This window comes from Ictidomys tridecemlineatus, chromosome 2, assembly GCF_052094955.1.
Source record: "Ictidomys tridecemlineatus isolate mIctTri1 chromosome 2, mIctTri1.hap1, whole genome shotgun sequence".
NCBI classification, from domain to species: domain Eukaryota; kingdom Metazoa; phylum Chordata; class Mammalia; order Rodentia; family Sciuridae; genus Ictidomys; species Ictidomys tridecemlineatus.
Window position 1 is genome coordinate 125,180,447 of NC_135478.1, and position 144,179 is coordinate 125,324,625.

At 34.2% G+C, this 144,179-nt stretch overlaps 1 long non-coding RNA gene across 1 annotated transcript; it reads right to left on the reverse strand.

Annotated features, from left to right (window-relative positions):
- Nucleotides 1–28,723: 28,723 nt before the first annotated feature.
- On the reverse strand, nucleotides 28,724–100,933 carry LOC144370068 (uncharacterized). Its single transcript, XR_013430002.1, has 3 exons — nucleotides 100,747–100,933; nucleotides 77,238–77,308; nucleotides 28,724–28,900 (listed from the first exon to the last, which is right to left on the reverse strand). It is a non-coding gene; the product is annotated as an uncharacterized LOC144370068 (long non-coding RNA).
- Nucleotides 100,934–144,179: the final 43,246 nt, after the last annotated feature.

Genomic DNA, 144,179 nt, shown 5'->3' on the forward strand with positions numbered 1-144,179 from the left:
TGTCTCTCTCTTCACCACCATCACTACCATAAACCTTGCATATAAACTAATAACATTGGCTTTGAATATCACTTTTAAAGTATGTCTTTTTAAAGATAATTGATGGCCCACATTATCTATTCCCTAACATACTAATAATTCAGTTTTACTCAGAATAAAAATATTTTTGACAAATACTTATAAAATAGCAAATATCTGTTTCCAGGGTCTGTCATCATTTCATCTATTTCTTTTGGTAAAAATAGATATAATGTATTCCAAACTAGATTGATAAAATGGCAAAAGCCAATATATCATGATTATAGCTTTAAAAAGCTATACAAATAATTTCTATGAACTTCCATATCAAAATGATAGGTCATTTGAAAAGGGAATAATCCAAATGTGAATGTACCCATGTTACCCTTTTAAAAAATCCCCAAATCTCTTTGGTTATAAATTATTTATTTTTTTTAACAAAATGTTAATCATACAAGAAATTTGAGTACTTCAAATTCTTCTTCTTCATTCTATAGATACTTATTTAATACCCACTGTATACACTTTGGTGCAACTTGATAAATTGCCAGCCTCTGGTTCCAGGTAAAAAGCACATCCAAGTCCTGCTCCCTCCCCTTGTTAAAAGGTGCCATTTTAACATCTATTGTTCTAAAGGCATGGAGGAAAATGAAAGGATTCATGAAATCTCCCTCTGTGATGTGTTTCTGCATCATTAGAGTAAAATTTCCCCAAACGAAGAGATGAATTTAGCCCTTGATTGGCAGTTCTTGCAGATGGTGCTTTCATTTTAAAAACAATCTAAATCCTAGAGCCCCAGAACCACTACTAAATCCATCTTAATACAATATATGACAGACAAAATTCATTTTTTGGTTCATCCATTTCAGAAGACATGAAGAAACCGGGACAAAACACTGTATGCTAATACTTCATGGACTCACAGTTATTAGCAATATCATCATAAATACAAAGTCAGTACAGAATTCAGAGCAGTACAGTACAGAAAATCCTCTGACTCAGTATTCTGAATTATTTTTATAGCTTTATGATTTAAGGATTTCTTCCATCACTTTGGAAATATAAGCACTTATTTTTTGTGTGTGATGTTAAAAATTTTGTGGGCTGGGGCTGGGGTTCAGTGGCCGAGTGCTTGCCTTGCATGTGCGAGGCACTGGGTTCAATTCTCAGTTCCACATAAAAATAAATAAAATAAACGTTTAAAAAATTGGGGTTTTTCTGATGTAGTAAATTTAACTCAGTGGTTCTAAACTACATTTCATGCAATACTTCAGCTCTCTTTTGCCCTCTATCTTTTGGCCTCCCTATGTTGTACATACTATTTTAAGTTGTTGAATGGTTATTTTGAGTTTTTATGCTGAAAACTCTCAAAGTAGTACATGTCAAGTTGGAAATATATCGAGATATCTGTGTACTATCTTTGGCGATTCTGATTTAGCAGTAATCTGCATATTGAATTGATCCTTTCCCATCAAGCATATCTAAAGCAAGTGGCTTATTGAGGACATATTTAGAAGCACCATTTTACAGGAAATTACAATAGAATGACTATTGTTCTTCTTAGGAAATGTACATTGAAGTTTGAGGGTACAGGTGTATGCCCTTCAAATTGCTCTCACGTGTTTTAGAGAGGGAGAGAGAAAGAGAAAGAGAAGAAAAATGGTAAAACATCTAAATGGTTGGTGAATTTCAGTAAAGGGAACATAGAAGTTAATTTGACAAATGTGTAAATGTACCCTAAGTTTAAATTATATCCCAAATCTGATAAGTCCCTGTTAGGGTTTGTAACCACCCTAGGAAAGAAAGCAGAAAAGAACAATAGAAGTCATATAGTATTTTAATAGAAACTGGATAATGATTATAATCAGAAAGGAAATTAAGAGAGAACTTTACATTAAATCTTCTAGTGTATGTATGAGCATATGCACACGTACATTATGATTTGAGTAAGTATTCCCCAAAGGCCCATAAGTTAATGGCTTTGTCCCCAGTCCATGGTGCTCTTGAAGTCAGGGGATGGAATCTTTAGGAATTTGTATCTGCTGAGAAGTCTTTTGTTCATTGGCACATACTCTTGAAGGGAAGTATTAGGACTCTAGACTATTCTTCTTGCTCTCCTTTGTTCAGGCCAAGAGATGAGAGCTTCTTGGATCATAGACTCCCACCAATATATGTTACCTCACTATAGTCCCCAAACAACAGGCCAGCTAATATTGGGCTGAAACCTCCAAAACGGTGAACCACAGTAAATCTTTCATCGTTTTACATTGAGTATCTCAGGTATTTTGCTATAACAATGAAAAGCTGACTTACACATTGTGTGTATGTGTGGGTGCCTGTGTGTGTTTACGCTCACAGTTATATGTATCTTTGGGTACGGAATACATTCATATCTGTATAGAATAATGCAACATTTAAAATTCCATTAGGTTTCCAACTGTGCCTTTGTCAGGTAAGGAAATAAAGGCATCATTCTAAATTAATTTTATGCATATTTAAATATATATGTATTTTTAAATGAACATGTGTTTTTAATATCTACATGTCTTAACCCGTTTAGGCTACTATAACAAACCATCAATTTTGGTGGATTATAATTTATTTCTGCCAACAGGCTTGATATTGGGTAAACACCCATTCCTCATAAAAATTGCTTTTCTTGGTGTGTCTTCACATTTTGGGAAGGGCAACCAAGTTTTTGACATCCTTTATAAGGCACGAATATCAATCATGAGGATTCCACTTTCATGACCTAGTCATCTCCCGTCTCATGATATGAACACATTGGGGAATAGGTATTACCAAATATGTTTTGGAGGGACATAACGTTCACAAGATAGCAAATACCTAGATTCTGTTCATAGGTTAGCAAAGCAATATACCCAAGTGAAGAAAAGATACAAGATTTAGTTTGGTAATAGCTTAGAGAAACTAGGGGTTCAATATGTGGTTTCAAATGAGCAAGACTAACATAGAGGTGCCACTATTGACATCAATAGAGTCTATTTAAAATGTTGACTTTTGTATTAACCAATTTTATATATTTCATTAGTACAATAAAATTATTAGCATGTCTAGAAATGTATGCTGCATGTTTTTAAAAAAGTAGGGTTCTCATAAAACAGATATAAATGCAGAGTGAAAAATGAAGAGTACATGTCAAGTTGGAAATATACCGAGATATATTTGGACCTTGAATTTGGACCTTGAAATGTAAATAGAATTTGCATTCAGAAGATGAAGTGCAAAAACCATGATGTACAGATTAACTCTCATTTTTAAAGTAATTTACTATATTTTAGACATGCTTTCTGAGATCTCAGAATAGAAAAGTGCAGATATTTTGAAATTGAAACTGTAAGATTGAGATCTAACTCTGAGAAAATAATCTGGGATTTAAAAACAACTGTATGCTTGACAGTTTTGATCCAGGAGCACAATAGATAAGTTACAGATAATATTGTCATTCAACAAACTTTAAGTTTTATAAATATGCAGTTAATAGAGCCCTTGGATAAGAAAACAGCATTGCAGAATGGTTTGTAAGAATTTCAAATGAAAATAAAAGATGTTGGTAAATACTGAGAAGTAATGAAAACTCCATAAATTTTCTTTAAAATTGGACTATCATTTGGCAGGGTGTCACCACTTTTTCTTTTTTTTTTTTTAAAGAGAGAGTGAGAGAGGAGAGTGAGAGAGAGAGAGAATTTTTTAATATTTATTTATTTTTTTTTAGTTCTCGGCGGACACAACATCTTTGTTGGTATGTGGTGCTGAGAATCGAACTCGGGCGGCACGCATGACAGGCGAGCGCGCTACCGCTTGAGCCACATCCCCAGCCCCTCACCACTTTTTCTAAGACAAGGGAAAGAAACCAGGAAATGAGACTGAATTGTTATCAAATGTAAGTGAAATATGAGAAAATAATTTAGTTATGTTAGATTGATATAAACATAATTTTGTTTACTCAAATTAGCTTAATTGCCTATATTTTAATAGACTTGCTTATTGCTTTCTGGAAGTCAAATTAACTTAATTGTGTTTTGCAATAGTAATGCATCCATTATTGATACTTACCATATGTCAGGCAATGATTTAAGGTCTTTACAGGTATCACTTTCAAACTTTATAGCATCCCAAATGAAATAGGTTAATTATCACCATTTTAGAAATAAAAATCTGAGATTCATAAGGTAACTTAATTCATACTGGAGAACATACTTGGGACAGGAGAGCTGGATTTTAACTTCTTCCAGTGTGGTAGCAATGACAGTGAGTCGATCAAGCCTCCTATTCTAGGGTGTGAAGCACCAAGTATAACTCGGTGGGTCCACTATAGCATTTACTCTGAGGTTCTAGTCCACATACTTCGTCTCAACTAGGGTTTCTTACATCTATATATTCCCAATGAGAAAAAGATCCCACTAATCATTAAGCAGAAAGAATTTGAACAATATGGAGGAATTAGGATGAATCTCATAAATGACAACTTCACAAAGTAAAACTTTTAAATTTTATCAGAACAAGTTCAAACAGAGTAGGACATTTCCCAATTCCCTTCCCCAGATAATGCCTCTGAAAACAGAACCAAGTTTTACTTATGTCAATGTACAGTAAGATTCTCTCAAGTGCAGAAACAACTTTTTTAAATCTCTATTTTTTTCATTATTATTAAAACCTCATCATCATGTGGATGAAAATTTCTTTGTGGGGTATTTGTGTGTGTGTGTGTGTGTGTGTGTGTGTCTGTGTGTCTGTGTGTCTGTGTGTTTGCCAATATTTGATGTGAAGGTTAATTCTATGGCAGTTGGGACAAAGTCACTATACCTAGTAACATGATCAAAATTATTCTGTAGCTTTCTATGATGATGATTTAGATAAGATTAGCATTTAAATTGGTAGAAGTTGAGTGAAGCAGATAGCCCTCCAGAATGTGGGTGGACTTCACTCATTCAACTGACAAAAGGCAGAAATCCCCAAGCAAGAAGGGATTATTCAGCTGCCCTTTCTGGGTTTCCAGACTCTCTTTGAAATGTGACTCTGCATAGTCTGCCAACTTCCCATTGGATTCACCAATTCTCCACAATTACACAAGCCAATTTCTTGCAGTAAATCAATCTCTCTCTCTCTCTCTCTCTCTCTCTCTCTCTCTCACACACACACACACACACACACACACACACACACACACACACACACATCTCAAGCACTGTGGTGACTTTAGTCCTGTTATTCTCAAATTCCTGTTATTTTTTTTCTCCTGGGAAAAATTTTTAAATTTCCATATGTCACTTCATTTTCCCCCGCCACTCCTTCTGTCATAGCCATGTGGGAAAAAGGTACGCTCATGCACTGTTGGTGGGATGACAATCCAGCACCACCACTTTGAAAAGTAGCATGGAAATTCCTAAAAAAAAAAAAAGAAGAAGAAGAAGAATGGAACTATCCTAAGACTCAGATATCTTACTCCTTGGTATTTATGCAAAATAACTAAAAGCAGCATACTATATTGATATAGGTACATCGATATTTATAGCAACTCAACTCATAATAGCTAAATTATGCAACCAGCCCAGGTACCTTTAAGAGATGAATGGATTAAAAAATAGTAGATATACACAATGGAGTTTTACTCAATTAGAAAAAGAATGGAATTATGGTATTTGCCAGTAAATGGATTTAACTGGAGAACGTCACACTAAGTGAAAAAAAACCTCTCAGAAAATCAAGGCCAAATGTTTTCTTTCATATGTAAAAGTTAAACCAAAATAAGGGGAACAAAAGGAGGGGGCAATCCCATGAAAATAGAAGAGAGATCAGTGGAGTAGGGGATGAGGGGAGATGGAGGAAGGATGGGAAAAGAGAGGATAGGTGAAATGAAATTGACCAAACTATCCTGAGTACATGTATGAATATACCATAGTAAATTTTACCTTGATGTATATCTATAAAGCACTAATTTAAAAAAGACTGTAAATAAATAAAAGGAAGATCAGCAGATTAGAGAAAAGGAAACAGGGGGAAGAAGAAGGAGGGGAGGGAAAAGGGAAGTACTGGGTATTGATTTGGAGCAAGTTACATTCCATGCATGCATGATTATGTCAAAATGAACTCGATATTATGTATAGCTATAAATCACTAATAAACAAAAAATGAACAATTTGTTTTTATTAAACTACAATAATTTCAAAGAAAATCCATTTACTATTAAACCTTAGGAAATATAAACTTGCTGAAAACGTTCTCCACATTTCCTCTAATGTGGGTATAAAATTAGAGTAATTAAAAACTAGAGAAAAAAATAATCCAAGCAAATAGATAGAATGAAAAAAAATAGGTGTGTGGTTTGAAACAGGAGCAGGTAATGCAAGAGGGAAAAGAGATATCAGGAGGAATAATGTAAACTTGAGCTAGGAAAACCAAAAAAGAAAGAATGATGCCAGTTGATGCTTGAAAACATTAAAATAAATGTCCACCACATGGGTTGAGAGCAGCTATATTGAGTAACAGATGAACATCTATCAGTTCCATACAAAAGTAATATCTATAAGATCAAAATTGATGCTAGAACTATTTATGATTATTCATACCAAGGTGGAGAGATCTATTATTAAGTTTTCTAAATTTAGAGCTCATCAATTGTAGGGCCTTTAGAAGATGCCTGCCACTCTTTGGCTTGACCTGTAAGTTTCCCTGAATGTGGAGGTAGTGATCACACCAATTCATCTTTGATAAAATTCTAGGAGGCCAATCTTGATGTGTGCTAGGATACAGGATTGATTCCTAATGTCTGTGACTTAACAGCCAGGTTACTCCCTGTCAGGAATGCAGTCTTTTGTGCCCTCCTGAAGAAAAGCTCTGTGTACTCAGCTCTGTCAAATCAAGAGTGGGTTCCCCTCTTGTGTATTTTGAAGTGCGCAGGGTGTGGCAGTCTGAGGTAGAGGTTTTGCAGTCTATTTGATGTGATGCTGAATGGTCTGTGAGGCTGAAATGCTGATGCCTGCTCTGGGGTGCACAAGTCACCAGTTAATGGGCTTGTACCTGGGCACACTGGGTGGTATCAGGTGTCTGGGGGATGCTCCTAAGTCTCTTTATAGTACATTGTCAATATGTATGCATACGATTCTCTTCTGACTGCATGGAGTTACCCTCAGGAATTGTCTTGTTTTTGTGTTTGGGGTCTCATTCTGAATGAGAATTAAGTTAACTGACAACTCCGGGACTTGAAGCTGTGGGCCCTCCTAGAGGAACTGAGACATAGAAATTACTTGCCTGGTTGCTATGGTTTTCTTACCAGCTGATGCTTATTAGTCAGCCCAGAGGCCCAAGTCTGCATGCTTGGAGGTAAAGTATCTGCTGCTTTGTATTAGGTATAGGGGACAAGAGCTCAGGGCTATCATTAACTGCTGTAGGACACTGAGCTTCTGCTCCCTTCTGTTGGAATTTCTACGTTGTGGTGCTACCTAAGCATTTGATGTCTGTCTGTAACTGTGGGCCCATGAACATAGTTCTAGGTGGAAAGTCTACGGCACAAAAGCCTCTACCATGGCTGCTGCAGATCATAGGGGTTTTATATGATACTTTGATGGAGATAGTGTTGGTTGGTTCATTTTTGCCTGAGCTCCTGTGGAGGATGGTGGGGAGCACTGAGTTGGGAATAGCACTCTCTGGGAGTTATTTGCTATCTGGTCAGCTCCACCCTATGCATTTCTGTGTCACATGGACAGGATTTTGAGAAACTTTAACTAGCAGCAATGCCTCTACAAGTTACTTCTAGACAGATTATTGAGGCAACCTGTCTCTCAGGCATTCCCTCTGGTTTTATTTCTTACTATCTGCAGGTGAGTAAAGCTGTATTGATTTAATTTCTTCTAAGAAGGCTACCTGTAGACTCTATAGAATGGCTGCCCTATCCAGCAGAGCTTTCAACTCACACTCTGAGCTAAGTTTTGTGATCTCTTTCACAGTATTTGCTATTCCTATCCCATTTTAACTTTTTCTGTTTCTCTTTCCAACTATTGTTACAGAAGTAAGCTTACCAGCTTTCTTCACTTCTTTTTTTATTACCTCTCCCCCCGCCCACATCTACTTCTCCCTCTACCTCTGGCAATCACCATTCTACTCCCTGTTTCTCTGAATTTGACTTTGTTAGATTTTGCATACAAGTGAAATCATGTGGTATTTGTCTTTCTGTACATTGTTACCACCCTGGTCAGGGTCAAGGAATTCTGTCTTATTTTCTCCTCTGGAACCACATTGCCCATCTCAAGCTGCCCAATATTGACTTTGAGACTGTCACCTACCTTTCTGGTAAGCTATTCTTTTACTGCTTCATTTCTGGACTGTGGAGGATTTGAGATTTGCTGCCAAGATCTGTCTTGCCATCTTCCTGGTTCTTCAATTTTCTTATCTTCTTAATTGACAAAGAATATCCAGGTACATTTATAAGCTAATACATGATGCTTGAATATAGGTGTACATTGTAAACTAATAATATCAGGCTAATTAAGATATTCACCACTGAACACACATTTCTTTGTGTTGAAAACATTAATATCCATGACTTTAGCAATTTTGAAGTGTAGAATCAATGGTTATTAACTATAGGCACTGAATTGTTTACTAGCATGTCACTACTTATTCGTCCCATGGAACTGAAATTCTATACCCTATATACCCATAATCTCCCTTTTCCTCATCTACTTCTCCCTCTATTTCTGGTAATCACCATGCTACTCCCTGTTTCTTTGAATTTGACTTGGTTAGATTTTACATAAAAGTGAAATCATGTGGTATTTGCCTTTCTTTACATTGTTATCAATGATGGTCTATGTTTCTGGTTTTATCTCAGTACTATTTTGATTTCTATAAATTTGTAGTATAGTTTGAAATCAGAAACTGATGTCTTCTAATCAGGAAGTTAGATGTCTCTTTGATCTTTATGCTTAACGTTGTTTGAGTATTTGGGTTCTTTTGTGGTTTCATACTAATTTTGGAATTTTGATAAAGATTACATTGACTACGTAAATCCCATTAGGTAATATGGACTGTTAGACAATATGAAATCTAGTTTATGAACACGATAAATCTTCCTATTTATTTCTGTATTCTCTGATTTCATTCATCAAGATCTTTGTGTTTGCATTATACAGACGTATCATCTCTTTAGTTAAATTTATTTCTAATTATTTTGTTTAATGATTTTTTAAACAGGATTATTTTTTTTTTATTGTTGGTCATTCAAAACATTACATAGTTCTTAATACATCACATTTCACAGTTTGATTCAACCGGGTTATGAACTCCCAACTTTACCCCGTATACAGATTGCTGTATCCCATCAGTTACCCTTCCATTAAACAGGATTATTTTCTTAATTCTCTTTTCAGATAATAGTTAATGTATAGAAAAACTGATATTTGTAATTTTGTATTGTTCAACTTTATTAGTTTTGTTTATAAGATGCATTGGTATATAGAACTTTGTATATCTAGGATCATGTCATTAGCAGAGAGAGATAATTTCACTTCTTCCTTAAATATTTGATTATATTTAATTTCTTTAGAAAAAGGTTGTTTTTTTAATGTCTTGTTTTTCCTAAAAGGTCTGGCTTACACTTACACTTCTAGTTCTATATTTAATAGAAGTGATGAGAGTGGGCATTCTTCTCTTATTCCTGGTCATTAGAGGAAAAATCTTCAGCTTTTCACCATTGAGTATTATTTTAGCTATAAGCTTGATATATATGGCCTTAATTGGGTTATTGGGTTGAGAAATGTTTCTTCTTATTTGTTAAGAGTTCTTGTCATGAAAAATGTTTTTATGTGACTATTAAGATGATTACATGTGGTTTGTCCTTTTTCCTGTTCACGAGTCACAGTTACTGGTTTGCTTATGTTAGATCTTCCTTGCAACACAGGGATAAATCCTACTTGATCATGGTCAGTGATTTTTTTTTAATGTGTCATTGAATATGGTTTACTTGCATTCTGTGAAAAAATTTTACATCTATGTTTAGCAGGTATATTTACTGATAGTTTTCTTTTCTTGTAGTATGTTTGTCTGGTTTTGGTATCCAGATAATACTGTTCTTATTTAATAAAATGAGTTGGGAAATACCCTTCATTTCAATTTTTTGAAAGCACTTGAGAATGACTGGCATTAATTTTTCTGTAAATTTTTGGTAGAATTTAGAACTAAAGTCATATGATACTAGGGATTTCCATTGATGGGAGACTTATGACAACTTTCCTCTCCTTACGTGTTATGGTGTGTTCAGTTATTTTTCTTTTTAACTTTTTAAATAGGAATAGTGTTAAATTTGAAAAATTTGAGGGTAATATTTACATTTTAACAATGTTAAATTTTCTAATTTAGGAACGCGAGATATCTTTCCACTTATTTGTGTGTTCTTTATGTTTTTCAACAGCTTGGAACTTTCAGTGTGGAGGAACTTTTATTTCCTTGGTTATACTATTTCTAATTTTTTTTCAAGCTCTTGTATTAAGGAATGAATTGTAATCACCGCTCTTAAGTTCACATGTTGAAGACCTAACCCTCAATGTGACCTCATTTAGAAACAGAGCCTATAAAGAGGTGAGAACATTTAGATGAGGTCATAGAGGTGAATTCCTAAACTGACAGGATAGAATGGGATCCTAATTAGAATAAGTCATACTCCACGTATGTATAATATGTCAAGTATATCTAAAAAGTCCAAGGAGAAGAAAAAATGACCAATACCCAAATAAAAAGAAAAAGACCTGAGCTTTCTCTCTCCACTTGCATGCACTAAGAAAAGACTAGGTGAAGCCTTCATCTGCAAACAAAGAAGAAACTCCTCACCCGAAATAGTATCAGGCAGAAACTTGATCTTAGACTTTAAGTCTGCAGAACTGTGAGGTATAAATTTTATATTCTTTAAGCCATCCAGTCTACAGACTGGATGCAATGTATTTTGTTATGGCAGCCTAATTATCACAATCTTGTCTTTTCCAAGAAGCTTACTTACCAATTTATGATATATTTATCTGCTCATGAGTTCTCATTCCCCATGTGTCCCCCTGCAGAACTGGAGACTTAACGCTGCTCTAATGTACTTGCTTTCATTTTCAGCAGCTTCCAAACAAACGTCCAAACTGTACCATGGTTTCTGTCAGAATCTTGAGACAGAAATAAGTCCTTTATGTAGGCTTTATATTATCAAAATCTAACATATTTAGTATCTACTGTTATCTCCTCAGGAGGGCCTGGGAATTTGGGAATTTATACTTGATCCATCTTCACTTTGCTGGGTGAAGGAAGAAGAAGAGAAAAATAGCAATAACCTCTCAGATCTGATTCAGGTTATACAGTTATGTGGATTCTGGAACTCCTTAACTTACAGGACTTCTCACAAAAGTGTTTTTGTCCCTGTTTTGCTGTCTTTATAGGGGAACAAGAGCCTGGAGCTTCCTAGTATACCATTTATCTGACATCACTCTGTGTAATTTATTTATTGGGTCTATGCTCTCCTAACTTCTTTTTTTTTTTTTTCTCCTAACTTCTTGAATAGAAGCTTGTCAGAAAAATAGTTCCTCAGTTTAGGAATTCTTAGCCTAAATTTATTATTCTTGAAAGCAGAATTCATCTCATATTAGACCCCTCAATCCTTACCTTTATTTCATAAGAGTCTTCCAAATCTTATTCCACTATCCTCTATCATTAGACAGTTCTCTAGAGAAAATGTCACTACTTTAAATTTTTCCTTCAAAAATAGTTTATTTTTCCTCTTAAATAATTTCACCCTTAGCTTATACTATTTGAATTAATTAGTAAAAATATTAATGTTTTTCAGAAGGGATTCATGAAATATAATATGCACTTTCAATACTTACTGTTAAGATTTATTTTTTAATATCAGGAAACTTGCTCTGAATTATTTGTCCTTTTTGTTTTCCCAGAAGAAGTGCCATATATATAGACTCAGATGCCAGTGATTTATTTGCAAGGTGATCCCAGAAAGCACAGGCAAGGAAGTGAAGAAGATAAATTTGTGAATTGAGAAAGGACAATAAAGTGTGTGTTAATAAGTAGTGTACCACTGTTGGCAACTGGTGCTCAGTCTTATGAGGGCTCTCAATGGAACCATAAAGAATGAAAGGATGGGTGGATTAGCATGTTTATCCACCAAATCTAGGTTTTCATTGACTCAGTTTTGTTTCTAGAGCTGTTAATTTTTCAGAAATTCTGGGTCTTACTAGGAAATTGCTAAGGTCTCAAAGAAAGCTTCTGATGTGTTGAGATAGATGCAGATCAAGTCAGTCTGCTCACCACTTAAGTACTGAGAATTGTTCATTGTGGTTGCAGAAAATTCATAAGTGGGTCAAGGGGATATATAGTAGCCATATCAATCCTGCATACTGTGGTCTACCCTGTCACCACAGAGTAGCCACAGTAACTTTAGATTAAATGGAACACCTAACCATATTCTCTGGGGAAAAGGCCTCCTTTCTTAACATTAGCACTTTTATTCAAATTGAACCTGAAACTATAAATAGAGCACAAATTCTTCATGTGTCTTTGCATGTGATAGCAAAGGCAAATTCTGTTCCTGCTTGATTTGGTTCTCAGATAAAATAATTCATGAGGACCTACACACAGTACTTAGTTTCAACATATGCCCTGCATTCTAAAAGATAGGACTATACCCCTAAGATGGCATTTTCCAGAAGATGCCTTCAATGAGTGTTTAATACTTTCTGCACTTAACTGGGACAGCTGTTTCTATGAATGAAAGTCAATTGTCTTGTCATATATCCATTGTTCATGCCTCTATCATCATAAAATTAGCCCATCATTCAGACAATGTTATTTACAATTTCTTATTAGTAAATGAGAATGTCTGCAAGTTCTTTAACAGTGAATTGGTAGAGGCACTGTTGATAATGGTGGTAAAGGCATGTTCAGATTATGATTCAATTATAATTGAGGAAAAATTGCCTCATCCCTATAATTGAATAAGTTTGATATAATTAACACCTCAAACAGCATTTTTTGTCCCCTTGAGATATACTACCATCTCTATGCTTTTAAGATGAATCCTGATATATATCTTGGTGGGAATTTTCTTGGAAACATTTTAGATAATCAGCAGAGATCAACATTAGATTCAGCATGGTAAGAAAAGGTCTGTATTGTTGAGCTCACACAAGAAGAGATTGTGGTATTCACTTTATCTTGAATTTACTGTGAAAATGCTGTATAACACTTGTTCAATGATGTCTCTGCCCTTACGATTTTGCTGGACATTGTTGTGACTGACATACAGAGCTTCTCCCATTTCATGTGTCTTTTATATGTTCATCCACATACCTCAAATAACTTTTTCATTTATGTTCTATTCTTTCTCATTCCAAACATTTTACCAGTAATTTAAGCCATTCACTAATACCATGGATCCCGGTTTATCTGCACTTCAGATCACTTTGCCTTCACATGTATTGTTTAAAACTGGTATTCAACTCAAATGTCGCACATTGAGAGAATATCCTCTTACTGCTGCTATCCTTGAAGGCCATCCATGAATGGGGCTCTAAATAATTTAGTATTGTCAGGTCCTTCTTCAGGGATTTTCAGCTTTTCCATTATTTAATGGGCTCAGAGTCTGAAAACTGTTTCGGTACTGGAAATAGGCCAAAGATCATATAATCTTTATTAAGAAGGTTGAGAACATTGTTTTACTTGCCAGTCCTGGTCTCCTTTGTTATCCAAGGAACACCATGATCTATTACCTACACCCCCAAAATGCTGCATTTAAATGAGCCCTGGATCACATCACAACTCTCATACCTATTACTTTCTTCCACACTATTTGTAGGAATAGGTACTTTCTATAAAAAGGAAAAAAAAAGATAGTGTTTTTTTTTTTTTGATACTTCAACATAGCTTCACTGCTTCGCTGAAAAAAAAAAATGCTCTGAGAGGGCTTCTACAGATATGCCTATTCATCAAGATAGTCTCTCAAGCTGTTACATACAAGTTGCAGAGTTTGTTGTCTAGAGAATCCTTACCTTAACGAAGTGTAATGTGAATGGACACTTCCCAAGATTTATAAATTCTAGGTCATGTCTTAGCTTTTCTTTATGTTTTTTAATTTGTTTTTATTATTGTCCCACTGTATCTCTTTCTAATGGATGCTACCATATCTCTGTATCTGTCCCCAAATTTACAGGAGTGACTTGGAATTCTGGACTAAGCCCCTCATCTCTGTAGTACCTGTTTTGCTGGTTCTGAGATCAACCACCTCAACTTCAGCATACCTCCTCCCTTGTAGATTTTTTCAATTGCAGCAGGTTATCATTGTCGTTAACTTTTTTTTTTTTCAATACCAGGGATTGAACTCAGGGATACACAAACACTGAGCCACATCCCCAGTCCTATTTTGTATTTTATTTAGAGACAGGGTCTCACTGAGTTGTTCAGTGCCTCGCAGTTGCTGAGGTTGGCTTTGAACTGGGTATTCTCCTGTATCAACCTCCCAAGCCACCGGGATTACAGACATGCACCACCACGCTAGGCTGGTCATTAAATATTTTTGAAGTCCATAAATTGTATATATCATTTACTTTTGCCAAAACTGGTATCTGTAGATTTCTCTGCCTGCTACTCCTCTTTATTTTTATACCTCTTTAGTGATGTCCTAGAGAAGAAGAGGAAAGAAAATACTGTCTCATATCACTGTGCTCATATAAGAATATCCAGATAAGATATATCCAAAACAGAGAACCAGAACTTCTTGACTGGTGAAGAAATCTTACCACACATGATTCAAAATTTAGAACTGTAGAGGTGAATGTGAATATAACTTACAATAATAACTCATTCATGTAGTAGATATGGAACTTCATACTTTAGGGATGTTTTCATGGGAATATTTAAATGATTCTATAAGTATTAGGGGTTTCAATATAGTGATTTATTGTGCAACTAATGGGACAAGTCAACTTTATATTAACTTCACTTAGCTATCAGTTTTAGGAGTCAAGGTTTGAGCACATATAAAATTAGTTGCAAATGCACAGATTTTTTTTCCTGTTTTCTTTAGTAATTCTTCTATTTCATGGTGAGAGTACAACACAGAAGTGCTTGAGGTCTCACTAAGAGAGTAGATGTTTTCTAAACCTTAGGCAAGGACACGCGCATTCAAGAAGCTCTATTATAGGATGAATGAATTTGCATGTCCCAGCGTCAAGACAAGTTTGTATGATGACATTTTCTTTTTGTATTTGAGGGCATACAAAAATTACACCAACTTAGAATAAATCATGAATTACAGTATACCAATTACAAAAGTATATGCTGAAATCATTTAGTATTAAATCATATGCTTAAATTAAAAAAATTGAGTCACACATAATAATTTTGATATTTCTTAAGTAGCAGCATAAGTGGAAATATCAGTTACATCTCTATCAGTATAATGTGAAGATAGCTTATGTAAATGAGGAAATGCTGTTGCCTGTGAAATATGTATATTATTATTAAATATCACTACTGTATATTCCTCTGAATTTCCTGGTCCTAATTTTTTTTTCTTTTTTGCATCTGAAATCTTTAGTAAAGAGACTGTGTTTTTCAACATGCATCTTATTTTAATCATTTTCTGGCTGGCATTTGCTGAATATCCTAGCTAGTGTTTTTAAAAAGTTTTTTTTGGCTGTACTCTGATCTGATATGTTGGTACTCATCACAACAGATTTTTTTTTCTTTTTCTTTACTTCAGTGTTAGACTTCAAAGCTGTTATCAGTAATGTGTTCACCCTGTGCACTTTTCCATTCTTAAGCTTTCAAATGCTATCAGAGATCATCAGAGCTGAGGTATGAATTAAGTTAGAGAACATTTACTCATTCAATATCATGATCTGTTAATTCCTGTCCTCTCTAATCTTTCTACCTCATTTGGAGGATTACAGAGAGTCGATTTAAGCATGACATTGCTTTTTAGTTATTGGATTGGAAATCAGGCTTACATTAAAGAGACTTTTCTTTCATTTGTGGAAAGGTTATACTACAATTGATAATGCAAAATTGGGTACTTCTGACACCATTGGATTAGCAAGTAAGTATATGAAAAAGAAGTTGAAGCAATATTCACTAGATTGATTTTATAGGAATGTGTGGGAGATGACAAGAAAGGTGGGTAATAAAAAGGATGACTAGAAAGCGAAATGCACAAATAAATAAAGGGGCTATAAAGAAAGCAATAAGAAAAAGACAGAGAAAAGAGATTCTTGAGTTCTTTTTTGGCATATACAACCAATTTTTTGTATCCATGAGCTCCACATCAATGGATTCAACCAACTGTGAGTTAACAAATATTCAGGAAAAAAGTTTTTGCATCCATATTGAACATATACAGACTTTTTGTTACTATTATTCCCTAATAATACTATATAATAATTGCTGTATGGTGTTTATATTGCATTAGGTTCTACAAGTAATCTAGAAATTATTTAAAGCATATAGGAAAGATGCTCATGTTATATGCAAGTCTGGTGCCATTCTACGTAAGAGACTTGAGCATCCATGAATTTTGTTATCCATAGAGAATCCTAGAACCAGTTTTCCACAGATACCAATGAATTACTAACCACTCAAATATCCCTCATTATCCAAACTTATAAAACTAATTCCAAAAGAGTGATTTAATGTTACATTGTATTACTCTCTCCCTACTTTCTCCAAATATTCACCACCTCGCTCTCACACCTGCAAATATTTGTTCTCTACAACACTACTCCTCTCATCCATTACTTTTTATTCAGATAAAGCCATGAGGCTAACTTCAATTATCTCCATACAGCAAAACAGACCTCTGTAGAAAGCCTGAAACTGGGAGAAGGGTGAAATTTCAGAGCCAACTTTTTGTACCATTAAGCAGATAACTTTAAGAAACTAGAGAAAAGAATATCCTGTGGAATCAAAATCAGTCTTCCTGAGAAAGGATTTGGTTAACATGGAGCAAAGTGGGGAGAGAGACAGTGAATACTTGAAGCCAAGTGTCTGGAGCATGAACATGGGGAAGTGGCTTTATATTGGTAGGTGCAAAAGATAAGATCAAGGATAAACACAGGAGTTACATGAAGGAAAAGAAGAGTTGCTTTTACAATGGAAATAAGAGTTGGGGTATGTATGGGTGAAGAGTTGAAGGGGATGGGTAGGAACAAAGAATAAGGGAAGATGAACTGAGGATGCAAAGAATAGTGATGACAGCCAACAGTTACACCAGGCTGCAGTATTTGGGGTGAATCTGTTTGATGAAGGATGAAATATCTTAGCAGCTGCCTCTTCCTGGCCTCCTCTCTCCTCTACACCCCTGTTAAAAAAGTTAGCTTAAGCTAAGAGTGCCCTATTAGACGTTTTCTCCTACTTCTATGCTGTGCAAGCACGTTTTGTCAGCAAAAAAAAAAAGGATTGTCAAATGAGGATCATTTCAGGGCCATTATCCTGGCAGAAATCAGAAAGCTCAGAGGGACTATCTCTGGAAATGCCAGAGTTTTTATTTTTATTTTTTTCAAGATAATAAGGTATTTGATCTGCAGTGACGACTTATACTCATTTGGGATTCTCTAACTGTCTGGCCTCACAGGAGTAAGACTTTAAAAGAGTTTGATAGCTTGAATACCTAGGTCTTCATGACTAATGTATACCATCATGAACAAGCTGAGAGCAAATTTGCAAAGTGTAGAAAGTGGTCAGCATTTCAAGCATGCATACTTCTCTGGCCAGAGCTCCAGGGAAAGCAAAATATTAACCTGTCTCTGCAATGCCAGGAGTCATTAATATTTTACAAACTACTGTTACTGTATAAATAAATGCCTGTTAAATTGAATTGAAACAGAAGTAATAAATGTGAGGGAGAAGACTGTGTTTACAGAGTTCTAAACTTGGTTGTATGAATTAAACAAAACCTTTCTCACCTCACAGTGCAGAACATCAGCACTACCAGAGGAGAAATTGTTAAATAGGTTCAACAAACACTGGACTCGTCAGGTACATTTTCTTCTGTTGTAGAGGTGAGGCTACACTTGAGAAAGAGGATTTATTTCTGCTGAGGATCTCACCAACACCATTCTACAAATCTCAAATGTCTCAGGAAGAATAATAGACAGGGGTAAACTTTCTTAGATCACCTCCAAATAGCTGCTGACCTCATTTCCCTCAATGTCTGGTGGTGAAATCTACATAAAGGGTATTAGGATCAAGGAGGAGAAATCACAAGGAGAAACTATGAGGAGAAATCATAACTTCATTCAATTTTCTGCCTTTATGCCTTTGAATCAGTCTTTCTTTCAATACGGTCTTTAATTGAGTCCTTATCAAACTTTTCCTATTCTTAATTTTCCACAACTTCCAACAATATGATGTATTTTTTTACTAGTTCAATTGTTCTCTGTTTTTATATTTCTTTATTGTTATATATTTTTGAGTTATGCAATGTTTCTATCAATAAAAGATCAAAAGGTTGAACGTAAGAAGTTATAGGAATGATGTAGCGTACATCAGGTATAGAATAATGATCATCCCAAAATGTCTATGTCCTTTCCCAGAATCTGTGTTTATGTTGAGTTATATGGCCAAGGGGGATTGAGGTTGGAGATGAAATGAAGATTTTTAATCAACTGACCTTAAAATGAGAGGACTCTCCCTGACCTAATGAAATTCACATTGACATAATGAATTTACAAGGGAAGTGAGAATTGGAAGAGAGTGTCAGAAGGTAGAGAATGTAGCTATGAGCCAAGGAAGGCAAGTGATCTCTAGAGACTACAAAAAGCAAAAGAAAAATACTTTGCTATTCCTTGAACTTCACTCAGTGAGATATAGACTTCTAATCTATAGTACGGGATGAAAATAAATTTGTGTTATTTAAGGCCACTAAGTTTTTAGTAATTAACTGTAGGAAATGAAAAATATATGAGAAAATGTTCAACATCTCTAGCAATTAGAGAATGCAAATTAAAACTACACTGAGATTTTATCTCACTTCAATCAGAAAGGCAGCAATCAGGAATACTAGCAACAATAAATGTGGGTGAGGGTGAAAAGGGAACACTCCAACATTGCTGGTGAGACAGCAAACTGATGAAACCACTCTGAAAAGCAATATGGAGACTCCTCAGAAAACTTGGAATGGAAACAGCATTCCACCCAGTTATCCCACTCCTTGGCATATACTCAAAGGACTTAAAAACAGCAGCTACATCAATGTTTACCGTGGCTCAATTCTCAATAGCTAAGCTATGGAACCAAACTAAGTGCCAAACAACAGATGAATGGATAAAGAAAATGTGGTATATGTACACAATTGAATATTACTCTGCCATAAAAATGAATGACTGTATGACATTTTCTGGTAAATGGATGAATCTGGAGACTATTATGTTAAGTGAAATAAGCCAATATCCCCAAAAAACAAAGGCCAGATGTTCTCTCTGATATGTGGAAGCTAACCTGCAATGCGGGGGGTGGGCAGGGGAAGAATTAAAGTTTATTAGATTAGACACAGTGGAATGAAGGGAAGGGAGGGGAACTGGAATAGGAAAACCAGAAGGATGATTCTGACATAACTTTCCTATGCACATATATGAATATACCACAGCGAATCACAACATCATTTACAAGCACAAGACTTAGATTGTAATTAGAATAAGATGTATTCCATGTTTGCTTAATTAAGTCAAATTATACTCTACTGTCATGTATAACCAAAAAGAACAAAAATAAAACAAAAAATTAAACTAAAAATACATAAATCTATAAGAGGAAAAATGATCAGAAAGTACAGAGAACTTAGAACTATTTTGATTTCAAAAAGTAATATTACTGAGAAAGCCCCATACTGGAGGGAACTATTAATTTTGTATAGTCATGCCCACTCAGGAGCAAATTCGTGGGTGACTAAAAGATCTATAGACATCACTTCTATTCTTTTTTTATTAAAAATCTACTTGTGCTATTCTGGCACATTTTGAACATACAATAAGATACACCTTTATATAGTCATGATTAGAATGGATATCTATGATGATTGAGAAAATATGCATGTAATTATATGGTGATGATAATTTTTATTAATATGATGATATTTATAATCATCCAGTATTATAAAGATAACATATCAATTACATATTATATAAGCATTATATACAAATAATACATATGTGTATGTTATTCATTTTATATAGCATGCAAATAAAGCATTAGAATTATTTTATAGAATAGCCAAGAAATTTTTCAGAGGTCATATACTTTCTGTCTAGAAGGAAAATAAAACTGCATCATAGGAAAGTAAATACTCAATTCTAAACTAAAAATAATACCTTCAGAGGACTGCTGTATTTCTTTAGCTGGAGATATTTCTTACACTCTTATGGTTGGGAAAAAATAGTTCTTTGATGCTTCAGGATACTTTTAAAACCATGATTAAAAAACTGTGGTTTGAGTAATAATTCATGGCAGCACACTGTCATAAATTTAAGACTATTAGGTCAATTGTTTTGTACTTTTCATTTATAGCCAACCACAAATTTCTATATACTTCACTTTTTAATCTAACAGCTTGTATTAAGTAGATAAAGCTATGAGAACAGAATACATAAAAAGCTTCAATTTTCTAGTGTGATTCTAAGATAATAAACCTTCCTAGTCAGTATTCAGAGCAAAGTAAAAAGAGAAATCTGGATGTATTTCTGGAAGTCATTGCAATCAGAATGAAAGCAGAGAACAAATCCTTGAAGAGTGGTATCTCTGAATTTAATTACTGGGTTATATCTTCAAATAATTCAGACAATCAATGTTAATTTCCCATAATATTCAAGTAGCCAAAATTCTGTATGTATTGGAAAAGTTTAAGAATTCTTAAGTTTTCACAATTGAACACATTAAGGTTGAGGTATGTACCTTTGAGAAAAACCATATAAGTTTGTATGATTGTGCCACATGTTATCAATTGGTGAAAAGTGTTTGGAGAATTTTGTTTACCTTACCGTATATCATTTCATGAACTGAATGTTAACTGAATAAAATGTAAATCACCATAATTCTGCCACTTAAGGTAACTGAAGTCTATATTTGATACATATTTTACATTTTTAGAGTTGATACTGACACTGCTACTATATCTTTACTCAATTAATCATATTTGGGTTTTTTAGACTTTCAAATTGTTGTCTTTACAAATAACTGTGTAAAAAGTCTCATAGAGGTAAATCTTTGTCACTGCCAAGAATTTTTCATAGGACTGGTTTCCAGAAGTCAAATTGTTTAATCAGTGAAAATATGTAATTTCAAGATATTAAGCTAATTTCAAGTTATTTTTTATTAGAAAGCATATGCATGTTCAGATACCTGTAAATCAAGAACATTAAAACATTGACATTGATTTTGCCTTTATGGTATGTGTGTGTCTGTGTGTGTCTGTGTGAATTATTTACTCTTATTCATTTCTACATTTTTCTATTGGAAGTTTTATAGCTTTGGGTTTGAAATTTTAACATTAATGGATATTGCAAGTATTTTCTAAAGTATCAAATGTACCTATATCTAGTCATTTTTTAAATATATAACTTAACATTATATGCATGCACTTTTAAATAAAACAATAACTGAGATTTTAACCTTTTTTACTATTTTTTTTTGTGTGTGTGTGTGCATGTGCAAAGAGTGGAAAAGAGAGATGAAAAGTGACACAGACTACACAGAGTAAAGAATAAGATAAATCCTAATGTCTGGATACTTAATTTTTACTGGGCCTCATGCTTTATTTCTAAACCCTTAAACCCACTTTACTTTTTAAGACATTCAGATGTTAGATTTATATAAATGTAATCCTTTCTCTTGGATTATATACTATCTCTCTTTGTCAATGTTTTCATGACTGCTCAAATATTTACTCTTCAAAATAGATTTTTCAATCATTTTGTCCAGAACAGGAAAAAAAATACATGCTATTGAGAGTTTAATTGAAAAAGTAACATACAGATATAAAGTTAAGGAGCATATTGACATGTTTGCAATAGTGATACTTTCCACCTACAAACATAACAATTCTGTTCATTCAATTATTGGTATCCTTTGCCAAGTTCTATTGTCTTTTCAAAATATTATTTTTAAATGATGTAAAGAATCCTGCTCTATATAAGACAAAACAAATGCATTCGGTAGAAGAAAAATCTGCCTCCTCTCAGTGTCCTGTGCTTACTTAGTTAGATCTTCTGTCTCTTGCAGACAATACAATAATGGGTGGTCTATGGGCCTCCTGTATGGGCCTTCAATTAGCTCATATTCTAAGGCTCTACTGGTTGCATGCCTTCTTCTGCATGTAGGACGTGATCTGCACAATTGTTCATGTTGTTATCAACTTACCTCCAACCTTTTGAACTAGCTTATTGAAACTCTTGTCCCATCCTCAGCCTCTTCTGGACTTTCAGCTTCAGATTGCAGAGCTCTACGCAACTATAGTCAGCAGTAAAGTTCTTCCCTCTTTTTCCTTCTGGAAGATGATTCTCATAGCATAGAGGATCAGTGTCATTTTTTTATAATACAAGATCCCTACCATGAACAATTGGTAGTTGGACACATAGGTCATTTAGGAAGCCATGAATCCATGCCCCAGGTACATTCGGTCTTTCTTTCTCCCACAAAAATTTGGGGTACCATCTGTCACAAAGAATAAGGTAGCTGGCCTTCACTCTGGCTGCTTGTCTTAGACTAACCTTTTGTCCCTCAGTTCTGGATTGCAGAGAATCATACCCTCTCACAGTGGATCAGAGTTCAAGTTCAACTTCCTTTTCTAGTCAAAGATCTCGAATACCCTGCCCTAGGAGCAATCACTGTTAGTTAATATTCTTTCAGAGATATTCTAGGCAACACAATCATCTGTGTGAATTTTCATATATAAAATTTATATAATTACATTTTCATTCATTTATATTAGTCTCCACTACTCACTGTTTGACATTTTGTTATTTCACAAAAATATATAGTTCTCAGAAATAACTTCTTATGTGTCCACAGAATAGAAAACATCAACATGCAAAACTCCTAAGTGTTATTCTATTATATATTAAACAATTCAATATTTATAGATTTTTATGTGGTTTACTATTGTAAACAAAGAAGTATCATTAGGGATGTGATTTTCATACTTCAAAATCCCAAATTGATAGGATAATTTTCTAGGTGAAGAGGGTTGGCTTTTCAATATTGATCGACCTGTAAGACTATCATCCTAAAACATTACTCTGCTTGCCCTCCAATCAACATGCAGTTATTTGCAAAGCTGGCACTTGAAAATTAATGTCATATTAATGTTTTTATTTCCATTTTTCTTGTTATGAATGTTATAGCCACTATTTTCATATTTAATAGGCCATTTATAATTCTGTTTTATGATATGTCAATTTATGCTGCTGGTCTATTGTTCTGCTAGTATCTTTCTTCTTACTGTCTTGTAGCTCATTAATCTAGGAAATATATAAATTTATCTCAAATCAAATATTCAAAGATTTCAAAGTTTGTTATTTTTATTTCAACTGTTTAAATAGTGACTGCTCAATTATTTTTGTCAATTATTTTTATTTTCAATGGTAAATTTATTTGATTTGGAATGATTTGGGCATTTGTATCATATTAAAAATTGCATTCTTTAGTTTGGGTAATTTTAAGAAATCCCTTGGTTTTAGTAATTACTGTTTTCACACATTTTTTCCCATGTCACTACTTTGGAATTTTATACATTATATGCATATAAGATTGCCATTTTTGGTTGTCAAGAGAAAAGTATAGTTAATTTTGTATGGTTCACCATAAAACATGCATACATCATGTGCTCCAAATTAGCATAATGTTAATAAGTTAAAAATGAGACTCAAATATGAATGTGCATATGTCTATGAACTTATCAGTATTTTTTCATAAAGCACTGTAAATAAGATACAGATATTAAATTTACTCAAAATCTTTTCATCATTTAAGATAATTTCTTTTTCTTATTTGAATTATTTTATTTATTACTTTTCTATTTTTACTTTTTCTCCCTAGGTATAACATCTATCTGCAATGGGCAAATTAGAGCTCTGACATGTTATTTGTTTATGTCTACCAGTATTTTATTTGGTACTTTTTAAAAAGTATTTATTTTTTAGTTGTAGTTAGATACAATACCCTTATTTAGTTATTTTTATGTGGTGCTGAGGATCAAACCCAGAGCCTTGCATGTGCTAAGTGAGCTCTCTACCACTGAGCCACAACCCTAACTCTTATTTGGTACTTTTAATTGGTGGTTAGAATCAAGAGCCTACTACAGTTTCTATGAATCTGTGCAAAGACTTTTCATATTAGGATCATTCTTTGTCCATGAAAATAACTGAGAATAAGAACACAGAAGCTATCTTTCCACACTCAAGAAAATCTAGACCCATTATATAAGAATGCATTTTGATAGGCGCAATGGTGCACATCTGTAATCCCAGGGGCTTGGGAGGCTGAGACAGGAGGATCTCAAATTCAAATCCAGCCTGAGCAACTTTGAAGTGCTAAGCAACCAAGTGAGACCCTGTCTCTAAAAATATACAAAATAGGGCTGGGGATGTGACTCAGTAGTTGAGTACCCCTGAGTTCAATCCGTGGTACCAAAAGCAACAACAACAAAAAAGATATTTTATTTTAATTTTCACAGAACTACTACTTACATTTATTAACTTTTATTTTCTAAAGTAAGATCTTTGCATTTTTCCAGAGAAGAGCACTTACAGTGAGGATTCACAGAGCCCACCAATCTCAGGCCTAGTTCTAGGATATGAAATTCTGTTACTCTTCTTCTCTGTCTCCCTCACCCCTTCTCTTATCAACCTTAGCAATTTTTCTTACTACACAGATACTTAATATAATTAATAAAATGAACTTGGTTTTTTAAAAAGAACCTAGGAATTTTGTCAATTCTGACTTTAGTCCTATAATTACTTTAGAATCAAGGAAAACAAAAAAAGACCCAAATACTTTTCTGGAATTAAACCACTGAAGTAAACAAGTGAAAAAAGCATCCAAATATAAACAAGATAACCTAGCATACCACCTTTATAACAACACACTTGGAAATTATCCATTTTTGTTCTATTTTTATATCATGTATATTTTATATTCTTAGGTCTAACGGGTTAGAATCATTAATTCTAAAAAATACTGTATAATCAACATTTTTAAAACACAATCTGCAAAAATACATGATCAGAATATCTCTGGAATTTCTTCATATAGATGTCTTAGTGCTATTTCAGGTGTGATGTGGAATTCTGGCTTCCACCACACCTCCTCCAGCCTGTCCCAATGTTGTCTAAACCTCACTAAACAAATAGAATCACAAGTCATTTATTACTCTCAATGCCATGTCAAATACAACCATTGTACATGGTTCTTACACCATCTCCATTTCAGTTAATGATCTCTCAGATTTCATAAGTCAAATCTATTGGTTTACATTTTTCTAGAACTGTATTACCTAAAAGAGTGTATAAAATACTTTTAATTTAAAAATTCAATTATTTCCATTTCTTATTTTTAAAGTAATAGTAGTGTGCAGTTTAAAATGGATAAGTGTATAAAATCAAATCTAATTGTATATGTGAGTTGAAGATTTCTACAAGGTTGCAGAGGTCTGAAGTAGTCCTTAATGAAGCAGGACAGAGGAAGCTTAAATTAGAGGACATGCTGAGCTGAGGGACGGACGCCTGCAGGAGAGAAGGTGAAAGCATAGCCTGCAGCAAAAGGCAGATGATTGAGGTTTGGAGATGTGCTTATGAATGTGTGTAAGGATGAGTCACAGGAATACAGAGTGGCCAGCCCATAGAAATGCAATACAACACAGAGAAGGGTCATTTCTGGCTTTAGATCCAGCACATTCAAAACAGCATAGATTGTAAACAGGTACTTAGACAAAATATTGAAATATGTATCTCTTAAGGAACTGAATGAACTTCAGGAGAGGTCTGGGACAGATATGGAGTCAGTAATACCTCACATCAAAGTTTTCTACTCTTTAAGACAGCAAAAGCCAGACACTAAATGGAATAAAGACAGATTTTATTTAGTAAAAATAAATAGATACTCAAACTCAGTACAACCTCAGCTCAGCTTTGCCAAAATATAAGGCAGGAGACATTCTGAAGGAAAGGCACTGGAGGATGTTAGGGTGTTAGGGTCCATGTGGCTAGGTCATATGGATTTCTAATCAGTGTTTTCACAGAGAAGCAACCTTCTCATATTTTTGGCAGGAGGTAGTGTGCAAACTGAAATAAGATGACCACTAAAATTTAAAGGCCCTTCTCCACCAGAGGGACTAGGAAAGAGGGAGTTTTCTCCTCCAGTGTTTGTTTTCAATAGAAAAACTCTCAGACACTTTAGGAGGCAGTTCTTGGGGATGGAAGATTTATATTTTCAAGAGGCAGAGAAAGGATTCATAACTGAAAATTTTCCAAAGTAACTGCTCTAAGAGGAGCTCTACAAACCTGTCTGTCTAATCCTGGGTTTGGGTTGAAACAAATATTAAATTCTCCTGAACTCCTCGCTGTGCTTTTTTTTTTAGGTAGATGGGGCCATATTAAGAACATGGCCCTAATGTACTAAAAGCCATGCTAGAGTTTGGTGAAAACTCTTAATGCAGGAGTTTGGATGAGTTTGTTATGTTTTAAATGTGAATGGTTGATTGACATATTTGAGAAGGGTTGGCAATTAGATATAAAAAGACACAGTTTTTTTTAAAAAGGGGAGGGAAATAATCCTAAAGAAAATAATTATTAAGATTCAGAAAAGAGAGAATTAAGCAACATCAGACTAAAACTAAATAATATGATAATCCAAGAATTTATAATTTCACAGAAAGAACTTGGACATTTATATATTTATATGCATGTGTTTCTATAATAAATCAACTTAATTTAATCAAATAGATTGAAAATTATATTTTAAAAAACAAGAAAAAAGAATGTGAGATAAAATATGAAAATCTTATTAGTTGTTGTTGTTGTTTGTGGCTCTGGGGAAGGAACCCCTGGTCTGGTCTTGTGCATTCTAGGCAAGCATTATACCACTGGGCTACATCCCTAGCCAAAGAATGAAAATAAACATATAAAAAGATGTAGATGTATAAGAAAATGGAGAATCAGACAAAGGGAAATGCTTGTGCTATTCAGGTCAATAGGCAACAGACTGCACAATTAGTGAAAAAACATCCACAACTAAATCCCTAAGTGTGAAATGTTAATGTATCATAATAGCCTGCAAAACAAAAATAAAATCATCAAAGAAAAAATAGGGAGCATTTGAATGTTAGGTTTCCTGTTGGTATGCAGCTCACCAGAGATTGATTTATAAAGGTCTTTAAATACTGAAGAAAAATTCAAAATTAAAAGACCAGTCGTTTCTCAGAATAGAAAATAAATGTTAAGGCAGTATGAATAAATCTTCAATTTACACATCAATTTCGAGTATAGCACATGTAAGCACCTCTATGATCCCAAATGACCCTTGGATATCATGAAAACAAAGTGTTCCAACTATTTCAACTTTAATAAATCCAGAGATTATACCAAAACAGAAGAGTGCAATACAGGAAGCAGCTCAAATTTGATTCAAGAATAGCTTGTCTAAATGTCACAGGGATCAAAACTGGGCCTAGAGAAAGGAAAGTTTTGCAATAAACCATCTGAAATAGTGGTAATTATTCTCTGGCCATTTATACTCAGAATTATTCTTAAATATAATTACACTTAATAGTGTGAGTATTATTGCAATAGGGGTGTGGTGATTGGTAGGTGCAAGTGGTAGAAAGGGTAACATGATCTAAGGAAAAATGAAAACTAACACTGGATTTTGTGATGGGATCGGCTGAAAATCAAGGAATATGACGACACACTGGAAAGAGAATGTAGGAAAGAGGAACCTGGAGGAGGTGGTGGGAAAGAACAGCTCTTTTATCAGTGTTTGGGAGATAGAACATTTTTTTTGTGGATTGGCCTCAGGTTTATGGATGTTCAGATGAAGGTAGCCCACCCGGACCCCAACCTTTTTCTCATTCTACTCCATCTGTGTAAGAATTAGGATGGATCCTATATTCTGCCATAAAGATGACTGGCGTGTTTATATTTTAGTGTTTCTTTTTCCAAATTTTCTCTTGATTGGACTGTTTTATTTGGAATTTGGAAGAGTTTTCCTGAAAGGCTGCCAGCCAATTGCCATTTTGTCCTAGTATTCATTCCATGGATCAGCATCAGTTGAGAGTGCTGGCCTTTCTAAAGGTCTTTTTTCTGATGTGAATGAATTACATTCATGAAACATTCTTTGCCAGTAGAGCTCTAGAGACCTACAATGGCAGAAGAGGAGGGAGAGATTTTTCTGCTTTCTTTTTTTCTTGTAATTTGTTTTATGCACTTTCTTCTAAGGCTAATCAGTTTATAAGTTTTAGTTTTGTCTTTGAAATTCTGGAAATAGTTAATTGTAAGAATTTCCTACTCAGCAAAACTCTAACGCATTTTTGCAAAGATTTCAGATACAATGTTTCTACACATATGATGTCTCTATTATTTTCCAAAAGCTTAGTATTTGGGTTTGAATTGCTTTGATCCAAGAAAATTTTCAGGAGTATATGTTCAATTTTTCACTAGTTGCATTTGTTGTAACACTTTTATTAGTAATATGTAGGTTTAGTTAATTGTAGCCTCCACCCAAAATGTCTCTGGAATTTCTTCATATGGATGTCTTAGTGCTACTTCAGTTGTGATGTGGAATTCTGGTTTTCACCACTCCTCCTCCATCTTGTTCCTCTTCCAGTCTTGTCTGAACAACACTAGACAAATGATACCACAAGTCATTTAATACTCCAAATACTCATGGCAAATACAAGTGTTGTATTTAGTTCTTATACCCATCTCCATATCAGATATGTCACAAAATTCCTTCTTACCTGTGTGCAGATCTGTTCTCTCCACTTCTCTTCTATCTCCACATTTTGTTCTAATTATATTACTTCTCACTTATGCTACTGCACAGTGTCCTCACTCATATTCCTACTGCTAGGTTTGCATCCTGCCATCAATTTACTCAGCAGCCAGCATGAACTTAAAATAGAAAGCAGATCTTGGAATCATTCCCATTGTATGTGATACAAAATATAATCTATTTACAATGGAATATTTGGCTATATATAAATTGGTGCATGCGTAATTCATAGGTTTTGGCTCTTTTCACACTTTCCCTCATTCACTGAACTTTCTGCTGATGCAATTCCTAAGTTCATTCCTGGTTCAGTGCTATTCAACTTTCAGCCCCTCTGGCTGGAAATGACTGCTGCTCCATTTATTTTCATAGCTGGCCCATTTGCTTCTTAGCAATGACACTTAAATGACACTTCTCATGGAGACCACTTTTCCTTAACCAGCAGAAGTGAACACTCATTCCTTACTTATACATTTTCTGTTATAAACCTTATCTTTTCTTAATTATGTGATTGCCAAACCTTTAGGAAAGGTTGAAACAGTGTTCACAGTATTTAAGATATTAACCCTGTTTTAATTATAGTATAGACTACCTCTATTAATATTTAACTGAACAATATTAATTGAATATTTAAGTCAGGAATTATTAACATCATTAATAAAATAATGTCTAAGTCAACCTTCCATTGGTAATTTTAGTAATTCATGAAGGAATTGAGTGAGTCTCATTAAGATAAGTCAGATAAAATTGTCTACATTCTCTATAATGACCAACAAGAAATCTAAAAAGAAACAGGCAAATTATTCCTTACAAAGAAAAAAAAAAGCCAGAACACACTGGCACATATTTGTTACACATTGAGTGGAAACTTCACTCATCACAGGATTCACAGGAGTACCATGAAAATCTTTAGAAGAATTTTTTTTTTATGGAAAGGGATTATCTTTGGTGGTAGTCATAACAATATTCTAGGGAAAAAATACTTATGCTGAACTAAAGGCTGGAAGTTAGAGATGGATAACTGGAAAACATTATTTACTCTTTCTTATTGTTAATAGTAGCTTCTTAGTAGAAAAAAAAATTATTTGCTGGTCCAATTCACATTACACCGGAAGATGTGCATAGTTTATGTATTTGACACCATGTTGTATTCAATCTTAAGATATATAACCACATTAAAAGTAGAGTGTAAATAAAGAAAAAGGGTAGCATCAACATAAAATTGTGGGAAGGATGAGCTATGCAATATTTAGGGGACAATCAGGATTTTTGAAGGCACAAAATATGTTCCACTAGGCATTTAGAATGATGTCTGTAGCATGTAGAGGTTAGAGAAGCTAACTCACAAAAGCAAAGAAAAACCAAATGCTTTAGGTTTGCCTATTGGCAACTAGAGATTACTTTCTGCTATAATATGACAGACACAAATGCAGCGGAACCCAATTGGCATGGAAAAGTGTGAGTGATTTGGCAGGGACATTGGGCCTGAGAATGGAGCTCTCCATGGTGCTGAAGTAGATACAAATATTTTGCTTCTACAACAATAATTTTATCCTTCTTTTAGTTCACCCCTGAGGAATCCCAAACATTTCTCAAATATTCTCAGGACATCAATATTGCATCTAGGGTCAGTAGTTTAAACATCTGTCATTTTAGATAAACTTAGTCTTGATTTTTTCTTGATAAACATTTATTTATCAATAAGCGTATATATTTTCTCTCAATCTATAATGAGTAATTGGTGAGAATAATGTAATATGTGGAATGCTGGCATCTGTATTGCAAATGTTTCTACATTATGCCTTTTTTACCTAATGAGACACTATTATTATTTCTATGAAATCTCTCATTGAAGCTTATCTGGTGTGTTTTGAAGTTCAATTATGCAAGCACCATAAGTGAAAACGTATGTTTTTTAAAAAGAAATATCTTAAAATAGAATGCAATTGGTCCTCTATATATGTTTATTCATACATTCAACTAACTAAGGATAAAAACAATTTTAAAAAAAGTAAACACTGAACGTATACAGATATTTTTCTTGTCATTATTACCTAAACAATACAGGATAACATATACTTGCATAATATTTACCTTGTATAAGAAATCTAAATATGATTTAAATTATACTGGAAGATGTGCATAGTTTATGTACAAATACTATGACATTTTATATAAAGGATTGGGCATTTGGGAATTTCGGTATCTACAGAATGTCTAAAACCCCACAGATACTGAGGGATGACTGTACAAATTTTTTTATATTTAATTGAGTCCAAATTTTAAAAACTTAAACATTAAGCAATTGGATAGAATAATTAAAATCTTTTATGGGTAGAAAAGATGCTAGAATAACAAACCAAGATTTAGAAATGGGATTGCTGAGAGCCATAACCAAGTAGGAATGATGCATGGCATTTTGGGGTTGAAAGGTGACCCTGCTCAGGGATTAGGGTGGCTCCGAGTTTAGGATTTAGGGTGGATCCTGCTGGGAATAGGGCGGCGCCAAGATTAGGGCATATCCTGCTGCCTCAGGCGCCCGCTCTTTGGAGTTGCCATTGAGTTCTCCCTGGGTTCTCAGAGAATTGGTAAGCATAGCTGGGAGGAGGGAGTGTATTTCCCAAGTAGTGTGGGTAGAGTGTCGGTGAGAGTTCGAGGAATAAAGAGTTGCTGTTTGAATCTACAAGGCTTCGTGGTGGCAGTTATTTTGCGCCCAGAAAGACTGCGGCATGGGATGAACATTACCACAGAAAAGAAATGTGCCATTCAAATAAAACTATGTGATAAGCATAAACATGACCATGGAATTGATATTCTCTTCTTAAAAAGGAATCTTCCCAAACACTTGTCATGTTAAATTACTGGCTTTCAATACTATCTATGGAGTAAGTCTATCTTGGGATTGATGGAGTTTTTAAAAATATTTTGATTTTAAATATCAATGCCCTATCCTTAAAGTCTAATTGTACATACCCCATTTTAAAAAAGCCTCCCTGCAACTCCAATATGAAGTCAAGGTTAACAGTTAAACTGATTTTCATGGTGGGGAACTAAAATGAGCCATCAGTGCTCTTGGCCATTGTTTAAGACCTACAGTTTCTATTCTCAGATTTTGACCCTGGCTCTCCAATCTTGGAACTGTACTGAGTCTCACCAATAGTCAAAACTTGTATTTTCCTGAAAGACACAGAATTAGCTGACATAAACCAGAAAACTGGCTTTTAATCCTTCTCTGCTTGTTGTAGAAACATTTACCCACATTTACTCTGATCTCATATAATTCAATCCCTGTCACTATCAATTTGCAAGAACAGATATTTACACAATCTCTAAGGAATTTGTATGTTGGAGGTAAAAGAAATTTGATGTATCCTTTGTCCAAGATGTTTGAAGATCATCTTAATCAGTAAATGACATAATTGATCAGTATTGTCATTCACCATCTGATGACTTGGGTTCACCCTAGGAATGGCAATAAGGCAAAAGCTCTTTGTGAAATATGTCACAGAGTTATATTTCCTGTTTCTGGCTTTGGAAAACAAATATGTTTTCCAAATAAAATTATTTCTTTTATTTTTAGTTTGGTTATATGAGTGCATTTGTGGATGACAACCACTGAGAATGATTTCTCTATAATGGTTTTTGTATCAGCTCAGCTACAGTCTTTTGTTGTTCTGTTGGATTACAAGAAAAACAGCTGCATCAGTTCAGTGGATTTCTGGGCTGCAAGCAGAAGGAAGCACATAGAACTGGCCACAGCTGAGGCAATGTGAATTGGTCTCCTACTCTCCAGATAACTCAGTAGAGAGTGTCTAAAGAAGATACAATGCTATTATTCTCTGTCTTGGAGGCAAATCTCCATTAGGACCAGTTTCTCTTTTTCTGATACTGAAAGTTTATTTTCTTGGTTATAGGGCAGAAAGAATATAATTCTTCATGCATCCAATATATTGTCTATTTAGTTTTTGTCCATGTGTTTATGCTATGTTCAGACAAATTTGTGGACTTTAGCACTCTCATTCCAAATTCTTGATATTCTAGTGCTAAGTTACCACCCACCTTTAAATAAGTCTCTTCCCCTATACCCTCCAAAAATTTTACTTATGAGAAAGTAAGCAACCACAACACCTCTATTTACTCAGGCAATGTATGTGTGGGCTATGTGAGCCAAGGGCAAACCAACCTGAAAATGGTAAGTGACTCAAGAATTAATTTATCATACTGGCAATTACATAAGACTTGTACTATATCTTACCCAATATTTACTCCTTGTTTAGGATCTGTGGCTGGCCAAACTTAACATTTTATGGCAGTAACATTAAACTTATTATTTGACCTTAGAGGATTTTTTAACAAATGCACTATTTATTCCAGTGTCAGATCTTGACTCTTCATTGTCTGCAATGCAATTTGCCCTCTTGTGCCTTCCAGCAAACAGCACGCGGATGGTTACAACTCTTGGAATCAGATAATAAAGTGACCTGTGGGTCAGAACAGCAAAGACATTTTGGCATTGAATGATACTTTAATAGCTCCTGCAGACCTCCTGTGAATAGGGTCACCTGGAAACAGTCTTTTTCCTTCCACTTTCCATTATTTTTTTATTTTATTTTAACCAGCCCTGATTGTTCTCTTTCTTCAACCACTGATGGAGTTTTCATTTTAACTTGGATTAGAGCATGCCTAGTTTTGAATTTTAAATTAGCAAATCACTTATATTCTGAGACCTGAATTTTTATAAATGTACACATTAATGAAAGGTCTTAATAACTCAATAAATAACAAAACTACATCACTATAAGCTGCATCCAATACACACATACTAATGTATGTGTATATGTGTGTGTATATGTGTGTGTGTGTGTGCATATATACAATATTTTTACCTCAATATGTTTTCCATCCAAATATGAAATAGATATACTCCATTACTGCCTCAACATGTTTAGGGTTTTAGTATTATGCTACATTCACTTTTGAAGCAGAATTTTCATGTATTTTAATTTTGTAAGATATTAACCTTATTATTTGACCCTTACAAATGAGGTCAACTAATGAAAGTAATCCATGTGTTCTTAAAAAAAAAAAAAAAGATATGGGTCCAGTTGGGCAAGGTGGTACATGCCAGTAATCCCAGAGGCTCAGGGGGCCGAGGCAAGAGAATCACAATATCAAAGCCAGCCTCAGCAATGTAATGAGGCCCTAAGCAACTCAGTGAGACTCTGTCTCTAAATAAAAATATAAAAAAGGTTTGGAGATGTGGCTCAGTCGCTAAGCACCCTGGATTCATCCCCTGATCTAAACAAGAAAAGGTCTAAATTGTTACATTCCCAATCACAGATGGAATTGTTCTATCTGATTTGTTGTAACACTTAATTTCACTGACTGTAACACTATAATCTGTCACTATTAACACATTCAAATTATAATGTTGACTTCCACAATATCAGGCTCTCTATATATGATAATTTCAGTAATAATTCCCTCCTGATCACTATACCTGGTTCTTTTTGTTCCCTCACAGGACTCTCCTTAAATCTGCTCCTACTTCCCAATCAATTTTTGCAACAAAACCATAAGTATATGACTTTAAATACCATAACTCTCAAGGTCACCTGTCTCTCCAGAATGTTTATTGTCTGCATTCATTTTGGCATCCATGCATGTTTTCATCCTTTAAGCCAGGAGTGGATTTCAGAATATCTAAATTTTCAATGATATGTCAATATTTAATACTGGTCATGTAGAAAAAATAAACTTATTACTCTCTCTGCTACTTCTGTGTGTTGGAATTTTAAATGATTTCCCCAATTGTTGATTTCTCAGGATCTTAAAGGATCTGGTAGTTTCCCAAGGAAACTTGGAAGAATAATATATATTTTTTACTTTCTCATAGAAAATAATTTTTCCTTTTAAGTTTCTAAAATCTGAAAGAAAAATTCTGGGCTCTGACCATAATTTTTCAGGTACATTTTTTTTCCTGTATATTTGTAAGGATTTCTACCATAGTGAATATAGCTCCCCTGTTTAGTTACAGCCAAATTCCATGTTGACACTTTACAGAGAGTATGGGTATAAGTATGCTAAAACAGAATAAAATTACTTTGAAAAGCAAGTAGAATAATAATTGTTGTGTTTAATTTTTACATGTGTGAATGGGGTGTTTTCTAATCTGTCAAGTTGAGAGCGATATACATTTGTGTGTTCACACAGGTGTGATTTGTGTTTGTGGGTTTCTATTGAGGTGCACAAATGCATGTGTATTTGTGCAAAAAAAAAAACAAATAATATTTTATTTGAATATATCTGTTTTGGCATTCCTGAGATTGACCTCTGGATTAGAGGAGCCAACTCAGCCACCATCCTTCCTGAATCCTATACTCTCAATTGCACCTAGGCCGTATGATCAGCCAAGTTCTTTCCTTTAGTTAAGTAACTTCTACTGTCCTCTTAGCCCTTTTCATAAAACTTGCCCTTCCACAAATCATAATTATTATTCACTTAGAACATCTTCATGGTGTGTCTATCAATTTTTATTCATTGCTTATTTTTAATTGACACATCATAGTTGTATATATTTATGAAGTACAGGGTTATACTTCAATGCATGTATACAATGTGTAGTGATCATATCAAGTAATTGGAATATCCATCACCTCAAACAATTATCATTTCATTGTGTTGGGAATATTTATAATCCTATCTACTAGCTATTTTGAAACAGAAAATAAATGTGGCCAGTCACAGTTATCTATAATGCTGTAGGTCATTAGAAGTTGTTCCTCTTATACACTGCACCCTGTCCCTAGTAACCATTCCCCATCTCTCTGTACCCCATACCCTTCTGACATTCTGGTAATCACATTTCTCTTTATTTCTATGAGATCACCATGTTAGCTTCTACTTATTAGTATTTGCAGTATTTGCCTTTCTGTGCCTAATTTCACTTAAAACACACTATATCTATCATTTTGAATCCAACCTTTCTCAAGGAATAACCACCAGGAGATAAGATATTTTTAATGATTGCCATTAGTAACTGTAATAAAACAACAATATTCTATAAAAATTTTAGGACCTACTTGCTACTACCCTTGCCACAGTACTGCTGGGTGGGAGGAATCTGAAAGAAACAGGATGAGGCTTTATAAACTGAGTTTATATAAATAACCATACAGTTCAAAATATATCCAAATATATCCTTCCAATTAAGTCACCTCTTTTGACAACCTCATCTTTTTAAATTAGCACCTTCCTACGAATAATTTAATCAAGCAATCAGATTGCCTTAAAACTTAAATGAATTCATCCACATTTGGTAGGAGCTGGAGACAGTTCTGGAGCACTGAAAACTTCCAGAACAGGCTCCCTAGACTTTCAGAGAATTTTCTCAAAGAGGTTCTGAGACTGAGCTGCCAATGTGCTACCAGCTCCTGTAACTTGAGTCACACAAACTTTGTTGGGAGGGGATTGAAAAGGGCAGAGATTTGAACAGGTCCTGCCACACCAGTTGTGGAGAATTTGTCTCTGTTCTCTCATGACTTTGAGAACTTAGTTTAAATTGTTTATTCATATTTCCAATTCACCAGCAAGCATTAATGAAATCTTTTCCATCAGGCCCTTAGATTGTTGCTTGATGTACAAAGACAGGTAATATTGAAATTTAGTAAGCATCTGTCTTCAAAGTTTGCACTGGACTGTTGGAGAGAAAGGCTGTGCTTTGCAGTGTTTTCCTATATCATACTCAATTAGATGATTTGTCAATGAATACTCTGAGTTTTTGTTTGTAACTCATCTTTCTTTTAGAGGCATTTTACATTGCTTTGATTAATATGATTTTACATAGCATTAATAAGATGCTATTTCAATATCCTGTAACTGGGAACTTAACATGTCAATAATCCCAATAAACACATCATGAAGGGAAATGGTGGGAAGTTGAAAAGTACAGATGGTGAGAGAGAAAAGAAGTCCCATCGGCTTTCTGGTATTGAATGCAGGTATCTGTGAGGTGGAGAGGGTGATGAATTTGCTTCAAAATCGCTGCATGTAAGGAGCTGTCCACTAGAAATTATCAAGCAGTTTGTGACAAACTGAGTCTACGGCAAGAACTCCAAACTACACATGGACTTCCAGGCTTTCTCATGGTTTCCTGAACCCATCCTTTCTTCTCTCCTGAAATTTCCCTTCTGAGCTGCTGCCACTATGATCAATTCATAGAATTTAGTAGCAAGATATTGGTCTATGTATACTCACCTTTAAAGTTACAGAGCAGTCAAAATAATAAATAAGGTACATTTTAAGATATAGTATTGAATTATAACACAAAGAATACGATAAGATTATTTATATGGATTATATCAACATACAAATAAGGATATGGCTATTATTAGATAAATAAATAAATGAATGAATAGGGGAGAAGAGCCAGATTTTTCTCCTAAAACTTTCACTATTCAATGAAGAAGGAAAATAGAAGATCGATATCAGAATACCACAGTTACAGTTGCCATCAACCCATAGGTGATAACTAAAATGAATAGGTAAAGCTCCAAAAGGAAACAGGGAAATAACATAACATCAGATTATTTTCCCCAGAATATTTTTTAGTCATTATAGTGGTTTTAAGACATGACCCTGATTTCTTTGATAATTCTCCCCCCAAGGTGTGGAGCTCAATTCTTTCTCCTTTGAGTGCAGGCTGGCTATTCTGAATTACTTCTGAATGTAAGGACAGAAATTAGTAGGAGTTTTATAGTGGAGAAACCTGGTCAATACCACCAAATGAACAAAATTAGCCTCAGCAAAAGTAATTCCTGTTGATATAATGTATTCAACCTTGGGATTACATGAGAAGGGCAAAATGTATTTGCCCTACTTTTCTCAAAAATATAAAACCTCAGTCTAATCATGAACAAATATCAGACAAAACCAAATTGCATGACATGCTACAAAATATTTGACTCATAGTCTACAGATGTGTCAAGATCACAATCACCACAGGAGGACTAAGAAACTGTCACATATTGGAAGAGACCATGGAGATATGGTGATTGAACGCAAATCAATGTCCTCAGTTAAATCCTAGAACAGAAAATGTATATTAATGGAAAAACTTATGAAATTGGTATATATCCTGTAGTTTTGTTAATAGTGTTTTCCTTAATGCTAATTTCTTAATTTTGATAAATTTAGCATGGTTTCAAATGATTAACATTAGGAGAAACAGAAGCATAATAAGACTTCTCTGTATTATCTTTGCAACTATTCTATAAATATAAAACTATTTCACATAAAAAGTTTTGAAAATGCTGTAAACATTATTTCTGTTGATCATTGTAAGGTCAATAGATACATGATCTAAGATCCCCCGGTAGGGCCCATCAAAGTAAAATAGAAAACAAGAGTTAAGCTTTGACCATCCCAAAATTAAACCTTGGGGAAGTCATTCAAAATTGCTTACTGTTTGCTTCTTTTGGAGGAACTGTTGTTAAGAAATAGACACAGGGAGGTGAAACAGGTCACACAGCAGAAATCATTGCTTTTGGCATTGCAGTCTTTCTTAGTATTTAACAGGTTAGCCCTGGTGAAACTTCTGATGGTGAGATTAGCTGAGACTTAAATAAGAATAATTCATCCTGTTGGCTCTCTTGAACTCTGACCTGACCCCCATGCATAGAGCTACAGCTACTTAATCTTAGCCTGGAAGAGGCAGCAGGGGATCCTACATGGGAGGTGGCATCGAAATTAGTTCAGTGCATACAGATCATGACTTCTGAAGTTTACTGAAGAATCCTATAAGCAAGATCTGTGTGATCTGAGTTTTGTCATTTGTAAGATGAGTATAATGAAAGATCGTCAATAGAAACAAAACAGGAACATTAGGTAAGAGCTGTGCCATAGTAACACCCAAACCACCTTATCTTTCTGAGACACAGATGCTCAGTAAAGACAGCAGTTCTCACATTTAAAGGCAGGAAAAATTAAGTCTATGTGAAATACACATCAAATGGTTAATTAATATATGTGATTTGTTATTTTAAAATGCCATGATGATTCACTCCATTGTTTTATTCTTGTACCAGGTCTGATTTCTCTTTAATAAGTGAATTTCCATTCAATATTCTGTCCTAGTTTTTCTGTTCACAGACACTTTAAATTTTCTTGAAAGACAGTTCATCAGCATCCCAGAATATTGTGGACTGTATGTCAGGTATATGTCAGATCACTCACAAAGGGTGTGTGAATTAAATTCTTGATACTGGTCTTCAGTTGTTCCACAGCTAAGATAGTTTTTCTACAGGAGCAGGGCCACTAGATCCTTTATTCTCTTCATTTTTCTGTTCTTTTCCTATATTATTTTCCTCTTTCCTTTCTTCCCCTTCCAATCTTTCCTTCTTCCCTCCCTCCCTTTCTTCCTTGTTTTTGGTCTTTCCCCTGTGAGATATTTTATTGTTATTTGTGTAATTATTGTATCGTGGGGAAAACGTGGCTGGAAGTGGAAAAAACAATCTGGAAACTTACAGCATGATGTTGGGAAAATTATACAGCAATTACTGTGAGGACTACACAAGACTATGAGTAATAAATTCTTGATATTTTGCTAGAAGTCAAAGATACAATTCTTGAACTAAATCAGTTTGAACTCACCTTCTTTGTTGGTTCATTTTATCTTAATATTTTTTCAGGAGGAATAATTGGAATGCATCAAAATGAATAAGCAGGAGAACATTAAATATTAAAATATGTCATACTAATTATTCTATTATAACAATATCTTAAAAACAAAAGTCCCTCCTATGTTAATATACTTTCCTCACCAATATTTATTTATATTCATCATCCTTTGCTTCAATACATTCCTGGCAACTCCTATTAATTGACACTAAGAGAGCTTATTAGCTGTTTCATTACTATTTCCCAAGGTAGAGAAGTGATTGAGACTTATGAAAGGTAGTCATTGATTAAGGGGAGGAGAGCTGGAATTTGGAATAGAGCCAGGAGTTGAGACACCAAATAAATCACCTGAATAGGATAAAAGCAGTTTAGACAAGGTTTATCAAGCAAGCTTGAGGAATGTGAACAACTCAGGGTAAAGTAGAGGGCTTAAGCCAAAAACAGCACCTGCCTTGTTCCATTTTGGTGCCTGGATGCTCTGCAGCCTTTTCAACCTCAAGCCTCCTGCATCAAGACCGCTAGTATCTTTCCCTCTCTATAAGTTACTTATTACTCTGCTTTTCTTTCTAGCAGCTGACATTCACTATGAACATGTGGAGAGACTCTACGAGCCAGGAAAATAAGCACTGCTGTCTCTTCCATTTTGAGTGCTACAGAATTATTGGGAAATGCAAAGCAGCTCTCAGTAGCACTGAATTATCCTATCGCATGATTTCTGTATCTGTACTCTCTCTGAAGAGCTCAAAAAAGCTCTCAATTCTCTGCAGCAGATAGATGAATAGTTGATGAGAACCGGCAGATGAGAATTTATCTATATAACAACTCGTCTCTCTGCCCTGTCATCCTTCTCTTCAAAATTCTTTTGCAATGTTTCTATCAGTAGGTGGAAGTCTATTTTTACTACTGGAATCCCAGAAACTTCATGCACTGCTTCTACCATTATGTTATATGCCTTTTCCTTCCTAAATTTCACTGCAGTTTCTAATCTCCATGCCCTTGCTTATGCTATGTTCTCTGTCTTCTCCATCTCTCTCAGAATACTACAAATTGTGCAAGTTGAAATTGAACTATTAGCCTCCTTCCCAAGGGCTAACTGAGACACAAATCTGCACTAAGAAAATTAATAAGTAATATAGGTACATCAATCATTTGAACCTCTAGTGTTATAAATTTTGCACTTATTATATTGTAAGCTCTTGAAGAGAACATATGTTATTTACCTATGCAACTTCCTGGTATTTGTCACAATCCTTGTCCTCAAGATATCAAGGCAGCAAAACTACTGTGCATTTGCTGAGGAAATTCTATTCTTTCCCTTAATGTCAGCTCTGTTCCTCTGGACTCCATAGCATGCCTCCTTGTATAATAGAATGTCACAAAGATTTTTGTGAAATGTTACCTGAAATTTCTTTCAGAGCTTATATTCCTCAGACCCAGGTATACAAGGGTCTGAGATGAATGTCCATCTAAGTAAGACAATGCTGACCCCAGAGTGGCCTTTCCTTTTGACTTTATAGGTCAAATGCACTGCCTAACCTTTACTCTTATCAAGAGGAGTACTTTAAAAAGAGACTTTTATGCGTGTAGACAGAATTGGTGAGCCTGAATATCTTCCAGAAGTGCACAGACATTATTCATCTTCAAATAATCACTGTTTAAATTCATAATGGGAAAATTCTCATTCTTAGTTGAGAGAATAAATACCACAAAATTTTAGTTTTAGAGGAGCAAAGGGGGTCATTTACATTTGCTAATATGATGAAGTACCCAAGAAAAATACCTCTTTACATATTTCTCCTGACACAGCAAGCAGAATTGACCTCAACTGCAAAAAAAAAAAATTAAAATATTTATTTAATCTTAAGTAGAAAAGAAAAAATTTATAAGTTAAAATCAAGAGAAAATAGTAGATAGCATGGCAGTTATAACTAAATCATCATGAGAATGTGTATAATTGAACTGTTCATCATCTTGAATGTGTCTAATAGGACAGCTATCTTACTTTACTGACTGGAGCATTGCTGAACATAGAATCACTGGTCACCAGAATTCAAGTTAATAATAACTCCAGAAATAATAAGAGCAGAATTAATAACCTCTAAATTAGTCTCACTGAAGAATCACAGTTTAAAAATCCTTTAGTTGCTATTGCATCTTCAACAATTGTCCCAATAAACTATAATTCATAACATACGAGAGTGCTGTGTAGGGCAGACTCATAACCTGAGGCAGTGGAGAGAGGTCTAGAGCTGCTTTGGGAAAATGAGAGGTGGAGCACAAACAGCATGATGCTTTCACCTACACTTCAAGTTGCACTTTAAAAAAATATATATATTTTATTTGTACATACAGTTTTATTTCATACTAAACAATTGTTCTTCAAATATGACAAAAATAGCATAAATGTTTGTATCCAAGTATACAAAGAGTACAAAAGCTGAGATATCAGCTATTTGGCATTGTTTCACAAAAAAGAGTTAAAGAACTTTGTTATAAAATAAAAGACCAATAAATCAGCAGCAGAATTAGTGCTCTGCTATGAAAGGTTCGGTAGTATGAGACAATGTAATTCCTGTGTAGACTCAGATAGGTGTTTATCAGATCCAAAAAAAATAAAACTTTTTTGTTCAAATTAATCTATGGGGTCACCATATTCATGTCATGAGATAATAACAGTCTAGTATTAATAATTTAATTTCAATCAAAAAATTATTAGACTAAGAACTATGTTCCCTAATATAATATATAGATAATATGTATATGGATATTTTAAGCATTTTTTTTAGTTTATATAGTCTTTTTTAGCATTTTATTTCCATTTTTAGTGAAAGATAATTTGATTCTTTTATATATTTGATTTATTAGGCTTATGTTGACACAAAAGTTCACATTAGCATAAAATTTTGCAATATATTATGAATTCCATGGACCAGTTTTTGGCAGAGTTCTTTATTCCTTCCATTAGCTAATTTGTCATGTTAGGTTCATCATTTTCACACAGGGTATTAAATAATTAAGGGCCCAATGTTCAGAACATTAATTGTTAGGTAGACTCATTGAGAAAGTGGCATGTCCTTCTCTTCCTGTGCAAATTTACCCAGTTTTGTCAGCATTGACCATATCCTACTATACTCTCTGGGACTGGGCTTTATCACTGCAAACTCCATTTCCCATATCCTCTTGACTGCAGGCTTTATACAGCCAAAGGGCAATCCTAGAGGTAATTTAGAAGGTGTGAAGAGAGAAGGCATGTCTTTCCTGGTAGCAAGAAGACTTCATGGGAAGTATCTGCTACAATTATGCAGTACCCTCCTTAGGCTCAATACTAAACACCCTTTGTTAAAAATGCCTAATGTCATTTCTGCATTCTGACTATATCTAGACACACAGCCTTCAAACTGGAAAAAAAATAAACTCATGTAAATGAAACTGTCACTAGTCTCAAAGAACATGATTATAAAAGTTTAAACTTAGAAGGAAACTCACAGATTAAATAGTTTCAATAGATGAATTTGCATTGTTAGAAAGTGTAAGCAACTCACCCCAAATCATTCAGTTACTAAATATTACAATCAAAATTCAAATTTAGTTTTCTTTTTTCTCTAATTTATTTATGTGTGTTTAAGAAAGCATTTATAGAACTGGGCACCTTGGTGCATACCTCTAATCCCAGTGGCTTGGGAAGCTGAGATAGGAGGATCACAAGTTCACAGCCAGTCACAGCAACTTAGTTTGGCGCTAAGCAACTCACTGAGATTTTGTCTCTAAAAAAGATACAAAATAGGGCTGGGAATGTGGCTCACTGCCTGAGTGCCTCTGAGTTCAATCCCCAGTCCCTACCACTGCTCCAAAAAAAAATAAAGCATTGTTGGAAATACCAAAAAATCTACTTAAAATAAAACTATACTCATGGAGAGTGAGATGAGAATTTTATAGAATTTTATAGTAATCAGTTTCTTATTGTTCCTGTCATTTTATACATAATAATGGACTCTTCTAGTCAATTTTCATTTCATTGTGGCCATAACTGGCTTTTTGTCATAAAGAGATATATTGACATGTTCTCTGGAACATCACAGATGGAAGAACCAGACTGAAAAGATCAAACTGAGTTGAAAATGACTCCATCTCTCATATTGAACTTCTGACCAAATGTTTTTACTTCTCATCAGTGAGACTTTCTGACCTGTGTACTTTTCATGCTGGGCAAAACTCAAATTCACTGCTCATTAAACACACACAATCACCCCCAAAGTCTTTAATAGACAATTCATATGAACAGATTGCATGCAAGTTTTTGATATTAAGCACCACTAAACATATGCTTAATGTCTCAATATTTCAAACCAATTAGTGATAAGTAACTTTTCATGGTAAAGTTTGTATTTTTGACAAGTTTATTAAATCTTCTTTCTCTCCAGTTCTGATAATATTTTTGACCTTGAATACTAATAGCAACATTATTTTAAATCACTATATTATAATTTCAAATTCAAGCACATGTGTTTCTCTTAATAAACTATGTGAGGCTATATTACTTAACTGAATGAAAAAAAGTATTGGTTTGATTTTTCCAAGCAAAGTAGTTTCTCTAAATTCTTAGGGATATCTCAGAAGAAGTAGCACCATTTATGTCAAGAAATGTAAGAAATTATTTTCATTCAATGCTATACTTTTTACTTACAAAGAACAGAATTATTACAAGTCAAAATCATGCCAATGTTTTAATGAGATTGAGATTTTAACTTTTATTTTATTTTACAGATAGGGAATACCAGCTCAGAATAAGAAATATGACTCGTTTATTTGAAATTTCAAATAAAATGCACTCATTAAAAGATTTCCAAGACGGAGAAACCATCACTGGTTTCCACCTTAGTAATAAAATGTGTGTACTTATCGTGCAACCAGAGAACATCAGATTGACTTGAGTTCAATAGTCCCTGTCACAAGATAGCCATCAAGTCTTGGCCAGAAATTCCAAAACAGTAAACTGATTCATCAGTGACTGCTTGTTTTTTACTTCCCTAAAGAGTGTAGGAATCACTCTTTATCAGGATTATTGGTGATCACCTTGACAAGTCATGGTTCTCTAATGCTACCTCTTACATTTTATCCTCAATGAATAAAAGTCTTTCATCAGATGACAGGAATTTATAGAATTTAATTTATCTCCTTATAATAGTTCTGTTGCTTTTCTGTACACGGGGCTCTTGTGCTCTGACTGTAAACACATTAATGTAGATCTATGTGGAATGGCACTGTGGTTAAGAGTTCAGGCCCTGGCCCTGGAACTAAGTTGCCTGTCCTTTTTCCCTCAGTTCCCTCACTTTCCAATGAAAGTATAGTAAAGGTTCAGTGAGTTAATACACATTAAAAATGCTTAAAATCAGTGCCTGGATCTCTAAGTCTCTAAGAAAAACTAAATTTATTCTGAATATTAGTTAACATTTTTAATATTATTTTTGTTTTTATCATGTGCAATATTTCTAATTTATTGATTCAATATGAATCTGATATGGGTTAATTTGAACCTTCAGATTGAACCACAAAAGACCATGAACAAAGCTGGAAACATCACACTTCCTGATTTCTAGTTTCACGACAGTTTTTACATCAGTTAGAAAAAACGATTCCTACGTTTCCTATAGAAACACCATAGTTGACAATAAATTCAAACTCAGAAATCATAAAAATAAGATAACTTTATTTGGGAGCTTAGGAATTGCAATCTAGAAGACACAGAGTTGGATCCCTCTATGACTATTCCAAAGAGGATAAGAAAAATGAGAACTTACATAGGCAAGCATTACAGATTTATTACAAGGCAATAAAAGTCATTTTGTGGGAAACCTTCACTGAAGTTGAGAAAGAACAGTAGATATATGAAATGGGCCATGTGATGACAAAGTAAAGAATGCACACACAAAGGAAATGTTCATAAAAAACAGTCCAATAGCCTCTTGACATATCTTTGGAGTTTTTAGATATAAGGTAGTTGTCTCCTTGCATCACATATCAACAAGTCAAAGAGAAAGGTTATCAAAGTTCACATCTTGGTCAGCAGCTTGAGGCATGCATGAGTCCTATATCCTTAAGGGCTTCCCAACTGTTTGGAATATAACTTACCTTTTATTTTCACAGTCCTTATTTGGATCTTCCCATTGCCACTAATGTTATAGAACAAACTGCTCTGCTGATAAGAATTAGCCAAGCATGTGCTGTTCCTGGTGGGCAAGCTCCAATCCCAATCTCAGACATCTACACTGACCATCCCCTTATCTCATCATGCACTAGTTCATAATTAAATGGAAGAGACTGTTGAGCCAGGAGATCAGTCCATGTCAATGTGCAATCTCTTCATACAATAAGTATTTGCTGTGTCAGTCATGATATTAGCCTCTTCCTGACTAAGACTAGCATGTGCATACTGGATCAAACTAGTCTGTCCAATTCTCTCTTCTTTTAAAATATACACTCCTCAAAACGTCATTCCAATAGAATTCAAAAACAGCCTATCTATACATATGTACCCAAACATATAATAATCCCAACTGCATGTGCTTTTTTTAAAAAGAGAGAGAATTTTAATATTTTTTTTAAGTTTTCAGCGGACACAACATATTTTTATTTGTATGTGGTTCTGAGGATCAAACCCAGGCAAGCATGCTACCGCTTGAGCCACATCCCTAGCCCTGAACGTGCTCTTCTGAAAAACCAGCCTCTTCCTCAGAGCAAAGCCATCCAAGGAAGGGAGTGTGACCCTTGTCCTTGGAAAGACACACAGAGCACTCCTAGGCACATACCCACCCTGCTGAGTTGTTTATCTACAAATAACAGGAGAGATCTTCAGAGCCAGGTGTACCTGACTCAGTCAGGCTAGGTGAGGACCCATAGCAACCCTCTAGCAACTACCAATCAGCATGAGACAGGGAAAATACCTGGGATGACAGATGACCCTTCCAATAGTTTATGGTGGTTGATAACATGTTGAGAAACCATATAGTTCACTATGTATACCCCTCGTGGCTTAAACCAATCAGTTCAAAGGAATCCCCCTCTTGTACTAGCCAAACACCCTTACCCTACTTGTTCCTGCCAGTGAATGTGCTAATCGGGTTTTAGAGTTGTTTTATGATTTTCCCACGGTGTGTGATGATTTGCTAAGAGATGCTATGATGTATGTGAAGTCCCAGCCTTCCCCAAAGAGTGTATAAAACTGCTGTAAACCCTGGGCTCCGGACCTCTCAGCGTCACCAGTTGCTTGTGGTGTGCACATGGAGGATCCAGCTAACTCGCAATAAACACCTCTTGCTGCTTACATTGATCTTGGTCCCTGGTGGTCTTTTGGGGGTCCTGAATTCAAGCATAACACTTCTTAATTCAGGCAGAATCTTGCTATATTTGTATCTAATGCCAACCAGTAGCCTTAATCAGTTTTTAGTTCAGTGGACCAAAAGCCATTGATTTTAAAGAAAAAAAAAATGGTTGCTTTTTTTGTTCACTAAGGTGTGGGTGATGAAGTTTTGGTGGGTGACATAATTCTATACATTTTGAAACTTACTCTCAACACAATGGGTATTTCTATTTAGGGACTTGAGAGAGCAAAGATTATGAAAGTTTTACATTTCAAAGTCCCTGCCATTTCTTTGCTGCTCTAAAGTGAGCACCAGAGCCTTTTGTCTTAGCAGAACCTTTAAAGAGTCTTTTGATATACAAAGCCAGACACAATACAAGAACAAAATGCAGACCTAAATTTCTGTATGTAACAAAATAAAAGGAATTTACTGGGACAATGAAATCAAGCAAGAGTGAGATTAAGAGGTGAGGTGCAGGAGGAACAAGGAGAATCAGAAATGACCATGATCTTGCTAGCCCCCAAGGAATATCATCATAGAGCTAATTTAATTTGAATTCCAAAGAACAGGGTGACTTTGGCTAACATTTGGATTATGCAACTGAGAAATAAAACGTGATATGCAAAGACAGACCAACACTTTCTCCCTACAGACCCAAATACTTGTAATTGAGCCTATTTATCTTTGTGCTCAGTAGAAATAGATACATAAAACATGGGACTGTGAGCTAATTCACTTCTTTGCCATAGCATGTTCATATGTGTGTGTAAGACAAAAATCATTATAGTACCAAATTAGATACAGATTATAATACTGTTTTAATACAATTCCACTGTTGTATGAATTTATTTTTAATTTAATTAGGGCTTAAATATTTTCTTCTTAATAAAGCATCCATTTTAGAAACATTGTAAGTCAACCACTATTTCCTCTTCCTGAAAAAAACAATTCTTACTGACATTTTTAGTTCTTCTGATACTCTCGTTATCAAACTTCAAATATGTCAGCCATTCTTTTTCAGAATATCCTTTACACTTGTTCTACAAATTAAAAAAGCAACAAAATTGAAATTCTTTCTACTTTATTTCTATCTTGCTAAATATAAGATTTATAGGTCACTCTGCTACTTTGATATTACCCAGATATATGAATTCTTCCTTAATAGTAGCATAGTCTTCTTATATGTTAATTATGATTTTTTAAACTTAAAATAGCATATGTCATATCTCTTCTGTCAATAGTATCATTACAGAACCAGTAATATGATTGTACAGAGAACAATGTGAATTATTCTCTCAAGTCCTACCACTTAGAAGAAAATCAGCAGTGGTCAAAATCCAAAGAGTTTTGATTTGTTCATGTATTGAACACAATAATGTTTCCCTACATTTTCATACAATTTTGGTGGAAAACCAAGTACACAGAGACATAGAAATATATATAAACACATATATGATAAAAATTTCAAGATTGTGCATTATAATTAATCTATATCTCCTGTTCATTGCTAATTTGTATATTAAAATTATTTTTGTTTAAAAATTTAAGGTCAGTGGTGAAAAAAATCATTTGTGATTTGCTCTTTTACTACTAAGTATGGAATCAGCTCTGTGTCTATGGGGATGTTTAGGATGCTGATGGCATTTGCTGTTTCACCATCACACAGGACTGTGTCTAGCCTGGAGTTTTATCTCCATTCTATCCTATTGGGTTGGGTGATTTTAACTGTATTATTTTATGTCACAAAACAATTTGTTGCTCTCACAATTTTTTTCATAATTCTGAAGCTCATTAGTTTCTCTCTTGGACTCTCCATGTTCTTCAACATTTCTCACATATGTCTATTTCTTTTATTCTCTATATTGGACAGAAAAGAAGTCTATTTGACATTGTGTATACTATTATTTAATTTATCCACTTATTTTCTCTTTTAATTTTGTCAAACATTAAATTATTTTCCAGAAATTGTTTTCTCTATTTCACTGATTCCATTTCAAAACACTGTATTTTATGGAATTAGTTACATTTTGAATCATTTCAACTTCTGGTCAGTCTCTTACTAGACTCTTTCATGGACTTTGGAGTTTGAATGTGACTTTGATATAGAAACATGTAAACTGAACCATATCACATTATGTCCTATGGACATGCCAAGCAAGCCCTGATTGATACCTATCCTTCCTCAAGCTATCATATCTATCCAAGGCATCTTATGGTTGTGAGTTAGTAGGGGAATATTATTGGGAAGAGCTAGATATATTTTTAATATATATATATTAAATATATCTTAAATATTATATTTAATACACCCCAAAATAGATTATCCATGGCTACAAAATCTGTATTGATGATTTTTTAGATGTTAGCAGGAATCTCAGATTAAAAAAGAGAGAGAGAGATGGGAAATGCTGGGAATAAAGATACTAAGAAGAGAGATTCTAGAGATATCCAGAGATTTGAAGAGATATAGAAAAGTTGTAAACAATGGACAACATACTTTAGAAAATATTTCTGAAGTCGTTTTATACAAATAGCTTAAGCAGAAATCCAAATCCTTTGTTCATATTGGGGAAGGAGTATTTATCAACCTTTGGTAATATTCAAGAGTAGATCCTCAAGTGATTGTGACCACAGGTCTTTACTCACTTTTTGTGAATAAATTAAGCTAGAAACAGAGTAATTAACATACAAACAAAAAACGGGACTATAAAAGAGAAGTTAAAAAAACCTTTTAACAGATTTTTAATATAAGTTTAGAATGGCAGCACAAAAAATAAAAAAATAAAAAATTCAAGTAAGCAAAATCTCACAACTAATATAGTGATGGCTTTATAGATAAAATAATTAGATGCTCTCTCCCCAAATATTCAGCATCAAAAAAGGGGAATACTTGAGGAAAATGCTCACAAACAAATATTTTAAAAAATTATTAAAAAAGGTCATTAGAAAAATAACTGCTTCCTACTAGCTAAAAAATTAAAGAAGAATAAAATGAAATGGGGGATTAATGAAGGTCTATCATCCTCTGAGGAAGAATTAAAGTCTAAGTTTTAGCTTCAGGTTTAAACTCACAAGGATAAATTCTTTAAAATATTAAAGAAAAGCCTTCAAAATTTTAGTGTAAGAGTGCTCTGAGGATACAAGGGGAAAAAAATCTAAGCTCAAAATCAATTTCTCCCACACTGTGATCCATGCAGAAGATTTCTGTGTGACCTCAAAAGATGTGGGGATTTCTCCTCACCAGCATTTAACTCTGCAGTGTACGCCAACTGAATTTCTTCTTATTAAATTAGTTATGGTGATACTGACCTGGAGTTAGCATCAGATCCTGAAGGTTGAGGACTGTTCTTTCAATACTATTCCCTCCTTAAAATCCCAGTCAAAAAAAAAAAAAAAATGTGCTGCAGGATTACATGCCTGTAATCAAGGCCAGTCTCAGCCATTTAGCAAAGACAAGCAACTTAGCAAGACCCAATAAAAAATAAAAAAGGTCCAGGGATATGGCTCAATGGTTAAGTGCCCATGTGCCCCTGTGTTCCAACACTGATACAAAATAATAATAATAATAATAATAATAATAATAATAATAATAATAATAATAATGAATCATATACTTCTGACAGGCTCTAAATTAGGAAATTGGGGTTATAATGCCCAATTAACTTACTTGGTTCATAGAATTCAAGAAAATACCTACTTTCATTTACTGGCTCATTTTTAAGGATACTGCAAAGGACAAATATGAAGAGATGAGTGAGGTTTGGGGAAACAGGCATAGCACTTTCATTCCCTCTCTGGGAATATGGCCCTCTAAGAAGCCTTCACTTGCTCAACTTTCCAGAAAGTTCCCAAAACCTGTCCCTTGGGAAAGGGTGCAGAGAGGCTTTATTGATTAAATAATTGGCCACTGTTGATCAACTTTTTGTCCCTCTCCCCTAAAAGTCCCAACCCTCAACCCACAAATCCTGCCATTGTCATCTTGGTGACTATTGCTATCCTCAAGGTACCTGAGGGCTACCAACGTCAGTTAGCTCACTACCACATAAAAAGACCATATAAAAAGACATCGCTTTAAGATTTAAAGGATTTTAGGATTTTTTATGCCGGGAAACATAGAGGAAGATGAAATTCATATTTCACAAATTTAATAAGAGTTCTACAGTGTTCGCCACACTGCCTGACTCTGACACTCAATTTTCTTCGACTTGTGACTGTCACTATTGAACTCTCACTGAATTTTTTTTTTTGTTGTTCCTGAGATCCCCAAGTCTGCTATCTCCATTTTTCATGGTTTATTCCTCAGCTGGAACTTCCAAAATAAAAACTCTTCCACAGGCATTTTGTGATCCTTGAGTACTCTCACTTATTATTTGCTTACAGCTAATTTAGACATTGAGGCTCATACATGTTTGTGTTTTAATCAAGCACAGTTTGAAGACCCTCTGAAGTGTAAGATGTTCTATAGAAAAAATAATAATCTACCTAAGCTTCATATTTTATTGCTTTAGGTATTTGTTCTGCTATTTTAGGTGGTTAGACCAAGAAAATCAATACCCATTTGACTTTTCTTGTTTACCTCTATGGTGATGCCTCAAAGCTTTACTGAAACACCCTTCTCTTTTTCACAGGTTATTGATCAGGAGTACAAAAACCTTAAATGCACCTTTATGTATTGTGTCGATGAAATTTTGTGATGTTCCAAAGATAAAGTGATTCCTAATATTGATTCCATCTATCCACACACTGTTTGAACCCAGAATACATACAATTCCAAAACAAAATTTATAATTGTGTAATTGTAACATGTAGTATATGGGCCATGAGAAATCTCAAAGAATTGAGAGGATACCTCTATCCTGGTAGATTCTAAGTCACTCAAAGCTTTTCAGGACTGCTTATTTTGACACAATTTTGGAGATTTTTCTAGGCAAAGCTGGCTACTATAGGTAGCGTGGCCCTAGTTCCCCTAGAAGTATCACAGGTAAAGGACATTACAAATTCTTGATAATTGAGCTTCTTCCCAGAACTTCAGCATGAGTGATATTTTGTGACTTAAAATCAAGTATTCATTGTCTCCCCCATTCTGGACCTTCCTAATCATCACAAATCTTTACACCTTATTTGTATACATTGATCTAAATAAACCCTTGATATTCTAATTCAACCCCAAGGAATTCTGGATAGACCAGTTTCTTCCTTTATCCTTTCTTTAGATCTAGGAACAAAATCTTCACATCTTGTCTAAATGTTAGAGAATCAGTAACCAAAGAAATGAAATTTTGGCTAGGCTTAATGGCATATGGTTATAAACCCAGCTGCTCCGGAGTCTGAGGTAGAAGGATCCCAAGTTAAAAGCTAGACTCAGCAATATAGTAAGACCCTAAGCAAGTTAGCAAGACCCTGTCTCAAAATAAAAATTAAAAGGACTGGGGATTTGGCTCAGTGATTGAGCACTCCTGGGTTCAGTCTCTAGTACCAAAAGAGAGAGAGAGAGAGAGAGAGAGAGAGAGAGAGAGAGAGAGAGAGAGAGAGAGAGAGAAGAAAGAAAGAAAGACTTGTACTACTTAATTTTAAGATGACTCTTTGACAGGATTGATCCTTGTGCTATATACTTCTTATTATGCAGATTTAGATGTTATGAAATCTAATTGCTTTCTTCTCTATACATTTCTATCAATTGTGGCAAAATTTCAGATCCTGACCCTACTCTTCTTTTACTCTAGGGGAAAAAAATCTATGGCCATCTTTTCTGAGAATTTACTGTGCCTTGAAACACAATTTATTTGACATCTCTTAAAAATTCTAGATTTAATCTTGTGTGTGGTTCGGTCGTATTTTAAGATTGAAATGGGAACTATTCAGGAAAGGTACTCCTTAACAGATTTTAATTCACCCCTAAAATCCCCCTCTCAACCAGAGTAAAATTGTCCTTACAGAAGAATCTGTCTCACAACAGACTACCATTTGACAATGGAAGGGATAAGAGTTATTTTAGAATTAGACAACTTTGGTGTCATTATCCAATTTTGAAATGCTGTAGAAGCAAGAATTTTAAGACTCAGCACAAAAAAAAATGAAAAAAATTAACATAATTGCTAAATGTTTTATTGCTTTCTAAGATGGTGACCATCCAAAAAAAAAATCCCATATAAGAAAGAATAACATGGGCTTAAAAGAAGATTCCTTGTTTGTCATTCTACAAGTAGCCAACACCAAATAAGACCGGAGATCTCAATTCCTAGTCTTATTTCTCACTTTCTTAATCATTTCTTGGGATGAATCCAATATTTAGTTGTAATCTCCTTGTGATTTGGCTATCATAAATGATAAAAATGACTCATATGCAACATTTTCCTCTAATGCCCAACAACCTTTTATATTATCATTGTTTATAATTAAACACTTGACTTCACCTATGTATTTATCTGCTTGCACTGATGTAACAATATATCACTTCCTGTGTTTTAAACAACAGAGAAATGTTTTCACAGTTCTAGAGGCCATAAGTTTCAAGTAAGAAACTCACATATCAGACAGTAAATAGTCTAGTTCTTAGGACTTGAATCAAGAATCTCTCAACTAACTTTGTTCACCAATCCTAAATTGCTATATCATAACGTTTTTTTCAGTCCAAGTTATTGATCCTGCAGAATGAAATACATGCCTTAAATCATTTGAGTCCAGGTACCCAAAATCCTATAAATAACCTACTGACTTTCCATGCCACAAAGCCAGCTAACCTTGTGTAGGGGTGGTGTCATTTTTTACTGTTTTACTAATGCTTTGTATGGTGATATTTGTGGGGGCAGGGAATCATTCACTTTTAAAAATATTTTTATTTTTTTCATAGGATAATTTAATTTGGAGTTAAATTATAATTTCCAGATTATAGCATTCTTATGGAATATTGAATAAATACTTATTGTTATGATAATAGATTATATACGTACATATACTCTCCATTTGAGAATAATAGCCAATGACAAGTTTTAGCCTCCCACTTCCATATTTCAGTTCACAATATTTAAAATTCAAACCAGAATTGCTGCATTCGGGAAGCACACACTTCCTTGTTATGCTAAACAAACATGCATGACTTCCTCTAAAGCCCCAGGTAAAGCACAGTTCATAGTTAAGAGTTTAAGAAGTGATTAATTTACCAATAGGAGGTGGGCCGCCATCCACAAGCATCATTAATGAGGAGAAAGCAGTGGTGTGAGACTGGAATGATTGACTTTCTGGTTTATCTCATCTTTCCTAGTGGCAATGGGACTCAAAGAAGAACTTATCTAATATTTCCATACACAAGCAAAGAGGTGATGAGAGTTAGTGTCATACACATTCCAGGAAGGGATCAGTACAGCCAAGGAGGAAGCTGAACTTCAACCCCACTTACCTGCAACAAGTCAAGTGAATCCACTTTTGGTGTTATTAGAGGCCAGTGGAAACTGAGTATAAATCATAACCCAGTTCTTGTGCAACACTTTAATAGATAATTTGCTTTTGTTTGCTTAAAGAGAAAGTTCAAGTAGAATTTAAAGTTCATACATGATAAATTAAATTCAATAGAGCTGATTAAAATTGAATAAAAGCTCCGTGCAGCAGCACACAACTACAATCCCTAGAACTCAGGAGACTGAGGCAGGAGGACCACAAGTTGGAGGCCCAGGCTCAACAATGTAGCAAAACTCTCAACAATTCAGAGATACCCTGTCTCAAAACAAAATAAATAAAAAGAGCCTGGGATGTAGCTCAGGAATGAAGCAACCTATGATTCAAACCCTGGATTCAAACCCTACTTATCAATTTTTTTAAAATAAAATATCATATCTTATAAACAAACAGGAAAATCACAATGCTAGCAAGAAAAAGTCAATAGATTTCAAAACTGAAACATATATTTGGACTATGTCAAAAATATTTCAAAGGCATCATACAAATATTTAAATAATTAAGTAGTAATTATTTTACAAAAAAAATAGGAGAAAATGTTGGCAAAGAAACAGAAGTTATAAAAATTTTTAAGTAAATATTGTGAAACTGATATAATACACAGTTTTTAAAATAAAACCTCAATGTGCATAATGGTAGAGTGGATGAACTTTATATTAGATCTGTACATTCACCTAATTTTAACAACACATGGACAATAGGATGAAAGGAGAAAAAGAACTTTCTTAGGAATCTGTGGGCAAAAGATATAATGCTCATATCATCTCAGTTCCATATGGAAAGGAAGGAGAAAATAGGACTGAAAAAAACACTCAAAGAAATCTTGGCTAAAAACTTCCCAAACGTGGAAAATAATAATATCATTAAGAAGTAGAATACATCTTGAATAATATTAAACAAAATAAGTTAATGCCAAAACTTCCTATAACTGATATGCTAAAACTAGAGATAAAAAAAATGTGAAAATATTTCAAATAAAAATGATGAATGACTTTTAGGGGAAAACCAATTTGAAAACCAATTTGATACCTGATTTCTCATCTAAACTATAGAGGACAAAAATTAGTAACACGTTATTTTTCAGTTCCTGAAACAAAAGAGAAAATCACAAATTTAATATTTGCCTATAATACACATCAATAATGAAGAGGCAGTAAAGAAATTAAAACAAAGAGAATTTGTTATCCAACCTATTCTTAATGAATTACTGAAGCAAGTTGTTAAAACAGATAGGAAATTATAGAAGCAGAAGTTTGTTTTTGTTGTTTTCCTGACAGAAAAGATAGAAGAAACTAAAAATGTATTTGGCAACATATAACAACATAAAACTGTGACAGTACATATTAAACTCATAAACACAATTACATCAGTTGAAAGAAAAATTGTAGAAAAAATTTTTAGAAAAAGCTTAATAAAATATAGTGACTATATTTTAAAAATTCACAGAATTAACAATATTAGTGTAAGTTAAAACAAATAAAAACAAATAAATAAAATTAAATTAAAATAAATAAAAAATATAAAAACTATAGGAAAAGAGGATGTTATATGTTATGAAATGTTGAATTTGCAATGAGCCATATGACTTAAAATGTTTTTGCAAAAATCTATGCCATGTCAACATAAAATGAGCCAAAAGCCAATAGAGATGAAAAATTTAATAGATAAATTCATAAGTATAGCTGTGAATATAAACATCTCAGTATCAGAAGTTAAAAGAAACTGAAATCAGAAGATCAGTGAAAATATGCAAGAGAACCACACAATCAACCAACATGTTTAAGTACACATATAATCCCTCCACTGTCACTCCAATTACATATATATTTTAAGTGATCTTATAAATTAACCAGGGTAGGCCATATTCTGGGACATAAAATAAACTTTAATTAATTGTAGAAAACTGAAAGCCCATAAGTAATGTTCTTTGACCATTATGGACACAAACTAAGAATCAATTACAAAATAAACAACAACAAACACATGGAAATTAACATAAACATATTTAAATACAAAAAGGGTCAAAGAGACAGTCTCAAATAGAGAGAAGTAAATAGTGAAATAAGAAGGAGAAAACAATAGAATCAGTGCACTGAATGTCATTTTTTTAAAAGTCAAGAAACAGAAGCCTTGTTATGGTACAGGCACTAATGTCCTCCAAAGCTCAAGTGTGATAAAATGCAAGGAAATTTCTGAGGTGAAATTATTAGGTTTATGAGAGTCTAAACTTAGTGCATTATTCCACTTGGGTTGATGAACTGTGTGGTAACTGTATGCAGGAAGGTTGTGGCTGGAAGAGATAGATGACAGGGAGCATGTCTTTGGGATTTATATTTTGTGCCTGCTGGGGAGAGCTCTCTCTGCTGTCATGTTGCCATGTCTTAAGCTTCTTTCCTTCATCACATGTTCCTGCCTTGGTGTTCTGTCTTACCTCAGATTCAGAGCAATGAGGTCCACCGTCTAGGGACTGAAAGCTCTAAAATCATGAGCCCCAAATAAACTTTTCTGATTCTAAAGTTGTTCTTGTTAGCTCTTTTGGTCACAGCAGTAAAAAAGATGATTAAAACAGGTCTTTATCATTGATGACAAAAAAACATTAAAAGAACACATAAAGTATCATTTTCAGAAATGAACTAGAGGGGATCAATACATCTCACAAACACTAAATGAATAATAAGAGACTATGAAAAACTTTGTGCTGAGAAATTTGACAACAGTAAAATGCTGTGATTCCTCCAAACCCATAAATTATCAAAACTCAACCAAGATGGAACAGACAATTTGTTAAGTCTTAGAGTCATTGAGGAAAATTAAACATTTAGTTAAAATGTTTCCTAAATGAAAATTTCCAGGCTTAAATATTTTGGTAAGAGAATCCTACCAAAAACTGAAAATTTAACAGATCCTTGCCATAATGTCTTTCAAAATACAGAAGAGGGAAGATGATTTTTCTACTTTTGGTTTTACCTTGATACCAGAACCAGGCAAACACAGAACAAAAATAAAACTCTAAAATTTTATCTTTTATGAATTTATATATATATATATATATATATATATATAAAGACATACACATGTATATGTATATATACATTATATAGAATGTTATCTCATGAATTTTGATGCTGACTATATATTACACACACACACACACACACACACACACACACACACACACACATATATGCAAAATGGATCCAGGAATAAAAAAATTATAGACAGTAAGAAAGTTGCATTTATTCAAAAATCTATTAATCTAATATTAACTTTTATTTTAATATTAAAAAATCAAATTATTTAATCTACCACATCAACAGACTAAAGAATAAAATTTATATGACCCTATGGAGTGAAGCAGAAAAACTATTTGACAAATTCAATGCACATTTATGATAAAAATTTTAAAAGTTTCTAGAAACTGAGAGGAGAATTTCATAAATTAGTAAATTTTATGGTTTAGAGATGAGGTATCCAAAAAAACCCAAAACTCATGCATGAAACAATGTCAGAATTGTTTAGTGGTGGGATGCTCGAATTGTGAGAATTGTAACCTAATCAGTGAATTAATCCAATGATATGGAGTAATTAGGTGGTAACTGTAGGAAGGTAGGATGTGGCTAGAGGAGATAAGTCATTGCGGGAATGCTTTGGAATTTATATTTTGTCCCTAGTGAGCAAAACTCTTTCTCTGCTTCCTTGCAGTCATGTTCTGAGATGCTTTCCTCAGCCCCACCCTTCCACCATGACATTTTGCCTCATCTAAGACCCAGAGCCATGGAGCCTGCCAACTGTATACTGAACCTCTGAAATCATGAGCCAAAATAAACTTTTCCTCCTCCATTTTTTGTTGTTAGGTCCTTTGGTCACTGTGACAAAAAAAAAAATGGCCAGAACACTAAACAACATACTCAAAAACACTTATAATAAATATCAAATTAAATTGTGAGGCTGAGTGATTTCTTTTTAAGACAAGCAAGTCAAATGTATGCTTTACTGCTATTATGCAGCATAGTAGTAGAAATTCTAGCCATTGCAAGAAGGAAAGAAAAAAATTTAATAAACTGATAAGAATTTTTATCTGCAGATGACATAATTATACATGAGGCAAATTTCAACAAATCTAAAAACAACTAAATAAATCCCTTTTAGAACTAAAAACTGTTCAGAAAGGGTATGTTTTATATAGGACATATGATCAACACAAGCAATTTTAAGTCTATGCAGTAATAATGAACATACAGATAGAGAAGAAAAAGTACAATGCCAATTACATTGCTCCATACATAAAAAAACAACACTTAGGCAACAAGCATAAAACAATATATAAGGGACTTGTATTCTGAAAATTATAAAATAGTGATTAAAGAAGTCAAATAAGACCTCAATCAATTGAAAGACATGTTATGTTAGTGAATTGTAAGATTCAGCATAGTAAAGGCGAAAAATTTTCAAAAGTTAATCTATAGGAAAAGTGCAATCATCCTCAAATTTCCTACAAACATTTTTGTGTTTTAGTCACTTGTTCAAAATTTTCTATGGAAAGGTGCAGGTGCTTTCATGGTGAAACAATATTCATTGTAAAGAAAAACATGGGAGAAGTCATTCTATACCTCATCTGAATACTTCTTATATGCCATTGTAATTCCCTGAGGATGATGTAGTTTTTGGAAATGGCAGAAGGATGAACACACATATGAATGGAAAATAATAGAAGACCCAAAACACACCCATGCAAATAGGTGTGCAGTTAATTTTGGATAAGGCGGAAGATCAATGGTAGTTAGGAAGGAGAGTCTATTTTAACAAATGTGTAATTGGATGTCTTTATACATAAAATTCCACCTTGACCTAAACTTGATATCTTTTCAAAAAATTAACACAAAATTGATAATTGATCAGAGTTAATATAAAATGTAAAATCACAACACATTTAGAAAATATATTGGCAAAAATAGAGGTGAGAGTTCTTAGACTTGACACAAAAAGTTTAATCTATGAATGAAAAAAAATAAATAAATAATTAGACTTTATAAAGATAATAAATAAATAAGCCTTTTGATCTTGAAAGATTATATGAAGAGAGTGAAAGACAAGCTATAAACTGGGGAAAATGTTAACAAATCACATATGCAACACAGAACCATTATTTCCAATGTATAAATAACTGTAAAAACTTAGATTAAATTTTTTAAAAAACAAGTCCAAACAATTAAAAGTGGAAGTTTTAGAGCTCTTCAGAGAAATAACCAGATAAGAAAAAGCATTCTCTTTAGGGGCACAATAAAAAACTCAGGTTGTTTTATGCAGCACTTAAGCTGAAAATGCAAATCCCTGGACTCCTCCTTTTCTCTCACCACTTTTTACAGTGACATTAGGAGATGACTATCAATGTCATATTCCTTAATTTTCTAAAAATGTTCAAAAGTATAATGTACTTTTGAATATTTTATTATATTCACTTGGCTCCTTGCTTCTCATTAAGTGATTAATTACAGAATAAAATGCAGATATTTGGTATGTTTATATAAGCAGTCTACACCATGGATTGTCAGTGCTTTCTTTAGTACTGGAAATAAAGTTATCACAACTTTATACAATCATTTCCAGAAATCCTAGGTCCAATACAGAATAGTCTTTATTGAATTTCTATCAATTTAAAACAACTTTTAGTAACCAAATCTCTATTAATATTCTCCAAGAAAAAATTTTAAAAGTACATACATATATTTATATATGTACATATATATAATCTCACAATAAACAAATATATTTATTTATTTACTTATTATGGCGATTGACTTATGCAAATATAGAAACTGAGAAGTTCTGCAATTTAGTCTGCAATCTGGAGAAACACAAAAATTAGTGATGTATTTAAGTCCAAAGTATGAATTATGAATCTTCAGAAAACCCGGGGCATTGTGTCTGAGGGCAGGAGAAGATGGATATCTCAGCTGAGAAAGAATGAATTTGCTCTTTCTCTCTGTATTTTAGTTCTATGCAGTCCCCCAACAGTTTGAATGATGCTTGCCCACAATGGTGTGTGCAATATTCTTTATTCAGTCTACTGAAACAAATGTTAAGCTCTTCTGTTAAAACTCTTAGACATACCCAAGACTGGTGATTTGTCAACTATCTGGGCATCTCTTAGCACAGTCAAGTTGACATATAAAATTAACTTTAACAATGGGTTTAATATATTAAGAAGCATTTCACTGAAGACTATGTAGAGGTGACATGTAAAAAGAAACTAAAAATTATTAGCCACTTAAAAATGCAAATTAAAGCCATATAATGGCTTAAATGTTACTGATATAGCACTACACATCCATCATAACAATTATATATGAAATAATAATTAACACCATTTGCTGAATAGGATGTAGAGAAACAAAATCATTCAGACATGATAGCCCCTCTAAAAAGAGAATAGGGCAGTATTCACAAAACCCCATGTGTGGATTACCATCTAGCTCATCAATTACATTTTTGGAAATTTTCCCAGAGAAATATAAAAATTTATTTTCCCATAAAAATTCTACATGAATATCTATAGCACCTTTATTTGTAGTAGCCAAAAACTGAAAATAATGCTAGTGCCAACAACATCCTTAAATGACTCAATAGTGTATTAAATAAACAGTTATACCCATACCCTAGAATACTGTTCAGTAATAAATAGATTTGACTTCTGATATATCAGCTTGGATGCATCTCAAGGGACCTACTCTAAGTGAAAATATTCAATATCAAAATATTAACCACTGTATGATTATATTTCCATTATATTCTTTAAATGACAGATTTAAGGAGTCGGAAAAAAGTTTGTGGTTGCCACAGGTTATGGAGAGACAACAAGGGAGGAAGATGGCTGAGACTATCAGGTAGCACAGGACTTCTTCCTGATGGACTGTTGTGAGTCTTGACTGTATCTCTTGTCACATGAATCTGCATACATACAAGTGAATGCATGGAAAACTGCTGAAATTCAACAAATATAAGTAGATTTCACCAATACCAGTTTCCTGATTATGATATTTCACTACATTTATGCAAAATGTTATCATTTGGGTAATTAGATAAAAGGCACGTAGAATCAATCTGTATTTCTTACAACTGCATGTGAAAATAAAATTGTTTTTAAAAATCTTTGCATTAAATATCAAATCAAGGATTTGACTGTCATTCAGGATTAAATTCTTGGAATGAGTAAATCTGTGACAGGAAGAAGAGCTACTTAGATCATGATATTTCATAGACTTCCATACCTAACTACCGGTAAATTTAAGAAAGAGAGGGTTTATATTTGAGAATATTGGTTCTTTCAAAAAAAAAAAAAACTTAAGAAAAGTAAACATCTATACCACACATTCCCATTATAAACCAATTAATCATGCATGTTACTTACTCATGAATTATGTCTATCAAAGCAAAACTTATAATATTAATAAGAATAAATTAAAACATTAAATAAAGCAATAGAAATCTGTAGTTGTTGTGTGCTACAATAAGTATGGGTTACATACTTAAAACACAGTTCTATCCAGCTCACCTACTAAATTCAAATGCTTACAGTATTCAATTTATACACTAAATACTTAATGAATGATAATAATTTTGTTTTAATTTGTCCTGTATCTGAATTATCTTTTCCCACACAGCATAGACATCTTATTCTCCTTACCTTTAATACAGCACACCTGGAATAAACAGATCCATGATGATTAAAATAGGAAATAGGTAGAGAAAGCCCAAACCTCATTAGCATATTAATGGATGAAATAATATTTAAGTTAAATTAAATACAAAATATTTGAAAAAAATAAGTTTCTCAAGCTTTGGCTTCTTTATTTCAAAAGTGGATATATCCATAGCAATTATCTAAAGATTTTGTGATCATTAAAGGAGTTATCTAGTCTAAAATAATTAGCATTTTCTAAAATAATTAGCATTTTGTTATCATTAAAAAACAAAAAAAATTGTTAATTATCACTACTATTGTTCACAATTGAATTTTTTCTCTGTGACATACTGAAAAGGCATTTCTATTGATTCTGTGCACAAAAGATTCCTTGAATTTTATGATTTAGCTTTCCAGATATGACTGTATTTGTAGTTTACTGCAGAATAGGTGAGGGCAATAGAAATCTATGTTTTCTTAAATTACATAGAAGAATTCTGGATGATTGTAAGATTCACTTATTGATTATATAATACATGACTTTCAATAATTCAGAAACCACAAACTAAAGCCCTAATAAAAGAACAATTACATTTGTCTTCTTGGATGGAAAGTTAATTTAATGAAAGACTGCAAATAATATCTGTTTCAGGAAAAGAGAGAAAGTGACTTTAGTTCAATATATACTTAGCTATTTTTTCAATATCAAGATATAATGACAATGCATTAGAAATTAATTGTTGATTATTTTAAATATCTACCATATTTATAATCAGAGAGTGGAGAGTATAATGAAGAACAGTGATTCTCAAACTTCAATGCATATCAGAATCACTTCTTGGCTTTCAAAAATTCTTAGGCCTTTTTATATCCCATACCAATTAAATTTGATTTGCTTGGCGTAGAGATGCAGACATCAGTACTTTTCAAAACTAGAAGGTGACTCCAAATTGTGGCAATGTTTTAGAACCACTGAAATGAACCACAGTGTTTCAAGAAGTACTTTCAATTCCAGAGAAGCCAGAAATCAACTTCTCATTCAAATTAGTGAGAAAAGAAAAGCAGGTGCCAATTTCTCATTTAAACACAAAGGAATGATATCATGCTGAAAATTCAAAGGAGATTCTTGGCCAGGAATGACCACAAATTGAAAAATTCAATAAGGCATTAAATGTAATTAATTTTGAAGTTGAGGAGATTGAGACTCGGGTTTAGAATGTGTTGTGTATGCCAAAAGCTGATATAATTCAATGCTAGTGCCTTTGGGCTTCTGAACTTGCAGCAAGCATGCTGGTCCAGAGTACTTCTGCAGAAATACAGGCCTACTTTAATTATTGTTAACTTGTTCATTCTTTGCCTTCTTGTTTCTACTGCACTATGAAACAAAACAATCTGTGTATCTTGATATTCCTTACTTGAGTGACTTATGGAATAAATGGAAAAAGAAAGAAAACATTTTTCTGACAAAGCATAGCATCAATACATATTTTCAGATGCTGATAGCTAAAACACAAACAAAAACAACCCTTGAAGATTTATTTTCATATCAACTTTAAATATGATTGTATTTTTTTAATCCACTCTTGGAACAAATCTTCCCTCAATGGTAGAGCACTTGCTGGCAGGTGTGAGGCCTTGGATTCCATCCCAGCATGGCAGAAAACAAAACACAAGAAACCTTCTTTATTATATGTGGTGCATATATAAAAAACATATTTGTTATATATATATATGTGTATGTATGTATATATATACATATATATATATAAATATTCAATTACTTGATTAGGATCTCTTAATTGTCTTCTGTATTACATTTCACTATTGTTAACTCCTTTATTCTCTTCAGCAATAATGACTTCTCAGGTCTGTGATAACTATTCTCTTTATAATAGATTGTTACTATAGCTCTAGACACATTATTCAGTTTTGCCAGCTTTAGTAAGAAATTCACATAAATGAAACAAAGGTGTCAGTATTAATGTGTGACTGGTTTCTTCTGCTCACTGTGGTATTTATATTTATCCACTGATGCTTGTAGTGGTAGTTCATCAATGTGTACACTTACATGATATTTTATTTTTCAAAAAGGAAAATTTATTTCTAAATTTTGCCATTCATAATGCTTTGCTATTTTGTTTGTTTGTTTTGTTTTGCCATTGAGGAAAACTCTACCTTTACCAGACACACACACATACGTAGACACACAGAGACACAGAGTTAAGTCATAGATCTAAGAGTGAAAGTAAAAAATAGAATTCTCCTAAGAGAATACAGAGGACAAGAGACTGAGAGCTAGAAAGATGTTTACTAAACATGACAGAAAAGTGATAAACTATGATATGTATTAATGATAAATTTCTAATGAAAATTATAGCCATTAAAAATCTCTAAGAAAAATCAGCAAATTGTACTATATTGAAGTTGATAATTTTCATTCAGCAAAGAACATCAAAAATACTTCTTTTGCCCCAAAAGGAGTAACAGATGACCCTCCTTCCAGATAAAACTATCTATGAAATAGAGAAAAGATTCTATACTTGATCTAGATAAAGATAGAAAAATGTATACATAGGTAGGCAAATAGATGTTTCAAACACTCAACAAAACTAACATACATTTTACTTCAAGCAAATGGTAGCTAAATAAATTATTTTTAAAACAAGAAAATGTTTTACGTTAATGTCATTTTTCCATAGTATTATTTTGGGGAGAGATATTCTTCATCAACTTTGAAAAGATGTTTTTCCTTTTTGATTACTTTATCTTATATTTTTAAGAGATATCTTAATGATATTTGTCTGCTTTTATTCACATTGATTCATAAACCTACTAATGGGGTAAATTTTATCTATTAACTTAAAATATTAAATCAACCTTGCAATCCTATGACAAATGAAATTTAGTCTTGAAATTCTACCTTTTTATTACACTGTAGAGAATATTTTATTCAGTATTTTCTCCAACAAGTTTTACTGGTGTTGTTTACTTATGCATTTATGAGTTATGATATCAAGCTATGCTAGCCTCAAACATGAGAGAAATTTGGCTCAAGGTGTGGTTCATTGGTTAAATGCCCCTGGGTTCACTGCTTGCTACAAAAAAAAAAAATATATATATATATATATATATATATATATATATATATATATATGAAGATGTTACACTTTATTTTTCAAACTGAATTACTTTTGAAAATTTTAATTTATTTTTATCATGAATGTTTTATTTTAAAAAAAGTAAATTCTTTCAATCTGGAATTAATATTTTTTGAGGGAAAACTTTAACAAATGGTTTTATTTTTTGAAAATAATTTCAAATTTTTATTCCAGTTTCTCTTCTTTTGGAGTTAGATTTTCCTACATCAGAACTTTCTACCAACTTTACAAGCTAACACCAGTAACTGTTGCTGTGGGATCCCCAGCTGAGGCTTGAGAAGATGGAAAAAATATAGTACTGTAAGATTTATTGCTGAGCAAGCCCACCACAGTTGTACATCACCAAAAGCAAGATGCCCATTTCAATGGGAACCTTGGTGCCAGGTTGACAAGGGAGTGTTTTAGTTTTCTTTCACTTACAGTTAGATGGAAATATTTATTGTATTGTAAAATAGGGAAAACCCTACTTTATACTATACATACGCACACAAAATATAATTAATGGATCATAAAACTAAGGGTGAAAGTTGAAAATATAATTTCCCTAGAAGAATATTGTATATGGTGTATCATTATGACCCAGAATTAGAAAAAATGTTCATTAAGCAGGATATCAAATCCATAATCTCTAATATACATTAAGGATATTTTGCTATAATAAACACGAAACATAAAAGAACAATAGCATCCTAATTTTTCTTTTCTTTTTCTTTCTAATTTTACATGTATGTGTGTGAGAGTGTGCACATGTGTGTGGTGTCAGAGATCAAACTCACAGACTCACACATGCTAGTCAGACATAGGTAGATTGACAGTAGATGGACAGACAGACATAGGTGATAAATAGACACACTGAGCTACATCCCAAGCCCAGCTCCCCAAGTTTCATTAACTATCATCACCTTCAAAATCTAGTACTACTAAAGGTCTTTTAGTAGTTTTCACCATGTTATTTTCACCACCTCATTTCTTGCAATGTGCAGGGTGATATGATTTGAGCCACTAGCCTGATTTCTTCACACACTTCTATCCTTCCCTTTCTTTAACAATGTGTGCCTCCTGGACACACATTGTGACTTCCACTTGTGACTGATGTGTTATCAATGGTCCTAGGGGGATAGAAAACTCTGGAGCTCAATCAGGCACTGTTTCTTGAGACTTTCATTGTTCTGAAGCCATTTCAGATTTCCACATAGAAGCAGGAAGAATTTGTCTTCTTCTATCAGTACAGAGACTTATTTAAAAGCCCTGAGTTTCCCAGGGAATTAAATAAACACATTATTCAACTTTTCTCTAAAGACCCCTTTTTGTAGGGCTAGCCAGAAAATCAGGCCTCTGAGTGAGTCCACACTACCTAATCTCTCCATTCCTCCCTGTATTAAGATACTAAAATTAACATAAAACCAAACAGTTTCGAAATAAACATCTTGAAGTCAAAAACTCTAACCAAAATGAATTTCCAACTGGGATGCCTACATGAGCAATGACAATTCTAAATATCACTTTAGGCTTCGACTTTTAACCTCCTGCATAATAGAAAATCTTGCACAAAGAGAACATTATTAAATGGCTGGACCAATGAAGGAGCTCCATGTTTGTTTGTTTGTTTGTTTGTTGACATCTAGGCCATAAATATTACAAAGGGCATTGGGATAAAAATTCAAAATTTGAAAATACAAAAGTCCATGAGAGTTATTCTTTACATAGGAATTATCATTCATATGGTTTGAGAAAGAAAAAGTCAGATGGAATTTCAAGTACCTTTGTCCAGATAGACTACAGTAAAATGATATTTGCAATTTCTATTCTATCCTCTTCATCCTTCAGGGCATCGATAAAAACAATTTTAGTCTATGTTAATTTCAATGCTGCTTTATTTCACTATATATTTACGGAGGTTCACTGTCACAAAATCATTGGAAAATAATCATTACATCAAAAACTCAGTCTGAGGGAGTAAAGAAAGATGCTAAATCATCAGTGATATGTCAGTTTGTTGGAACATTGCTCTATTGGGGCCAGGGTGGTGAGTCTCCCAAAAAGAACTCATTAGCTTCACACAGAGAGAGCCCTAGTCCTTGAGTTGCAGACTGGGCCGTTGACCTCAGCTAGACTTCTGACAAACGTCTGCCATCAGCCATGAGTACAGAGCCTGGGAGAGAGAGGTCAATTCCGTACAAACCACTACATGAAAAGTAATTTGCTACTTTTGATTTACTGGTGGCAATGGGGCTTGTCATTTTGTGTTATTAAAGAGGTAGAATTTCAGGCCCCCTTTTTTCACTCATGCTGGGAAAACAGTAGAAAGGCATTTTTATGTCTATATAAATAGCAGGTTTTGCTGATTTTGATATAGGTTAAAAGTGACAATTATTTGCCTCTTATGACCAATCTGTAGACATATTTGTCCTGATTGCTTAGAATAATAGACTGCATAGGGTGTTGAAACAGATTAGAGATCTAAAACTTAGTAGAAGGAGATTCATATCCAGGCAAATAGGAAATAAAAATACCTCCAATTAAAGAAATGAACACACACAGTAGTTGTCTTTATTTTATAGCTTGCTTCTTCTCCATAGTGTGTGCTTTCCATGTGCAATACCCTAAGGGGTCCTTGGTTTCAACTTATCACTATGAAAATTATCTGAATTTTGAAGAGACTGGCCAAGGTTCCTGTGGAGAGCATGTGTAAGCCATGAACTTTACAAGGGCAGTTGTCCAAAGGTACAGATACTTAAATTAAATTAGAAGACATTCCACTTTGAGTTTGCATTCTTCCTGGTCCCATGGATTCGTTTCTGTTGTGTTAAATTGACAAGCATTTCTTAGTTTCCTGGAGGGGCTCCTGACTTCTCAGCTGGCAATTGCTTTTGAATTTGCATATTCTTATTATTGAGGTTTCACTGCATCCTGTACTGATTTCTTGATGCTGGATCAAGCTTCTGCTGACCTTAATGTTTACAAGAGAGATATTCCCGTAAAAAGTGAAGACAGAGAGCAGGATGGGCACATCATACACTTTATCATTGTTCTGCTTAGATATCATGAATTACAAGCTGACTCTATATCTTTTGTCTCTTAGTTTGCTTCTTTACTATCTCTCCTATTGGAGAAAAAGCTCTGGAAGGGTGAGAGGGGTTTCTCTCATTTACCCATCTGCTCAGCTCCTGGAACACCATTTACATACAGAAATTCTCAATAAATTTGTGCTGAACCAATAAATGAGATGGAAATGTGCCCAGTTTTCTTTCTTTGTCATTTTCTTTCACATCTCTGGAGTGTATATGAAATAGTTTCCTTGTGCTGAGCCTCAGATAGTTCTTAATTCTAACATCCCATGCAGTTACAACAACAGGACCTTAATTCATAGATTTGGATTAAAATTTTTTTCCTATTAGAATTTTTGTAATCTATTGCGACTAGATTTTTAAAAAATCTGAATCACTACAATACACACTTTTGCTCACCAAACTTCATAACTAAATCCAATGATCAGAAGAAATAAATACACCACTATAAAATTTTCATAAAATTACCTCATATTCTTGATTTAAGTATTTTTTCTAAAAAATTGTTATAACTTTAGACTGATAAAATGTTGCAAATGTTAAATAAAATGTTAGATATTTCTGTATACCCCTCACCTAATCTTCTCATTACTTTCATTTTTTATATATTCTAATGTTAGCAGGTGTATTTGTCAAAACTAAAAAATTAACATTGCCACAATACTATTAATTAAACTCTACACATTACTTTGGTTTTACAAATTTTCTATTTATTTCTGTTCTTTATCACTTCTAGGAGGCATCCAGTGTACTAGAGTGCATTTAACTAGATTTAGTCTCTTCTGGTGTGTGAGAGATTTTCAGTCTTTCCTTATTTTTATATTTATAACCTTAATATTCTTGAGGATAACTTGGATATCCTGTAATGTCCTGAATCTGAGTGTGTCTGGTTTTTGGTGTTTTTTTTTTTTTTTTTTTTTTTTTTCCATGATCAGGCTAGTGTTTGGAGTTCTTAGAAAGAATGCAGTAACATTGAATTTCCTTTGCATTGGACCATACAAGGGGTCCCTGATACTCAGGTGACATCATGGATGATGTTAACCCTTGGTACATAGTTACAACCATGATTGTTAGGTTTCTCCACTGAAAAGTTCCTATTTGTCCCTTTCTATGATGCATGATTTTCAAGTGAGTAACTGTAGTTTAGATATATAGTGTCCCCCCTCCCCCCACAAAGTTTCATGTGTTGAAGGTTTCCTTTCCAGCCTCTGGTGCTATTCAGAGGTGGTGGAACCTTTAGAACCTGGGACCTTTTAGAAGAAAGTAGGGTCACTGGAAGGTGGCCTGAAGGCAATAGAGGAACACCGATCTTCTCCTTTGCTATCTTTTTGCTTCTCATCTGCCATGAGGTAAACGGACCTTCTTGACCACGTTCCTTCACCACAATGTCTGGCCTTGACACAGGTCTGTTGCAAACAGAGCCAAGCAACCAAGGGCTGAAACCATTAGCCCAAATAAAACTTTCCTCCTTAGAAGTCACCTTATCTCAGGTATTGGTTGAAGATAAAGAAAGCTGACTAGCACAGTGACCAAATCCAACCCACACTTGGTAGAGAGGATGCAGGAATTTAGATAATGAGTGTATTTTGCTGTGGATTGACAAAAGAAGAATTAATATGAGAAAACTTAAACTGGAAGATGTTTAGAAATCTGTTTGCTTACAGAAAAAAAAATTAAAAATGACCAAGGAAAAATAAGTGATGAGTCTGAAGACCTCTGTAACTCAAGAGGAGCAAGGCTATAGCTGGGCTGCCAGGACAAGTGACACAGATTGAAATGGCTACAAGACTCTCTTGCCCTGACCACTTAACCTGACTCTTACTGTCAGTAATATTTATTCTCTAATATGGACATTCTTCTTGGTCTGGAAAAATGGCTATGCATAGTTTTTATGAGCTTCATATTTAACTGATAAGAATAAAAATAGACTCACCTGTGACTCATGCCCACAATTCTAGGCAAGTTTCTTGATTATCTTAGCTAAAAGCAGGAGCTATAACTGAATAGCCTAAGCTACTGACAAATATCTAAATTAGTTGTTAAAAAATGGAACAACTTATGAAACTAATGAACAAAATCTATTTCTTTTTCAGTAATAGGGATTTAACTCAAGGGTGCTATACTACTGAGCTATATCCCATACCTTCTAATTTTTGTTTTTAATTTTTTGAGACAGGGTCTCAGTGAGTGGCCAAGTCTGGCCTCAAACTTGAAATCCTCCTGCCTCAACCTCCCAAGCAACTGGGATATCAGCCATTCACCATTGTACCAGACTTATGAAAAAAATCTTAAAGATGAAAAAGCACCTTGAACAGAGTGGCAAAGGCACATTTTTTGTAGGAGTTTTGGAGAAAGTGAGGCTACTAAAAGAAAGAGCAGGTGGGCAAAGCTTTCCAGATTGACAAATGAATATATTGCTATCCTCATAATGGTACTGTCATCCAATGGACACTGTGGACATAGCAAGACCCAGTAGAGTTTAGGAATTACAGGTTTTAGATTGCCTAAGGGTTTCTCTCTTTCAAAATGTGTGTTTCACAACAACATGAACAACCATATCATCAATCTGGAAATATTCTCCCATATTAATTGTGAAAAAGTTACTTTGTGTAATTTTATAAAATGATAAAATTGAAGGAAAATCAGTCAGATGATTTATTTGGCAACTCATTAGAAATACTCTATAGTACCTATTATATAATTCCAAGTATAGCATTGGAATATAGAAAATATAAATTTTTTAAAAATACGTCAAAGTAATTGAAGGTATAAAACATTAGTAGGTAACAACTTACTAATATCAGTATGTTATATATTAGGTAGAGAAAATAAATAGAACATAGAAGATTTCAATATTCTTATTTAGATATAATTACTAAGCATTGGTCAATGTTTATTAGAAAATATATGTAATTCTTTGCAAATGAAAATGAAACACTTAAGAAATCAACATAAAAAATTTAAAAGTTGTTTTACTAAGTATTTATGATGAAAAATTTAACAAAATTAACAACTAATTACAACAGTTACCACTAATATGCGTTAATCAATTATGTTTTGTAATAACATGTAAATTAAATAACAGTAAAATTTATAAAGAAGAGTATGAACTACATCTTTGTAAACATATTAAATAGATAAGACATGATGAACACAATAAAAAATGTCATAAAATAGAAATGATGAATATAAAAATATTCCCAGAGATGCAGAATATGGAATTGAAGATTACTTAGGAGATGTGCTATTTATATAGTAAGATATTAGAAAGCCTAAACCTACACACAAATGTTATAAATGGGGGGATTTTTTTAAATTATGAAGATGTAGTATTAGGTTGATAGAAGTTATTTGAAAATTCCAAATTAAAAAATATCCTGAATATACAAAAAACACAGATTCCTATGTCATCATACACATTTCAAAATATGATAATATGCTACAGAAAGAAAACTATTTGTCATAATAACGAAGAATATCAAAATCTCATAGAAAGCATACACTTTTATAAATGATTCATTGTAAGCATGGAAGTGATTAGAGTTGAAAGCGTTTAGTGGGCCACTTTGAGCAGGAACAATAATGTGAGCTGATTGGAGGGTGATCAAAATGACTTTTGGTAGTAACATCCCTGTGATATGCGCTTTACATAAAGAGACAGGAAGGCACACTAACAGTTGAAACACCTCACATGCCAGTGCCGAAAATGGAGTCAGGGGACAAAGTCCAGTTCCATGGTGGACACTGAGCACTACTCAATGTGAGATACTTCCAGGGTATACTGGAAGTGCTCAGTATTACACACAGAAATGTGTAGATATTGGCTCAAATTTTTAAAATGTATTTCAAACTCTCTAACATGTAATGAATTAGAACTTTAAAATTTAACCATACTGATATTTTTAAAACTTCTCATGCTAGGTATTTATTTTAAAAACCCACATCTATGAAGTAAGCCTTCATTTATTTTTATTCAAATTCACACAGATCTTAAATTCCACCTCTCTGACAGCTGGCCCTTCTCTGAACTCCCATCATATTTTTGTCATCTAAAAAATATGTCATTAAATATCAATAAGAAAAAATATCAACAAATCATGCTCTAAAGCATATTATGAATATATACTTTATTGGAAGATTTAGGCATGACTAGTAAACTCTTATAGGCTCTGTGGGCATGAAAATCTATGATTGTCTAATTGTAACTTGAAAGAATACATGAAGATATGACAACTCTTTCCAAGTAAAATTATAGATTTAACACATTTCTAATTAAAAGCCTAATGAGATACTTTATGAAACCTGACAAAATGATTCTGAAATTCATTAAAACTATAAATGAGTAAGACTGTTTAATATATTCTGAAATAAAAAGAATAGTAATGAAGGAATAAAGATCATATCAGATAGTAGAACCTATCATAGATCAAGAGTGATTAAACTTACAAAGAAGAAACATAAAACTCATAGAAAAAAAAAGTCACTGAAATAACATGAAGTATCAACCAAAGATAATATGTGTAGAAAATATTTTGAATAAATCTTAAATTGAAACAACAGTTCCAAAAGGAAATAATTCCAGTGATTATATTTGATACATAATGATTTTGCAATACAATTTTTAATATACAATACAGGTTATAAAACTTGTAAATTCTTCTTCCTTTCCTAAAGCTATAAAGTAGAATTTGACATTGCTTATTACTTTAAAAGGATTACCTATGGACTGTGATTCTGGGAAAACAGTAAGAAAATGTGAATTGTAACTAAGACAGATGTTATCTATTTATTATATATTTATCTGAAAATTTTATTATGATGTACAGTGGCTAATAATCACTATTTGTTTTATGATCTAACTAATGGAGATAAAAAAATGCAAGAGTGCTCTTGAGTCATTAGTCTTCATGAATGAGCATTATATTCCAGAAACAATACACATCTAATAAAAGCAATATATGTAATTTGATCATAGTTTCAAGGCCAACGATATTCCTAGTTTTAAATATATTTTCATTGGAATTTACATACAATATATCATTTTTAATGTTTAGATTTTTTTTCCTCTCTTAATCACTAAATGGAAAAGTACAAATACATATGAATTGTCTTTGTGTAATTCCTGGCATTGAAAGTTTTTCTATGTGCAACCAAAGTAAAGAAAGAGTTATTAGTTCCAGTGAGTGTGGATCCAGGAAGAAGAAGCAGTCAAGGAATTACTCGGTGCTGCAGGAAAATGAGAATAGTGAGATGAGAGGCCACCATTTGCACACCTGCCTCAAAAAGCACATGGCACAAAGACCTCTTATTCCCACTTCCCAAGGGCTTGCTTGATTATGTTGATACTTCCTCCCATCTATCTCACTGGGACCTCTGATCATCCAGGAAGATCTATTTTCTTGAATGAACTTGAGGTAAGAGCCTCAAGTTTGGTCTTGTTTTATAATTTAAGTCAAATCACAATTGATTCCATTCATTAACACAAAGATTTTTTTCCACGTTTAATGAACAGAATAACAACAGTTACTGAATATGGTATACTCTAGGCTCCTGTCATTTTTCTTTCACATAGTTTATTTGCCTATATCAATTCCTTGCAATTTCTGAGTAATTTATGTCAACTTTCACATAAATTATGTTTAAATTGCACATAGAATGATCTCATGGAAATACTCATAGTTTTGAGCCACTTGAGTATATGTTTAAAAAAAAAGAAGTCTTTTAAGAAAAAATAAAAACAGGAGAATGAAGGCCAACAAGACAATTTTATTTCATTGCACGAAATTTATTTGGGAAACTTAGTGAAATGTATTTTGGGTAATAATGTACATACAGAAAGGTAGTATAAAAGGTTCTGTCAGTTACAAATTAGGGAATGATAAATGTGGAAATGTTGGACAAAACCACAGGGAGGTTCTCAGCAGCATCTAGATTACTTGAGCCTCTACAGCAGTGTTTCTTTCTCTCATCAAAGACCAGTATAGCTTGAGAGTTAGTTTTGATTTCCAGTCTTCAAAATTTCCAATTTATTGAATACATAAAGTCACATACTTACATAGTCAAATGACACCCCTCAAAAACATAGTATAGCCTTATTCTTCTTTACTATTGCCTATTTTTAAAAATTTCATGTAAGTTCTAAATGATCCATTGGGAGAGCATAACAATGTTTCAATTTATGCAAAATTTGTATAGAACTATCAAAAACAAAATATACTAAAAATACCCAAAATGTTTTCACACAAAATATATTAATGTGGTTTCCAAAGGAAAGAGTGTTAATGTATTAGTTTTAGTATATATTAATTGTATAAATTTAAATGTTTTTTAAAGTACGTACAATATTACAGAACTATTTTTTTACAACTCAAATGTACTTGTTTTACTAGTATTCCAGACTTTTGATTGAAAAGGACATTTAGTTGTTAAAGAGATGTTCATGCATTTCTATGATATTATGATTTAGGTCCTTGTTTTTTTTTTAATCTACTAACAAACTATTTTGCAATATTCACTTGAATAAAATTTGTGGAAAAAAGAGTGAGTTTTTACTTTGAATTGGAAATGCTATTTTTATAGTATTCTTTGAATAAATTGGGACATTTCATGACACTAATAGTATGCTCATTTATTTGGAGGCAGACCAACAACAGGTATGATAATATTCCTTAAAATTTAACTAATTGAAAATTAATTCAAGAAGCATTTATTATGAATGCTTATGTACAAAAAGACTAAGTTAGGCATTAAGAAAGTGTTCTATCTCCACATATGTACATCACCTAGCATGCCTAGTTAGCCTATACATTCTCAGCTAGGTCTTCAAATTCTGAAATGCTTCACAATGAACATTACAATCAACACGGGTATCACTATTCTGTTCACTTTATAAGCTCCCCAGTGCAAACTCATCTCTATGTACAGATTCTCTGGCATATATGCCTATGTATTTGATTTCATTTTTTGCAGTGGTCATGTTCTATAAAGTTGTCACAAACCCAGAACTAGTGAATACTGAACCATTTTTCCCAGAGAAATAACAAGTGCTCATAAGCCTTCAGCCACATTTTCATCAACTGGTTTACAATCCTTCTTTTATGTGTGTTTCTGTTTCCACATACCTTATTTAATATATATTGATTCACTAACATTGAGCTCAACAGTTGAGAGCACTATAACTCATACTTCCATGACACTTATCTCACATTTATATTTTCTCCATAAGCACATCCAAACACTGCATTTGAGAATTATCTTGAGTTGCAAAATCACTAACAAAAAGCCCAAAAATGAGAAAACAAGGCACTAAATAAACCAGGAAAAAGGCACTTTTGGCAGGGTGTGAGACCTGAAATAAGAAGGAAGAATGCTTTCTTGTTCAATCCCAGCTGGGAGCATGTACATCAAGATATATTTTGGCTGCTCTGTGCATGTCCAAACTGACCCTGAAAGCACCACATGTATAGATTTAGGGATTACACACAAATTTTAGTGAATAGTTAAATTCACAAATGTGTAATTTACAAGTGATAAGGAATAGTATGTTTAAAAACATAATATAAAGACTATTCACAGTTTACATCATCATCTGTTCAATAGAATGCTTAGTTATCCAAAACTGAAAATGTGACTTTCTACTCCATGTTTCCAGGGTTAAGTGAATGGAAACATCAACAATGCTACATGGCTAGCAGCAAACTTACACGTCACCCCTGATATTTCCCATAATGATCCCAATGTGTTCACTCACTTCTCCAGGCCAGTGGATTGTACCACCTAAATACTACCAGAAAATCTGTCTATATCACCACTGGTGACACTGAGCCAGGTGGTCTTACCTGGTTACCTGACATGGTCATAATGAACCCTTCTAATTTGGTACCTACACTAGCAACAAAGATATATTTAAAGTGCAAATTAGACCTATTACCTACTTGAAACTTTTCAAAAGTTTCCCATTGCTTTTTAACTATACAAGTTTATATCAATTGCATAGATTTTAAAAGTATGTGCACTATGTATTGCATTCAAGCAAACTGATATTGGGTAGAATGAGATGTTAGTAGTGCTTATGATCATTATGCAAAAAATAAAGAAAAGACTGAAAAGTAAGATAAAACCTCTGAGAATGGTGAAAAAAGGGGGGGCTAAAATCATGTGTGTGTGTGTGTGTGTGTGTGTGTGTGTGTGTGTTTTGCAGGAGATTTAATTATTTATTTACAAACTACAAATGGAACCTAGATTCCTAGATTCTTCTTTCCAAGGGCAATAACTCTTTCCTCTTTTTCCAGAAGTTCTTTAAGTGGATATAATATATAAACACATTCTTCAGTTCTGTCAAGGATCTGAGCATTGATGCCCATCTTGTTATGTTCATTCAATCAATATTCCGATTTTGGCATTATTCCATTATGGAACATTTATTTGTATCTAATCACATTAACTGGATGCATAGCATTTCACAGAATGATGGTGATATTATTTATTAAGCCAGTCTTTGCTTACTATAAGACATTTGTACTGTTTACAAATTGTTACCATTATAAACAGCAATGCAATGAACATCCTCATGTATGCCTTTTTGTTTACTTGAAAAAAATATAACTGTGGTAATGCTGGATCAAAATGGGGCATGAAAATGTTTAATTTTTACTGGTATGCAAAGACATCTTCCAGTGAGACCCTACCAGTGGGGTACTGTGGACATATGATAATTGTAGTAAGTGTACCTTTTACTCCACATTACCCTCAATACTGCATGTTACTTGATTCACCTTTGCCCAGGACCATTTACCTGCATGACAGCCACAGCAGCCACAGTAGGCAAGTCAAGCTTGGTCAGGCACCATCAGGGATCACAACCTCCTGCCATTAAAAAAAAACAAAAAACAAAACAAAACAAAACAAAAAAAAACAGCTGATAGATAACAGAGACCTTAAGAATGGAGTAGGTAGGAGATCAGTAATAATAAAGGCATGGCTAGACCAGGGAACCCTGTCCCCTGAGTCCTTGGCCCTGTCCCCATTGAATAATCATGTCCTTTGCCTCTCCACTAGCAGGGAAGATTATGATGGAATCAAGATTTCTAGGAAAAAAAATGTAAAAGCTGCTACAAGGCCAGCTATGATGGTTGACAATTCAAATTTTGGGCAATGTTCAAGCATTCTTGGGGTAACTAATTAGATGATGCGTCTCATAGCAGTCTAGAAACAAGGATCTCAACTATTTGCATTATAACCATTTATCATTATTAACTTATAGTCAACCCTCTGTATTCTAATTTGTGGGTTCAACCAATTGAAAATATTTGCACAAACAATTTTACCCTTACTGAACATATCCAGACTTTTCCACTTGTCATTATTCTCTGGACAATTCAGTGTGACAACTATTTATGGCACATACATTGTATTAGATAAGAAAGAAATCTACAGATGTTTTAAAGTATATGGGTCATTGTGGTTAGGTTCTGGGCAAATACTACATCATTTTATATAAGGGATTTAAGCAGCTATGGATTTTGATATCTGAAAATCTCTGGTGGGAATAATTCTGGAACAAATACAGGATATAGGGTAATGACTATTTTCTTTTTTATTGATTTAAAAAATAAATGACAGTGGAATGCATTACAATTCTTATTACACATATATAACACATTTTTTCATATCTCTTTGTATATAAAGTATTTTGACACCCAATTCATGTCTTAATACATATACTTTAGAGAAATATGTTCATCACATTCCACCATCCTTGCTAATTCTCTAGCCCCTCCCTTTCCCTCCCACCCCTCTGCACTATCTAGAATTCATCTATTCCTTTTATGCTCCCCCTCCCTACCCCACTATTAGTCAGCTTCCTTATATCAGAGAAAACATTTGGCATTTGGTTTTTTGGGATTGGCTAACTTCACTTAGCATTATCTTCTCCAACACCATCCATTTACCTACAAATGCCATGATTTTATTTTTTTTTATTGCTGAATAAAATTCCATTGTGTATATATGCCACATATTTTTTTATTCATTCATCCACTGAAGGGCATCTAGATTGGCTGCACCAATTTGCAGTCCCACAATAGTGTATGACTATACCTTATTCCCCACATCCTCACCAACACTTATTTTTGTTTGTCTTCATTCTACTTGCCATTCTGACTGGAGTGAGATGATCACTTAGAGTAGTTTTGATTTGCATTTCTCTAATTGCTAGAGATAATGAGCATTTTTCATGTATTTGTTGATTGATTGTATATCCTCTTCTGAGAAGTGTCTGTTTGAGTCATTGGCCCATTTATTGATTGGGTTATTTGATTTTTTGTAGCTTAGCTTTTTGAGTTTTTTATATACACCTCTCTCACCAATGAATACATCTTCCAAACAAAAGTTGAATAAAGAAACTATAGAACTCAATAATACAATCAATAACCTAGACTGAAGTGACATATATAGAATATTTCAACCTGCATCAAGTGGATACATTTTCTTCTCGGCAGCACATGGATCCTTCTCTAAAATAGACCATACACTATGCCACAAAACAACTCTTAGCAAATTCAAAAAAGTAGAGATACTACCATGTATTTTATCATATCATAATGGAATGTAATTGGAAATCAATGACAAAATTAAAAGTAAAAATTTCTCCATCACTTGGAGACTAAATAATATGCTACTGAATGTACAATGGGTTGCAGAAGACATCAAGGAGGGGATTAAAAAATGCTTAGTGGTAAATGAGAACATAAACATAACATATCGAAATCTCTGGGACACTATGAAAGTAGTACTAATGGAAAAATTTACTGCATGGAGTTCATTCCTTAAAAGAAGAAAAAGTCAGCAAATAAATGACCTAACACTACATCTCAAAGCCCTAGAAAAAGAAGAACAAATCAGCAACAAAAGCAGTAGAAGGCAAGAAATCATTAAAATTAGAGCTGAAATCGATGAAATCAAAACAAAAGAAACAATTGAAACAATTGAAAAAATTGACAAAACAAAAATCTGGTTCTTTGGAAAATATATAAAATTGACAAACCCTTAGCTAAGCTAACAAAGAGAAGGCAAGAGGGAACTCAAATTACCAGCATACGTGATGAAAAAGGTAATATCACAACAGACACTACAGAAATACAGAGGATAATTAGAAATTATTTTGAAATCTTATACTCCAATAAAATATAAGACATTGAGGCATCAACAAATTTCTTAAGTAATATGCTTTGCCCAGATTGAATCAGGAAGATATATACAATTTAAACAGACCAATATCAAGTAATGAAATAAAAGAGGCCCTCAGAAGCTTACCAACTAAGAAAAGCCCAGGACATGGAGAATACACAGCTAAGTTCTACAAGACCTTTAAAGAAGAACTAATACCAATACTCTTCAATTTATTTCAGAAAATAGAAAAAGAGACAGCATTTCCAAACTCATTCTATGAGGCCAATATCACCCCAATCCCAAAACCAGGCAAAAACACATCAAAGAAAGAAAACTTCAGACCAGTATCTCTAATGAACACAGATGAAAAAATTCTCAATAAAATTCTGGCAAATTGAATACAAAAACATTTCAAAAAGATTGTGCACCATGATCAAGTGGGATTCATCCCAGGGATGCAAGGTTGGTTCAACATATGGAAATCAATAAATGTAATTCATCACATCAATAGACTTCGAGATGAGGATCATATGATCATCTCAATAGACACAGAAAAAACATTTGACAAAATACTGCATTCTTTTATGTTCAAAACACTAGAAAACCTAGGGATAACAGAAACATATCTCAACACCATAAAGGCTATCTATGCTAAGTATCAGGCCAAAATTATTATGAATGGAGAAAATTTAAAGGCATTCCCACTAAAAACTGGAACAAGACAGAGAAGCCCTCTTTCACCACTTCTATTCAACATGGTTCTTGAAACACTGGCCAGAGCAATTAGATGAAAGAAATTAAAGGAATATGTATAGGAAAAAAAGAACTCGAATTAGCATTATTTGCTATTGATATGATTTTATACTTAAAAGACCCCAAAGATTCCACCATAAAACTTCTAGAACTAGTAAATAATTCAGCAAAGTAGCAGGATATAAAATCAACACCCATAAATCAAAGTAATTTCTGTACATCAATGACAAATCATCTGAGAAGGAAATGAGGAAAACTTCCTCATTCACAATAACCTAAAAAAAAAGACACTTGGGAATCAACTTAACAAAAGAGGTGAAATATCTATACAATAAAAAACTATAGAACCCTAAAAAAAGAAATCAAAAAGACCTTAGAAGATGGAAAGATCTACCTTGCTCTTGGATAGGCAGAATTAATATTATCAAAATGACCATACTTCCAAAAGCACTATACAGACTTAATGCAATTCCAATCAAACTCCCAAAGGATTCTTCATAGAAATAGAAAAAGCAATCATGAAATTCATCTGGGAAAATAAGAGACCCAGAATAGCTAAAGCAATCCTTAACAAGAAGAGGGAAGCAGGTGGCATCACTATACCAGGCCTTAAACTATACTACAGAGCAATAGTAACAAAAACAGCATGGTATTGGCACCAAAACAGACTGATAGGCCAACGGTACAGAATAGAGGACACAGAGACTAACCCACAAAATTACAATAATCTTATATTAGACAAAGATGCCAAAAACATGCACTGGAGAAAAGATAGCATCTTGAAAAAATGATGATGGGGAAACTGGAAATCCATATGCAACAAAATGAAATTAAACCCCTATCTCTTACCATGCACAAAACTCAACTCAAAGTGGAAGAAGGACCTAGGAATTAAACCAGAGACTCTGCGTCTAATAGAAGAAAAAGCAGGCCCTAAAAACTTCATCATGTGGGATTAGGCTCCAACTTCCTTAATTAGACTCCTATAGCACAAGAATTAAAACCAAGAATCAATACATGGGATGGAATCAAACTAAAAAGTTTCTTCTCAGCAAAAGAAACAATCTGTGAGGTGAACAGAGAGCCTACATTGTGGGAGCAAATTTTTACCCCTCACACAGGTAATGACTATTTTCTAAGGAGTAGATACTTACAAAAAATCCAAAGCAACACTTAACCTGAAAATTTACCTTTCAAAAATTAGTAAGAAAGAAGGGCTAAAAATGCCGTTCAGTGGTAGAACACTTGCTTACCAAATGTGAGACTCTGGGTTTAATCCCCTATAACAAAAACAAACAAACTACAACAAAAATCTGTGATAACTTATTCTTCCCCTCCAGCCCTAGTACTAAATTCAGGGGCATTCTAGTCACCAAGCTATATCGCCAGCCCTTTTTATTTACTCGTTTGTTTTCATACAGGGTTGCCGCAGTCTGGCTGGGCACAAAATCAAGAGCCACTCAAACAGGAACAAACTTTATTTTTGAAACTCCCACCAATCCCCTGTATGCTCCCTGGAAATATGCAGACCCACACATGCAGCGTTCTCCTGGACACACACACCAACAGGAAATCCCTCCTCCGGAACTCTCTCCTACCGCACTTCCCTAACCAATGGGAACTCTCCAGGAGTCCCATAGCAGGCCTAAGTGGAGAGCAGAGGTCTAATATCCATTTGAATGCAGATCTTAATGTAATATATCATCTCAATGGCTTGCTGGCTTCACCTTTCAACCAAAAATGTCATGCATCATACTACTTGGCTATGGCTCTCAGCACAGGGTCTTACCAAATTTCCCGCGCTAGCCTACAATTTGCAACCTCAGCCTTCCTACCTCAGCCTTCCAAGTAGCTGGAATCATAGCATGCACCACCTTGACCAGCAATATAAGGCATTATATTAAAGAAAATCATCAGTTGACCCTACCTTATAGGTTTTTAGTTATACATTTATTATAGGAAGATGATATGATATTAAGAACATTCACAAAATCTCTCCTAATTTTTCTTCATCCAAACACATTAGGGGTAATTCCTATTAATCCAAACTCTATTATTATGTGATTTGCAGAACTGTAGTCATATTATATGATCAAATTTGTTTATTCTTCTTTTCAACTAGTTTTGCAATAAATTACATCTTGACATCTGCCTATGATCTCCAAACTTACACCAGATAACAGTTACTGGTGTTTTAAATAATCTCTTTTCCCACAGTGTTCAATAACCTGCTTGTTCCCATTATACAATATTTTTCCCTAAGAAACAATTCCAATTCTGTACTTTCCAGAATGGCAATGATTAAGCTGGTCAATATAATATAGTCTTTTGCAATTAATTGTTCTAATCCTGGCACAAATCTGTGTTTATTAACATAATAATTGTACATCTTTATGGGTACAATGTGATGTTTTGGTACAAGTATATATAGTGTTTGAATCAACTCATGTTGCTTATCTTATCTACCATCTCAAACATTTACCATTTCTTTATGATGAGAATATTCAAAAGACTCTCTTCAAGTTGTTTTTAATTATGCATTGTAGTACATTTAACTATAATCACCCTTATAGTATATCACCATTATATATAACTATATCACCATTATAGCACTGTTAACTATCATCACCTTTCTGAGTAACATACCACTAGAGTTTATTCACCCTGACTTGAGAACGTACCCACTCATTAACCAATCCCCCTACCCTGCCCTGTCTCTGCCAACCGCTATTCTAGTTTTTACTAGTATGAACTCTGCTTTCTCAGATTTCACATATGAGTAAAATCTCTATCATCAGAATAACTCCAGTGAATTATTTCACAAATTTCCCAGTAAGATAGGTTATGTTTTTAAATGTTTGGCTATTTATGTATTTATTTATGTGAAGATTTAAGCCAATATGGAAGACACAAAGTCTCACTGTAATTCTAAGTGTGCAGTTCTCTATTAACAAGGTTTAGTATATTTTTACATCTGCCCAAAAGATTTTTATTTCTATCTGTTTTATTACTTGTATCTTTTGAGTAGCATTGATATAGTGGTTTTTATAACTGATCTGTAAGATGAGTATCTTAAGAGATTTAAGCTGTGCTTGTCCTATGTTACCAATGATTTTTTTCTTGATTTTGCATTTATTATTAGACTTTCTGTATCCTTTTATAAATTTTATTTTCTCCAATTTTTAACCTTAATTTTTCTAATTACGATTTAAGATTTTGTTATATGAATTTGAAAATATAAATACCTTATGAGTTCTTAATACATTGATGGGAACATAGAAAAAAAAGTTCTGTATGAATAACTGTCCTTAAAAGTTATAAAAATTTTGTCTCCTGGCAAGAAGGATTTGAGTTACATTCTGATTTACAACACTATAAAACAATAACAAAAATAAGAACAATAACTTTCTTTTTTATTGTTGAATAAGTATTGCCTATATAATTTAATTGAAGAAATAACACAATAAGGTATAGAGTACTGTCATCATTATCCAATTATAGAAATTTAAGGATCAGAAAAATTAAAATTTTGGCTAAAATTAATAGAGGACCTAGGAGTGAAGAAAAACTACTTGACTAATAAAATGATTCCTTAAGCTACTATATCACAAAACATAACTTCTTTTGTTAAATTAAATGTTGTTATATGCTTTTTATTATAGATCTCTAAGAGAATCTATTGTCTAATCCTATTGTTAAATTAAATGTTGTTATATGCTTTTTATTATAGATGTCTAAGAGGAGTTATACATTGCCACTTGTCTCAAGCTTATTTGGTATATACCTTTATAAAAGTGTTGAGAAACATTCATGATACAAACAAATGTGAGTTTCATTGTTATCAAGCACAAAGAATGTGCCAAACATTAATTCCTTCAGTAAATACTTATTGAAGGCTAAGCCCTAGGCATATGGTGCAGAAAAATAGGAAATCTTTTAAATTAAAATGATTTAAGTGATAACAAATAAGTGCCATCTTGGCTCAGGGAAGACATTTTCCATTTGTAGGAGATTTTGAATAATGTCTAAACTGGGGAAATAAAACATCATGAGTTAGAGGGAAACTCATCTGTAAGGATGTGGGGCAGGGTTTCTACAGCGGCCATTACTGAGACCCCTGCTGTCTAACTCTGTTTCCATCCCACACTGAAGACTGAATGTCTGGTGCCTTTGGGACTGCATCTGGCTGTGGGACCAATTCTCACCAGAAGACTGTGAATGAGCAACAAGCTTTCACCAAGCTGCTGAAGGTTTTCACTGCTCTGAGACCACGCATGTTTTTCTCTGTGCCCACCCAGTGTCTTTAAGTGATTAGTGACAGAACCTCCTGCTGATCTAGGATGTCCAAGCAGAGACATTGAACAATAACGTCCTAGTATGTCAATCCACTGGGAAGTAGGAGTTCTTTGTTATTGTAGTAAGACATGTGTCTTGTCTAGCCTGATTGACACAACCTGCCAGCTTCTCAGGATGTGGAATTGTTGCCAGCTTCATCCTATGCCCTACTCCTTTTCAAACTCATTTTATTTGGGATCATTAGTCTTTTTGATAGGTTTTGAAAGAGCAGAGGCATGGTATTGTTTTTGGTAGTCGTGTTCCCAGCCTACAGTAACAATAAAGTACAGCACAAATTAAGTGCAAAATACACATTTGTGAATGCATCAAGGAATATATAAAAGAAAGTACTCCACACTTTATTGACTAAAATTTTATATCATAATGAAAAAACACTTCAAACATTATCAGAAATTCCTAAATGTTGATATAAAATATAAGAAAAATATTTTTATACAATCTTAAAATTACAAATTGCACATGCTTTTTATGTTACCAGACTTTCTGAGAGTAAAACCTGAGGCAACTCAGACTTTGGATATATTCTAGAAGAGGTAGAAAATACCCTGTATTGGGAATAAGTTTGTTTCTACTCTTCTGGATGCACTGCTCCTGTTGACACACTCACAGAAACATCAAAATTGTTGTCTAAATGCCCATGTTCACAACCATAACATTAAATAGCATTTTTCATTATTTATCTCTCCAACCCCATCATACCTTCCTTTCGTCCAAACATCAATTTCCCAAACTAAATGTAAACAGCCTTCTTCCTGGTCCAGACTGAACGGCTGAGGTGCAGCGCTGTCTGCTGCACTCAGCAGAAACCTCTAGAATACTAATCATGGCAGCTCCACCAGAGCAGCACTGCGACCTGTGCTCTGCAGAGTCTCTTTTCTACTAATGTTCTGGGAGACAGGTAGTGCATGCACCTAGTCGCAGGTGGGCAAATCAAGGGCATAACAGCACCAATTTGAAAGCTTTTCTTACTCAGACAGCATTGGGACATTTTCAGTGTCGTGCTATCTTTGTATTAACGATCTCTCCTTCTCCTATTATTTTGGCTGAAGTAGGGCAACTTGCCAATAGTTTGAGCCTGTTGCACAGGATTTGTGAACAAAGAAAAAGCAGGCTTGATCACCTAATGGAAATGTGGACTTAACTCCACAATCTTGCCTGCTAGCTTGTTACTTTTCATGGTGAGTCACTTCTTTGGGATAAGTAGCCCTGTGCCTTTTAGAGAGGACAAAACAAAGACCATTTGCTCCAAAACCAGATTCATATCAGGAAAACATGTATAATATTATGATTTGGGATAATGTGAAATCATTATCCTGCAAAATAAATTACTCTAGACCTAGATATAAAGAGGTTAACAACGTTTGAAAGAGTTTTTTAATTTTATTTTTTGTAACAGAGATTGAACACAGGGCTACTTAACCACTGGGTCACAACTCCAGCCTACCTTTTTTAATTTTTATTTTGAGACAGGGTCTTGCTAAGTTGCTTGGGACCTTGCTATATTGCTGAGGTTAGCCTTGAACTCATGACTCTTCTGCCTCAGTTTTCCAAGTTGCTGAGTTTACAGGCATGTGCCACCACACCCAGAACAAAATTTTAATGTCTATAACTCTGCAGGTCTTGTTAGAATATGTTTTTTTTTTAATTACTTAAGGGGGACAAGGTAAAAATAGTCTTATTTTGACCATGTTTAGCTATTTTGAACACAAACTAAGAAATAGGTATTATATTGGTCTGTTTTCTGTTGCTATGGCAAGATACAAAGGCTGGATGCTATATTAAAAAAAAAAGAGCTTGATTTAGCTCACAAATGTGGAGGCTGAAAGTTTAAATTCAGGTGACCCCTTGGATCAGCTTTTGGGGAGGACCTTCTGGCTACATCACAATGGCAGGAATATGTGTGAGAGGAAGAGAGCAGTCATATGGTAAAACAATAAGCCAGAGAGATTGAGAAGCCAGGCTTGATTATTTTATTACAATGAACCTATCTTGTAAGAATTAATCTCTTCCAAGGGCACCATCCCAATGATGTAATCACCCACTAGACCCCCATCTCTTATCGGTTCCACAACTTGCACCATCAAATTGAAGACTGAGTTTCCAGCCCATGAAACCATGGGGGACATAATCCAAACCACAGCAAGTGAGTACACATAGTATCTATGTAGTCATTAAAGTAACAATTGAACTAATTTTGGTTGTAAAAATGGAATGCAAATACTTTCTATTCTTTCTATGCCACATTTCCATATGCTCAATCACACAGCACTTCAATTTGATGGAATATGAATAAAATAGTAAATAAAATAAGGGGGGGAATAGAAGTCTAATAAATTACCCATTTCCAATTTTCAGATATTTGTGGTGATTAAAAAATATCTACAATTTGAATTAATAATGGGCATAGTGAGGAAGCTAAAGGAATAATACTAAATCATCTGATGTGTTTGACAACATATAGAAATCAAGCTGCTATGAGAGTAATGTTCTGACTTCCTCATTAATTTATTTATTTGGCAAATATTTGTATATTGTTTTTGTTTTATCATATGATTCTTGCTTACTAGAAACTCTTGGTATCATAGGTGTTTTCCTCAACATTTTTCCTGCTGTGACTAAAAGACCCAGCCAGAAAACTGTAGAGGAGGAAAGGTTTATTTAGGAGCTCACAGTTTCAAAGGTCTCAATCCACAGGCAGCAGATTCCATGCCTTGAGGCTCAAGGTGAGGCTGAACTTTGTGGTGAGAGAGAGTGAGTGGTAAAGGGAAGCAGTTTACATGGTAATCAGAAAGCAGAAAGAGAGAGGTCTCCACTTGCAAGATACAAATATATAACCCAAAACCATACCCCAATTCCTGCCTCCTACAGCAATGCCCTAACATTTCCTTTACCACTCAGCTAATCCCTATCAGGGGATTAACTCATTGATTAGGTTAAGACTCTCTTAACCCAGTCATTTCTTCTCTGAGCCTTCTTGCATTGTTTGGTACATGAAGTTTTGGTGGACACCACATCTAAACCATTTTCTTAGTAGCATGGTATTTGGTGGAAAAAACCTATAGCATTAAACCCAGGATATAATAAATAGAAAAACTAATACATCAATTTGGCAGATGCTGCTAAAGATATCTACAGATATAAGAAAAAGGAATCTATGTGTTTTCTGTGTATCTGACTGTGACACCCAAGACTGAACAGGAGAATACAAAAGAAAAACATAGTAATACAAGGAAAAAATCAAGGAAAGAAAATATTTGCAACTCAGATAAACTTGTACTGTTAACAATAATAATTTAAAATTTGAGTTTAAAAAAATTAAGAGCTATAAAAATACTATGAATTATTTACTCACAAATACATTGATAGTTTTGATATATTTTCATAGCAAATTAATGGAACTCATAAAGAATAATGTTCATGTTTTTAGCTTAATAATAAATGACAAAATCCATGAGTTTTGTAATACTGCTTCTCCCCACACAAAGTATTTAAATGAAGTTTCATCTTATGAGACATAAACCTTATCTATATTTAATAAATAGATGCTATATTAGGATTTTATAAAAATCATCTTATAAGTTATATGTCTCCTATCCTCCCTTATATTCCCAGCTCATACTCACGTTGCTTACTTTCAAACACATGGAAAACATGTTGGCTGAATTTCTGAAATAAAATAAAGAATCTACTGTATGGGTTTTGCTATGTTTGTGGTACTTTTAATGTGTGGAGCAGAAGACTTTATCAATAATATATTGTGATAAATTTTAACACACAATCTTTCTCAAATCAGCAAGAATGGTTAATATTCTCTGATGAAATTTGGCCTTCCATAATGGCACACTATAGTAATTTTAGTATATTATTTTCAACAAATTTTGATTCAATTCATTTTCTAAACAGGAGTACTAAGAACATCTGTTAAACTCCCAAACTTGGTATAGGCATTCATGAATGTAGTCTTTAGCATTAAGCATATGCTTTCAAATGATCTACATGTTTGCCAATACCCAGGAAAATACCAAGTAGAATGTTTTACTTTTAAAATAAATCTACTATATATCTTTGAAATGGTTATATTTTGAGAAGACATTGGTTCTGCAACATCATTCCTTGAGAAATACATTTAGCCTTAACTAAATTTTAATTACAGACAAAGTAAGAAATATTAAGAGAAAGTTTTCAGAATCCTATAAATCTAATCAGTATTTGGATTTAATAAAGGATTCCAAAAAAGATTAAATATGATTTTAAAAGTTTTTTTCTAATAACTTATAATGGCCAGTCCTATTCCTGAAATATACAGATTCAAAATTTCTGAAATATATAAATTCAAATTAGATTATAAGAAATAAAATTTAATTTATTTGCACAGATTTCTTTCTTTTCCTGGGGAAAATGTATAATGTTTGAAAGGATCAATAATCTTTCCAATAATATGTATATTATTGTATATTTATATATATTGTATATATATTATTGTATATTTATATATAGTATGTGTGCGCACGTGTGTGTGTATATATACACACACATATATGTACACACACACAAAAGAGCAGGATGACACAATCAATAAGAAGGGACACTGTGAGGCTCAACCCCTCTCTGCTGGAGGAAACTATAGGCAGTGCTGGACTTCAGCAATATCAAACAGTAGCTGAATCTGCAGTGCCTCTGCCCCTTTAGTTGGGGCTACTAACATCCTAACTTGCCTTCGTAGGTCTTTCTGGCTCTTATGCTGCCCCACACAGACCAACCTTGCAGAGGAGAGGCCCCCAGAAACACTTTGTTCTCCATGTTCTCTGATCTGAATGCTGCACAATTCCTCAACCATGTGACAATACTTTGGTAGTCCTCTTGTGAGTGCCTATTACTTCTCTGAGGGTGGCTTGCATTAGACAGACAAATTCTAAGGGTCTATAAAGCACTGAGAAATAAATATCAATTGATGATCTTCAAGGAGCTTAAAGAGGAAATATTCAGATAATTGCTATGAATCAGTTGGACCTCAATGTGAGATCTCTGAGAGGTGAAGTAGATGGACACTTCAAGCTTTCTTTGCAGGCAAATGCACCTCCTTTCCCTTCTTTAGTCCTAGACGATGCTTCTATTCAGTGATATTTCTGGTGACTTCAGTAATTCTTTTTTTTCTTGGTAATTTTATAGGTATGCAGACAGATTCTATAATCTTGTCCTTCATCAGTGCTCAAATAAATTTTGGAAACTAAATTAGATTAAATCAAGATGAAACACTTTGTTCACTGCAGGAATTTTCAGAGGATTCACAAGGGAAAAGTACTTTGCAAAGGAAATATATTAGGAAACAGTTTCCAAAACTTTGTCCACCAACTTCATGGCATTCCTGAGTGTGTGTGTGTGTGTGTGTGTGTGTGTGTGTGTGTGTGTTTGAACATATGGGGGAGTGTTTTTTTGTGTTTTCAATTACTACTCCCAATAAAATATTTATGTGTATGAAAAAAAGGAAACAGTGGACCAAGATTCAGTTAGACAAAGATAGATTTTTAAAGATTCTTTTCCATCTTCATATATACTTTTTATACCCTGTGCTGTCTTCATATGTGCTAACTTACTGATGATAAAAGTGACAGAAAACACATTGCTCTAAGCAAAGTCCTGCTAGCAGTACCTCAAAAGGACACTAAACCAAATGATGATCTTCAAGTGAGGATTAGGTAGAATTTAGTAGCACTGAAAACCAATGACTTAAAACAGAATCACATTAAGCCCAGAAGACAAATATCCCTGCATCAGGAATGCCGTTAATGTTTGTTGAGGTGCATCTGCTCTCTTTCTTGATAATGATGACTCTGATTTAAAATATAACTTGTTATGGTGATAGATTTGGAACTGGATGTGGAGAGTAAATTGGGTAGAGAGTCGGATCCTGTTTGGGTTGGGTTTACAACCACAAAACTGACTACTAGTTTGCTAGCATAGGAGTGATAAATAGAAGAATTTCCTCAAGTGATATTCACAGACCAATTTCAGTATTGGTTTGTTACTTTGTACCCCTGGGAGGTCACACCTAGAAAGTCCCAAATTTCTCTTCTGAGAGAAGATCAAATTTCAAAAAATATAATACAGAAAGATGGTAGAATTCTGAATTTCTCAAATCACAGCATGTTAACATCATTAGTGTGACTCTGGAATTCTCTTATACCTTGACTAGTGTTGTGCCACGTGATTAATACATAATGTTAATGATAAGCATTCAGTTAGTTGGTGGGAAGGCTTTCCATTGGAGTAGACCTTGAAATGTTATCTTGCTCATGACCTTGAAATGTTACAGATAAAGATACCTTAGAACTTCAAAAATGTCCACTAAGTTTGACTTCACTATATTTGGTTGCAGAGAGGAAAAACAGACAGAATGACCAAGGATGTGGAATGCTGTCTTAGATTGCTTTCTGCCACTGTAACACAATACCTGAGATTGCGTGAATTATATAGAATTGAGATGATTTTTGCTCAGTTTTGGAAGCTGGGAAGTTCATGAGCATTGATAAGAGCTAACAACGACCCAGATGTATCTCAAACCTTTTGATTTTGACACCTGCTAGACTTCAGATGGGGACTTAAAAGAAAAAAAAATAAAGTGGGACATGTGGAAGCAAGAACATGAGGGGCAGATTTGCTTTATAAGAACTTACTCTGCTGCAGACTCATTCCTGTGTGAAAGGCATTAATATCTCTTAATCATTAATCTTTAATCACTTTTTCAAGGTCCCACCTTCCAACATCACCACAAGGGCAATCAAATATCAACATCAGTTTCAGAGGACAAACCATGTTCAAACCATAGCACACACTCTGTGGCAAAAAAGAAAATAGACTCTACCATCGTTGGTTGGAGAGCCTTTATGATGTTTTCCTCTTTCAACAGCAAGGATAATAGGAACAGTATATTTGGTTAAGGTAATTGTAATGACAGAAAAACACGTGTTCATCCACACATGCATACCAAAGTGTAGATAATATAAAAGCAACTTCAAATATAAATTGCCACTATTTTATCCCAAAGAAATGTTGATATATAAAATTCGATGGAGGTACCATCAACAAAAAATTTTATTTAGTATAAAAGACTCAGGAGAGCTAATGGAAAGAAAATTTCATAGGGCAAAGATGCTTATTGAAACTAAGGCTAAAAGAATAATAACAGAAGGAGTTTGCCAGGTAGATAAGGCATATTAAGCAAATAGAAACATGTACACAAAACATGAATCAAGATTTCCCAATATTTTCCTATTTTGTTAATTCAAATAAGGAGAAGAAAGCACAGAAAAAGAGTTGCTAGAGTAATCAGAACCTTCATACTAAGTATATCATCATCCTAGCTCCAAATTCCACTTGCCTTTGAAATATAAAATGATATGAGTGATTCTTTTCCCAAGTGAGCTTTTATATTGCTTTGAAAGAACAAATCATGTTAAAAAATCATGTGACATGCTCTACTTGAATTTCTACCCATGCAAGAGCTGCTCCTGTTAGAAGGGATCAGGAGAACCATCTAGATGCCACAAACACATTTGTGAATTAATTTTCTTTTCATTCTGTTTCTTGAAGCTGTTTACTACTTGTTATTCAGCAAGTAAGAATCAGGTCAAGTATACACTTTCTGTTGAAATGTTTCATATGTGAGTCTATTAGAATTTTTAAAGAATCATTTTCAACAAAAGGAAGCATCATTCAACAGCAATTTCAATTTACACAGAAATTCCTTGTGTAGCATTTTCTAATCAAGTTGTTTAAGATTGAGTCATAGATTTTATATTGGTAAATTTCATATAACTAGTTGTTCAAATTTTTCAGAGATTCATTTCAGCCTCTGCCCACAATCAGGCTCTAAAGACAATGCCACATTATTAAAATATTTTTATGGCATGATTCCATTTCTAGGGTAAGATTTTTGATTTAGATATCTGTTGTATAATAAAAATCTCAAAACTTAATGGTGTAGCCATACATGGTGACATCTGTAATCCTAGCCACTTGAGAGGCTTAGGCAGGAGAATCACAAGTTCAAAGTCGGCCTCAGCAACTTAGCAAGGCCCTAAACAACTTAGCAAGACCTTGTCTCAAAATAAAATATAAGAAGGGTTGGGGACGTGGCTCAGTGGTTAAGCACCCATGGGTTCAATCCCTGGTATCACAAAAACAAAATAAAAGAATACAAAAAACCTTAGAGGTGTAAAGAAATCAGGCAAGAGAAGAAAATTCAAAGGATATAAATAGGAAAAGAAGAAATCAAATTATCCCTGTTTGCTGATGACATGGCATTATATCTAGGAAACGCAAATAATTACATCAGAAGACCTCTAAAGCTGGTCAATGAATTCAGCAAAGTAGCAGGATTTGAGATAAACATTCATAAATCAGTAGCTTTTCTAATTCTAATGGAGAGTCTGATGAGAAGGAAAACTACTATTCCACTCACAGTAACCTTGAAAAAATAAAATATGTGGGAATTAATCCAACCAAGGAAATAAAATATTTCTGCAATAAAAATTATAGAACACAGAAAAAAGAAATCAAAGAAGATCATTGAGCACTAATCTGTAAGGTATATAAAGAACTCAAAAAACTAAGCACCAAAAAAACAAATAACCCAATCAATAAATGGGCCAAGGACCTGAAGAGATACATCTCAGAAGATGATGTACAGTCAACAAGTACATGAAAAAAATGTTCATCATCACTAGCAATTAGAGAAATGTAAATCAAAACCACGCTAAGATTTCATCTCACTCCACTCAGAATGGCAGCTATTATGCATACAAACAACAATAAGTATTGACGAGGATGTAGGGGAAAAGATACACTCATACACTGCTGGTGGGACTACAAATTGGTGCAGCCAATATGGAAAACAGTATGGAGAATTCTTGGAAAATTGGGAATGGAACCACCATTTGACCCAGCTATCCCTCTCCTTGGTCTATACCCAAAGGACTTAAAAACAGCATACTAAAGGGACACAGTCACATAATGTTTATAGCAGCACAACTTACAATAGCAAAACTGTGGAACCAACCGAGATGTCCTTCAATAGATAAATGAATTTTAAAAATGTGGCATATATACATAATGAAATATTACTCAGCAATAAAAGAGAATAAAATCATGGCATTTGCAGGTAAATGAATGGAATTATAGAAGATAACACTAGCTGAAATTAGCTAATCCCCCCCCCCCCGAAAATGCCAAGTGTTTTCTTTAATATAAGGAGGCTGATTCATAGTAGGATAGGAAGGGGAGCATAGGAGGAATAGATGACTCTATACAGGGAAGAGGGGTTGGAAGGGAAGGGAGGGGGCATGGGGTTATTAATGATGGTGGAATGTGATGATCATTATTATCCAAAGTGCAGGTATGAAGACACAAATTGGTGTGAATATACTGTGTATACAACCAGAGACATGAAAATTTGTGCTCTTTATGTTTAATAAGAATTGTAATGCATTCTGCTGTCATATATAAATAAAAAAGAAAGAAAGAAAATGCAATGACCTCCCATGTTAGGCAGAGCTAATATTGTTAAAATGGCTATTTTACCTGAGCACTGGATAGATTCAATGAAATCCTTGTTAAAATACAAATGACTCATTTTATAGAATTGGAAAAAAAAGTTGTCCTTAATTCTACTTAGAAGAATAGGAGATCCAGAATAGACAAAGCAATCCTGAGCAAGAAAAGTAAAGAAGGAGGCATCACAATACCTGATCTCAAATTACACTACAAACCCATACTAAAAAAACCAGCATGGTATTGGCATCAAAGTAGACATAAAGAGTAATGGAATAGAATAAAATAATCCACATACTGACAGTCATCTGATACTTGACAACGGTGCTAAAAATACATGTTGGAGAAAAGAACAGTCTTTTTAACAATGGTGCTGGGAAAACTGAATATTTGTATGTAGAAGAATGAAATGTAATTCCTCTCTCCCACTCTGCACAAAAGTCAAAGTTGATCAAAGACTTGGGAAACTTTGCAACTGCTAAAAGAAAACACAGGGACAATACTCCAACACATTGGTGCAGGCACCAACTTCTTTAACAAGACCTCTAAAGTTCAATAAATAAAACCAAGAATTAATAAGGGGGATGGCATCAAATTAAAAGACTTTGGCACAGCAAAGGAGACAATTAAGAGCCTGAAGAGAGAGCTTACAGAATAGAAGAAAATCTGCCAGCCCCTCCTCGTATAAAGGATAAATATCAAGAATATATGAAGAACTCAAAAATCTTCACACACACTCACACACACACACACACACACACACCAAATAACACAATTTATAAATGCAAAAAGAACTAAACAGATATTTCTCAAGAGAAGAAGCACAAACTTATGAAAAAATGTTCAACATCTCTAGCAATCATGGAAACACAAATCAAAATTAAATATTTTATCTCACTTCAGTCATAAAGGCAATTATCAAAAGTAAAAATAATAAGTACTGATGAGTATGTGGAGAAAAAATTATACTCATACATTGTTGGTGGAATTAAAAATTAGTACAAGAACTCTGAATAGCTATAAGGAAATTTCTCAAAAAACTAGGAATGGAGCCATCATATAATCAAGCTATCCCACTTCTTTATTTATCCAAAAGAACTAAAATCAGCATACTCTAAGGATGCAACCACAAAGCACAATTCACAATAGCCAAATTGGAACCAGCCCAGATTTTTATCAATAGATGAATGGATTAAGAAAATATGGTATATATATATACACAGTGGAATTTACCCATAAAGAACGAAACCATGGTATTTGCTGATAAATGAATAACCGGAGAACATCATGTTAAGTGAAATAAACCAAACCTAAAAAGTCAAGGGTCGAATATTTTCTCTCATATGCAAAAGCTCGAGCAAAATAAGGGGAACAGAAGGTGGAGGTAAGGTTCTATGAAAACAGAAGGGAGATCAGTGGAGTAGAAGAAGGAGATTGAGAAGAAGGGAGGAAGGAAGAGAAATGGAATGGGTTTGATAAAATTATGCTATGTGCATATTTGAATATTCCACAATAAATTATACCTCTATGTATATGTATGAAGCATCCATCAAAAATAAATAAATAAATGAGGAAGGAAAACAGTAGGAGAAAGAAGGGGAGGGGAAGGAGTAGATGTCAGGGACTAAAATGTAGTAAATAAAATATCATACGTGTATTATTTTGTCAACTATTTTGTGTAGCTATAATGCTCTTATACAATAAAATAACAATAACAACAACAAAAAATTACTGGTGTGAAACAAGAGTAGTTTCCTATTTCTTCAAATTTGCTATGTTGGTAGATAATACCTCATTGATCTCAAATGGGCTCCACATCCAGGTACAGGATCAACTAGGCTTGAAAAACCCAAGATGACATTGCTGACTCAGTGAACCTACAAAAGACCTGGATCCAAGAAGACAAGGCTCTTCCTTTATAGGACTGGCCCAGGAAGTGAGAACATTAGAGATGTTGCAAGGCATCAGATAAGTACCGAATTTTGTCCACTCTAGATTTTTATATTGCAGTCCTAAACCTAACCCCTAATGTAATATTATTTGGAAATAGGGCCTTTAAACAGACAATTAAGCTTAAGTGAAGTTAAAAGCAGAGACCCAAGTCCACTAGGACTGCTGTCTTCTAAGATATTGATAGCAGAGGTGTCTCAGAGAAGAGGACACCCAAGGAGCAGGCAAGCAACAAGCTGCAAGATTGGGAGAGAAGCTTCAAGAAAAATCATCTGCCGACATCGTGATCTGGACTTCTACTCTGGAACTTTGAGAACTAAGTCCTCATTGGCTAGGCTGCCCAGTTCTTAGTACTTTGTTCTTGCAGTACTAGCCCTAATAGGTGAACACAGCACCTTTTAGCTCAGATTCAGAAGACATTTCTGTCACATTCTTTTGGGGAAAATAAATCACAAGCTGCCCCCATTTGAACAGGTGGGATATTAACCTCACCTGTTGATATTAGGAATTGCAAAGTAAGGTTGCAGAGAAACTTGGGGAAATTGTCACATACATCTTTTGAAACAAGGTACCATTGAGATTTTGGTAATTTTAGGGCTTCTGCTGAACTTCCTATCTCTACCATCAACCTAACATTTCCTTTTCCCTTGAGTGAGAAGACTAAAGAGGCTACAGATGTTTCCTAGGCCAGAGAGGCATTGCTATGCCCTCCCTTCTTCCCATTTCTCTGGCATCATTTTCTGTTATGCTACCATTGCCCACTGCCCTAGTCACACTGTCTTCCTGTGTTGAAACATGCCAGCTGTGTTTTCTCCTCTGAAGGAATGTGATTTCTTACCTCTTCCTGCATCTCTGCCCTTCTGCTGGCTTCATGGTTTACCCTCTCACTGCTTTCCTGTCCAGATGTCCTCTACCCATTGTGCCTTCACCCTACACTAGTGACAACTATATGGTACTGTACTATGAGTGTGCTCATATATTACTCTTATTTATAATATATGTTAATCTTTGCAATATCATATGCTTTATTTATTTTTACAAAGTTATTCCCCAGGCTACCCACTTCAGAATATCAACTTCATAAAACCAGATATTTTTATCTGGTGTATTTGCTGCCAAATCACCAGCACTCCTATAATGATCTAGCATAAAATAGGTATCAAATAAATATCCTGAAAGATTGAGTTAAAGGAATAATACCTAAAAAATGCAGCCAATTGGAAAAAAATTAGGAATGAATCTAACCAAGGGGGGTGAAAGCCCTCGACAACAAAAATCATACAACACTAAAGAAAGAAATTGAAGAAGACAGTAGAAGATGGAAATGCTTCCTCTGGTCATGGATAGGAAAAAAATTGATAAAATTGCTGCATTACAAAAACTGATCTGTGGATTCGGTGAAATCCCTATCAAAGGACCAATGATATTATTTACAGAATTAAAAACAACAAAAACAGTCTTAAAATTCTTATGGAAGAAAAAAGGCCAAGAGTAGTCAAAGCAATTCTAAGTCATATTACAGTGGCACAAATTATGTAACCAGCATATGTTTCCATCAATGGATGAATGGATAAAAAAAAAAAAAAACATGTGGCATGTATACACAGTGGGACTTTATTCAACCTTAAAGAAGGATGGAATTATATGGTTTATAGGAAAATAGATGGAATTTGTGAGCATTATGTTAAGCAAAATAAGCCCAATGTAGAAAGTCCAGGGTCATACATTTTCTCTCATATGTGGAACCCCCCCCCCAAGAAAGGAAAAATGAGGTGGGGAGTGCAGGTAAATATCTCATGAAAGTAGAAGGGAAATAAGTAGAGTAGTGGTGGAGAGGGTGTGGGGGAGGAAGCATTGTAAAGTGAAACTGACCTAATCATATTGTTTGATTTTGTTCATGTTGAATTGAATATATCACAATGAGTCTCACTACTATGTATAATGATCATGCACCAATATAAGTAAAGTATATCTCATTAAGTCAGAAATAAGAATCACAAAACAGCTATACATAACTTGCAGTTTTATATATGAGATTAGTAGAATTTCCTGCAGAAAGAGTTTAAAAGTAGGAATCTCAATGCACTGAAATATGCTTAGAAGTGAGCGATTTTGACTACATTCATGTTTTTAAGCACGCATATTTTATGACTTAGTCATAAGTACTTTAGAAGGCTAAGAATTAAGTGGAACCCAAACCAACTTTTATTATCTTTTTTTTTACTGTAGTAAAATATACATCACAAAATTTACCACTTTAACACTTTTAAATACATAATTCTCTGATATTAAACACACTCACAATATAGTACAATCATAAGAATCATTTATTTCTATAATTTTTCACCTTCTCTAACAGAAACTCTATACTTATGAAAAAATAAGTACTGATTACACCTCCCCTCCAGCCACCAGTAACTTTCATTCTGCTTTCTCTCTCAGTGAATTTCATTACTCTAAAAATCTCACATACGTAGAGTCATATAATATTTTTATGACTGGGTTATTCACTTGGTAAGTATCCTCAAGGTTCATCAACACTATAACTGTATCAGAACTTCATTCTTTTTTAAAGTTAAAATTTTTTTCATTGTATGTATATGGCAGATATTATTTATCCATGAAGCTACTCTTCCACAATTGTTTTCTTTCTCCCTTAGGTTATTGTCAACAATGCTGCTATGGCTACTGCTTTTAATTACTCAGGGTGTATACCCAGAAGTGGGATTGCTGTAGTATATGGCAGCTCTCTGTTTAAATTCTTGAGGAAGAACCAGGCTTTTTTCTACAGTGGTTGTACCAGTTTACTTTTCCAACATACTCAACAATACTTGTTTCCTCCCTTCCTTCCTTCATTTCTTCAGTCCCCTTTTTTTCTTTCTATTTTTGACAATAACTACTCTAATAAGCTTGTACAGTTAAACTGCAAGTAAGGTTCTAATTACAGGTCCAAAGCACTGACTGCACTGAGGAATGGAAAAGATGGGAAGATGTGTTGAGGGGAACCACAATGACGGGTCACAATGAAAAGTCTGTGCACATGTTTTTAGAATGCTGTTACGAGTTATTTCACTCACAGCCTATACAATTACAAAATTGATGCACCCTAATTAAAGCAAGGTCAAGTGCCTAGAAGAGCATAATACACCAAGTAGAGAATGAGGAAAATAAAATGTAACATTTTTACCAATTTTTATCTCTACATACCAGGGAGGCAACATCTATACTCACTGGAAAGCTGAAAAAGCACCACAACCACGTTGTCCAATGTTACTTGACCAATTTATTCTCTCTACTAGAATCATCTATTTTTCCATTTATTCAAAGTCCAAGTGTCACCACATTGCAACTATGGGGACAGGGAATGTAACTTGCAAGGGAAGGTGAATGTGACATTAAAAGTGGCTGAAATCACAATATATTGGTACTAGCAGACTTTCACATTTACAGGTTTACAGTCCTTCTTTCAAGATTAAATAAAAGAATATTATAAAGTAATGCCAATTGTCTGAAGTGTTCATTGCTTTGTTTTGCCTATTTTTGATTCACCAACAGCGTCTTGTCCTAGGATCTTTGTAAGAAGATGCATTCCCCTGCCCTGCATTTTTTCACAATCTGATAATAGAGTCCTACTTTCTTATCTTTTCATTTGGTGTAATATTTTCATGTATAGAAGTTTTCATTTATAACTAGTGAAATTGCTAGATACATTTACTTTCTCTTTGCCCATCAGCTTAAGAAAGATTGTTTTCTTTTTATCCAAAGTACATTATGAAGACACGAATTGGTGTTAACATACTTTATATACAGAGATATGAAAAATTGTGCTGTATACATATAGTAAGAATTTAATGCATTCCACTGTCATTATTTTTTTTTAAAAAATCAATTAAAAGAATAAATTAATTAATTGAAAAAATTTTAAAAATAAAGTAATACCAGTGAAATCTTGCCAAAAGTAAGCCATTGAAAAAGATCACAATCTTGTGTGTTTTTATCATGGAAAAAAAAATAAATGAAGTCAATTTTCAAAGAAAGAAGCCACTGAAATAAAATACTAAAGACAAGTAGGAGAAATACAGGGGGGAAAAAAGAAAAATTTGTTTTACAAAATAATTTGAAATTTAAAATTAAAACCAGATGCTAATCGTTAAAAATAACAAAGGAGATAAATGTCAAATAAATTTAATCAGAAATATGAACAAAACACTGAATGAGAAAATGAATATAACCAAATATGAGGAAGGAATTAATAGTTAAGATTGGCACACAGAACTATTTTCCAACAAGGTTTAAAACCATTTTTTCATTTATTAAAATTAGCAACAAACTTAGATTAGACAATTAAACAGGGAAGTATATTATAAGTGTTTATAAACAGTTTAACTCTTAAAAACACTGAAACCAGAGTGTTACAGGTCATCTCTATCAAGCAGAGATACAAGGAATAGAAGTGCTGACCAAAAGTACTAAATGCAATCCTGGCATGAAACTCCCAGAGAACATTAAAAATTCATACAGCAAACCTGGCCACTGGTCCGAATAGCTCCAGGTTGGACTGTACATGACTCTAGGAAGTCAGCGTAGAATCAGGTATTTGGCACTTCCTTCTCTCCTGTGAGCTGTCTGATGAGGCAGAAGTCTTGTCTCTTTCACTGCTGGAAAATGGATGCAGAATTAGGGAGTCAGTTTTCCATTTTGATATCAAGTAGAACAAGGTGGACTCTGTAACTCTCAGCCATGACCAAACAATTTTTTTTTTTTAAGCTTCCAGCAATCTCTCCTCTGTTCTGATTGGCCAGATTTGGATGCACTATGTCCAAACTAACATTTATTGAATTGATTGAAAAATCTTTAGCCCTAATCACACCTAGATAAGATATCATGCTTGGGGAGTGAATTAAAAAACAAAGTTGGGTCCGTTCAGCCAAAAGGGGGAAAAAAAAACAAGCTTTTTGCTCAGTGAGCAAGTTTTGTCTTGTTTTGCTGTGTTTTGTTTACTATTGTCTGAATCCTGGAACAAACATCTGTCTCTCTCTCTCTGACCTTTAATGGACCTTGACCTGGAAAAAAACTCCAAAAGTAAAATGTAAGTTACCACACAAAAAGGAAATCTGTAGATGATTTTCTGAGGCTTGGAGGAGTTTCAGTGACACAACATGAAAACCCAGTTACAATTGTGCATGAAATAAGAACTTCCCAAAACTTTCTTGAAAAATTGAACATTCAACATTTCTCATTCCTGTTAAAATCCTTATTGGAACAATATTTTACTGTTCAATATTTTCTTCCCATTCACCCTTGAATTTGCATTAGAAAATTCAACTAACGCAACTCTTCTTATTCTTCTCTCTTTTAAGAACACACACTGTAGGTGTGTAAAAGTGTGTTGCTAAACATCCATTCCTGCAGGCACATATTGCTACCTCCCTTAGAGGCTTACTGGAGATGATGAGGAATCTGAACTGCCATTTTTATTATTAACGTATAAATTATGTGCTTTAGGAAAGAGAATTAGAAAAAGTATTGACATGTCAACAGTAGTTAGTTAAATCGGGATGGTGAAATTAACAGTCGTATACATGTTTTTCTTCGAGTCCTTTTTGCACATAGTGGGTTTGAAGTCTGTTGAGAGATTGGATGTGAAAAATACAATTTTATTTTTCTAAGATTGAACTTCACTTATATTTTGAATTTTCATTTCTCCAGAGTGGTTAGAAATATATTCTTAGAGAAAGAGAAGAACCCCTCCAGACCTTTCCTTGGCATAGAATTTTGTCTAATTTTTGGAATAATAAGGATGGAGGTCAAACTTCTCTCTCAAACACAAGCACCTAAAAATGCTTAGTCATGTGCCACAAAAGTCTTATATAATCATTGACTGCTCATTCTGGGCTGCCTGATCCTTTCAGATGTACCTCATTCCCACCTACTCCTTTGCTCACCTGAAAGCTAGAATGGAAATTAACCTGAGAGGTGTGTGAAATCTCTGCAAAGACACATCAAGCGGCAATTCATTTTGAAGCCAGGTCTCAATCATTCCATGAAACTTTCTGTGGAAATGAAGCATACACTCTTCAGTTGTGACATTGGTAGACCTCTTCCAATTTCTTTCTTATTTTTCCTCTTCCCCTTCTTGACCTGAAGTTTTAATTTACTCAGATGTTTCCCTATTAGTTAGGGGAGCAAAATCTCAAATATTCCATCTGTGTGCCTCAAATGCTCAAGAACTGAGACATCTGTAAGCTTGAGGCTGGAGAGAGAGCTGAAGATTATGTTCATCCTACCTGCCATGTAGTTCTTCTGCCTCGAGAAAGGAAAGGAATGGTAGCCTGTCCCAAGATGTGCATGAAAAGAAATATTAAAAATGAGACTCAACATAGAACTGGGGTATTTCATAGTACATCAGCTTTCCTTCAGAACTAAATTTGTGTGGTACTGAGACAAAGAATATTTGTTTGAAATTAATATATTCTGCAAATGGGTGGTTTTTCTTTCTGCAAGTTTTAGAGCAATTCTTGTCCTTTTTTTTTGTTGTTATTTTTGCATGGTTCTTTGTTTTTGTTTAATTGTAGTCTCATAAACAATACTGGTTAAGTGTCTCTTAGCAAAGCAACTCTAAAACAATTTAGGTTCTCCCTGAAATAGTGTGTACATCTCCTACCAGATTAATGGCCTTTAAACAGTTAAACTGTTTTTAATGTCACTGACAGTTCCCATGACCCTAAGAAAGTGTCCTATTAAATAGATGATTAAACTTAAATATTGTCACCCTGATTTTAATGCCTTTTTACACAGTCCTGTCTTATGTCAAAATAACCATTGCTTCAAGGGAAATTGATTTGAGTGATGTTAAGGTTTGCTGCAAGGGGAGAAAATATGCTCACCTGTGAGTAGTTTTGAAAAGATGCATGCAGGGAAGAAAGTATGCCACCTGCAATCTACAGGTGGGTCTGTAACAGGAACAGAAGATCTTCCAGGCTATGAACAACCTTAGCAATGGCATAGGAAATAGAGATAATTCCGATAAGAGCAGAGCCCTGTTCTCCATCAGGTACTGGGGAGGTTTAAGGAAAGGAAGTTTTAGAGGACTTTATCAGTCCTGATCTTGGCAAATACGCACTAACCATATCCTTTCTCTGAAATCCCACTGTCAGGACCAGTAGATGCTGTAAAAGCCTTAATTACTTGGGGGAGGGGGGCGGCAGGTGAGGTTTACCCTAATGACAAAAATGTTCAGTTTTCTACCAATCTTCTTATCTTCCTTAAGTTTACTATCGTTTGGATATAGTGTATCTCCACAAAGTTCCATATGCTAAAGCAGGAAGTGCATCAGATCTTGTAGGACTGGATTACTTCTCACAAGAATGGTTTGTTAATGAGTGAATCTGGAACTTCCCCAACATTCCTTTTCCATACCATTGCTCCTGCTGTTTTGATGCTGTTCACCGTCAGATTTTCACCAAAACAGCAGATTCTGGCACCATGCTCTGAATCTCCAGAACTGTGGGGAAAATAAGCTTCTTTTCCTTATAAAGTATAAATTTCAAATATTTTGTTATAACAATAGAAAAAGGTTTAAGGCAGGTTCTTATTTTTTTTAACTGCAGTTTCCACAGCTGTATAAGAAGATAATTTTGTCTGCTTTCTAAGATTATTGTGATGATTAAATAAGTTATATAAGCAAAATATTTAAAACAAAGCCCATCCTGTTACTAAATAAATATTAGCTATGATGATATTTTCATCTCCCCAGCAGATTGCTATGGACTTAGGGATAAAGCCTATGTGCACATGCTGTATTCAATCTAATGCATTGCATGAGCTAGGAAAAGAATTCATATTAAAGAAATACTTACTTGTCTCATTTATAAGATGATGATGAAAGTCAATGCAAAATCCTTCATAGAGGAGAATATGGCATTTGTCCAAGACTTTTCTGATTTCCTTTGAGATCTAGATTTTTTTAAAAAAAAGACTTAAGATTCACAAGAAAAGAAAAGAAGGAATTGGGGGTAAAATGGAGACTAGATGATCTAACAACTCGATGAGAATAGGCACTTCAATTTTATTTGGCTCCTGCTGAACTACTTTCCCTTAAGAAGATACTTAAGAAGCTAAATTTAAGTACAAGTTAAATCAGACACTAGAGAGCCAGCTACTGAAGTATTTTCATACCACTTGACTTCCCTAAAGATATTCAGAAATTTTATGGCTATGGATTGCCAGACTAGGAATTGAAAGTTGAACTCTAACTTGAGTCGAATAAAAATGAGGAACTTATTTCCCCAGTTTAGACAATGATGGACATTCAAATCAAAAGGTCAATATTAGTAACTTCTGTTTTTTTCCTGATGTACATGCTTTAGAGAAATCTTTGATGGTAGGTGGCAAAATAAATGGGACATTCAAGAAAAAAAATCTTATCTGCTAATACTTTGAGGTTAAGAAATATTTATGTTCTGTAAATGCAATGAGCAAAGGCTATAATTTGGTCTGTAAATCAAAATCAGCAAAGCAGGCTAGAGGGACCAGACAGGACTTCATTCTCTGTGCATGTGTGACCATGGGCGGGGGCTGTCCGGGAGGAGTCTCAAGGTTTAGCAGGTTTGAGCAGAATGGTGATTGTATGCCTACACTTAGAGTGAGGGTATGAGCAAGTCAGAGATCCCAAATTGTAGTATATATGAATCCCAGGGGGATGAAAGCAAACAGGAAGGGTACTCCTGAACAATTCTAGACCCCAAGTCACCTTTACCATTATCTCCAGTGGGAACCCAAAACTTGGAGAAGCCTTTGAATTTCAATGTTGTTATTAATTCTTTTCCAGGGTATCAGGTGACTTGCTCAGCACATGAGCTCTTCAATGAACGATTGGTCTAGGTCTATGTTTTTCTCATTTCTTAAGGCTGTTTCTGCCATATTCAATTTAAAACTGAGGAAATTTCCTGACATGCTGTAGTATTTCAGCCAATCAGCTGCAGAAAACAAATGGCTTAACTTTCACCAAAAGAGGTAGATATTTTCTAGAAAGGATTTAACTTTTCATGAGATTGTAAACCGCATAGCATTTATCTTCAAAGAACTCAATTAAGATGAAAGCAAATAATTCTCATTTTGGGTAATTATTTTTTACCAAAAAAAAAAAAAAGCTATTCAAACCTTATGTTAGTCAGATTTCCGCTGCTGTGACAAATATCAGAGATTAATAAACTTTAAAGAAGAAAAGGGTTATTTTGCCTCACTGTTCAGAAATTTCAGTTGATGGCCTTTGGCTCTGTTGCTTTGGTTCCATGGCATCAAAGCTCATCATGGAGCACATGGTGCAGCAATCTTTTTGACCAGAAAGCAAAGAAAAAGAAAGGTCCAGGGACCCAATATCCCTTTCAAGGACACACCCCCATGACCTTACTTACTTATACTCAAGTTTCTATATCCTCCCCATATAATCTCAGGCTGGGGACCAAGGCTTCCACACATGGGCCTGTATGGGATCTTTATGCTATATCCTATGACTATTTATGGGATATTTATGCTATATCCTTTGTGGACCTTTGGGCTATATCCTATTGCATTCATGGTAGATGAACACACTTAGATATGAATACCACAAGCTAAAAATCACCTAGAGTCATGTGCATATCTGATAATACATTGTTACTCCTCAGTATCAGACTGTGAGAGGAAACTAGGAAAAGAAAAGGTGATTGTTTCTTTCCTGTTAAAAGACGTGGCAAAACATTATAAAACATAAACTTCTGTAAAGTTAGATAGAAGGGAAAAAAGTACCACAATTCTGGCCCAACTCATAGACCTTCTTTATTACAAGGGAAGAATAGGTAGAGCTTCTATGAAGTGCTTGGCTTCGCCCTGGAGGGGACAACAAATAGCAAGCCTCAGGCACGTTTTTCTGGAGCTGTCTCAATGAATTTATTTCATCTACCATTGAAATGGTGGTGGAAAAAGATTAGCAACTTCTTGAGAGCTATGTGAATTCTATAAGCTACAATCTTTAAATGGTAGTCAGAACAGGTCTACGGTGAGATTTTGAAAGCTGAGTGAAAGTAGAATATGGGAAGAAGCAAGAAGCTATGCATAGGAGAGGAGAGCAGCCAATATAGAGTAATGGAGGCTTACCTAGATATAGCTTCTGTTAAGGAAGTTTATTTTTTTGACATGAAATATAAAATTTTAATAACTTTAGTCTTATAAGCTCCACAACATTTATAATTTGTAGAATTTTTGTTTTCTTTCTTTTTGTTTTTGTTTTGCTTTGTTGTTTGTTTGTCTGGTCAGTTGTTTTTAGTTTTATAAATTAGATGTGTAAATGTTCTTCAAACCAGAAAGTGCTCCTGACAAGACTGGCAAGATCCTACTGGACTCTAGTCTATTCCCACAACACCTCTGATTTGGTCTAGTTCTATCCAAGTGCTCAATCTATTTTCAAATAAGTACAATAGCAATCCTTATGAAATGGTTTGTATCAATCGGTTCATAAACCACAACTCTTCAGTGGTTTTGCAGCATTTTTAGGGAAATAGCCAAAGACTATCAATGGCTATATGACCTCATGTTCTATCTCTCCAAAACCTCTGTGAATTCAATCACAGTCAAATTGCCTACTTGCTTATTCTCCACAACACTAACTATGCTCTAATCTCAAGGATTTTAACTCACACTTGTATTCCTTATAGCAGAAACACTTCCCTCATTTCTTTAAGCCTATTACATAAGTGTTCCTTTATTCATGAAATTTGATCGCCTCACCTATTTCCCTTTACCAGGATAATATATACCGTAGGATTTACTATATTTTTTCTTATTTATCTGCTTGATTTCTCTGCTTCTCAGTACATGGTAAATTACATGAAAGCAGCTATTTTGTCTGGTGTGTGTGTGTGTGTGTGTGTGTGTGTGTGTGTAGAAATACTATATATATTATATATATAGTATTTCTTAAAGGTATTCACCAATTTAGTAGTGATCTGAGAGACATTCAATGATTTTAAGTGTCTATCCCTGATCAATATTATATTGAGTAAAGGTTATGAGGTCCTTTATAGGCAGAAAAGACCAGCCAAGAATGATTTATTCTTTTTCATCATTCTTAGACCAAGAGTCATCTTGCCTTGGGGCCTGCTCCATGAAATGTCACTTATCTGCCTTTGACAGTTTTCAGGAGAAAAGTAAGGAGAGATTTTTTTTAAAACCTAGTCATGAAGTTTAGTTAATTTAGGTAGTGCCTCACTGTTTGGAAGGCAAAAACAAAAAGTCACAGTATACCAAAGAGAATTTAAAGAGGATCCCTGAGCACCAGATGGCTACTAGAAAAGCCAGAACATTTACCACTAGGATTCTACAGCAATACATGAGCCATTACATTGACCCTATGTCCTATGTCAGGCTTACTATACGACATCTGGGGTCAGGACAAGCTGACAGGAAGAGCATTGAGCTTGTTACCTGGTTATATTCCCAGACAGTGTATTTATGACAGGTTCTGAACATAGACCGTTTTCCTTTAAATCACTGAGAATCAGGAGATGGAAAAAATACTGAAAAGGGGTTACTCCTTATCATGGCTTTGTGTGAGGCATGAGAAACAACCTTTCAGTAATTTGAAACATAACTGGTCTCAGAGAATTTAGATTTATTTTTAAAGGAGGCTGCATACGTAGCCCATCTTTAAAAAATAAATGAATATGAAGAACAGAATGTGGCTTCTGAAAACACTGCCCTTTATTGATAAATATTTACTTTTCTAACACAGTTGTACTATCCCACCTGCAAATCTAAATCTATTCCTATATTTATTATCTTACACCTAGAATCTTTAAAAAATAAATCCTCAACAGCATATGTCATTTATGAGCTCTGTGTCTAGAAGCAAACAGTATACACATAGATCTTCCAAAGCATACATTTTTCATGTGGGCAACAATAACAGCTCACTTATTTTTTTCAAGGTCATTTTAAGAGTCAAGTAAAATATCAGTATTTCAACTACTTGTATCTTCTAAAATAAAAAGCAAGGAGATGTATTGGTTTTGTCTGTAAGCTGATGAGGAACTGCACATCCTTGCAACTACAGGAGGGAAAACTAGGAACACTAATTTTGAAGTAAAACAAAAAAAAAGGAGGAGGAAATGATTCTAGTCTGGGCAAGAAATGATGAATCAGGAACCAGGCACCAGCAACAGGGATGCAATCAAAATGTCTGCGATGAGAGCTGCCCTTGACTTTCAGCAAGTCTCAATTACCCGAATCCCCAGTTACTCAATTCAGGGTGATGTTCCTCTTTAGGGTGATGTTCTCTGGCATGCGACAGGGGAAGAGACACAGAAGCGTGACATTTCACTCTCATCAGATGTTCCTCTTAAATGGATCTCAACAGCTGCCCTGCCCTGTAATGACATTAAAATGATGGCAAACCCTAAATTGTTTCCTTCCACAGTTAGGAATCTTCTAGACACTTTCGGGTGATCCCACAGGGTTTTCTAACATTACATTTGCTTCCTTCCACTGTCATATGCTGGTTGAGAAGAGCCATAGGGCTTTTTGCACTAAATATAGTCTTTTAAAAATGCATGACACCTGACAAATGGATTAAAATTAAAGTCCTTCCTATGCTTTAGGGGAGGATATTTCACTGATTACATACTGTAACCTAAACAAATGTTGTAAGACCTTGAGTTAGAGGTATGGAAGGAAATCATTCTCATTTATTCTATGCTTTAATAACATGATACAAAGCTGGCAAGCTAAATGACAGTAAATCTGACAGAAACTCTATAAGGAGAATGAACAAACCCACACTATGTAATGAATTGTGCAGAGACTCTCCTCCAGGAGGGACACATGACAAAGTAATGGAAATCATTGTTACTAACAACCTAGTTGGCGACTTTGCTTCCCAAGACAAAAGAACTGTTAGCAAAGCTGCAATAGATGCCATTTATAATCGAAGCACTCATTCTTGCTGCATTTTCTCCACTCCCTCCCTGATCCAAGCATATTCTTTTCTTTTTTCTTCACAAGTGTTATTTAACGCCATTCATTTTGGCACATTCCAGAGAAACCTTCTGTCTCTGTCTCTGTTCACTTTTGTCTTAAGAGTGAAGGCTGCAGCTCTCTTACTTTTTGGAGTCGGGTTTGCGTGATTAAATGCAGCATTATTCTAACAACATGCGACAGGTTTCACAGAAAGGATTTATGAAATGTATCCTAGGAATCCATCCTCCATCATTAAACATGGCGCCTGGTGCGAGGCCATTAGTCAATAACCACTGTAGAATGCTAGCAACAACTCTATAGTGTGGGAACTTAATTTATGACATTGTTAATGCAGCAGGATTTTTTAGAAAATAGATTATGTTATTGAGTTATTTGTGTCAATGTTACTAATATTCTGACTTGTGTTGTTCGTTGCTGGATGCCAGCATTCTAGAAAAAAAACTGCAAGCAAGTGGGCCAAGAATAATAGACCACCATCTTGGGTTTTAAAATCACAAGCACCTAAATCCTGAGAGTAGACAGTCAAATGTAAAAGCCAAATCACTTCAGTCTTCCACTTCATGCTATGTGTTCTTAAAGTGTTACCCTTTTTCTTTTGCCAGTGATACCATAAAATTAAAGGAAGATTTATACCAAGAGATTTGAAGTCATTCAGGTGTGATTTCTCATAGAGTAAATTAATACTGATGTTGGGGCTCAGGAACAATGCCTAATTGTGGAGGGGTATTGCCTCAGAAACAAAGTTCCTCTCTGACCTTCTCCTGCACTCTTGTACCTCATTCTCCCACCTGGCAAATCACCAAAACTAGAATCCCTCTGCTCTGAGGTGAGTCGTAGAAACTAGAGCCTCTTTTTCCCAAAGTTAGTCATAAAACCTAAACATATTACTCTAAATACTTCCTGTATATGAATTTGTCATAAATTCTCTTACTTACCTTATTTGATTATAGGTCATAAGTCCTTGTATCCAGACAGAGTTTGACCCTAAAACTCAGACAAATTAATGCCACTCAGAGAGGCAAAGGAGAATCTGAATAGACAGGTCTTGCTGGGCTACCACCATCAGTCTATTACTATTATATCCTACTGTTTTGTTATATTATATTTTTTGCACATCTGTTTATGCTTCAAAAATAAAAGGATAGAAATGGTTAGTTTACCACAGGTTCTCAGGTCTTGAATCTGAAGACACTTGTGTCAGGTAAAATTATAATAAATATATGTTATGATTTTCTCTTATTAATTTCCCTTGTTATGATAGTGTCTCTTTTGACAATGATGGGCAGGAAAGGGATCATCTCCTTTTCTTCCCCTAAAATTACAAGAACATCAAATACACAATGAATTTTATACCTGGAGCAAAGGCTGAGCCATGCCCAGTATATTCTTGTCAGTTACATTGACAGATCTGCAGCCAAATGCTTAAACCCTGGCATTAGTAGGCTTAACCTTTTTCCCTATCTCATTTACTAGCAGTTAGTTTGATCAGAAAACTTATGGAAGATTTTTGAAAGGTATTTATATTTTGCTCCCATTATCTCCTCAAGTGTCTTAGTAGAGGGTAGTTGTTCCTCTTCTTACTTAAAATTAGTGGGTAGATGTAGTTCATGAAACCAAACTTTTTTCGCTGGAACTTTAGAGATGCTTTTTAAAAGGAGTTTATTTGGTATTTTCAGCAGTAGATTGATTAATCAATTTTCCTCTCTGCTCTTCTGTGATTTATGATTTGTTTTTGTAATGCATTTTGAATTCTCAGTCTCATCAGCTAAATTATTTTCTTGGATCCTAACAAAGCATTAAATTACATATTAAGAATACAACAGCTTTCCCCTTTCATTATATCATGACTCATGTTCACCTTTATTTTGTTCTTGGGGGGATGGATTGTGAGAACAAAATGGAAAAAAAAAAACAATGTATGCTTCTCCCTCAAAGTCCCTTTCATTTGAAATATGCTATTTTCTAGGTGACTGAAATAGTGTATACAATAGGATTCTACTTTTTATAGTTTGGATATCAGGTGTGCCCCCAAAGCTCATGTTAGACAATATAGGAGTGTTCAAAAATGCAATGATTAGTTTATGAGAGCTATAACCAGATCAGTGGATGAATTCATTTGTTAGGTTAATAATTTCAATGGATTACTGTATGGTAATTATAGAGAGGTGGGTCGTAACTGGAGGAAGTTAGGTCACTGGTGGGGCACGCCTTTGGGATTTTTATCTCGTTTCTAGTGCTTTGTGCTTATGTTTTCCCTCTCTCTTCCCCACTTCCTCAACCCCTCTTTCCTTCCTTCCTGGATGCTGTGAACTGAGTGGCTATCTCTTGCCACCCTCTTCCACTACGATGTTCTCAGGCCCAGCAATGGAACTAGATGACCATGGACTGTACTTCTGAAATTGTGAGCCAAAATAAACTTTATCTCTTCCAAATGGTTATTGTTAGGTATTTTGGTCACAAGAATGAAAAACTGACTGACACACATTTGCACACAAAATAGGTTTATAATCCACAGAATAGGAGCTCAGCATTATCCTGTTCTCCTCATCATGGTCTATATTCAGTCTCTCTGAGAACACTGGTGTATTTGCCTGGTTGTATATAAACGTCAAGAGGGCAAACTAACAGATGTGGGTGGTCTTCTAAAAGCCATCAAAGTTCAGACATCTTCTCTAAAGCAGAGTCTGAGCATAATTAAAGATGAAAAGCATCCAAACTTGCTCTATTTCTAAATGATTTGTTCCAGAAGATTAGTTTGGCAATTTTGCCCACCTCATCCCTAATGATATACTGTGACCATTTTAGTACAATTGTTCTTTTATTCATATGTATTTGGAATCTGTTTGAAATTGATTTTTTTTTTATACTTTGGAATAAGCTATTTTAAGAAAAGGAAAAATTAAAAAAAGATTCCTTACAATTCCAGGGTTTATTCCTCAGCTACACTTTCCTGTGACATTTTCAAATCTACTCTGGAGATAATTGGTTATGTGAAAGTTTTCTATTTTTCTCTTTCCCTGTGTATACTTTCTGTTCTTTCCTCATGTTCTTTCCTCAGATACAGAGTATCGGCCATTCAAGTGACTATCATCTTGACCTATACCTGCACTTCATCTCATGTTAACACACTGATAGAATAACTTAGGCCAACAAATGACACACAGTACATATTCCCCATCTTCCTTCAAGTTTATTCCACCTGTTATATATGACAATATAATATATTCTTTTTATTATATATTTTTATATATGACCAATACAATCTCAGAATTTCAAGTGTCTGTATGCTCAGATCCAGCCTAATGCTAATTGTTATATTTATTTGTCAGAAACCCAAATTAAAAAAAATATGGTACATGAAAATACAGTCATTTGAGGAGGGTTGACTATACTGAGACCCCTTACAAATGCTGGAGCACAATGGAACCACAAGTGATTATGCATAAACCTGTAACTAGGAGTGGCCAAGCAATTGTCATGTGTAGGTCCAAACAAAGGACAGGATGAAGGGTTAGGGAATACAGTGGGAGAGTGGCTGCTGTGGTTAATTTCATGTGTTCACAGGATCCCTATCCAGTTTTTGGTCAAATACTAATTTAGATGTCACTGTGAAAGTGTTGTTTGGATGAGATTCACAATTTAATCAGTGACTTTTAGGTAAGATATATTGCCATCTATAATGTGGGGGGCCTCTTCCAATCAGTTAAAGGAATGAAGAATAAAGATGGAGGTCCTTCAAGAAAGAGGGAATTTTATCTTCAGAAGGCCTTCAGAGTTGAGATGGCAGCATCAATTCCTCCTTGGGTCTTCAAACCTGCCTTACAGATTTCAGACTTGGGGGCCTCAATGTACCTTACAGTTCCTTAGAATCAATCATTTTTTTCTTTCTCTATTTCTCATTCTTTTAGTGCATAATATACATACTGATATCATATACATATACACACATTATGTATTTTTCTATACATAAAATAGAATAGAATATTTTATTTATAATCATATATTCTAAAGAAGATATTATATATGTATATTGCTACATATAATTATTACAAGTATTATTATTAATAATATATAATTTAATATTTAATAATATTACTCATTATATATGACATATTACATAATATATAATAAAATGACACATACATGTCATAAATAGTATATGCTAATATACCACATTCAATTTAAATTTTAATTATACATCAAATAAATTATTATTTACATAGCAGAATATTTAATTATATAAATACTATGTACATTTTACATTATATTATACATATCTATCATATATCAAATTTTATTTCTCTGTGTGTATACACACAAACAACTGTATTGGTTCAGTTTCCCTGGGGAAATTTTCTAACATAGGCTTGTGTAAGTAATCACTTCATTAAGAAGAAAAGTGACCTTAATGAGGAGACTCAAATAGTCCAAGATTACCCTTCCGGAGAAACCCTAGATGATTGATACCCTATTCTCTCTCTTTCCTCTCTGAATTTCAACAGGGCTCATCACTGGATAACTCCAAGAGGCATAAGATCAATCCTTAGTCAAACATATTGGATTTCAAGAGTGAGCAATTGAGGAAGGGGAAGAAGTAATCTAGGTGAAAGTCTATGGTACCACCCATGCCATTCTTTCTTCTCCATTCTTTACTTGGCAGATCCATGCCTCACTTGCAGGCTTGGAAGGAAAACCTGGATATACTTGGCCTTGCTTTATTCCCTAGGAAAAAGCAGGATCCCGGAGTCAGTATTCTCTGCTCCTCATATCAGAATGTGCCTTCTGCCACTAGCCTGGAAAATCAACATAGGATTTCTGAACTGATGGTACTATTTTGATCTCTTTTATCACTCATTTACTTTGCAACTTATTTATAAATTCCATAGGAAAAATGAGTCCTGTTAGTAATAATAATAAGACTAATACCATCTATAGCAAGTATTGGTCATTCTGCGAATAATCATCCAAAGGTGGTTTGTTGAATTATTCAACAATTATATATGTTTGCAACATTCCATTTTATGGATAACTTGAAACTTGCAGTGTAATGATGATGATCCCTGGAATACTGATTAGAGCCCATTACCCTCTCATTCTAAAGCCAAGTTTTCTCCTTCAATTTACAACACAATGTCACAGCAAGGAAATAAAATAGTTTTTAGAAATTAAAACACTAAATGATATTACTAAGTTGAACCAAGTATATTTTACTCTGGATCTTCACATTAAAACTATATGAGAAATGTGACCTAAATTTTACATGAAGACTACAATGACAGCACTCTCCTGAGCTGTGTGTTTAAGACAGAATTGGGTCTACCTTGAAGCTGTGTCCACAATAAGTATAAATTCCAATGGAAAATCTTTACTTGTTATCTTCACATACAACTTCTGAGAAAGAAGATATTGAGTGACACTGAGGAATGTGTGAGAACTGAGGCAGCAGGGTGACCTACTGTGGACAGACACCAGGAAAATTGAGTTTACCTGGAGACCTGGCCATCTTTGATATGTTGTTTCCCATCTCATAATTCCTTAATTTGAGGTAAATAAAGCATTCTAATTTCTCTGAAGCAAGGTAATTGTATAGGATTTTTGACCCATTCTTGATTGATTCATGATAATTTCTTTAATTTTTTTCCTGTTCATGTAAATGTCTTAATCAGGGGTCCAAAGGGGCAGATGGTACTGATTCTATGAAATGATATGAGATAAACAGAAGACACAGGAGAAGAGCCTTTGAAAGGAGCCCAGATCTGCACAGGGTTGCAGTTGTAGAATTTTGTGGGGAATGAAATGCCCAATGATATCGGATTTTCAGATAAACATCAAATAACTTTTTAATGTAAGTGTGTTCTGAGCAATAGTTTACTGAAAACATGTTGTGATTGCTATAGTTTGGATCTTCAGTGTTCTCCAAAGATCCATGTGTTGAAGGCTTTTTCTCCAATGTGTGTTTATTGAAAGTGTATTCTTTAAGAAGAGGGAGCTAGTGAGAGGTTTTTGGTCAATGAGGGAATGCTTTGATGGGAATTGTAGAACTTCCATCTCTTCTTCTCTCTCTTTCATGTTCTAGCCATGAATGGAATAATTTGCTCTACCATCTTCTCCCCACCATGATATGCTGCCTTGCAATAGGCCCAAAAGCAGTAGGTACCCTGACCGTGGATTAAATATTAAAATTTTTAGAGACAAAATAAACTTTTCCACTTTATAAGTTTCTTTATATCAGATACTTGCTTCAATAACAGAAAGCTGATGAACAAATTACTTTTCTGAAATTTCAAGTTAACTAGGCTTCCTGTATTTTAACTAGCAGCCATAGATTTAGGGCAGTGATAAAATGATGAAAACACATGAAATGAAAATGAACATCAACCCATTAAACTCAGATTCATTTGAGCTTATGGCTTCCAGAGACCCACAACACAACAATGATAATTTACTTAGAATTGGGCCTTGGCACTTTCTAATCCTGAATCCCAGGAGGATCATAGATCCATATTGTGTTTATTTTCTTAGTCTCGAATTCCCCCATATCAGCTCTCTGACCCACTGAGTGAAGGTCATTACATTAAGGAGAGCCATCTGCCCCATCAAAATAATTAACCAAAAGCAAATTTACCCGCATGGGGAAGTACCTCAAATTAGTCTCACCTTTAATTTCTACCATAGCCTCATTCACCTGCTTAGACACAGCAGATCCTAGCTGTGTCTCAGAGACTCTGAATCAACATAAGCTGATGATCATAGAACCTATGTTTCTGGATATATTTTCTGGAAAAAAATCAATTCTCCCTCACCTACACACACACTTGGCATCCTTATAAATTTTCACCAGAAAGGGAATTCATAAGTAGCTTATAAAATTATTTTGTTGGGACAACAAACACATTTATTGTTCTGCATGAAAATTGTGGAGGGCCCTTGGTCATTCTTTCTGGGTTTTTATATGTACAACCACAAGAATGGGATTCTAATTAGGGATGGGGATGTGGCTCAAGTGGCACCGAGCTTGCCTGGCATGCGTAGGGCGCTGGGTTCCATCCTCAACACCACATAAAAATAAAGTAAAGATGTTGTGTCCACTGAAAACTAAAAAAAAAAAATAATAATTAAAAAATTTTCTCTCAAAAAAAATAATGGGATTCTAAATAGAATAAATTATACTCCATGTATGTATATCAAAATATACTTAACTGTCATGTATATCTAAAAAGCACAAACTGAGAAAAGAATGAAGATTCAATTTAAGTGTAAAGAATGATAAATATAAAATTCAGGATAGTATTTAGTTTGGCTGGAGTACAAAGCAGGAGATAGGATCTGGATGGTACACAAAAAGGATCTGAGTGGCACGCAAATAACATTGATGGCACCATTTGTTTACCTTTTGAGCAGGATGGTGGATTTATGAGGGTCTGTTTTATTTTATGCTTTATTACTTACATGTATGCTATATAATTGTTTTCATATGTAGGAAATAAAGCATATTTTAAATTAAAAAATATTGTCCACTTAGGATAAAATCAATATAGTTAAGAACAAAGAAAATTATATCTATTTGGATCTAATTAGGATTTTAAAATAGAAAAACACAGACTCAAGTAATCTTGAAAAAATTTGCCACAAGAATTTACAAAATAAAGTGGTATTAACAGTTTTAAACCACATGAGGGGTCAGAAATTACATCACTTGCCAGGAGGGAATCATGATTTGTGTTGATAAAGTTAAGTCATTAAGAAAGGAATTGAGCCCCTTCTCAGCCCAGATGGGAGAGGAGTTGCTTACACAGAAGATCATTAGAGATTAGCAAATAATGTTTCTGAAAACTGAGATTGGGCCCAGTCCAAAGTTAGCTCAGTTCAAAGGTTCATCTGTGGGCCTAGGATCTGATTGAACAATGGTGTCTTGACTCTATTTTATTTTTTTGGTTTTTATTTTTTTTAAGATGTAATTCTCTTTTTTAAATTTATTTTTATTTTTTATTATTAGTTGTTCAAAACATTACAAAGCTCTTGACATATCATATTTCATACATTTGATTCAACAGATTATGAACTCCCATTTTTACCCTGTATACATATTGCAGATTCACATCGGTTCCACATCCACTTATTTACATATTGCCTTACTAGTGTATGTTGTATTCTGCTGCCCTTCCTATCCTCTACTATCCCCCTCCCTTCCTCTCCCCGCCCCTCCCATCTTCTCTCTCTACCCCATCTACTATAATTCATTTCTCTCTCTTTTTCCCCCCTTTCCCCTCACTTCCTCTTATATGTAATTTTGTATAACAATGAGGGTCTCCTTCCTTTACCATGCAATTTCCCTTCTCTCTCTCTTTACCTCCCCACTCTCAACCCTGTTTAATGGTGATTTTCTTCTCATGCTCTTCCTCCCTATTCTGTTCTTAGTTGCTCTCCTTATATCAAAGATGACTTTTGGCATTTGTTTTTTGGGGATTGGCTAGCTTCACTTAGCATAATCTACTCTAGTGCCATCCATTTCCCTGCAAATTTCATGATTTTGTCATTTTTTAGTGCAGAGTAATACTCCATTGTGTATAAATGCCACATTTTTTTTATCCATTCATCTGTTGAAGGGCATCTAGGTTGGTTCCACAGTCTAGCTATTGTGAATTGTGCAGCTATGAACATCCATGTAGCAGTATCCCTATAGTATGCTCTTTTAAGGTCTTCAGAGAATAGTCTGAGAAGGGCAATAGCTGGGTCAAATGGTGGTTCCATTCCCAGCTTTCCCAGGAATCACCATACTTCTTTCCAAATTGGCGGCACCAATTTGCAGTCCCACCAGCAATGTACAAGTGTACACTTTTTCCCACATCCTCACCAGCACTTGTTGTTGTTTGACTTCATAATGGCTGCCAATCTTACTGGAGTGAGATGGTATCTTAGGGTGGTTTTGATTTGCATTTCTCTGACTGCTAGAGATGGTGAGCATTTTTTCATGTACTTGTTGATTAATTGTATATCCTCCTCTGAGAAGTGTCTGTTCAGGTCCTTGGCTCATTTGTTGATTGGGTTATTTGTTATTGTTTAATTTTTTGAGTTCTTTTTGTACTCTGGATATTAGGGCTCTATCTGAAGTGTGAGGAGTAAAAGTTTGTTCCCAGGATGTAGGCTCCCTATTTACCTTTCTTATTGTTTCTCTTGCTGAGAAAAAACTTTTTAGTTTAAGTAAGTCCCATTTGTTGATCCTTGTTATTATATCTTGTGCTATGGGTGTCCTATTAAGGAATTTGGAGCTTGACCCCACAATATGTAGATCGGAGCCAACTTTTTCTTCTCTCAGATGCAGAGTCTCTGATTTGATATCAAGCTCCTTGATCCATTTTGAGTTAACTTTTGTGCATGATGAGAGAAGGGGATTCAGTTTCATTTTGTTGCAAATGGATTTCCAGTTTTCCCAGCACCATTTGTTGAAGATGCTATCCTTCCTCCATTGCATGCTTTTAGCCCCTTTATCAAATATGATAGTTGTAACTTTGTGGATTAGTCTCTGTGTCCTCTATTCTGTACCATTGGTCCACCTGCCTATTTTGGTACCAGTACCATGCTGTTTTTGTTACTATTGCTCTGTAGTATAGTTTGAAATCTGGTATTGCTATGCTGCCTGATTCACACTTCCTGCTTAGAGTTGCTTTTGCTATTCTGGGTCTTTTATTTTTCCATATGAATTTTATGATTGCTTTATCTATTTCTACAAGAAATGCCATTGGGATTTTGATTGGCATTGTGTTAAACATATAGAGAACTTTTGGTAATATCGCCATTTTGATGATGTTAGTTCTGCCTAACCATAAACAGGGTATATTTTTCCATCTTCTAAGATCTTCTTCTATTTCTCTCTTTAGGGTTCTGTAGTTTTCCTTGTATAAATCTTTCACCTCTTTTGTTAGGTTGATTTCCAAGTATTTTATTTTATTTTTTGAGGATATTGTGAATTGGGTGTTTTTCCTCATTTCCGTTTCAGAAGTTTTGTTGCTGCTATACAGAAATGCCTTTGATTTATGTGTGTTAATTTTATATCCTGCCACTTTCCTGAATTCATTTATTAGTTCTAGCACTTTCTTTGTAGACCCTTTTGGGTCTTCTAGGTATAGAATCATGTCACCTGCAAATAGTGATAATTTAAGTTCTTCTTTTCCTATTTTTATGCCTTTAATTTCTTTCGTCTGTCTAATTGCTCTGGCCAGTGTTTGGAGAACTATATTGAATAGAAGTGTGATAGAGGGCATCCCTGTCTTGTTCCAGATTTTAGAGGGAATGCCTTCAATTTTTCTCCATTCAGAATGATGCTAGCCTAAGGCTTAGCATAGATAGCTTTTACAATGTTGAGGTAAGTTCCTGTTATCCCTAGTTTTTCTAATGTTTTGAACATAAAGGAATGCTGTACTTTGTCGAATGCTTTTTCTTTGTCTACGGAGAGGATCATATGGTTCTTATCTTTAAGTCTATTGATGTGGTGAATAACATTTATTGATTTCTGTATATTGAACTATCCTTGCATCCCAGGGATGAAACCTATTTGATCATGGTGCACAATTTTTTTGATGTGTTTTTGGTATCTGATTCACCAGAATTTTATTGAGGATTTTTGCATCTAGGTTCATTAGAGATATTGGTCTGTAGTTTTTTTCTTTGAGGTGTCTTTGTCTGGTTTCAGAATCAGGGTAATGTTGGCCTCATAGAATGAATTTGGAAGAGCTCCCTCTTTTTCTATTTCCTGAAATAACTTGAAAAGTATTGGTATTAATTCTTCTTTAAAGGTTTTGTAAAACTCCGTTGTATACCCATCTGGTCCTGGGCTTTTCTTGGTTTGTAGTCTTTTGATTGCTTCTTCTATTTCATCCATTGATATTGGTCTGTTCAAATTGTGTGTATCCTCCTGACTCAGTCTGGGCAAATCATATGACTTAAGAAATTTATGGATGTCTTCACTATCTTCTATTTTATTGGAATTTTAAATGTCCTAAACCAATGCTTCTCCATTCTTCTTCCTTGACATCATTCTATCAATTGAATAAGAAAGTAATTACCATCCAGGTACTTTATTAAGCCAGTCAGGGTGGAAGAAAATCCTTACAAAATTATAAGACTTGCTCTATTGGTAAAGTTTCTAAAGTGGTCAAGTGAGTTTTAGGATATTGATTCTTATCAAAAAAGACAAACAATTTTGCCTCATTTATTCTCACAATAGAGAGAAAAAATGAATGTATGTGAGGCAATGGATATGTTCATCAGTTTGATTTAATCATTTTATAATATAACCATATAAGACAATACCACATTGAACATGATAAATGTAAACAATTTCAATTTGTGAATAGGACCTTAATAAATCTGAGAGGGGATATGTAAATATCCTTTTTCCCCTAATATGTATGTATGAGGCTGGTGTAAGAAAACTCCCTTTGTCAAGGAAGACTACACCTGCATAGAAAGTTTAAGTACTCTGAATTCTGCACTTTCTTTATGTGTAATACCAGTCTTGGCCAGAACTTTGACCTGGCCACATCACCAGAGGTCACAGTACATAGAGGTCTAAGAACTAATCATAGCATTGTTTACAAATACAGGCAACCCTCTGGAAGGCATCCTCACTGCATGCATTATCTAAGACTCTTCTGATCTATATTTTTGCAGAGGCTTCTAAATCTGAGTGTCACTTTCTTTACCCTGGAGCTCATTTCCTGGATATGTTTGATTGACACAGTGCTTACATTCAGGCCACTAAAAAATAACCATTATCTTAAGGCAAAGTTGTAATTAGTTGAATGTTGAGATCATTCTACCATGTGTTTTAAGGCTGATATTTCATACCTAAGTTAAAACAATGAAACTTAGTCTAATATGATCTTCTTAAAAAATGCCATTGTCATAATATCTATACATTAAGCCAGAGACTGAACCACTTGGGCATAACAGGAATCTTAAAAATTCCATGCTTGATTTTTAAAACTTTACATTCCATGTTATTCCTTAATGCACCTGGTACATATGCAAAATATTGAGATCTTTGGGGGGCCAATATAGCTCCCCTTTCTTGTATTTACATTTGGAAACAATTAAGTACTAAAACTACAGCCTTCTGATGGATGAAATAGAAGTGGACTCATTTTTTGCCTCCTTTTTCTTTCATTCCTTTGTTCTTGCCTAAAAATAAATATTCCACTAATGAAACAGATCCAGTTCTTTTGTTACTTGAGAACATCACTCCACCAATTTTATCCTCTCTCTTCTACATTTGCCTATTAACTGAAAATATTTATTGAGGACCAATGTATGCCAGACTTCCTTTTAAGCACTGGGAATACAGAGAAGGTAAAACTGGTAGAAAGCCCTGCCTTCATAAAATTTGGATTTTAGCTGGGAAGATACACATGGAAGAATAATAAAATAAAACATTTTTGTCTGTTGAGAATTAAATTTAATTGTCAGTAATGAATGAAAATGAGAAGTTTTGAGTAATATATTAATTGTCATGCATTGGAAAGTGTCACTCAGTGTAACATTTTATCAAAGACATGATGAACCACACATGGCTCTCAGGAAAAATGCTCCAGGGAGAGTCAGAGCCAGCAAGGAAAGCCCTGAGTCGGAAGAATGCTCCATCATTGTGAGGAAGAGTGGAGTGGGTGTGAGGGAGCACAAGGCGTCAGAAAAAAACTCAAGCTATAACACATCAGGTCTATGTAGCTATTACTCTGAATGAGATCTGGAGTGACAGGAGAGTACTGCACAGAAAGCTGCCATGCTACAAAGCATTTTCAATTTTCCAGCTTCTGCATAGAGCATACATTGCAAGGTAAGGTTGGAAGTTAGGGTATTAACTAAATGGTGGTTGCAGTAATTCAAATACAAAATAATGAGCTGAACCAGGCTGGTCGAAGTGGACATGATTGGAAATCATGGATGGAATTGATCATTGGAAATATAGGGAAAATATAGTATTTCCTTTGTTTACAAGTAGTCAAGGATATATACACATCTGAGGCATATAGCCATAGAATCTTTTTATTTTATCCCTCTGTTAAATAATGTTGGGCCAGAGATATTATATATACATGATCACTATGGAACCACAGCCCAATGCAGGTTTTAGCTTCCTTCATGCTCAACATATATTATAAAGACTATATAATAGATCTTTGCTAACTTGTGTTCTTAACGCTTGAAATAAAAGGCTTATATGTAAATACAAATATAAGCATTATCTAATGTTTAAATTACATTTGGGCCCTCTACTTCGTTTTGTCATTTGATAACATATTTAATGACATGCATTTTTTCTTTTAATTTGATATGTAAGTTATCTAAAAATAATTGCACTAGTTTTTCAAAACCCAACATATTGGGTTATATTCTGTCCAAATTATGTCAACTATTAAAGCAACATTTCTTTGTAAAATTTACCAAATGAATGTTTTCATTTCCTTCAGATCAGTTCTACTTTCCATCTTCTCTAATGTTTTACCATCCCTCACTACCTATCAACAGAACATTGCATTTATTTGAAGCCTATACCTTCCATCATATAATTAATTAAAAAGTTAATTAATATTTGAGGTATTGTTGGCCTTTGTGACACTTCATTAAGTACTATCTTCCTAAAGACACTGTCATTTATTTTAGCTGTTATTAATGATCTTCCAACTTCAATTCTTTTTAATGTCAGGATTCATATTTAACGCATATTGAATTAATTTTGCAGGTGAAGCTTCATCCAAAGGTTATTGCATTAATTATTGATTTGGAGCATTGTATGGCTTTATGATATCTAGACTGACTTTGGTTTGAATACTACCCTTTCCAAACATATTAATGACAATCAAAATTTGCCAGACACTTTCTTTATCAGGTGTCACGTATTTTTAAAATTTGCATTTATTGTAATAAGCAAACCCGTTTTGCCATGAAAGTTTCAGTGAACATCCCACTACTTCCTTGAATTTACATATTTGATTAGTCCCAGGTATATCACTTCCCTCTGTCTCTGTTTCTCTCTCTCTTACTCTGTATATATGTGTACACACACATACACACACACACACACACAAACATATACATATATCTGCATGTATTTGTATATGTTTTACATTTTTTTCTTTTATAGAAATCATATCCCTCAAAATTTGCATCAGTATTCTCCGTTTTTCTTATTGCTTCCTCTAGGCAATATATTTTTCTTCTTATTGTCTAAGTCAGCCCTCCATTAAGACTTACACCAAATTCTTCTACTATAAGTCATTACAATAATAGTTTCCAATGAATCATCTCACATATTCTTGCCTTTGTGTAATTTTCAACTTATTTTGAGCTTGACAATATTATTTATATTGTTTTTATCATTGGGACATGAATAATCATGATGTGATAAGGGACTTGAAAAGTACTAGCTCACTGGAGCTTGTTGTCTTCTTTGTTGTTTTTTGAATTCATTTGCCATGTGAAGAAGCCAGGGCTAGTCTGCTGGAAGCCTGTGTTCCAGCCAGCATGCGCACCAACAGTCACGTAATTGAGGTTCTTTACCCCATGCATCCCAAATTATCTGCACAATGATTTTAGGTAAAACCAACGGAATATCCCAGAGAAGCACAGCTGAATTCACTACCCAACAGAATCACAAACAAAATACTTGGCAGTTGCATTAAGTCATTAACTTTCCCCATTCACTGCTAATAACTATATTGCAATAGAAAATAAAGGCATTGAGCAGAAAGTATCTTTTTTTTTTCTCCTTCAAAATGGTTAAGGCCCCTGGCATCAGCAGCATCCATATCTTCCATATATTAAAATGGAGACAAATGGAGATAAATACCTTCCCTCCCCTCAAAATCTATTTCTCTATGGGTTCTGTGTTTTCCTCTATTACCTTTTCTCAGACTTCCTTTTTTATTTCTTTTCTGTTAAACTCTTTGTTATTGTTTAAATATGAGATGTTGGCTCATTATGTTTTATATATTAGTTATTTCCCAAAAGCTCATGCAAGAAAAAGCTCATGAGACAATGCAAGAAAGTGTAGAGGTGAAATGATTGGGTTATAAAAGCCCCAACCTAATCAGTGCATTAATCCCCTGATAAAGATTAACTGGGTGGTAACTGAAGACAGTTAGGGTGTGGCTGGAGAAGGCATATCATTAGGGGTATATCTTTGAGATACATACTTTGTCCCTATGAGTGCAGTAATCCCTCCTCTCCCTCCCTTCCTCCCTCCCTCCTTCCTTGTGCCCTGTACTGAGTTGTATTCCTCTGCCACACTCTTCTGCCATGATGTTCTGCTTCACCATAGACCCGGAGAAATGGAGTCAGTTCTCTGCAGAATGAGACCTCTGAAAACCTGAGCCCCCAAATAAACTTTTCCTCTCCTAATTGTTTTTAACAGGTCTTTTGATCACAGCAGCGAATAAGCTGACTGGAACATCATCCAAAAGCTCATGTGTGAGAATATTTGGAGGTGAAGTATCTATGAGAGTTATAATTTAACCAGTGGATTAATTATCTATGTGTTAACTGTAGGCAGATAGGGTATAGTTGGTGGAAGTAGGTCTCTGGGGGTGTGCCTTTGGGTTTTACAATTTTGTCTTTAGTGAGTGGAGCGCTCTCTCTCTCTCTCTCTCTCTCTCTCTCTCTCTCTCTCTCTCTCTCTGCTTCCTGGTCCCACCAAGACCTGAGCTGCTTCTCATAGCCATACCCTTCCTCCATGATGTTCTGCCTCACCTCAGGCCAAAAACTATGGAGTCTATTGACTATGAACTAGGATCTCTAAAACCATGAACCCCAAATAAACTTTTCCTCCTCTAAGTTGTTCTTTTTAGATATTTTGGTCATAGTGATGAAAAAGCTAAATAAAAATAAGAATTCATAACCCACTTGAATCAAATATATTAAATATGATGTCAAGATCATTGTAATGTTTTGAGCAACCAATAAAAAAAAATTCCTCTCCTTCATCGCCATGTTCTCTGCTACTCTCCTATTTAATAAATTCCAGAATCTTGTATATAAATAATAGTATCCTTCTCATTAAATAATATTCTGATCTTGATCTCTCATTCCCTTATATTTATTTCAAATGTTTTGTTAACCTTTACCATAAACCTTCTTAAAAGAGTCACCCTAGGTAACCTCTGAACTTCCTAATTGATTAATTTCTCAAAGCGCCACAATGGGCTTCTTTCCCCTCATTTTAATGAAATTGCTTTTTTCAACCTCTACCAACTTCCCTGTAGGCAGATCTACCTTACAGTTTACTCTATGCAGATGCTGAACTTCTCTGCAGCTTCAATAGAGTTGACATAGGCTCTTTTCCACAATAGCCATTTCCATTGGTTTCTCTGGAGAGGTATTTTCCTAGTTTCCTTCCAAGCTCTCTGGATTCTGTTTAATACCCTCTTTTGGCTACTTCATCTTACTGTAAAATGTTGCCACTTTCTATTGCCCAATCCAGTGGCTTCATCTTCTTTCCTCTTTTATATTTCCCACAGGTAATCTTGGCCAATTTTGTGGCTTATTTAGTATTTCATATTGATGTCCTGATTGCTCTGTTTGTGCATATCCAATTTCAATTTAACATGTCCTCTTGGATGTCCATAAGCATTCAAAATATCATGTGCAAACAATAATTCACCCACTTTCTGAGTCCATTCTAATCTCAGTATTTATTTATTTCATTTCTCAGGGAATGTAAGTCCCATCTACTCAGCTATTTAAACCTGAAATAGAGAAATAATCCTTCATAGCTCTCTTTGTTGCACATCTCAGGAAGTTTTTCAAGTCTGGTCATTTCAAATGTTAAGAATATTTTACCTTAAAAGTGATTTCCATCTATCTGCTGTCCCCTTTCCCAAATCCACCACCAGGTGCCTTCCTACTGAACTCAATGTCCCCTTGTATACTCCTCATATCTATCATTCACATAGAAAATAGAGCAGGAACAATTATTTTAATTAATAAGTTGGACCATGATGCTTCCACTTAAATTCTTCAAGGGATATCATTATGATAAAATCCAATTCGGTGTTGTGGTTTAAAAAGTCCTGTTATTTGATTCTTGGTGAAAACCACAACCTCATTTCATTTCTCCTTACCTGCTAGTTTCTTTTATGAGACTCCCTTTCAGATGCATATTCTTTCCCATTTCAGACTTTTCATCAGAGGATTCCTCCTGTCTGAACATTTTTCACATGGCCATTCTTTTAGTCCTTTCTTTAAAATGCTTCATTTATTTTCTTAAAGGTCATGTTAGCAGGGAATTTTGTTTTCCAACGTAGGTCCCCTCATTGTCTTTTAGAGTATCTCTTTTTATTGGAGGGAATTATATGTTGCAAGTTGTAATTAAAATATTTGTGCTTTTTCTGGTAGGCTTTAATTGCCTGTCCCCCTCACAGAGTGCAAGCTTCGTGGGAGGAGAGGCTGTATCCCTGGAATCCACCATTGCATTTCTGGTGCCAAGTATAATGTGTGGCACATCATAAATGCTCATAAAATGCCTGTTTAATGAGTGAAGGAAAGTGCTATAATTATAATTTTAGAGATGTTAAAACTGAAATTTAGGGAGACAAAAATCATATGTGCTGCCAACTTTTTTTTTGCATTTATCTTATTTAATTTTCATAATGCTTGTTGGGAGAAGTACAGCTATTCCCATCATAAAGATAAAGGCTTTTATCCACTACTGACTTGAGGAGGAACAGCACAATTCGCATCACTTTAAAAATGTCCTTTCAGTGCTCTCATGACCTGGACTTGGCTATCCCACTTTACAGAGACAGCCTTAAGAGGTCATATCAATTATTCCAATAGAGATGGCCCATTGCATCTATGGGTCCCTTATCTGTGGATTCCCACTGCAAATTAAAAAATATTCAGATTAAAAAAATTTATCTGAAATTTTCTCAACAAATACACTAAATCTATTTACATATAATTTATAATATTTGGTATTTTAAGTATTACAGAGATGATTAAAAGTATATGGTAGACTGTGAATGTATTCTATGACAATGCAATGTCATTTTATGTAAAACACTCAAGCATCCAATAAATGTGGAGATCTTAGAACAAATCCTCCATGGATTCTTAGGGATGAATGTATCTACTTCTTGAAAACTGGCAGAATCCAACTCAAAACAGGTATTAGCAGTACCAAGCTTTTAACTACGAAGTATAGTGCTTCCCATTCATAGCAAACCCCTGGAACTCTGCAGTAATTTCCTATGATGCTTTAACCAATTACCATAAATTGAACGGCTTACAACCACACACAAAAAAATGCATTCTCTAACGGTTCTGGAGCCTAGAAATTCAAAATCAAAGTACCAGAAGGCTCGTGCTCCCTCTGAATACTTTAAGGGAATAACTCTTCCTTCTTTTCTTCTGTCAGCTTCTTATGTCTTCGAGAAATCCTTGGTTTGTGGCAGTATCATCCAGTCTCTGCCACCACCTTTGCTTATCTGTCTCCTTCCTGTTTCTCCAAATCTCTCTGCTTATAAAGACGTCAGTCACTGAATTTAGGGTTCACTGTAATCTAGTATGACCTAATTCTAACCTACATAAGTAGGCAAAGACCTATTTCCAAATAAGGACATTATTACATGTACAAGAGGTTAGGATTTCAAGACACTTTTTTTTTTGGGGGGGGGGGCATAAATTAACCTAAAATAGATACTTCAAAAAGAGAAAGTTATCCACAAATGTGCACAATGAAAACCCTTTTCAGCAGGAATTTCCTTAACCTATTTGAGAATTCTCTAGTGGTACTCATAGTAGTTAGGACTCATGATTCACAGGCAAGACCAACAGTACCAGATATTTCTAACATTCTTTGGAACTCTAGTCTGAGACATCCTATTATGGGTCAAACCACAAATGTCCTACAAAAATTCAGTTTTAGATGGTGTTATTGAAAGCATCAGCTTTGGAAAGTAGGGCCTACTGAAAGAAAATTAAGTCACTGGGGGTTTGTCCTTGAAGGAAATATTGGAACCACGGCCCCTATCTTTCTCTTTCCTTTTGCTTTCTGGCTGCGATTGAGAAGAACAGACCACCTCTTCCGTGTGTTCCCTCCATGATCTTCTACTTCATCACAAGCCCAAAAGCAATAGGGCCAATGGGCCATAGACTGAAATCTATGAAACTGTGAGTCCAAATAACTCTTTCCTCCTTTTAAGTTGATTTTCTCAGGTATTTTTGCACAACAAAAGAAAGCTAATTAATTAATACAATTAATACAGAGCTCTAGTCCAAAACTGACAATTCTGAGCTAGCATTTCAGGTAGGGCATGTTCCCACTTTATCCACTTACTGGTTTGGGGACAATATCAGAGAAGTTAATATTTGAGAATCCTCATTAACATACTTTAAGAGAAAGAAATTCAAACTGTGGGAAAGGTGTGGAGATGAGAGAAAAATTAACAAAGAATTCATAGTAAAAACCTTAGAAATACTTAGGCCGTCTCAACAAGAGACAGCCAAGATCTCTTCCTATTGTGTTAATTAAATGACCCAGAATCCATGACAAGACTCAGCATAAGAAGCTGGAGTCACACTGAAGCAGAAAATTAGCCTAAGTCATCAGAGAGTTTCCCACATCCTACTTTTCTAACAAAGTTGAAGGTAACTACAGGTAAGTGCTCACCTTTTTATCTGTTCTTGACAGAAAACAGGCCATGGAAGATCGTTCCTCACAGTCAAGCTGAGGTTGACAGAAGAATAGGCCTCAGCAAAATGAGAAGAGAACATGTTAATGTACATAAAATATCTAAAAGAAACTGCCAACATTAATATGAACAAGATGAAAAGAAACAGCATCCTAATTATGCACATATTTTACAGCCAAAGGAAAGCCGCTTAGCAGGCATACAACCATCCAAGAATCCATTCTTTAAAGCATGTATTGAAAGTAAAAGGAGAAAATTCTCAATAAGTCCTTTTTTAATTTGGAAGGACTGAAAAATGCATGAATTAAATACAAACAAAGATAAAATGCATAAGAAAATTAAAAGGGAGATCAAAAGGGATCTCATAAAAGAAAATAACTTAAGGACCATGGCTAACCAAGAGTTAGAAATAACTTAGAAATGTTAAGCAACAGAATAGGCAAAGCTGAAAATTGAATCATTCTTGTGACTTGAATTAATCCTACTGAGTAAGAGAAATAAAACAAAAGAAAAAAAAACCAGTATTTTAAACCAAGGATAAAACAATAAAATGTAAGTCTAAGTTTTGAAGTGAAAAGCCAACTAATTAACAATAATGTTTTTAAAATATAATAAATATTTAATCCCTAAATTAAAGAAATAATTAAATCAAAAAATCAAAATAGTACCATCTATTCTCTGAAAACGCAATTCAATGATCAATATTATAGGTTAGTAATCAACCATCTAGAGCAAACAGAGAATCCTTCAGACCTACAAACAGAAATAACTTTTCTTACAGGACGAAGATTATGTGGACTGAACTGTGACAATTCAAGGCAGCTTTGGATCCTTTGAAAATTTGCTTCCCTTCCTAAAGCTTGGTATCTGAGTGCTGCTATAGAAAATCACAAACTGTATTGATTTTTGCCATTCCCAATTATTTTTAAGGAACCTCAGGTGACCCCATGTTGTCTTTTGACAGTTGCTCTGTATGTATTCTATCAGGCCTGTGGGCTGTTCTTTTTTGGTAGTCAGAATGTAATTCTTGTCCTCTGTCATTCTCATTGTTTCTTTCTCTCAAAAAGGATCAACACCACAAATACACATATATAACAGGGATGATTATGTCATCTCCTTTGCAAAATAAATTGAACTTATCTTCATATCCCTGAACATGTAGATGGTTTCATTGCTACAGTCATTCTCAGGATGCCCATTTTCTGGCTCATGACAGCCTTCATGTACAACTAACTGTACTCATATCTTCTTGGGCTCCCAAAGCCTTATAGAACAAAGCTTCCCCCTCCCTTTTTAATCTGGCAACAAAGTTCTCCTCTAGCATCTATCTCATTCTTACATTTCTTCCCTCCCCGCTTCTCACCCCACTTTCTTCTTCACCTTTCTCCTACACATGCATAACACTATATTCCAACCAAACGAATGTGCATAAAGATGCCTCAACATGGCTCACACTGTTTTCTCTCCCAAGAGTCCACTTCATTTTTATTCGCATAATTCAGTTGATGAGTTTAATTCTTTGAAACATTTTCTCATTGGAGGGGTATGTGTCCGTTTTGGTCTTTGTAATCTGCTGAATCGATACACAACTAGGTATTACTAGTGTTTATAATGCCCAGTACTGCTTTTGCTTAAAAAATCTAACCTCTCATATTGAAATCTGAACTCCTTCAGGACAGTGACTACTTGGTGATGTTTCATTCTCTGAAACCTATTACATTACAGGCCACCTGAAGGCAGTCATTAGGTGTTGAGTGACTTAACTTGAAATATAGATAAGTTAAGAAACAGTTCACAATTCTAACATATTAAAATGCCTACCTTCCAAATCAGGATTCTCGGATTCTAAAATAAGGGTCATCTCTACTCTGCTGTAGGATCTCACCATAAAGATAGTATTTATTAAAAATTTTATGATATTCTTTCTGAAAGCAAGTCAAATTCAATTTTCAGCCAAAAAGAAAGAAAGAAAGAAAGAAAGAAAGAAAGAAAGAAAGAAAGAAAGAAAGAAAGAAAGAAAGAAAGAAAGAAACTGAAAGGCATGAGAAGAAATGAATCTCACTCTAGTGGAGAGTGGCTCACGAGCTCCATTGAGCATCAATCACTGGTTCTGGGCACAGTGTAGTCCAATTATAAAGGAGTTTATATTTTTTTTCCTGAGGATATGGATTGGAAATAAATAAATAAATAAACACACACACACACACATAGACACACACACACACACACACACACACACACACACACACACACATATATATATATAGAGAGAGAGATTTTCCAATGTCTTCCACTTAGAGAGTCCACAGATGTTTTATTGATTATAACTGCTAAAAGAACAATTTCAGTGAAAGCTAATATCAATATCAATTGGGTTATAAATCATGAGACATTCAAATCTCCACCTGATAAAAACAAAAATAAGTTCTGAGTGATGGGTATCAGAATACTTAGAGTACATATTCAACAAATATTTGCTTACTGAGAAAGTAAGAAATGCATTAAAAAATACAATTTGAGGAATGTTAAGTAGCTAATTAGCATGCAAGAAGAAAGAAATATATAATATTTAAAAATTGTTTCAGATTTATGAAAAGATGATAATGATTTTTTTCCTTTTTAATTTTTGTTAAGTATTGTATATCTTTATTTCCACATATGTTTTTCTTCCCAGCAAAAATATTTTTGTAACAAAATATTATGGTCAAGCAGTCTTTGTTCTGTTGTTGCAGAAGGCTGATGCTACAACTGAAACTTTTGTTCTTAAACAATTCTTGCTTATTACCCAATTTTATCCCTAAATCTAACACATAATAGTCTGTACAGGAATGAAATGTCAATTTTTTCATTCCTGAGTTGGCAATCAGTGTTCTTTAATATTCTCATGCCTTAGGTTTCAAGAGGGTTTCAGCAAGTCTTGGTTTAAAGCTGAATTTCACCAGATTATTTTTTTGTGTGATATCACAAGTTTCTGAACATTTTTTAGTACTGACTTCTGAAAAGTTGTTAAAGAGTGTCTACCACAGAATTTTCATTCAGTAAGGGAGATGTATAGAGATGAAAGAATAGCTAACATATAATATCTGATTCTCCTCCAGAGAGGTCTGAACTCCAGTTGTATACTGTAAACAATGTTGAAGGCAGCAATCTTTTGAATTTTTAATGACAACTATTCACTATGTGCCAATAAGTATATATCTATCAAATACACAATAAGTTCATTCATCTTTAAAGTGTGTCTGTCAATATCACTGTCACAAGAAAATAAAGTGCTGGGCATAACAATTTGTACATAATGGTATTTCCAAACTAATCTCTATTGACTCAAGCTCATTAAGTCTCCTATAGTTAATAAGTGAAGAGTGAGCCTTATTTAGTATGAACAGTATTTGTCATATTAATGACAAATACTGTTAAAATATGACAAATACTGTTCATACTAAAATCTTTGTGTAAATTTATGGTATAAATTCCTCTTTATATATGATATATGTGATACTAATTTTTAAGAGCAAAAATAATGACTTTGAATGAACAAATACTATTTTTGAGGCTAAATTTGTTATAAATAGTGGACCAAATCCCACAAATACTGAACAAAAGAGTGTTAATAATTACACTATGTCAAATTGTATATTTGCATATATATGGGGCAAATGTTCAGAAAACTGGTAAGTAATCAGTTCACTACACAATTTTCTATGCATCTCTTAAAATGATCCCGCCATCTCAGCTTATAACATCAGAAATATTTGAGTAAAAGAAAGGTGAACAAGTTAACTTCTGACTAGATAAATTTCTATGTTCCCTTTTAACTAAACATGACTTGTTTCTACTATTATTTGATTATTGATCATACTACTAGCTGGAGTCTTTGAGAACTTGGACTACATTTATATCCAGAACTTCCTCAAGAAATTTTGCTGCAGATGCAGTAGTATAATGCATACAAAAGAAATGCATAAGCAGGGCTCAGTGGCACACACCTGTAATCCCAGTGGCTCTGGAGGCTGAGGCAGGAGAATTGCGAGTTCAAAGCCAGCCTCAGCAAAATGCACTAAGAAATTCAGTGAGACCTTGTTTCTAAATAAAATACAAAATAGGGCTAGGAATGTGGCTCACAGGTTTACTGCCTTTGAGTTGAATCCCAGTACCTGCCCTAAAAAGAAATGCATGGACTAATAAGTACTTGTTACGAGCCTCGGCCTGCTGATCTTAGCTACTCAAACAAATGAAAGGGTCTCCATATGACTTGAATACACTCTGTACCTACAGAATGACTTTTTTATGACCATTCTCATTATAAAGATATTTGCAGCTTACATTTTAAATTTACTTTCAAATTAAAAAAAAAAATAAAAAGCAGCCTTTTATCCTTGACCATTTGGTAACACTAAAGGATCATGATTGCATCGTCTTTTTCTTAGAGGATAGATATTTGCTTATATTTCACTTAATTTCAAACTTCTAAAGTTCTTATGAGTGAGATTTTTATAAAGTAGACTTACCTAATCTATCAAGTGCAAAGAACATTTCCTCTATTAATCTTCACCATCAGAGAGTCCTATCTCCATACTTTCAATTGATTGTTATTCAAGATTTAAATATGTTCTATATACTGTTTATGGACATATCAAATAACTTGAAAAGTACTGTGTTTTTATGTGACTAAAACCTATACATTATTGGTATAACACAGTCTCTAAAAACTCAGTGTAGTCAGAACGTTTTTGAATTCTTTAGTAGTTTCTGATTCTTATTATTTTGCTTTGATGTTTTATTCATGAAATAGGCAGTAGGCCCATTGGCCAAGTTAACTGTTGCTAATGAAAACTGTAGTATAATTTTCTGTTTTAGTTTGTTCATTTTTTTTTCCCTTTGGGGACTAGCAATAGATGTCAGTCAAACCCAAAATTTAATTTTGGCATGAAGTATTCTAAAAATAGTTTGTGAAGATAATTGTAGATTCAAAAGCAGCTACCATAGATATTAAACAGAGGTTCCACATACTCTTACTCAGTTTTCCCTGATAGTAAACTCTTATATTAGTATAGTAAAATATCACAATCAGAAATTAGCATGACATAATTCACTCATCTTCTTCAGTACTACTCATTTGAGTATGCACGTGTGTGTGGTATGTGTGGTGTGTGTGTGTGTGTGTGTGTGTGTGTGTGTGTGTGCAGTTCATTACTAACAGGTATAGATTCATGAACCATCAATGTACCCTACTCCTCGGTCCATACCCAAAGAAAAAGAAGTTTCACTTCAAACACTTCTCATGCTATGATTTTATAGTGAAAGACATCCCTTTCTATTTTCCTAAACTTGTCACTAAACTGTTTTCCAATTGTATGTTTTTCATTTTAACAAGGCAAAATGTATGTGAAATAATACAGTGCACAAACTCGTTATTTTTGTCTCCTATTATTCAAAATAACCCTTTTGTTCTGTGTGTATCAGTATTCCATTCTTTCTTATTGCTGAGCAGTATTCTGTGTCATGTATGTGCCTCAGTTATTCATCCCATGAAGGGCTGGTTTGTTTCCAGCTATGGCTCTTAAAAATAAAGCTGCCAGGGACAATCCTACATGGTTTTCCTTACATGAAATTTTTTTTTTCATTTTTTTTCTGAGATAAATGTTCCACTGTAGAATTGTTAGTGGGACAGTGTAAATTTAGTTTTGCAAAAGGCTGCCAAAATCTTTTCTAAAGCAACTGTACTATGTATTATTCTACAAGCAATGCACAAGTAATCTAGCTTCTACATATTCTAACCACCATGTGTTGTTGTCATTATTCATCATGTTGATAGGTATGTAAGTAAATACAGTCTGAATTTGCACTTCTCTGATGACTAATGGTTACAAACATATTTCCATAGATTTATTTGCCATCCAAATGCCCTCTTTGGTTAAGTGTCTTTTGCCCATTTTATAATTAAATCGTTATTATTGAAACAAGGGAAGAAGATTACCTCTAGATAGGGAATAAGGGTGGGGGGGGAGGGAAGGGAGGGAGAAGGGGAATAGCATGGATGGTGAAAGGAGACCCTCATCGCTATACAAAATACATGTATGAAGATGTGAATTTGGTGTCAATATACCTTATATATAATCAGAGATATGATAAATTATGATATAATGGTATATTAAGAATTGTAATGCAAAAACAAATTTGAAAAGATCATAAATTCAAAAAAAGAAACTTGAGTGTTCTTTATTTCTCTCTATATTATTTCTTTGTCATTTCTGATTTTCAAATACTTTCTCCAAGTCTGTAGCTTGTCTTTATTCTCTTCACATATGTTTTTGCCGAACAAAATTTTTGTGTGTGTGAAGTCCAGTCAATCAATTGTTCTTCTTATAGATTATCCTTTGCTCTCAAGGTTAGAAAGTTTTTACCTGAAACTAGATCCTAAGATTTTCTCCAATTTCTTTTAAAAGTTTTAGCTTTTTTTCACATTTATGTTCATAGTCCATTTTGAGATAACTGTATTTTAAGCTAATTTTTATTTGTGGTGTGATTTCATGATGTTCAATGTTTTGCCTGTGGACATCCAGTAGCTCCAGCACTTTTTGTTGAAGGGGCTATCCTTTCCCCATCAGAGTGCTTTTGCACCTCAATAAAAAGTCAGCAATGAATGTTGGAGAGGATGTGGGGGAAAAGGCACACTCATGAATTGCTGGTGGGATGGCAAATTGGTGCAACCAATATGGAAAGCAGTATGGAGATTCCTTGAAAAATTTGAAATGAAACCACAATTTGACCAGCTACCCTACTCCTGGGTCCATACCCAAAGTACTTTAAAATCAGCATACTATAGTAACACAACCACATCGATGTTCATAGCAGCTCAATTCACAATAGCTAAACTGTGGAAGCAACCTAGATACCTTTCAATATATGAATGGATAAAGAAACTGTGGTATAAATACATAATGGAATATTACTCAGCATTAAAATAGAATAAAATTATGGCATTTGCAGGTAAATGGATGGAGTTGGAGAATATCATGCTAAGTGAGGTAAGCCAATCCCAAAACCCCCAAGGCTGAATGTTCTCTCTGATAGGTGGATGCTGATCCATAACAGGAAGGAAGGAAGCATGAGAAAAATGGAGGAACTTTGAGTAAAGGGGATGGAAGGAAGGAAGGATGCATGAGGGCAGGAAAGATGGTGGAGTGAGATGGACATCATTACCCTAGGTACATGTATGACTGTACATATGGTGTGACCATAGAAATGTAAAGTTGTGCTGAATTGTATACAACGAATTAAAATGTATTCTGCTGTCATATATACCTAATTAAAATAAATTAATTAACTAAAAAGAGAGAAAAGAAAATTAATTAAATGATTAAAAGTCTTAAGAAAAAAATCTCAGTCTGGCACATTTTCATGGGTCTATCTAGGTTCTCTATCTTGTTCTATTCATCAGTGTGATTATTTCTACATAAATAATTCAAAAATGAGTTGATAACTACAGCTATATGTCATCGCTGAGTATATAATAGAGTGTTTTATCCTGAGTCATTCTTGTTTATAAAGGTGGCTTTAGCTACTTAGATTGTGTGTCTTCACATGTCAATTTCAGGATAGATATACCTAATAAACACTTTGCTTGGATTTTTATAGTGATGGCATTAAATTTATTGAACAAAGTAATAAAAAAGCTATCTTTGTTATATTGACTTTTTTGCATAAGAATAGAATATCCAATCTTTCTTTATGTCTTTTCTGGGTTGTATCATTGGTTATTTACAGTTCTTAGTATATAGATAGTGTAAATGTCATGTTAGATTTGTAATTATGTATTTAATTTTTAAGAAAGTACAAATAGTATTGTCTTTTATTTCAGTTGCCACATGCTTGCTATTCATTTACACAACAGTGATTGATTTCCATGAATTGAGTTTGTGTCTTAGAAATTTACCAAATTCTCTTGTTAGTTCTAGGAATTTTTTTTTTTTTTGTACCAGGGATTAAACAAAGTGGCACTTGACCACTGAGCCACATCACCAGCCTTATTTTGTATTTTATTCAGAGACAAGGTCTCACTGAGTTGCTTAGTGCCTTGCTTTTGCTGAAGTTGACTTTGAACTTTTGATCCTCCTGCCTCAGTGTCCTGAAGTGCTGGGATTATAGGCATGTGTCACCATGCCTGACATAATTCTAGGAATTTTTATTACCAATCTTAGAATTTGATTCTGTAGACAATCATGTCTTATATAAATGAAGACAATTTTATTTCTTCTTTCCAATATGTATACTTTTCTTTTTCATGTTTCACAGCCTGGTTAGAATGCTAGCACTATGATGAAAAATAATGGTAAGAGTATCCATTTCTTATTCACAATCTTTGGGATAAAAACATTCAAACTTTAATTGCTAAATCATAGTCTCTATAGTATTTATATACGTTCTAAATTATGTTAAATTCCTGTTTTCATGGTTTATTGTTTTCTTAAACATGGTTGAATTTTAAATTTTGTCAAAAAATTTTTCTCTATAAATAGATATGTTCATGTATTCTTTCTTCTTCAGCCTATAATAAGATCACTCAGATTGTCAATTTCATCTTGGCTTAGTTTTGATGTCTCTGTGGTTTAAAGATTTGATCTGTTTCTACCAAGTTGTTGAATTTGTGACCAAAAGATATTTAAAGTATTCCCCCACCTTTTTTTTTCTTATTTTTTAATGACAGAATTGGTAGCAAAGTTTCATATTTAATTTATGATAATAGTGATTTAGTTTCCACTATCTTTGTATTTGTCTGTCTTTTTTATTTTAGGGGGTACAGGGGATTGAACTCAGGGGCACTTGACCACTGAGCCACATCCCCAGACCTATTTTGTATTTTATTTCGAGGCAGGGCCTCACTGAGTTGCTTAGCACCTCCGCCATAGCTGAGACTGGCTTTGAACTTGTTATCTTCCTGTCTCATCCTCCCCAGCCACTGGGATTACAGGCTTTTGCCACAACACCCAGCATATTCATCAGTCTTACTGTATTTTTTTTTCCTATTTTATGGATAAAAGTATGTATTTTTTCAATTATTTTTCTTTTTCAATCATGTTGATTCTGCTTTATTTCCTCCCTTTTGTTTTACATTAATTTATTTTGCTTTTCTTTTTATATTTACTTATTTATAATGTCTTTCCTCTTTCCTCAATCAGTAACTTAAGTTTATGAAGAAGTTATTAATTAAGACTTCCAACTTCCTGATGTGGTGATACACCTGTAATCCCAGTTAGCCAAGAAGGCTAAGGCAGGAGAATCATGACTTTAAAGCCAACCTTAGCAAATGTGAGGCACTAAGCAACTCAGTGAGAACCTGTGTCTAAATAAAATGGAAAATAGGGCTGGGGATGTGACTCAGTGGTCGAGTGCCCCTGACTTTAGTCCCTGATACCAAAAAAAAAAAAAAAAAACCTGTCATTTTTCTAATTTAAGTACTGAGTACCATACAGATCATTCTCAAGACTGCTTTGACTGCTTCTCATATTTTTATTTAAAGTATTTTCATTTTTGTTGTTTCTATGTATTTTAAAAATTTCTTTGAGATTTTCTTATTGAACCATGGATTATTTAAATATGTTGGTTGAATTTACCTGTTTATATTCATTATTATTATTATTGATTTCTAGATTGATTTATTTATAGTCACAGAACATATTTTGTTTAATTTCAATTATTTTAATTTTTTGAAGGTGATGGGGAACTAGGAAATGGTCTAACTGGTAAGTGCTCCATGGACTTTTGAAAAAATATGTACTTGTGGCTGTGTGAACTGTTTTCTATGTCTTAGATCACATTGATTGTGTGTGTTGCTTTAGTGCTTTATATACTTGTTGATTTTCCGTTTAGTCGTTCCTTCAAATGCTGAGAAGCTTCCAATAACAATTATATACTTGTTTATTTCTTCTTTAATGTTTCAGCTGATGTTGACCTTTCTGCTGGAAAAATCAGCACATTCTCCAGACAGCACTGTGAAAATCAGAGCACCCCTGCCTAGGATAAAAACTCAGCTCTCTACTTGGCCTCAGGAAGCCTTCAGAGGGGGATCTTCTTTTTCTATTAGGGTTTGGTGTGTGTTGATCCCATATTGTCAAAATTTTTTTTTTTTTTTGTCCACCATTTTCCCTGTTCTTTCCCTACTGAATCAGGCTTGGAAAATTTTCTTGGGAGTCTGTTGGTTGTTAAAATATGGAGGTGTTTGCAGCATCCCATGTAGGATTTACAGGAGGCCACAGGGACTCACTACCATGTCTTATTTTAATTCCCAAGACATGTAGGCAGCCCAGTTTCCTCTTTCCATTTTTCCAAGTTTTTCTGGGGCGGTTTGTATTATGTCCAGATTTTTTTGTTTATTTTCTTGTTTGCTTGTGTCGGTAAGAGCAAAGACTAGGATTGAATGGAATGACTTTATCTTGGCCTGAAGAGACTTTATATTTTAAAAAAAGATTGTGTTCACCACTCAACACTCTGCTTGGTTTTTTTTTTTTTTAAATAAGAGGTTGATGATATAACTGGCATATGGAACCTTACTTCTGAAAGTTAAACTTGCTCTATTTCTTTCTAGTCCTTTCTAAAACCAGCTCTCTTTTCTGAATTTGTTTGTTATAAATTCTTTTCAATTGTAATGCATGGTAATCATCTCACACCAGGTATGTTCTACATATCTCCTTACCAAGATATTTCAGGCAAGAGTTTTAATAAATGATTCCCACTGCAAAAAAGGATCTGCATTATGCCAGCCTCTAATATAATTTTCCTTATCACCTGCCAACTGATCATTAAGCCAGTGCCTCACATTTTAGAATTCTATTACAGAAACACACATCATCAAGAGCCAACTTCTAAATTAATCAGGTAACAAACAAATCCCCAAAGTCTGTGGTTAAAAACAACACAACATATTTCTTTTTATCATTGTACACACAGCACAACCATCAGGAAACCTTGTTCCATGGCATCTTCCAAGATAGAGCAGTCAACCTGCTGAAAGGCCCTTTTCGTTTCAGAGATAAGAAGTTCATGGTATAGCATGTGCTGGCTTTTAAACCTTGAACCAGAGAAGCAGTATGTGTGACATCTCCTCTCATATCATTGGGTCACATCAACTTTGAATGGGGAAGTTCAATCTTACTGCATTGGTCAAGGAATAATATAATAATAATAATAAATAATAAATAATAGTGATTATGAATATGTTTAATGGTTTGACTTTCATCATGATGCAAAGAAAGGGCTCTCATATCATCTAGAGATGGTGCATTTCAAGTTCTATGCAATCTCCAGGTGAGACTTGAGAACTGTTTTCATTGGAATTACAATGACTCATGAGAAGAGGATTGGTTGTGGGCAGTGGTTAGTCACAATGGTGAGGTGTTCTAAACAAAACTAGTTCAAGACTAAATATTGCTTTCTTTTTCCTTATTAAACAACATTTCAATTTGAGATGCAGAGATATATCCTAGTTAACAATAAAAGGAGAGGAGCTTTTATATCCTACTGATATAATAAAAATTAGTGCTTTAGAATCACCAATGTCACTTTGATTAAAAAAAAAGGTTTAATAAAGCTATTGAATAACCATTGGGTTTTTTTATACTGTTTTTCCCCTGGAGATGGAATAATCATTGTGTGATCATGAAAATTAAAATGACCTGTTATATATTTGATAAGAAATATAGAAGACCCTGGGTAGATGAGAGTGTGCCTGAGCTACAAACTTCTTCTCAGACTACCAAGATCAAGATTTCTTTAACTATGTGAAAAAATAAAAATCTAAAGGATTAAGCTACCTTATCTCAACTTCATTTACATTCAACTGGATAATAATCTAAGTTTAACTGACATAATAACTTTAAGGCATGTCTATAATATCTAGTTAACCTAACCATATAAATCTGTAAATAGAGTATACCATAATCATGATGTACCTATTATCTATCTATCTATCATTTTCTGAGATAGAGAGACAGATATTATATAATTTGTCCAAAATTGACAAGTAGAAAGTGGCAGAATTGAATAACAGAGATTCAAATCTTTATGGCTACAAGGCATGTTCTTTCTGATACAATTAAAGCCTTGATATTATTTTATTGTGAATACCTGCTTTCTGTTTTTTTTATTTTGAAAAATATATGAAACTATTTTTAAAAATTATAAGGTTATATAAAGCACAGATCAACTCTTTCTTATTTCTCTCCTCCATGTTTACCTATAATTCTGAACAGAAACATATTAAATGGTAGACAGTTGAGTGTATCAACACTGCCTCCAAAATTGCAGCAATTCCCCCAAGTAAATGCCATTAACCACTGGAACCAAGGAGAATTTTTAAATCTCTGATCTATATGTAGCACTATACTAGACGGGAGATAAATTGTCAGAGAAGAAAACAGACCAATTTACTCATTTTCAGAAGGTAGTTCCATAATCCTGATCAAAACTTTAATGATCAAATTCTTTACTGCTTTATTTGTAAAATGTAAAGCTGCAGGTTCTCTGCCTGGAGAGTCCACACAGCCTTACGTGGGGCAGTCCTTCTGTACCCTGAGGACATATTAGTTTAATGACAGATGCTTGCTCAAATTTTAATCCCTTTACTTTTGGTCACTTTATTACCACACTCATGAAAGGCCTCCCAACTTTTCAAAATCCTCATCTAAAAATTATCAGTTTCATAGCAGTACAAGATCCAGTTAGAATTAATTTCTAACAGAGACAACAGGGAATACAGAAAACCAAGACCAAAGCAAAGTCCTCCAGTCCTCAGGACTTGAGAGCCATAGCTCCACTTGTGTGGGAGGAGGCAAGGTTAACTCTGTGTGGAAGCCAGTGACAACTACAGTTCCTGCTGTGCTTTTCTTTAAAAGATACCTAGACTTAGGCATGATCCACAACAACTCTTACTCCAAATAAGAGTGAATTGTGGAGATTAGCACATCAGATAGAGCATTAATCTCCAGAATACATAAAGAACTCAAAAAACACTTAAAAAAATAAAAAATAAAAACACAAACAACTCAATCAATAAATGGGCTAAGGAGCTGAACAGACACTTCCCAGAAGATATACATCTGATCAACAAATATATGAAAAAGCATTCAACATCTCTAGTAATTAGAGAAATGCAAATTGAAACTACTGAAATATTTCATCTCACTCCAGTCAGAAGGATAGTTGTCAAGAATACAGGCAACAGTAAGTGTTGGCAAGGACATGGGGGAAGAAGCACAGATACATTGCTGATGGGACTGCAAATTGGTGTAACCAATCCTGAAAGCAGTATGGAGATTCATTCCATAGAAAACTTGGAATGGCACCACCATTTGACCCAGCTACCCCAATCCTCAGTCTATACCCAAAGGACTTAAAGCATACTACAGTTTCCACATCAATGTTTATAGTAGCATGATTCACAATTACTAAACTATGGAACCAACCTAGATGCCCTTCAAAAGATGGATAAAGAAACTGTGGTACATATACACAATGGATTATAACTCAGCATTAAAAGAGAATAAAATTATGGCATTTGCAGGTAAATGGATGGAGTTGGAAAACATCATGTTAAACAAAATAAACCCATCCCAAAATACCAGGGACCCAAAGTTTTCTCTGATAAGTGGATGTTAATCCATAATGGGGGGTGGCATGGGATGAGTGGAAGAATGTTGGATAGGGCAAAGGGGAGGGGGAAGGGGGCAAGGAGGTAGGTAAGATGGTGGAATGAGACAGACATCATTACCCTAGGTACATGTATGATTGCACGAATGGTATGACTGTACTTCATGTACAACCAGAGAAACAAAAATTTCTGCTCCATTTGTATACAATGAATGCAGAGCTTTGTACTGTCATGTATAACTGATTAGAATTAATTTAAAAATGAATTAAGAACTTTAAAAAGCAGATAACATTGTAATCCTAAAAAAGGCATCTTTTTTAAACCTTAATACAATAGGTACATAAAATGATCCTATTTAAATAGCAATAAAATTGAATATAATACTTAAAAAAGGACTGAAAAGTCAGCATACTAAATAATGTTTTAAATTCTTAACTATTATACATTTTTAAATTTGAGTTAATTTTTTTTATTAAAAATTAGTATTTTTATTTTATTTTGCTTGTTTTTAGTTAAAGCCATTACAAATATTTGGTGACACTTTTTGGCAGTCTTAATAATTTCAACTTATTTTTTTTACCTTAAAGCATTCTATAAATTATTAAACATATAGGAAAACACATAATAATTATTGAAAAGACCTGAATCTATGGAAAACTAAAAATACTTTCCTCCATTCTGTTAATTATAGATGGTTTGTACACACGAGTGATTAAGAAGACCTGACCACATCTTAAAAGTTTTCTTTCCCCCATGTCACTCAATCTCTTTCTCTTCAAGTCATTAGGTTTAAAAAGAAGTCTTCCATTTCTTCACTCTGTATGCCTAAAAAAAAGACCTAGTTTTATGTCAACTTTAAGTTTAATTAAGCATAATTAATACAAAGGACTCTATTCTACTTACATTTGAACTTCTTTATAACAACCCATATAAAGTGAATGAAAAAAATTTCAGCCCAATGTAATGTTATCAAATCAGTCTGCAGAAACATCACCAAAGGCAAGGGAAAAGGCAAGTGTCTCTGTCTCCCTTCCCACTGTGGTCCCCTCCCAAAGCAGCACCAATCCTCTGCCCCAAAGGCAACCACTGTCCTGAGTTTAAAAAACAAAGTCTCAGATATACCTGGTTTTACATTTTATGTAAATGAAAAATAGATTATTATCATTTTAATTTGCTTGTTTATGTGATATTACATTTGTAATATTTGTATCCTTGGATATAACTCTCATTTATTTTTATAATTATGTGATATACATTCATATCATTACTACAAAAACTACATGGCATTCCATATGGGAAATATTTTTCAGTAATTCCAGGTTGGGGCTATTATGATGCTTCTGTGAGCATTTATGCCCCTATTTTTGCTACATGCTCATGCAATTCTATTGACTATGCTTTGGATGTGGAATTGCTAACTTATTGGGTATGCATTAGTCAACTACACAGATACTTCCAGTTCTTCCAAAGTAATTATACCCATTTATATTCCCATCAGTGACATATAGAGATCAAGTTGTGCTGCACTGGGTCCAGGACTCAAGATGGTCTGTTTTGCATTTTAGCCATGCTCGTGCTTTTACTATGGCTTATCTCTATGGATTTTGATTTTCAT